Source organism: Dromiciops gliroides, chromosome 1 (assembly GCF_019393635.1).
Source record: "Dromiciops gliroides isolate mDroGli1 chromosome 1, mDroGli1.pri, whole genome shotgun sequence".
Lineage (NCBI taxonomy): Eukaryota > Metazoa > Chordata > Mammalia > Microbiotheria > Microbiotheriidae > Dromiciops > Dromiciops gliroides.
The window spans coordinates 735,612,125-735,748,553 of NC_057861.1; the positions used below are offsets into that span (position 1 = coordinate 735,612,125).

The 136,429-nt window shown below is 39.6% G+C and overlaps 1 protein-coding gene across 1 annotated transcript; it reads left to right on the forward strand.

Moving 5' to 3' along the window:
* The first annotated feature begins 1,318 nt into the window (after nt 1-1,318).
* Nucleotides 1,319-104,005, forward strand: LOC122753927 (cadherin-related family member 3-like). Its single transcript, XM_044001746.1, has 19 exons — nt 1,319-1,448; nt 14,555-14,751; nt 22,622-22,793; nt 26,998-27,086; nt 50,951-51,045; nt 57,702-57,809; nt 58,321-58,517; nt 62,225-62,402; nt 65,364-65,526; nt 69,544-69,646; nt 76,502-76,600; nt 82,333-82,565; nt 85,717-85,888; nt 87,120-87,364; nt 94,172-94,371; nt 95,735-95,754; nt 95,840-95,904; nt 97,216-97,264; nt 103,866-104,005. The coding sequence occupies exons 1-19, from the start codon at nt 1,319-1,321 to the stop codon at nt 104,003-104,005; spliced, it is 2,655 nt and encodes an 884-aa protein (XP_043857681.1).
* Nucleotides 104,006-136,429: the final 32,424 nt, after the last annotated feature.

Here is a 136,429-nt window from a genome sequence, read left to right on the forward strand (position 1 = left end):
GGAGATCATCAGAACTTCTACTCAACAAGAAGAAAAAAGAGGAAAAAAAAACAAAGGAAGATTTAGTTGACAGGAAAACTGAGAAGTAGGAGAAAACACTTTCCCCCTCCTCCTCCTCATTGTATTTATATAACATATTAAAATTCTCAAAGCACATTTCATATATTATTGTATTTGATCCACACAACAATGCAGTGAGTTAGCTATTGTCATTATCCCCATTTTATAGTTGAGAAAACTAAAATTGAGTGAGGCTAAATTACTTGTTTAGTGTTATGTAACTAGAGTGGCTGGGTCAGGATTTGGTTTTAGGTTTTCCCAGCACCAAGTCCAGCTCTCTCTGTCTCTCTCTGTCTCTGTCTCTTCTTCCCCATCCATCTGTCCTTCTGTTTGTTTGTCTCTCTCTCTTATCCTATCTCTCTATCCTATCACTCTGTCTATTTGACTGTCTGTCTATCCTGTCTATCCCATCCATTATACCACCTTGCTGCTTTGTGTGTTAGAGCTTTATATATGTGGAATTATGGTCCAGTGTGTAATGATTATTTTTTTTCTTCCTGGTTCTCCATGAGGAAAGAGAGGGCATAAGTAAATCAGAAGGAACACCATGAGTTAGTTCTAGCTAAGAATGCTAGAAAAGTCCACTAAGGTTGTCATTTGTTAGTTTTATCAGCCCAAGAAGAATGAATAACCCACTTATATTTGTTAGTACAGTCAAGAGGACATTTGAGGTTTCCAAAGGTTGTGAATTTTGTTAGGTGTGACATTAAGTTTTGGATATAAAACTTTTGCAGGTAAAAAAGAAAATTTGAGTAATTTTGTTTAATATAAATTGTACTTCAGTAGCACATGTAGTGCTATAGTATAGAACTTACCAACAAAATTTGCCTGGTTCCCATACACCTGTTAAATGCCATCAGATCTCGAATTTTCAAAGAGCTTGACAAAATGACTATTCCAGTTGAGCAGCGGATAAGGGCATGGTTGAGCCTCCCAACTCTCCTTTAGTGCTGACAACTTAACATTTTTAGTGTACTCAAGGAAAAAATAAGGTACCACTACCCCCCTCAAATTTTAACAACAACTCTTCTGCAATCACATTCAGCATGAAGAGATACACACACTATTGGAGGCATGTAGGAATTGAGGCATCCTAAGGGAAGGGCAGAGGATGAAGAGTAATTTATTTTTACTTTCTTTTTTTTTTTTGAAGTGAAGGCATTTTCAAGAAATAGTATAGCAAGAAATGCAACAAGATGATATTTCCCCTACAGGCCTGGGGTGTCCTCTTCTGTAAACACATGTACCAATGACTAGAATGGACATGTGCAGAGAATGCATGTGGCCAAGGCACACCTGTGGAGGCATGACTCAGGGCTTCAACCTTTCAGGGTCTCGGATATGTTCAAATAGTCTGGATTTTGATCCCTGCATTCCTGTGGCTCAAGGTTGGAGACTTCATTCTTTGTGCTTAGAATGAAAAAAAAAATGACCCAAAAAGACAAAGGAAACTCCATTTCTCACTGGGCCCCATGGCATAGTCTCTTTTTTTTTTTTTTTTTTGGTTTGTTTGTTTTTGTGGGGCAATGGGGGTTAAGTGACTTGCCCAAGGCCACACAGCTAGTAAGTGCCAAGTGTCTGAGGCCAGATTTGAACTCAGGTACTCCTGAATCCAGGACCAGTGCCCCATCCACTGCGCCACCTAGCTGCCCCCGGCATAGTCTCTTAGGGACACCAGAGTACAGCTGAAAACAAATGAGGCAAAGAGCAGAAGAGAGGAAATGGGCTGAAGTAGAAAGGCCTTTGTGAGCACCTCTAAAGTCAAACAGAGAGCCTCCTATTCATCCCTTGGGTACCCAACCAGAACCAGTTGTAGAAGATCTACATGGTCCAGGCTCGCTGGTGCAGTTCCACCCCTTTTCATCACAACTTTCTCAGAAGTGAATGTCCCTGACTCTACTTAAAGATGCCTTCAGACACATTATACGTGTAGGCCAGAACTTCATTTTTGTTGTTCTTAAGTCATTTTTCAGTCATCTTCAACAATTCATGATCCCATTTGAGGTTTTCTTGGCAGACACTTGAACAGTTTGCCATTTCCTTCTCCAGCTCATTTTACAGATCTGGAAACTGAGGTTAACAGGGTTAAGTCACTTGTTCAGGGTCACACAGCTGGTAAGTATCTGAGGCTGGACTTGAACTCACAAAGATGACTCTCTAGGCCAGGTGTTCTTTCTATTGCAATGCCACCTAGCCACCCCTAGACCCTCAGTCAGTGCACGTGTAATTTAAGTGTATGCACAATACAAATCCAATGTTCTGCTCTTTTGTCTCTGCTTTCTTTGTTTTGAATGACTTCACAAGTTTTCCCATGTTCCTTTGAACTTTTCATATGCACCATTCCTTAGAGTACAGTGATATCCCATTACATTCACTTACCATAGTTCATCCAACCAGTCCCCAAACTTTGGACACATATCCTATTTCCAGCTTTTTAGTATCACAAATAAAGCTTCTCTGAGTATTTTGGAACACACAGAGTTTTTTCTTTACTGTCCTACGGGAGTATTACTCTCATAGTGGGACTATGGGGCATGAAAAGGGTAGCATAATTATAGCTCTTTTCCAGCTGGACTACTTGACAGTTCTTCTACCAGTGAATTTCCCTGTTTTGGTGAGGCATTAAAATTAATTTGATCTTCTGCTCCTGTTTACCAATTATATCAATCTGTTCTTAAAGCCAAAGAATAGGTTAATATGTAAAATTAATCTAGGCATTTAGTCCATATAGTTTAATTAAAACCTTTCCCATCTATACCCTAGCCAGCATACCATATTGTCCCATTAAATAGAATTTCTGTTATTCTATACAGCAACTGGCCATCTTTCATGCCCTGACTTTGGCTTCCCCTCACCAATCTTTGTGTATGATACTGCTGGGTTTCTTGCATTCATTTTATTTGGTTTCAGGAACTTAATTAGAGAAAATGTAGAGTCTAGAACAAAGCAAACTTTATGGGATAGGCACAATAAGAACACTGAGTTTATTTCTGTATAAGCTTATGTGCTCAGGAAAAAAAATCAACTCCTTCCTTTGTAAGGATTTTATTATGTTTGAGATAATTGGGCTGTTATGTTCCTCTACTGTAACGTCAAGGTATTCCCAAGTTTCTCAGCTTATAAGAATGCATTTGAGAAGAACTAACCAGATTTCTTTTGTAAAGACTTGACAGCCAGGAGATTTTCATCAAAGATAGGAAGAATTCACTATTATTGTGGAACAACTCTAAAGGGGTGGGAGGAGGGAAGGGAAGGAAACTTTGAACTAGAGAACAGTCTGAATTATAAAATATTTTAAAAGACATTCTACGATAGAATAGAATTTTGAAGCTTAAAGAGGCACTGAGGGTCATTCATTTCCAGCCTTTCATTTTACAGGTAAGGAAACTTAGTCCCAGAGAAGTCCAGTTATGTTACTTTTGAGGACATAAAATTTACTATAGTCCAACATTGAGACTGTGACATTGCTGTCATAATCTTCCAGTTATGAATGTTTTGGATTTGGGATTCCTGGGAAGGTCTGACTGAAGGCTTCTGGGACTGCTTTGTGGAGACTTCTGGGAGAAAAATAGTGGAAAAGGAGAAGACAGGCCAATATTGGATAGTTCAGAATTTGTCCTCCATATTGGTACCCTGTAGGCTTCTCTGAGTTGAGTGCAAATCCATATACCATTATATATACTTGACATTGGGAAGTTTGCATGGCACCAGGATAGAAGGAAAACTTTAAAATCTCCAACTCTTGACCTGACATCCTTTTTTGGAGGGCTATTTCTCCAGAAATCTCTGGAAAGCAATCCCAGAAAACTTCACATAACCCTTCTCAAGAATTCTGATTCTAAAACATCTGGGGCTGGCCACGCACGGTAATATTAGATTGCATTACAAAATATTGCAAGTGGGTCCTATTGGAATTTTTTTGAAGACTAGATAAGAATCATTAATAATTGGAACTTGCATTGCCTTTCTCTATAACCACAATACTTATCACAGTGACTGGCACATAGTAGGTTCTTAATAAATGCTACATGATTGACTCATTTAGAGAACAACCAACATAAGTTGACTCCTGTGAAATTATAACAACCAAGTTTGGCCTCAAAGAAGAGATTTGAGAAGTGACTAGTCCATATTTTTTTGTATGTGTGTGTGTAGCCAACTATGGACATTATCATAATATGAGGTATCATTTATATAGTGCTTTAAGGTTTTCAAAGCATTTTATAAATAACATCTCATTTTTGCATGTCCTCAAACCGCTTTTTTTTTTTTGGACTTCAAGTAATGTATCTAGTATTAGTATTATAAATTTGGTATAGAAAGACTACATTCACCTTAGCCATATCTTCTATGATTTTATACACTTTGATTATATCTTAGAACCTTTTAACTCACCTAATTTCACAAAGCATTCCTAAGTTGAGAGGGGAGGGAGAGAGGAAACGAAAGGGAAAAGCAGTATTTTAAGGATCTACTATGTGCTAGGCATTGTTCTAAACAAATATTATCTCATTTGATTTTCACGAAAACCCTAGCAGGTAAGTACCATTATTATTCTTATTTTACAGCTGAGGAAAGTGAGGGAGGCAGAGGTTAAATGATGTGCCCAGGGTCATGCAGCTAGTAAGTGTTGTGGGATTATATTTGAACTCAGATTTTCCTCACTCTATGGATGAGTCTGTCCTGTGTGTTACCTACTTGCCTTTAGGCTATGGAACTGTGATGTTTAAAATCTATATTGTGGTCACCTTAAATTAGAAGCTTCAGCACCATTCTTTGGGCATTAAACATTTATTAAAGCATACAGATATTTACAAGGAGTTCAGAAAGTTAAGAAAAAGAAGTCCTACCTAGCCTAGAGTTCCAGCCTGGTTGGGTTCTTCCTCAAGTCCTCCTCCACCAGCCCGCTTTAATCAGGAACTCTCTAGCAAGCTGATTGTGGAAGTTTTTTATAGGTCTGGAACAGAGACAGTTCTTACACACTGCTTCAAGTTGATTGGTTGGTGTCATCCAAATGCATTGGTTTTGAAGGTGTTCTCAAGTTGAGTTCACAGTCTAGCTTCTGAGAACAATACCTTCTTAAGGGCTAGCCAGGTATGATTATAATGAGTTAACTTGAAGTAGGCTAATCAGCAGTCGATCACTCTCACTTGATTCAATCAGTCTAGATTAATCTCCAGGTGGGCTTTGACTATCTGCTAAATCCCATTATTTCATCACAGAACATTGCATATAATCTTGGGACCTGGTTGATGTGTGTATTGGCTTTGCTCCTCTCTTTATTGGTCTTTGTCATAAGAGATGGATTTCTGGAATGGGGAGGATGAAGAATTATTTTAGGAAATAAAGGTAATGCAAAACCAAAAACTTCCCCCCAAAAGTTTAAACAGGAAAGGAAAATGCAACTCCACTTTTTTTTCCAGAAGTGGGGACTCTGTATGGATTATAGCATATACACTATCTATACTATATATACACTAGTATATAGCATATACAAGCAGACTCTGTTGATGTGCTAGTTGGTTTTGCTGCACTGCTTTTTATCGTTTAAAAAATTCTAAAAAGTCTGGTTCTAAGGAGGGGAAGAAAGAAAGGATATATTGAAAAAATGAAGGTGATCTAAAACCAAAATATCTCAACAAATTAAAAAGAGAAAGAAAAGGAACTTCCTTTCTTTGCAGAGATGAAAGATGCTTTGCAGACTATTGCACATACCCGTTAGTCTCCATTGGTGTACTGGTTGACTTTACTGAACTGCTTTTCTCTCTATATTTTTTTATTCTACAAAGTATGACTTACTGGGGAAGGAGGGGAAGGATGCATTTGGAAGTGAAAAAAATGGGATGTAAGAAAAAAAATGATCAATTTTTAAAAAGCAGTGCACAATTTCTCAAAGACCACCCAGCCTCTCCCTTCCATTCAATTCTGAGCCCAGGTCATTATCCAACTGAAGTAGTTGTCCATCGTACATACACTGATGGCCTAAATCTATGGTCTGTCTGCATCAGAGTTTGGCAACAAACATTCATCTATCTATGTTTAAAAGAAGGGAGAAAAGCTTGGTGATGCCAAGGCAGCTCCTGTAATAGCATCCTTGATTGTCTCATATGTTGCAGGGGTTTAGAATACTAGGGTTCCTCTCTTCCCTCTGTAAGCCTCTTGACTTCAATAACTAGGAAGTACAACTATGGGGAAGTATTCTCTGGTTATCAGCTCTTGACTCTAATAATGATGACATTTCATCTTTTCTGGGAACTTTAAGGTTTACACAAGGCATTTTTTTTTATGTTTTGGGTCCTTCAAGAGGTATTAGATGGTTTTTAGTCAAAACTACATAGCTCCAACCTCGAGAACCTATTACAATTACAGAGTAATTCTAAATCAAGCAGGTAGTACTCGTGTTTCTAAGCTCAGCATCCCTTCCACTATAGTTAGGCTTTAAGGTCCTTGAGAATCAGGATTGTATCATTCTTTTTATCTGTATCCCTATTGCCTAGCACACAGTAGGTGGTTAATAAATACTTGTCCATTGTGAGATGATATATCACCATATATATCCCTTTATTATTATTAATGCTCCTTTTTCAAAATTTAATTTACATTTATATTGCATGCTGTGTCATTTGAAATATTAGGGACTAGCCCTTTTCTGCCTAAATTATTGGGGAACTTGGCTGGGGTTTCCAAAATAGTGTTACTTATAAATTCATGGCTATTGAATCTATTTAGGTAGTAAGCATTTACTAAATCATATTAAATGTTAGGAGAGCATTGACCACATTTAACACAAGCTGAAAAGCCTCTAGTACCATATTGTCTAAGAGAGAGCACTTGGCTCCCAGCAGAGTTCAGAAACTCTACATTACCTAGAGAGAGAGCTACCAGAGTGCATTCCTCACCAACCTTGTCACCCAGAATGGCGTTCACCTCAAGATGTCAGTCTCTTTTCCTCTTCCAATAGAGATGGCTCTTACACGAAGATCAAAGCTAATTGGCTAGAATCATTCAATTCCATTGGTTGACTTGACCTGACATTGGTGGCCTATATTAAAATGAGCTGTACCATGTGTGAAGTCACATCAGGGTCTAATACAAAGACAGACCCCCTGAGGGCAACGGCCCTTTAAGATAGGTGTGGTTTTAATCTCTATTTTACTGAGCTAGACTGACTTCCATTTCTAGTGATCCACCAATGAGTTCCTGGGCTGGTCCCAAAAGAGATTAGCTAAAGTTTCTGAGCTAAGCCTTCCTTGGGGGGGGGGGGTCCCTGTGTCCCTCAAAAGTCCATTATTAATAATGATTTTCTCACAATATTTTTGTTCTCTCCTCTCTCTCTCTCTCTCTCTCTCTCTCTCTCTCTCTCTCTTCCCCCAAGAAGATGTAAACACCTTGAGGGCAGATAGTCTTTTGTTTTTTCATCTTTGCATCCAGGACATCTTTGCATCCTAAAGTAGTGCCTGACATATAGTACACACTTGACAAATCCTCTGTTGTTAGGACACCTGAGATGGGGGGTGGGGGTGGGGGGAGGAAGGTCACTCTCAATATTCCTGTCAATTTATATACTAGGTCTGGCTTTTGCCCCCAGGCAGTTTAGAGATATAAGTGGAAGGCATTAATTTGTCAGTGACCTTCTAAGGCTAAGGAGAAGGGGAAAAAGAGAGTTTATAGCCTCAGGCATGGAATGACCGGGTAGCATGGATGATGGCTCTGGCCATTTTCCAGAGGGGTAGGATGCACTAACCTGCCACTGATTTCAAAATTATAAACAGGGAGTCATTCATACATTTTTCAGGTAATTTGTCTCCTTCAAGAATATTAGACAAAGAAAAGAGCTTGCATACACTTGCAAAACTTTAATGGGGCAAACATTTGGAGGTCATTCAACATTTAATTTCCTTCTACCTGGGATTAGAATGACATTTGAAAATTAAAAAACAAAACAAAACAAAACCAATCTTTAAGACATAACATTTTTTTTTTGGGCAGCATCAGACATTTATTTCCCTTCTGCAAAGGGAGAGTCACAGTGTGAAAAGAGTAGATCGAGTCTAAGACTACTGAATTATTTGGGCAATATATATATATTTTAGTGGGGCAGTTGGGGTTAAGTGACTTGCCCAGGGTCACACAGCTAGTAAGTGTTAAGTATCTGAGGCCGGATTTGAACTCAGGTCCTCCTGACTCCAGGGCCAGTGCTCTCTCCACTATACCATCTAGCTGCCCCTATAAAGTCTTTTCTAAGCAAAGCAAGTCTTAACCAAGCAAAGTGGTTCCTAGAAGTCTAGAAATGGCAAATGTCTTTTCTCCCACTAGTTTGTTTTTTTGTTTTTTTCAGGACAATGGGGATTAAGTGACTTGCCTGGGGTCACACAGCTAGCAAGTGTCAAGTGTCTGTTGAACTCAGGTCCTCCTGAATCCAAGGCTGGTGCTTTATCCACTGTACCACCTAGCTGTCCCCTATTTGGGCAATATTTTAAGCGAAATGGAAATATTTATTATCATTCTAGTAAGCAGTCTTGTAATGCCTTCTCTAAAGGTGGGCAATGGCCTGGAACCATATATGTAAATTACTGGGATTTGAAGTTTTTCACTAATTCCCTAAGGCAAGGGGTAGGATTTTAAAAAGAGCCCAAGGGAAAAGAAGAGAGGGAGGACATGCTGGGAAGGGAGAGGTGGCAGCACCAAACCACATGTTTGCAGTGGCATCAGGGAAGTAGTAGTGGGACCACAGAGTGGTGCAGTTTTGTGATAGAGGCTCAGCAACTTCTCCTCTCCCCTAAGCCACTCTTCTGGGGAGACTACTGAACATGAAGCAAAGTGCTCAAATCATTGGAGCACTGAGTTTATACAAGCCTGACTTCTTGTTGGGTACAAGGAGGAACTGCCAGTCCTCATCCCTTTCCTTTGCCTCATTTTACCTGGGCAACTGGCATTGACTTGCATTTAAAAAGAAATCATGTTTTTCAGAATGTTTAGTGATTCTCAAATGATTTTTCCTTGACCTATTTTGCAGGTAAATTGTTTTTCTTTATATTAGATACCTTACATTTTCTTCTAACATTTAAATTTTTTGATTTAGTTCTATTTCTTGCCGTGTTGGGGAGACATTGGTTTCTGTTTGGTCTATTCTAATTTTCAGGGAGTCTGTTCCTTGTGTAACCACTTTCTCCTCTAAGCTTCTAATTCTTTCCTCCAGAGCTTTTATTTAAATTTTTTCTTCTTGTTCCATTTCTCCTTGGGATTCTTTCAGTCCTTGTGAAAAATCCATTTTTTTTCTTTGAACTCCCTGCTTTGCAGTTGTTAGTTGTTGTTGAGTTACTCTTTACTTCTTTTCTCTTTTCTTTCCTTTTCCTTTTTTTTTTTTTGCGGGGCAATGAAGGTTAAGTGACTTGTCCAATGTCACACAGCTAATAAGTGTCAACTGATTGCTTCTTTTTGAAGATTTTATATCTACAATAACTTTTTATTGTGGTTGATGTTTTCTTTGATTTATTTATCTCTGAAGCTATAGTTTCTGAATTGGGGATTTGTGCCAGGCTACCCTTTTTGGGTATGTGATGTATAAAAAGTTCAAGAGACATAGCTTCTGAGTAGTTAATCATTTTATTAATCATGCTAGTTTCTAATTAATAAAAGGGGTCGGTGGCATTCTTAAATGCCAAAGACCTCTTATGAAACCCAATCAACACCAGTATACTCTGGGAAGAGTGGGTATTCCTGAGGTTGGGAATCAACTCTGATTGGTTAACAAGTATTGAGAGAGAATGAATATTATAATGAAAGGTGGACCTATTCTAATGAGGGGATGAGGGATATGACTTTGATTATGTCATTTACTTCCAAATCACCTCCTGCTTTAGGCAATCTAGACAAAGGATCTACGTCCTGCCCTAACCTGCCTGGAGTGGAACACAATGGGTCAGAATTTACCTTAGATTAAATTCTTTGTAAAGTTTTCTAGTTGGGTGGGGCAACAGCTCCAAGATTTCATCTCACCATCTGGCTGTACCCTTCAGACAACTAAACTTTGACCTAATCCCCAAATGAGAAAGGGAAAAAAATCCTGTCTCTCCCCAATACTTGGTTATTTAATAACCATTTCTCTCAGGTGAGGTGATTGGCTCTGCTTGTTCTTACTTTGGGTCACTTAGGTTAAGTCTCATTCCTTTAGATTTTTGAGGTTCAAAGAACTGAATTTTTTTTTTGGGGGGGAAGGGAAATAAGAATTTACAAATGTCTTATTTAATCTTTACAACAACTCTGAGAGGTAGGTGCTATTATATCCATTTTACATTTGGGGAAACTGAGGCCAAGAGAAGTTAAGTGATTTGCCCAAGATCACATCAATAGTGTCTGAATCAGAATTTGAACTTAGTTCTTCCTGACTGCAGGCCAAGCTCTCTATCACTTTTTTTTTTTTTAGTGAGGCAATTGGGGTTAAGTGACTTGCCCAGGGTCACACAGCTAGTAGGTGTCAAGTGTCTGAGGCCGGACCTGAACTCAGGTACTCCTGACTCCAGGGCTGGTGCTCCACCCACTGTGCCATCTAGCTGCCCCACTCTCTATCACTTTTGCCATCAGCTGTCTCACATAAGTTAAGTGACTTGCTCAAAGTCATAGAATTACTCAGTGTCAGACTTATGATTCCACCTCAGAACTCTTTTTTTTTTGGGGGGGGCATGGGGGTTAAGTGACTTGCCCAGGGTCACACAGTTAGTAAGTGTCAAATGTCTGAGGCCAGATTTGAATTCAGGTACTCCTGAATCCAGGGCCAGTGCTCTATCCACTGCACCACTTAGCTGCCCCCTCAGATGGTAGAATTCTAACTTGGGTTTTGCTTCTTCTAATAAGAAAAGTGAGAGGATTGCAATGGTACAGTATTGCCTTGGAATCACAGATATAATCCTGTTTTGTGTTGCAGCTAACAGGAAAGGGTGTTTATAACTGATGATGTCTTTTTACTCAACAGTCAAGAAAGGATTCTCTCTTTAAGGTACACTTGAGTGGTGGTAGCAGAGGTGGGGCTGAGGTTAGTATATGTTTGGTGTGAGTCAGGGAGCAGGGCAAGGAATCAAAACACTTTTCACTGACAATAATCAAAGTCCTTTCTCAGTTTGCTGTTGACTAGGATCATGGGACCACAGATTTAGAACCAGAAGAGAAATCACAGGTCACCCAGTACAAACAAACATTCTCATTTTACCCATGAGGAAATAGTCCCACAGTGGTTTGATGACTTGTCCAAGGTCATACAGGCAGTGAGTGGCAGAGATAGGATTTGAACCTGGGTCCTCTGACCCCAAATTCAGTTCATTTTCAAATTCTCAATATTTAGGAGGCCCTGACCATCAATCACTTTCTTTCTAAGATGCTGGCATCCTTAATTTCCTGATTCCTCTAGTGCCTTGCTAACGTCTTCTCCTCAGTTACCTAGTACTTATTTTCTATCTCTTTATAAACGGACATATTATCTCCTGTGATAGAATGTAAACTCAAGAGTAGGGACTATTTCATTTTTTGTTGTTGTTTCCCCAGTGTCTAGTACACTGTCTGCCACAGAGTAGGGACTTAATAAATACTTGTTGATTGACTAGTATAGATTTTATATTTTCTTATATGCATATATGTTTTTTTCCCCAGTAGAATATAAACTCATTGAGGGCAGGAAACGTTTCATTTTTGTCTTTTCATTCCTAGTGACTAGCACAGTATCTGGCACATTGAAGGTGCATGATGCGTACTTGTTTATTGGTTGATTAGATAGATCTTTGGCTGGCCTCACCTGGTGCTTATTGCCATATTTCAAACACAAGCAGATTCGATTATTGGATGGACATCAGTTTAATGGACAATCAGTTTACCTATTCTCGTAGTCAATGTAGGACTATTTTTCCAAATTGATTCATTATAGATCTTATTAGACATGATTCATGAAATAGAAATGAATAAGAGCTCTCCAAATGACATTGTTTCATACTACTTACATTAAATCCTTCAGGGTTAGGAAATTGCTCAGTGTTTAAAGTTAGAATGTAGTCAGAGACGAAAGTCATATGTACTGCTGAGTTGGCCCGCCATTGTCTTTCTCTGTGTTTTTCTGTCTCTGTTTCTCTGTCCTTCTTTTTTTCCTCTTCTTCCTTCTGTTCTTCCATTTTTGCTTTGCCTTGCTTTGTGACCATGTGACCTTTCTTTTATGGTGGCAATCGTATCTTTGGCATGGTTGGAAGCATGGAATGTCCCAAAGAAAAATAAAATGAAGATAGGATCATAGATCCAGAGGTAGAAAGGGTCTCAGAGTCTATCCATTATAGTTTCAGAGTCTATCCATTACAATCCCCTCCTTTTGCAAATGAAGAAACTTGTAGGATAGGGGTATCTGAAAGGATTTTGATGTTTCACAGAACTGTGGCATCTCAGGCTTGGAAGGGGCCTCTAACATCATCTATTCCATCCCATAGTCTGCCATTGCTAACAGGCAGCCATGTAGTCTCTGCTTCAATATCTCCAGGAGGGGGATTTCATTCCTTCCCAAGTCGGCCTATGATACTTTTGTAGCTGGAGCTGTTACAGAATCTTAGAGTTGGAAAAGCACTCAGTTTTCTTATCTCTAGAGTGGGGATGATACTTTTATCTACTCCATAGGGCTATGCTGAGGAAAGCACTTTGTAAACTGTAAGATCCCCTATAAATATGAGCTACTGTCATGTAGCATGTGGTCACAGGTCCATGTTTACATGTAGAATGTAGAATCACAGGTCCATGTTTACATGTAGAATGGGGGGGTTGGCCAATGAGGCCAGTCTCTATGAGTATGCACAAACTGATAGAATTTCCCTGGTAGTAGAGCTGGGAGACAGACCTGTTTCCAGGAGGGTCCTAATGTGTAATGGAAATGCCTTGGGGAGACTTTGGAGCACGGATAGACATGAATCAAGTATCCATGGATCAAGAAACTAACCACAGCTTGAATAAGAATTTCTTCATTGACTATAGCTATTGAGTTGGAACTAAGGGGCTTCAAAAGACCTCAGCCTTAGCCTCTTTCTTTTGGGTTGACTTTTCCTTGGCTCAATTCTTCTTGTTGATGGTGTTTGGTGATAGACAATGCTATAAGAGGAGAAGCTTGGGTCCCAGTGAAACTAACATGTGGCCTGTGAGTACAGATTTTGATTCTTTGCCTTGATGTTTGTTCTATTGTTTTAGGTAAAATTAATTTGTATTTACTCACATGAGTAAGCCACTTCTGGTCCTGGAGGCTGGAGATTGAGTTAATGCTGGGTTTAGTAGTCAGTCCATCTTTAATGCTCCAATTAATGAAGAACAACCTTCAGGACCCAGCCCAGTGGTAGCAGAGAGGAGAACTCATCTGGCAGGGGAATTGCATTTGGATGGGAACTTGGTGGGGCTAGGTACAAACTATTAGATCTGAGCCCATCCTCCCTAGAGACTGAGGTATACACAGAGATGTTGGGTTCTTGCTATATCTTAGAAGTCAATATCCTTTTGTAGAAGTTAATGGATATTAAGTGGTTCAATGAAAACTGGTGGCTAACATACAGTGTGGGGAACACACCCAGAATGTGGGGACTTGAGCCAATCATGTAAGAAGAGACATAACTTTCTCAGGGTACAACACCTTGACTCGGACTGTGTGTCACCCAAGGTGAAAGAACAAATCCTAGGAAAAAGATCCAATCCTAGGTCACATGTTGGCTTGCTTAGCTTTTTAGGCTACCACAACTTACTAAGCAATGCCCTCAAACTTCTAGATTTTTCTTTATCAGTTCTGCAGTTGTGAAACTGATCTTTCAAATCCAGGCTAGGATGTCTATTTGTCCCCAATACACTTCATCTTATTAGATGCCTGCTAAGATCTTTTTGGATCCTGACTCTTCATGTAAGAAGCACAACACTAAGTGTTGGGATTGCAAATAGAAAAGCAAGATGATCCGTGCTCTCAAGGAACTCATAATATAATTTGGGGAGACAACATATTTAGGAGGGTTAAGTTGTACAGAAAATGGAAAGGCTTAATGGTTGGTAGAGTATAGTGGCCAGGGAAGATGACAACAACTGGGGATCTCGAGGATAGGTAGATTGTAAAGCCCCAGTGCTACCATATTTACCAGGGAGAATGGTTGCTGACTTCTTGCTCATCAAAAAGAGTGTGATTGTCCATATCTGGCTCATTTTGGGTGGGGGGTGGGATGGGAAAAGCTGGAAAGGTTCTAGAATTAGAATGAAATAGGCTACAGAATTTTGAGAGGGAATGGAGGAAAAGCGCCCATGTAACTTAGTCTGCTCCATGCCCTCCATGGTGAGTTCTGGGCTAGGTTTGGGAATCAGGAAATATGACCAATGTAATATTATATCTGGAGGAATGCAGGCATATTTTGTTGTATTTGTGATTTGGAACTTTTAAATATTATTTCAAGGGGGGCATGGAGTTAATAAAGAGGGAAATCTAAAAAATATTTGTTCTTTTTCTTAGGATGCTTAGCATTTTTGAATTTAACTGTAGAGAGGGCCAGACCTCTTCTGGAAAATGCATCAGAGAGCACGCTGGTTACCACAATCACTGCAGCTGTTTCTCATCATGACTCTCTAGTTGGAGATCCTGTTATTATTAATTCGAACCCTGTCGTCCATCCATTTGTGGTATCTCATAAAGCTGTGGATCAGTGGGAAGTAAGTACATAGCTTGAGTGTATATTTACTTAGAACAATAAGTCTTTGTAATTAACCCCACCCTTTCCCTCCACTACCCTCTACTGTCTATTATAATGTCCAAATTCTATGGATCTCAGAGAGCATTTTAATAGCCAACCAAATTACACTTGAGCATCCCAATTCACATGTGAGTCAGGAACAATTTGGGGGACCACTTTGAGTCTAGGTAGTAATTGATATCAAAGAGTTTTAGGGCCAAAGAGAACTTGTTGGAGCTTTATTGCATAGAGATACTGGCTTTTCAGTAAAAAGGTGAAAAAAATTCTGTCTGCTCTTGTTAGGTGTATCTGCACATGGGCTTGATTCTTTTGAATGAGTCACTAATCACATCATCTCTAAGTGTAGATCTACCTGGGGTCTATGGCATAATTTCCTGTTCAATGTGCTGGGACTCTTTGGCATGTCTCATTCTTCATTTTTTTTGGCTTAGTGTCAGAACTAGAGGATGGGTGATCGCTGAAGCAGGTTGGTTAGTTTAGCCTCTTCACCCAGTGGAAGAAAAGAAACATGCTGAAAGAAAGAACTAGAGCTACTGATGAATATTGATAAGTACAGGCCATAACTCTAAGGGAAGTTTGTATGTCATTGACCTATGACTGAAGAATTCAGAAATGGCTGGGACCTGTCAATTCTATATTGGAGAATCTGTCTCCTTTTTGTCTACCTCTGTATAAAACCCCATGTCCAGTAGGTAACTGGAGATCCAGGACTGAAGCCTGAGGAACAGATTGGGGCTGGTTATATAGAACTGGCATAAAGATGATAATTGCACAAGAAAAGAAAAGAAAAAAGATAATTGAACTCATGCAAACTGATGAGGTTGCAAAAAGAAATTAGGGAAGGAGAAGACAAGAGGATACAAAATAGAACTTTGAGGGAATATCCACAGTTGGAGGGCATGATGTGGATCATGAGCCAGCAAAGGAGATTGACAAAGAATGGTGAGAGAGGTAAGAAGGAAGGGATAAATGAAACAAAAATTTATTAATAAACTACTTATGCCACACACTGTGCTAAGTGTTTTACAAAAACTATCTCATTTGGTCCTCACAAGACCTTGGGATGTAGGTACTATTATTATCCCCATTTTGTTTTTTGTCCTTCATTCTTGAAGAAGACCATGACATCAGGAGGTGATGGCATGACTTGCAGTGAATTGGATTTAAGTAAGGGAGGGCTGTGCAAAGTCATCAGTTTCAATCTTTTGTCCAGAGCCATCTGGGCACTGGACAGATCTACAGTGGCAAAATCTACATCAGGACAACTAGAGATGGCCTTGGATATTTGAGGCAATTGGAGTTAAGTGTCTTGCTCAGGGTCACACAGTTAGTAAGTGTCAAGTGTCTGAGGCCAGATTTAAACTTAGGTCCTCTTGACTCCAGGGTCAGTGTTCTTTCCACTATGCCACCTACCTTCCCCTATCCACATTTTACAGTTGAGGAAAGTGAGGCAGGTAGAGTTTGTGACTTGCCTAGGATCATATAACTATAAGTGTCTGAGACCATATATGAACTCAAGTCTTCTTGACCCTATGCCTAATTCTCTATTCACTGCACCACCTAGATAAGGAGTTGAACCATGAGTGAGTGGTGTTATAAATACCCAGAAAAGAAAGAGTGTTCAAGAGAGGTTAATCAATAGTGAAAATAACCAGTTAAGCTTCTTGTTTGGTGCTGTCGGGAAATAACTGATTGACTGAATTTTCCAATTAAAATTTTTTGAGGGGTCATTGTGAGGATATAGTGATGTTTAGGATGTGTCTACCCAAAATCCATGACTCATTACTGCATCAGTTGGATTTTTATTGTTTTAAATTAAAAAAAATGAGTTTCTTGATCAAGGCTTATTACCAGGCTCAATATTGAAATGATGCCATTCTAATTATCTAAAACAACATACCCTCTTCCAGATTCTTTTATATAATTTTTTAAAACCACATACAAAATAATGAAAAATGATTTCCAAAAAAAGAATAAACTCCCATTTTCTGGGAAATCTCATTTATCATGGAGGCCTTCAATATGTGAAGATTGCTTTAGTCTATGTTCTATGAATAACTTCCAAGAAACTCTAATTCTTTGGCATTTTTAAAGTCCTTCACAATTGTCCTCCAGCCTATCTTCTCAGGCTTATTGTGTATGTCAGTCTCCTCCTTTCTACATTCCAGCTCAATTGGCCCATTCCTTGTACATCTTAGTCTACCTCCCATCTCTGGGCTTTTGGGCTGCCTATCCCCCAGGTCTGGAATGTACCTCCTTTTCATCTCTGCTTCTAAGAACAGTAAGGTTACTTCAAGTCTCAATGGGAATGCCACCTTTTACATGAAGTCTTTCTTCATCCCCTAAGTTGTTAGTTCTCCCCTCAACACCATATTACTATGTTTATATTTTGTATTTACTTATTTATAAACACATTTCCCCTCAATAGAAGTAAACTTCTTCAGGCATGGATATTTTGTTATTGTTTTTTATATTTTCAGCACCTAGGACAATTCCCTGCACATGGTAAGTGCTTAATAAATGCTTATTGACTCAGGCTTTTCTCTTATTTATCTTACTTTTTTTGTGTTAAAGCAGCCCAAGTGGCAAATTGTGTCCATCTGTAATTGATTTTTTTTACAGTCAGCCTCTCTCTCTCTCTCTCTCTCTCTCTCTCTCTCTCTCTCCCTCCCTCCCTCCCTCTCTCTCTCTCTCTTTTTCACACACACACATACACACACACACACACACACACACACACACACACACACCTTTAGACCGTGTTGGTTAATGATCAATCATATTAGGTCAAATGGTTGTAGCAGCAGGTTATATAATAACAGCCTGTCACAGACTGTCAAACACAGCCCTGGTTTGCTTTTACCTCCCTTTATAATCTATCTAGCTACAAGTACTTCCCAGGGTTGTTGTGAGAATCAAATGAGATAATAATTGTAAAGCACTTAACACAGTGCCTGGCACATAGTAAGTGTTGTATTCAATTCAAGGTGACACAGTGGATAGAGTGCCGGGCCTGGAGTCAGGAAGACTCATCTTCCTGATTTCAAATCTGTCCTCAGACACTTACTAGCTATATGACCCTGAACAAGTCACTTAACCCTGTTTGCCTTAGTTTTCTCATCTGTAAAATGAACTGGAGAAGGAAATGGTGAGACACTCCAATATCTTTGCCAAGACAACCCCAAATGGGATCAGAAAGAGTCAGACACAACTGAAATGACTCAACAATAATGAAAACAACAAGAAGTATGCTAGCCACTGTACTGAGTACTGGGGATACAAAATGAACCAAAAGACATTCTCTGCCTTCAAGGAGCTTGCAAACTATATGCAAATGTTAGTTATTGTTGTTGTCATGATTATTCCTTTTGGTTCAATAGTAATAGCTGATTTTTAAAATCTATGAGTGAAGAAGAGATGACAGTGTGGTATAGTTTAGAGTAAGGACTAGTCATTGACCCACTTGTGTCCTACTCCTACTTCTGTCACTAAGTAGATATATACATAAATACTAACACATATACACACATATTTGCACACTTACATACACTTACACAAATACATACATACATGCATACATGCATACATACACATACACGTACACATGCACACCCCTTAGGTAGAAACAGTTGGAGTTGGGCTGGAGTGAATGAGGGTGTGCCCTAGGCTGCTAAATTCTGAGAGCAGTTAATAGCATTTTCAGCCCTTGAGCAGCTAGTAACAATAGAATTTAGCACCTAGTTAGTGACAGCATTGAAAAACAAGAAACTACTTAGATTCTACTGTGGTGGGGATGCTCTTCCCTTAGCTACCCTCTTCTCTCCTCAGCAGCTTTCTTATCCTGGCTTCACACTGACTTAGATCACCCACATAGAGCAGTGACCTGGTTCCCCTTTCCTTCTAATTCTCCTCAATTGAAGGTGCCCCTCTTATACTTTGCCCTGAGGGCTAAATTGCTAGTCATGACAGTGTTCATCAACATGCTCTCTGTTCCAGTTTTCTTATCTGTAAAATGGTGGTGTGAAGGCCTCTGTCTATTTCACAGGGTAACTTTGTTGAATATAATTAAGTTGAATATGGACCTATCACCCAGCAAAGACAATATCTCTCAAGATAAAGACAAAATACATGTGTTAGAATTCCTCTCGATGATTTTTACAAGCATTAAGAATTGCAGATACCTTTCTATTTTGGTTTCAGGTATCATTACCTATTGTTGAACTTCCTTCCTTCCACAATATTTGCTTGTTGGGCTGACAATTACTGTTCTTGCTAAGGAGAAGTGACTGGGCAAGCAGTCAAAAAAAAACAAAAAACCAACAACCCAACATCTAGCTTCATGGAGAAACAATAGTCCAGCCCTGAAATGAACTGATTATACAGATAAATCAATGTAAATGAGACAAGATGCATTCTGGTTATGTAATCTTGAAATTGCTACCTGTCGTGAAGCCGAATGGGATGTATTAACTAAGTTGTATTGAATGTACATCAGGAAAAAATGAACCAGTGTGACCTATTTTGTACATGTATATGTTTTCTTTTTCCTGGATGCCCTAATCAAATCAATTTCAAAACTATAGAGTGAAACCCAAACTCAATATCATTGGTCCCATGTTCCCAAATGAATCTTACAGCATCACACATTCTCTTCTCCTTTCATTTGGGCTTCTGTTTGTTTGTTTTGGTGGGGCAGTGAAGGTTAAGTGACTTGCCCAGGGTTACACAGTAAGTGTCTAAATTTAGGTCTTCTTGACTCCAAGCCCAACACTATCAAATGTACCACCCAGGTGCCTTTTCTACATAGGGTGTCCTGAAAGTCTTAATGCAATGTTAAACTATTTCAATTTTTAGGACCTTAGGATCAAATCAGTCCCAGGGTAGAAGTTGTAAAGCTGAATGGGTTAACTTCTGTTGAGCCTAAATTTGCCTCTTTGCTATTTTTATCTATTGTTCCTAGTTCTGCTCTCTGAAAGACAAATTTAATCATTTCCCTCGTGACAGTCCTTTAGACACTAGAAGGCAACTATCATGTTCCCTGAGCCTTCTTCAAGATTAACATGATTATCATATAGGTCTTTCTATCTACTTTATGCCCTCTTCAGAAAGTTTTTCCAACTTATCTATGTATGGACAAGCACCCAAGATAGGGCCAATGAGCACAGAGCATAGTAATTTTTCATGGTTTTTTTTTTAATTTTGGTGAAGCATTTGGGGTTAAGTGACTTGCCCAGGGTTGCACAGCTAGTAAGTATGTTAAGTGTCTGAGGCCAGATTTGAATTTAGGTCCTTCTGAATCCAGGGCTGGTGCTCTATCTACTGTGCCACCTAGCCGCCCCTGAGCAGAGTAATTTTTCCGGGATATTATACCTCTCTATACCAGACAAAGGTCCATATAGTCAAAGCTATGGTTTTTCCAGTAGCAATGTATGACTATGAGAGTTGGACTATAAGGAAAGCTGAGCACTGCAGAATTGACACTTTCCAATTGTGGTGCTGGAGACAACTTTTGAGAGTCCCTTGAATAGCAAGGAGATCAAATCAGTCAATATTTAAAGAAATTAATTCAGATTATTCACTGGACTACTGAAGTTGAAGCTTAAATACTTTGGCCACATAATGAAAAGATGGGACTCATTGGAGGAGAAAAGATTGAAGGCAAAAAGAGAAGGGGACAGCAGAAGATGAAATGGAGAGTGTATGGAAGCAATGAACATGAAATAAGACAGGCTTCAGGAGATAGTACGGGGTAGGAGGGCCTGGAATGCTATGGTCCATGTGATCATAAATGGTCAGACATGACGGAACAACTAACAATAAAAAACACTAGTCTAGGAAAGCAATATTAGCTTTTGGGGAGTGTGGGCGGTTCTTGGCTCATAGGTGTGGATCACAGAAAGAGGGCAGAAACTTCCAGGTGAACCTCGACCTTGATTGAGGCAAGGCTCAAAAGGTTAGAATTATTTCACCATCAAGATCAAATTGAAGGGGAGGGATTGGGTTTATAGAAAGATCTAAAGCACACCTATGATAAAAGTGATTTTCACTGGAGTTTTCTAATAGAAGAAAAGATGTGACATCTGGTTTTCTACCAATTGGACAGCTTTAGAAACCAGAATTTCACAATACATTCTTTTCTTTTTCTTTTCTTTTTTTTTCAGGGCATTGAAGGTTAAGTAACTTACCCAGGGTCACACAGCTAGCAAGTGTCAAATGTCTGAGGCTAGATTTGAACTCAGGTCCTCCTGAATCCAGGGCCGGTGCTTTATCCACTGTGCCACCTAGCTGCCCCTCACAATATTTTCAATTTGGCAACCAGTGAGGAGGCCAAAGTATGACTGCTGAAGCATGCAGATAACTAGGCCTAGGGTTACTAGGATGTTATTACTTATGATTCTTGGGGGAGGGAAATTTATTCTATGGTCTTAGGGCTTATGTAAAATCATTGCATTTTTATTCAACCTTATCCCACACACATTATTGAATGCCTCCTATATGCAAGTGACTGTTGAGTGCTAGGGACACAGACAGAGAGAAGAACAATCTAAACTCTCAAGAGAGGATCATGACAGGTAAATAAATAAGCTAATTTGAGGCAAGGGAGAGCATTTACAACTGGGGGAATGGGCCTTGAAGAAAACTAAAAATTCTAAGGAGGATAAGTGGGGATGCTGACTGCCCCTAGGTATCAGGTATGAAGGGTGTAGCCTTTGTGAAGGTAGGGTAAGCTCAATTTAAGAAATCACAAGTTGAAGGTGGAGCCTCTGCCAGGAAGGAGGGTGAACTGAGTCTGATTGATAGATGGTTAATGAAATAGAATTTTACTGACTTTGAATCTAAGTCATTCCATCCTGATTTTAAAAGGACTGTTTTCATTTTCTGGGAAAACAAAAAATATAACATAGCTTTTGTGGGGGGAAAAACTTCCTATCCCTGGTATCCTGTTTAAATACAATTTTCTTTTTATAGTTAATTATTGTTTCTATCATCTGTATCCTGTTTTAATTATCTATGCCGTGAAATCACCTATATCTTGTTAGAGCAGATGTTTCTGTACAATGGGTTTGTTGTCCTGTACTCCTATGTATTCTTGTAAGCATTTTCTTGGATTTTTTTTCTGTATTAAAGGAGCCCTATAGGAAAATAGGGTTGAATTGGTACTTAGAATTTTCTCTTTCTGTGAAACTTCCTCACATTACAAGTAAAGAATCTATTTATGAATGACTATATTTTGGCAGTTTTCTCTCAGAAACAAAACATTTATCGGGCAATTACTGTGTTCCATGCACTCTGTTAACAGCTCTGGCAACAAATACAAGCAATCAAGATGGTCCCTGCCTTCAAGGAACTTACATTCTAATAGAGTAAGCTATATAACATATAATATATATAACATAACATATCATTAGAAGGAGAGGGCACATAGTGAGGGGATGTCATGGAATTTGGGAGATGGACTGGAAAGATGAGATAAAAAATCACTTATAGGAGCCTAGAAACTAGTCCAGGTTTTCTATAGGAAGGAGATGAGGATGATGGCAGAAGAGCAAAGAATGAGTTGGATGAGTATGTAGGGAGGTTGACTAGTACTCAGGGCCAGGAAATCTTCTCAGTCCTCTTAATAAGGTGTTACCTGCGATAACCTGCCTCCGCCCCTATCCTTCTCACTACATTCTCTCAAGTAAGATGTAATTCTAAACAAAGGCTCACCTCCATCAAGATAATGTGATTGATGGAGATGTTTTCATCTCCTCCAGTTGTCTAGCTCTCCTGATGAGTCTTCTACATGGAATGTCTCATACCTTGATGTCTGTTTCTCTTTTGATTAGCTGATAACAGCCAAAGAACCTAAGCTGGACTTTGAAATGGTGGCTTTCTATACTCTGGTGATCTATGCCCGGGACAGTGGAGGCGACTCAGCATCTCAGACCATTTTAATCCAGATTGCAGATGTCAATGAACCACCAACTTTCATTGGATCACTCACTCAAGTGGACCAAGGTACAGAGAGTTATTTCTATTTATGCATAAGCATATACACCCATATCAAATATTAATCCCTGACCAAACACTGGGATTGTCTCATTTTTTGATATTGCCTATACTTCTGCTCTCCTTATTTATAGAATTAATTTGGATGCAACATTCTCTGCACACACGACTCTTTGGCAATCTGTTGAGGATGTAGTTTGTAGACATTAGCTAGTTTTGCTTTTCTTCTTTGTGACCAAATAGATGTCTAACCAGTCAGCCAGCCACTAATATTGATTGCCTGCTGAGACACTTACTAGCCACAACTTCAAAGGGATGGTAGGTAGACTTTTCCCTGAGAGACAGAATCTCAGAGTTGAAAGGGATTCCACTGGTCATCTAGTCCAACTCACACTTGAAACCCCACTACAATGTATTCAATAAGTGATCATTTATCCTGGGCTAGCTCTTCTTTTTAAGTTTTCCTTGTAGAAACCTTACACTTTCCCTTTGTAGTTTCATTTATTGCTTCTCATTCTGCCCTGCAGAGCCAAGTAGAACAAAGTCAATCCATTTTATGCATGACAGGCCTTCAATTCCCTGAAGATAGATCTCAGATTCTCCTTATGACTTCTTTTCTCCATGTTAACCATCCTCAGTTCCTACAGATGATTTGTGTATGGCCAGATCTCAAGGGCCCATCCTCATTGTCTTCTCCCTGGATGCTTGCTAGCTTATCAATGTCCTGCCTAAATAGTGATGCCCAGACTAATAGCTAGCATTTACATAGTGCTTTAGGGTCTCCAGAGCCCTTTACAAATATAGTATTGTTTCATCTTCATAGCATCCCTGGGAGGAAGATGCTATTATTTTCCCTGTTTTTACAGGGGAGGAAACTGAGGCAGTCAGATGTTACACGACTTGCCCAGGGTCAAAGCTAGCAAGTGCCCAAGGCTGGATGATTTGAACTCATCTTCCTGACTGACTCCCAGTCAAACCCTCTATTCTTTCTGCCAGAATTAAACACTATACTCTGGGCATGGTCTTAGCAAGGCAGGGGGTAGAAAGACCACATTTCTCTATTCTTGGATGTTCTACCTCCAAATGCCACCTAAGGTTATCTAGTTTTCTTGGTTGTTAGATAATACTTCCCAATTGCTAAAGAAATCATCTTGGGAGCCAACTCTTACCAGTCTTCCGCTTTTAGGCTTTTAATGTGGATCAATAGAGAATCATTTGAGAGTCAGATTGTAAATGGGCTTAATGATGATGTGGGACTTTCTCAATATTTTAAAGTCATGGCATTCACTCTCTTCCACCTGAAAATGAATATGAGCTCCCATTTATATTGAACTCCTTTGCAGAATACTTTCCTCAGACTGTTCCAACATTTTGACATAGAGGGTCAAAGCATTATTATCTTCATTTTTTATTTGGGAAAGGCCTGGAGAGGTTAAGGAACTTGCCCAGGGTCACACAGCCAAGGCAAAATTGAAACTGAGGTCCCCTAATTCCAACTCTAGCCTTCTTTCTTCTATGCTAGCTAGGAAGCTAGGTGGATAGGGTGGGAGACCTGGAGTCAGAAAGAGTTCAAATTTGGCCTCAGACACTTACTAGCTATAACCTGCCTGCCTCAGTTTCCCCATATGTAAAATGGTGCTAATAATAACACCTGCCTTTCAGGGTTGTTGTAGGGATTAAATAAGATAATATTTGTAAAGTGTTTTGCCAATCTTAAAGCACTATAAACTTCTTGTTCTTGCTCTTGCTCTTGTTCTTGTTCTTGTTCTTGTTCTTGCTCTTGTTCTTGTTCTTGCTCTTGTTCTTGTTCTTGTTCTTGCTCTTGTTCTTGTTCTTGTTCTTGTTCTTGTTCTTGTTCTTGTTCTTGTTCTTGTTCTTGTTCTTGTTCTTGTTCTTGTTCTTGTTCTTGTTCTTGTTCTTGTTCTTGTTCTTGTTCTTGTTCTTCCATAACTCACTTTAAAAGAAAGAACAGAGGAATGAGGGGCAATGATATAAACTAACTTTGATTTCAGATTTACTGAATGATTTATAAAGTCCTTCCTTCCTAACACAAGGTAATACAAGTATTATTATTCCTATTTTGCAGAGGTCACTTTTTGTGTGTGAGGAAATTGGGGTTAAGTGACTTGCCCAGGGTCACACAGCTAGTAAGTGTCAAGTGTCTGAGGCCAGACTTGAACTCAGGTCCTCCTGACTAAAGGGCTGGTGCTCTATCCACTGTGCCACCTAGCTGCCCCTGCAGGGGTCATTTTTACTTGCCCAGGTGCTACTAGATCTTGTAGTTAGTGGACCTGAGTTTAAATCCTGTCTCTGCCACTTATGGCCTATGTGACCTTGGACAAATCATTTCCTTTCTCTTGTTCTCAGTTTCCTCAACTGTAAAAGGAAGAAGTTGGGCCAGATGACTTCTTATCATTGGTAACTTTGAATGAGCAGTTTTAACTGAAGGATATGGTTGGAAAGCAGATTGTGAAGGATTTAGAAGAGAAAGAGAAAGTATAGGTGCCCAGGGTAGAATGCATTATCAATTTTGTATGCGTCTTCAAAGAGTTCATTCTTTTTTTGGGGGGGGGGGGACGGTGAGGCAATTGGAGTTAAGTGACTCGCCCAGGGTCACACAGCTAGTAAGTATTAAGTGTTTGAGGCTGGATTTGAACTCAGGTCCTCCTGACTCCAGGGCCAGTACTCTATCCACTGCACCACCTAGCTGCCCCTAAAGAGTTCATTCTTTTTTTTTTTTTTTGGTGAGGCAATTGGGGTTAAGTGACTTGCCCAGGGTCACACAGCTAGTAAGTGTTAAGTGTCTGAGGCCGGATTTGAACTCAGGTACTCCTGACTCCAGGGCCCGTGCTCTATCCACTGTGCCACCTAGCTGCCCCAAGAGTTCATTCTTAAAGGGGAGATATAGGTCCATAGCTAGTGGAGATGGTAGGATCAATCAAGGTTTTTTTTTTCAGCCACAGGGCCTTTATTCACTGGGGGGGGGGGCAGGATAAAGACAACCAATAAAAATGGTTCCTTTAGCAGCCAGGCTCAGGTGCATTGAGGGGTTTTTAAGGATGAGAAAGGGGCAACTTTACATAATTAATTGAGCAGACATTTATTGAGCACTTTTACCTACTGTGTAAAGTTCACTAAGTACAGAAGAAAATACAAAGGTGTATGAAATGAGTCCCTGTCCTCCAAGTCCTTGCATCTCTTAGGAGAGATAAGGCAAGGACCCAAATACATTGTGTAAAATAACAATAATAACTGATACTCACATAAGTGCTTTAAGGTTGGCAAAGTACTGAGTGCACATGATCTCATTTGAGCTTTATAAGAAACTTACAAGTCAGGTAATACTACTGGTATTATTGCCTCCATTCTACAGATGAGAGAACTGAGGATTAAAGAGATGAAGTGATTTGCCCATGGTCTCACAGATTGGGGATTCAATCTCTATGTCCAAGCACTCACCAGTGCTGTTTTTCTAAGGATAGAGAAAGCATTCATTATGCCCTTGCTATGTGGCAGGCTAAATGCTGGCAATCAAGACCCTAACTAGCCTCAAGAGACTTAGGTTCTAGTGGAGAAGACAGCACATAAAGAGGTGCTGGCTATTTGAGGCTGAGGGTCAAAGGGGAAGCAGGAAAATATTATAAGTACATGAGAAATAGCTAGCTAACAAACAGAGCTCCCAGTATGCCTTGTTCCCTTTCTAAAGCAAGAAAATGTGTTAAGTGCATTAGAGAGAGAGAGGGAGAGAGAGAGAGAGAGAGAGAGAGAGAGAGAGAGAGAGAGAGAGAGAGAGAGAGAGAGAGAGAGAGAGAGAGAGAGAAAGTTAGGGGAATTCAAGGAAAGGATTCTCTGGTTAGAGAATAATGCCTGACAGTTTCACAGTGCTTTGCAGTTAATGAAGCAATTTTGCATGCATTATCTTATTTTATTTGTACACAAAGCAGCAAGGAAAGCAAGGTATGCATCATTATCTATTTTTTATAGATGAGGGAATAGGCAGAGAGAAGTGTCTGTGTCATAGTTAGCCCCAGCATCCTGGTCTTCTGTTTCTTAATCCAATGGTCTTTCCATGAGATACCTCACTAACTTCCTACTGATTATCAACAAGGCCTTTAATGTTACCTAAAACATACTTGGATGTCATTCTACTTTTTAAACTTCAAGTAGCTTGTGACACTGGACTCATGCTTGAATATTTTACCTCTCCTGGCAGTGACAGAGATTTATATTCCAGAGGACACTCCTGTGGGCACCATCCTTTACAGAGTGAGAGCCAAGGACCCAGAGAATGCTGCCTTAAAGGTAATTTATGTTGTTTGGATTAAGAGCCATGAGTCCTGGTTGTTCCCATCTGAGACTATATCCACACACAAAGCAAAGGTAATCATTCTGGCCCATTTAATTATAGGGCATGGTTGAGCCCTGAGCTCTCTAAGAGATTGCCTGAGCTCTGCTACATTTCATTCTCTGTATAATGGACAGCTCCAAGTGATAGCGGTGCCTCTTTTTGTAACAAGATCTTAGCCCTTTTAATTTTGTTTACTTGTCATCTTGGCTGCACACAAGCCCTTTTGTTTTCTGACAGAACTAATTATTCCTGTAATACATGGGGATCTTAACTCTAGCTTTTGTAATGGACCAGATATCTACATGTTCTCCTCCATCACCTCAGCACCTGCCATACAACAGCAGTCTAGCTAGACACTGAATTGTGGAAAGGTGTAGTCATAGAATGGATGATATTATATCAATATGATATGTTACTTGGATTTGGAATCTCTGAATCATTTTGTGACTGTTCTTTCTTCATCTTCCATATCCAAGTTCTGTTGATTCTTTTTCTATAGTATGTGTCTCCTAGGTTTCTTCTTTTCATGCCTGCTGCTAAAAACGTGGTCCTCAATGAACCTCATAGCTTCCTAACTTATTTCCATACCTCTTGTGTCTCCCCCTTCTAATTCAACTTTCATACCACTGCTGTATTACTTTACCTCATGCACAGGTCTTTTTTTTTTTTTAAATGGGGCAATGAGTGTTAAGTGACTTGCCCAGAGCCACACAGCTAGTAAGTGTCAAACATGCACAGGCCTTAATGTATCACTCTACTCCTTAAAAACCTTCAGTGGCTCCCCATTTCCTGCTGAATAATTCCCATTTCTTTGCTAGCATTCAAAGTCCTCTGCCCTTCAGGGTCAACCAGCCTTTTAACCTTATTTCTCACTACTTCTCTTTGCATACTCTATACCAGAGGTGTCAAACAAACAGTGCTGCCCTATCCAGATTAAAATATGTTTGGGAAAAATTTAACAAAAGAGATAAAAATACAATAAGACATAATATGTGGATTTCTAAGTCAATCTGTAGCAGGTAAGGATCCTTATGTATAGTTTAGTTGCTCCCATTTCTAGTTGATTTGGATGTCACTTCTCTGTATTCCAGAAAAAACTGGAGTATTTACTGTTTCACGACCACATCCCACCCTTTCCTTCCTCTCTACAGTCCCTTATGATCTTCCCAGTGCCTGGAAAGTGCCATTGTTCCCTTACTCTCAATTTCTCTCTTTTTAATATTACTCATTCTTTAAAACTGAAATCAAAAGTTACTTCCTTCCTGAACTTACCCTGATCCTGCCAGCTGGATGAAGGAAGACATCTTTCCTTCCTCATAATTTAAAAAAAAAAATTTTTGCAGGGCAATGAGGGTTAAGTGACTTGCCTGGGGTCACACAGCTAGTAAGCGTCAAGTGTCTGAGGCTGGATTTGAACTCAGGTCCTCCTGAATCCAGGGCCGGTGCTTTATCCACTGCGCCACCTAGCTGTTCTCCCTCAGAATTTTCATGTAGCATAAATGCATCATGTATTAATATATACATGTTTACATATATATAAATATATACATATATGGTATATACATTTATAGTGATCTGTTTTACATTTTAATTACTTGTCTCATAACCTCTATGAGATTATAAGCTCCTAGTGGGTAGAGACAATGTCTTCTTCACCTTTGAATCATTCATGGTCTCCAGTTCATTAAAATAAGGATTGGATCTTGATGTGATTTCACTGGCAAAGAGAACCCCAGTTAGTCAATGAACATTTATTAAATGCCTACTTTGTGCTAGGGACTGTACTAAGTACTAGGGATTCAAAAAGAGGCAAAAGGTAGTCCCTGCCCTCAAGGAGCTTACAATCTAATGGAAGAGACAATAAAGCAAATGAATAAATATAAAGAGGCTGAACAGATGAAGGAATTTCCTCTACCAATGAAAGTCACCACTTTATCTGTGACTTCTAGTCTTAGCTACACAGAGAAGTTAAGTGACTTGCCTAGGGTCACTCAGCCAGTAAACTAGGGGTCAGAGGCAGCATCTGAGCTCAGATTGAATTCCTGATTTTGAGACCAGCTTTCTAGCCATTGCTTGTCTACCTTTTGGTAGGTAAAGATGGAATGTTTGTTGAATGGAAGAATGATATGATTTTCTTTTACCTGGTATATTGATTGACCAGGATATCATGTCAGTTTATTAACATTTACTTTTGCTCTTCATCAATACTAACAACAAGAAGAAAAACTATTTACCAAGCTTGGTATTTATTTATCAAAGTACTGTGGTAGTCTGAGGTAGGTCAGCAATATGGAGATGATTTCTGTCCTCTTGTTGTTAGTCATTTTTCAGTTATGTCTGATTCTTTGTGACCCCATTTGAAGTTTTCTTGGCAAAGATACTGGAGTGGTTTGCTATTTCATTCTCCAGCTCATTCGACAGATGAGGAAACTGAGGCAAACAGGGTGAAGTGACTTGCCCAGGGTCACACAGCTTGTAAGTATCGGAGGCCAGATTTGAAATCATGAAAATGAGTCTTTCTGACTCCAGGCTCTACATTCTCTCCATCTAACTGCCCCCTCATTAGCACTTAGCAAGTGCTGTTTTCCCTAAACTGAGGAATAAATACAGAAATTGTCCATGCACTCATATTATTACCAAAGCTAGTATTAGACTACTGGAATTCATTATTTCCTAGTAGTTGTACTGAAGATACATGTCCATATATTGAGGATCCATGTTTTTCACCAGAGACAGCCATTGACTTTAGAAGCCTCATCAATGCTGTTTTTTTTTTATAAGAGCATTGAATAAACTCTATAATTACATAAAGAAACAGCAGCATTTTGTCAGGCTCCCACACACAGTCTTCTAGCCCTCCTCCCAATAACTCAACACCCTATCTAAGGGAGGATTGGAAAGGTCACAGCTTCCTCTACAACATATAATTAAGTCGCCTAATCATGCATATTGCCCCAAATCAACACTTACAAGATAACAGTTTTGAACTCACCACCAGGCAGATCTACGTGCATGTGAATCAGATGTCACATTTCAACTGCTCTCCTGGTGTTCTGGCTTGAGAATTATCTACTTTAGGGGAAACCAAATCATAGCCAAATAGGTAAACTTGTAATACAACTTGCAATCACAATGGTTTGCCAGCTAGTTAATGGCCCCAACTCATTCTAGAAGGAGGCCACCCTGTGTTTTTTCATATTGACTCAGTGCCACTGGTCCAAGCCCCTGTATTTTACACAAAAGTGGGTTGGCTTATGGACCCATAGATAGGAAAACTCACCCATCAAAATGTGCCTTAAAATTTTCACTAAATGAGGAATGACTTCAATGGTGACTAGAGCAATATGGAAGCCTGTATTTAATCAGCCCTCAATACAGCTAACCTAATTTTGTGAGTCAGAAACTTAGTATGGTTCCTTATGGTTCTCTTCTCTTTAGTCTTTCATTTAGTTTCTCTAATTAGGTGGTTCTAGTTTCAACCATTAGCTTAGTCATGAGGGGCAATGGGGTATATGCTTTTAAAAGCCCTTGGAATCAGGAGCAGAGTTGAACTAGTTATAACTAGTGGAAAATCTAATAGTTTGGGTATGTAGGGCTATCAGCCTTCATATCAATTTTTCTAGATAGATCCCAGTATATGTGGGACTCCAGGACAAAAGGAGGTTGGGGAGAGACAGCGTACTGTAAAGGGCAAGAGAGAGACCCTAAGACACTGACCTATATCAGAGAACCCCAGAATACAGCGAGGCTGCAGCTGGGAGGTAGGGGTTGGTAGCAGAGTAAGATGGCCTGGAAGTGAAACTCTTCTGGGGTCTAAGCCACCAATGGACTGAAGTGAGGGCATGAGTAGGTAGAATCATCTGGTACATTCATATTTAGCCATCTCATGTTAATCTGAAAAACTGCAAGTGTTGTCAGCCCTCTAGAGTTTAGTTCCTTGGGACAAAGCTTTGACTTCCAGACCTTAGTTATGACTCTGGCCAGGAGATCTGGGTTTGATTCCAGGGTCTGGTGCTCATTAGTAATGGGTTTATGTAATTCATCTCACTTCCTTTTATGAAACTCAAACTTTTTACCTTAGGGTTGTTTAGATCATGAGACCTCATTTATTGGTTTTCAAAATTGTGCTGTTTTCCTTTAAAATGGTAATATACATCTCTCTCTCTCTCTCTCGCTCTCTCTCTCTCTCTCTCTCTCTCACCCTATCTACTTTGTCTATGCTGTTGCAGTTACCAAAATGGTGTGAAATCATTGACCTTCAGAGTTTTCCAATAATAGTGGTGGATACTTATTCAAGACAATTAAAACACATTTGCCTTAAACAATAGAGACAACTATTGACACCTGAAAAATTGTCCACATTATTTTGTTTGTAAAATAGTGAATAAACTCCAGTAATTACATCAGTGGATAGGTACTGTGGTCCCACTCCTCAAGACAATTCAATGATCATTTGTTAAGTGACTAGTGTGTGCTAGGCATAGGTCCTGGGTATACGAAGATAACTAGGAAAGTTCTTGACCTCAAGGAGTTTACATTTTCCTGGGGTGAGGAAAGTGGAGAATAATTGCTCTTAGCATAGTCCGTGGTACATTCTAGGTGCTTAAAAATGCTAGTTGACTGACACAGATAAGTAAATATAAGATACATGCAAAATAAACTCAAATGGATTTCAAGATGGTGAGACACTAACAGCTGGGGATCAGGCAGGGGGTAGCACTGAGGATTATAGATCTACAGCTGGAAGGGACCCCAGAGGTCTTCTAGTTCAAGTATGATAGACACTTGGTCTTAACCTTGAAGGGAGCTAGAGATGCTAAGAGATCATAGGTGAAGTGATGACTCCTGTTACATAGAACCCAAGGTCTAGACCTAGAAGGGCCCCAGAAACTGGTTAATTCAACTCTCTTATTTCACTGGTGAAGAAACAGAAGCCCAGTGATTGGCCCCAGTTCACATGGAGAGTAAGCATTTGAGGTACTTCATCTGGGAGTTTGGGATGCTAAGAGATAGATGTGAGAAGAGAGAACATTTCAGGAATGGGACACAGCCTGGGCAAAGCCACAGAATTAGGAGATGTCATTTCACACATGGAAGCAGCAAATAGGCATAGAACATAGAGGTATGAGAGAGAGGGAGAGGAAACCAGTGTGGAGAAAATAATTTGGAGTCAGGATGTGAAGGTCTTTAAGTGCCAAACAGAGGAGTTTGTTATTCTTAAGTGGGAGTGACATCATCAGGTCTGAAGGGTCAAGGTCAGTTAACAAGCACTTCTTAAGTATGTACTTAAGAAGCCAAGCATTCTGCTCAGTGCTGGCCCAAACACAGGCTCTGTCTGTCCTCCAGGAGCTCACCTTTTTAAATTCTTTTACAAAGAAATGACTAATTCAAAGATAACCAGATAAAAGTACTAAAATGCCCACTCCACCTCTATACCAGGCAGGGGGCCTAATCTACCCCATACCATCTCAGTCTTGGGGGAGGGAGGATTAACTCAGTTCTTACATATCATTGGTCCCACTGAGTTCACATCCAAAGCCTAAATGGCTTCTCAGCTGGAATTGCAGATCCTTGCTCCTTAGGGTATTGCTGTTGCCATGGCTGCAGTACCCAGCCTGGATTCCTCTATCTCTGGGGGTATCATTCCCAGCCCAGCTGAGAGACTCTACACACAAAAGAAGCAAAAAGGCCAAGACTCTGGTCCATTTCTCAGAGGGTCATATGGCCTTGGGGGAGTGAAGGCCCCATGGTCCTTTGCTTTATAGAACAGTTTTCTCACAAGAAGCTATCAGTGAGCATGCTCTTCCTTCCTTCCTTCCTTCCTTCCTTCCTTCCTTCCTTCCTTCCTTTCCTCCCTCCCTCCCTCTCTTTCTTTTTATTTCTTTCTTTCTTGTCTTCTTGTACAAAATGACTAACATGGAAATGTTTTACATGATTGCATATGTATAACCTATATTGGATTGCTTACCATCTCGGGGAGGGGAGGAAGGGAAGGAGGGAGGGAGGGCTAGAATTTGGAGCTCAAAACTTTTAAAAAAAGTTTAAAAATTGTTTTTAACATGTAATTGGGGGAAACAATATTTGGTTTTTAGCATATATATGCTATTAATGAAGGAGTCACCACTCTACCTCAGACAAGAATGAAGCAAAATCTTGCATTCTAATGGGGACGATAATATTCAAACAACTAGGGAGGTTCAAGACATATATGGGGTAGATGGAAGGTGATACCAGAAGGAAGATTCTAGCAAGACCCAGTATATGCCTCCCACAGAAGGTGGATTTGAAGTGTCTTGAGCCTCACTGTGCAGGCTCGAAGTCTTCATATAAATGTCCCCTGCAACCATCCTCATAAACTACAACCATCCCCATCATTCTTGAAATGGTTGTGAGTAAAGGGTAATGGGAATTGTAAAGCACTGTGTCAATATGAACAATTATTGACATTAGGCATGGGCTAAGCCCCCAGTTTTTAGAAATTGAACAAAGGACAAAGAAGGTATTCATCAGTGTGTGCTTCATCCACTACTACATATTAGAAACCCTCTATGAATTAGAAGTGGTTCTTTCTTTCTTTCTTAATAAAATTATTTTATTTTTTTCCAGTTACATATAGAGATAGTTAGAAGTTGGTTATTTTTTTTTAAGTGAGGCAATTGGGGTTAAGTGACTTGCCCAGGGTCACACAGCTAGTAAGTGTTAAGTGTCTGAGGCCAGATTTGAACTCAGGTACTCCTGACTCCAGGGCTGGTGCTCTATCCACTGCGACACCTAGCTGCCCCTAGAAGTTGGTTCTTAATGAGATTCTATGGCCGTAATATTCATCTTTGGATGCCCAGTTTTTTGACAGGAAGTCCCTCCTCCCTTAGCTAACCTGGTCCTTGCACAAGTATCTTACTAAGATCATATCAGAAGCTTTCTCACCTTTGCAGGACCTACTGGTTAGAGCTTGCCCTACATTTGTTGTTGTTCAGTTGTATCCAACTCTTCCTGACCCCATTTGGGGTTTTCTTGGCAAAGATACTGGAGTAGTAGTATTCCATTTCCTTTTCCAGCTTATTTTGCGGCTGAGGAAATCAAGGCAAACAGGGTTAAGTGACTTGCCCAGGGTCACACAGCTAGCAAGTATCTGAGACTGGATTTAAACTCAGGAAGATAAGTCTTGATTCCCATCCCAGTGCTCTATCTACTCTACCACCTACTTGCCCACCTAGTTGCCTTTCACAGCATCCTCCAAAAGTTCTCTTCCAAAACAAGATGAAAAGAGTTATGGTAAATGAATAAAGCATTATGTGGAAAGCACTATACGAAGTGTGGAGATTCAGAAAAGTAACCCTCAAGGAATTCACATTCCTATGAAGTAAACAGCACCTGCTAAAGGATTCAGTGGCAAGTCCAGGGAAGGTACAATAGCCCTTAGGGTACAGTAGCAAAGCAGATGCTAATAGATGTTCTCCAATGTCATTTCCACTGATAAAATCGTTTTTTTGGGGGGCGGGGCAATGGGTGTTAAGTGACTTGCCCAGGGTCACACAGCTAGTAACCATCAAGTGTCTGAGGTCGGATCTGAACTCAGGTCTTCCTGAATCCAAGGCTGGTGCTTTATCCACTGCACCATCTAGCTGCCCCCACCACTGATAAAATCTCATCAGTTTCTGATGTTGAGCCCTTTGACAATGCCAAGGCCTTGAGTGGCAAGAATTTTTTGTTCATGGAACAGGCCTTGAAGATGTCTAAAAAACTTTCACTAACAAATTTCATTTTTAATAATTTTATGGCAGTCACATAGGTCTGACACTAGTTATTTTCCTCTGGTCTAGACTCCTGTGCTGTTGTTTGATTGATTAGTGTCTGGAGTGGATTGGCAGGTGTGGCAAACTCCACTAGGACATGCTTTTATAAATGGGGCTGAAGGCTATTTAAACACTGGCATGCTATGTTTAAAGAAAACTGAATGTGTTAAAAAAACAAACAAACAAATCCAAACAACCAATAAACTAATCTTGGGGGTGTTTGTGTATTTTATAATAAAGTTCTTTTGACAGAAGGATTTATTAAAAGTTTTCTTTAATTAGCCAGGCCCATTTACAACATGATTTGATGACTGAAGTTTACAATAAAAACTCATATTTAATAGCTAGCAAGCATTGAATATATAGTTTGTATTTAGGGCAGGTGGGTGGCACAGTGGAGAGAACACAGGGCCTGGAATCAAGACAACCCGAGTTCAAATCTGGCCTTGGATACTTACTAGCTGTATGACCCTAGACCACTTAATCCTATTTACCTTTGTTTTCTCATATATACAATGAGCTGGAGAAGGAAATGGCAAACCATTCCAGTATGTTTTTATTTTTTTATTTTTTTTTTTTTAGTGAGGCAATTGGGGTTAAGTGACTTGCCCAGGATCACACAGCCAGTAAGTGTTAAGTGTCCGAGGCCGGATTTGAACTCAGGTCTTCCTGACTCCAGGGCCAGTGCTCTATCCACTGTGCCATCTAGCTGCCCCCATTCCAGTATTTTTGCCCAAAAAACCCCAAATGGGTTCATGAAGAGTCAGACACAACTGAAAAATGACTAAACAACAAAAATTATATATAGTGTATCATATTATAATATAATATATAATATATTTATATATTATTATAATAAATTATTTTTATATATAATCTATGTAACTATGTATGTATGTATCTATCTAAGACTTTAAGATTTGAAAAGTTCTTTGCATATGTTTTCTCATTTGATCCTCATAAGGACTCTGGGAGGTAGGTGCTATTGTTATGCCCATTTTGCAGATGAGAAACTGAGGCCAGGAGAGATCTAGTGACTTGCCCAGTGTCACACGCTTGGTAATTGTCTGAGGCAGAATTTGAACTCAGGTCTTCTTGATTTCAAGTCAACCATGTAGCTGTCTCATTTTAGTATTTAGACAATGTTTTCCTAGAATCAGGGGGACTTGAACTTTGCTGTGACATCAGGAATGCTATCCGAGGTTGGTAGCTGTTATTGTTTTCCTTCTACATGTTTCTAGTGGCTTCTTTTTTTTCCAGTCTGGAAATATCCATTAGGTGGAAGGCAAGGGCCAGTGCCCTATATCACCCACATGTAACATATTTGGTCCAAATTTGGTTTCCAAAAATGGGAGAGGAATTTTGGGGAGTCCAGAAGGAAGAAGCAAGAGATAATTTATGGTTGCCTGAGCAAGGGCTCCTTTTAAGAAATGAGGGGGGTATGGGTGCTCACTGTACATTCTTCTCAGAAGCTTTAGGGCTAAAAATATCTGCCCCCTGAGTTAGTTCCCTATTGTGAGTCTTTGATCCTACTGAGAAGACATGGAAGAGGACTTTTGATGAGGGAGAAAGAAGAAAGTCTTACCATCTCAGTGCTTCTAAGGTTCTATTTGTTTTTTGTTTTCCCCCACTGGTTTGACCAGGTTGAAGGAAGAGCTTGGAAAACCAGCAGGGTTCAAAGTACCTTGAATATTTTGGGTGCTAATGGGGTAAAGGGGCATGTGGGGTGCATGGGAATGGGAGTATGGTTAGGCTGTACTTATTCTACTCTTAGAGGCTGGAGAGGTAGCAGGAGGGTCAACTGGAGTCTAGGGAAGTGTCCAAGGTGCTGTTGCTTGGAATTATACTTATAATTTGACACCTTGAAATTGGGAACCTCAGAATAAATCATTCTGAATTCTCTGATCTATACCTTACTCTCCCAGTCAGTGTTAGACAACATTTAAATGATGAAGCATTTCTTATGTCCAGCTTTTGTCTTACTCTGCCTCTTTCTAGGATAAAGAAGATGGGATTCAAGTTTTTAAGTTCCAGATGATTTTTTTCACAAAGATCTTTCTTATGCTACCCAGGTCTCCACACCCTATCAGGGAGAACTGTTTAGCCCCATAAAGGGAGATCCAAGGTCTGAAGCATATTGGGACTTCAAGGCTACTTGTATGACCTGATGCTAATTAATGGAAGACAGGTAGAAAAGCTGAAGAGGCAAATGAAAAAAGACCATGAATATTTATCCCCAGTCTCAAAAAGACATTAGAATATGCTGACCACATAGGAGGTACCCTGTTTGCAGCTCAAGGTAGAGAAAGGAGTGAATGACATACAAATACCCTTATGTAGCTAGGACTAAGGGCTGGGGACCTTGAGTTAAATGGAGGGGAGTTGTATAATCTGAGGAGCCCTTTTGTGCACCACTGAACCAAGGCCATGAGGTTGACTAGCAACAGAGGTAAACCTGCACTAATTAGCACTGAGGTGTGTTGATCCAGGTATGTGACTTCATTAATTTATTTCTTAAATTGCTATATTTTGCTTTTTAAAATCAGCTTCATTTTGAAATATGGCCAACCCCCACCCCTGCCCTTTGCCTTAATTCTTAGCCTCATAACAAAGGACAGAGAGAGAGAGAGACAGAGAGACAGAGAGAATTTAGTTCAGCAAAACTGTTAACTGGGGGGGGGGGCAGTTAGGTGGTGCAGTGGATAAAGCACCAGCCTTGGATTCAGGAGGATCTGAGTTCAAATCCAGCTTCAGACACTTGACACTTACTAGCTGTGTGACCCTGGCCAAGTCACTTAACCCTCATTGCCCTGCAAAACAAAACAAAACAAAACAAAACAAAACAAAACAAAAAAAAACCAGCTGTTAACTGGATCTGACAATATATGTAATGTTCTATTCTCATCATCCTCTCCTTTTGCAATGAAGGTAGGGAAGTCAGGTGACTCACATTAAAGAAAACATGAAATTTCCCAGAAGTGGCCAAGGATGTGAACTGCAGAGGCAGAGGGGAGCAACAGAGGGCAAGGTTTTGGGGGATGACAGTTGCAGAGGCAGAGGGCATCATTCTAGCTGTGAGTTTGCCAGGCTTTATTAAGATAGATGCAGGTCAAGTAGGAGCAGCAGTAAGGGAGTTTCTGGACCACACCAGCTGCTTGTAGGTTGGCTAGCCATAGAGAGCCCTAAAACATATATTCTCTCATGCTAAATTCTATATGAGGAGACCCTAAACCCTTCCCCATTGACTTGTCAATCCATGGGGGACTATTTTTCTTTGACCACGAGGGGCCAAGAATGCATTTATTCCTTGATTTTTCCCTGTCACTTTGCTAAATTTTGCAATGAGCTACTTTATTATTTGGTTTATGGTTCTCACTTGGTGTGGAAGTAGTTCAGGTTCTAGACATAGGATTAAGCTGAAGTTGCCTCCCTGGTGTAGGGGGCCAGATGCAGGAGGGAAGGAGACCTTGGTGAAGGCTAAGGTATTCTCTCCTCTCACTCCCAAAGAATTTTTTCTATAACAGCATCCTACACATTTTCCAGATCAAGAAAACCTTTTTGTTAGTGAACTCTTCCGTGGTTAAAAAATGTCACAATGAATGGTCCTAGATTTCCAGACTTCAAGTAAATCATGGAGGTGGGAGAGCTGGTATCCACTACTGCTAAAGCATAGCAGGAAGATACTGCTTCCAGTGGGAAGAGAAGCAGGATGGGACACAAGGAAGAAGGGTCAGGCATGAGTTAGGGGAAGCATGGCTGGAGTTATTCCTAAAATGGTGGACCCTGGGAGGGTGTCACCAAGCAGCTGTTTAAGAGGGCCCTCGGGGCAATTAGATAGGAAAGGAGGAGGAGGAGGAGGAGAAGGATTCCAGAGAGAAATGATTTTATTCATCCTAAGAATACTCATTGAAATGGATAGCTCTAAAAATGACTGATATGGTGCTGAATTACATAATTGCACATGTATACCCTATATCTGATTGCTTACCCTATCAGGGAACAAAGAGGAGAGGGAGGGAAGGAGGGATAAAATTTGGAACTCAAAACTTTAAATAAAAATATTTATTATTTTAAAAAAAGAAATGGATAGTTCTTGAACTCCTTTTAACTAGGGGAATCAAAGGACATCCTTAGCTAATCACCAATTCTCCTAATGTTTCTCAAACCCAAGCTATAATTACCCTCTGGTGGAAAATTCATTTGACAATGGGGAGAGTCACTTGTGGGTCCTTAGAGTAATGGGCATACTAAGGATACTGTTGTCTCAGGAGAGGGAAAAGCACGTCCCCTTTATTTCATTTTCTGATCTCTGCCATCCTTCAATTCAGTTCCTTTGCCCTTTTCCAAGGTTTGCCTTCTCTTACCCACTCTCTTACTCACTATCATGGCATAGTGGCCAGCAGAAGACTTCAAAGCATGGTTTCTAGATCTCCATGCAGAAGTTCAGCAACCATGTCAGTACCTTTGGCAAAGCTCTGGTTGTCCTATCTTAGTTACAGATCTGTCCCTGTTTTTAATCAACTGAGGTAATGGCCAAAGGATCTATCCGGTACTAATGAGAGAGAAACTTTTAGCCTTGATATGCCTTTCCTGTTTGTCTCTGGGGGAGACCTTGAATGGAGCCTCATCTCTATAACATCTCAGCAGGCAGTGGCACCCTGATTCTCACAAATGGAACTGAGGTGCTAGTTGCTGGCACCTAATAATGAAGAACACAATTGGTGGGGATTTGAGTCACTAGCAGTAGAGAAGAACCATCTCCCTAAACCTTGCTGGGTTTCCCCTAGCTGGTTTTACTGACTCTGGGATAATGGGTTAGAATATACCTGCTACACTGGCTATGTCATTTACTACTTATATGGCCTTGAGAACCTTCCTGGGCCTCAGTTTCCTCATTTGTCAAATGAGGGTGATGAACTTGATGAACTTTGAGGTCCCTTTCTAATCTAGATTGATGATTTTATGAACCTTGTGAGTTAAGTGTAACTGGTATAATTTCTGTTTTATAGAAGAAACAGAGTCTCAAGGACATTAAACAATTTGTCCACACAGCAAGTAAATATCAAAATAGGATTTTAAGTCTGACATCAAGGTTTTTGTTTTTGGCAGGGCAATAAGGATTAAGTGACTTGCCCAGGGTCACATAACTAGTTAAGTGTCAAGTGTCTGAGGCCAGATTTGAACTCAGGCCTCCTGAATCCAGGGCCAGTGCTTTATCCACTGTGTCACCTAGATGCCTGGGTGACATCTAGTTTTAAACTTAAACATCCATACTGAAAAGACAATTAAAGCAAAGGTCATATACAGTAGCACCTCAGAGATGGATATATCATTTGCCCACTGAAGATTTTTCTATAGATTTCCAACCCCCAAAGTTAATTAAAACCTGGTTAAAATAGACCCTCATTGTACAGGTTAGCAGTTCAGAGGGAGATGAGTGCCCTGGGTCAAATAATCCAACAGGCTGCCTTTGGGTCTTCATTTCAAGGTTAAATGTCTCCTCCAACGTCCCCCAAAGTCACTGGCATATCCAAGGATATCAGTTGCCATTGATTGTGTTAATGAACTTTTATTTGCTTTTTATGGGGAATGTCATAGTCTCAGGCTCCAATCAACTAAAGAACATTTTGACAATGTGCTGGACAGATTCTAAAAATAGAAATCCAGTGGAAAAGAATTCCCTAAAATTTCACGGGCACCCACAAAAGATGAAAAGATCATATATCAAAGGGAAAAAGACATCTACTCTTGGAAGTTTTAGTACCACCCTCCCCTCCAGGTGTAGTAATAAACAGGTGCTGCCCAGAGGAGATAAAGGTAATCTTCCATGGGCATAAACACCATTTTCTCTTGGGCAGGGACAGTGACTGAAGAGTGACAATGATCAGTTTGGGAGGAGAATGTGGTATTTGGAGATTCTAAGAGGAATAATTAGTCATCAAAAGCCTTCCCAATTACATGGTAGTGAATGAGATGGGATTAGCGCCAATAATTATGGGTCTGAGCATTTTAATTATATACCCTTCTCTTCAGAGGTTTATAACTCATCTGTAAAACAAACATTAAAGGGGGAAAAGATGAGTCTATTAAATGGGAAAGCAGTGCATGGAGATATGGGTTGCAGAATTGTTGTGGATCTTACTTATTTTTATTGATGGTTTTAAAGGATTTCCACCATGTAGAAGGGGCTCAGTTTATCTCTTAGATGGCACCCACATTTTCCACATTCAAAGGTTGTGGTTTCACGTGTGGTCAAAACACATCAAGTGGTTGTATATGTCTCCATGTATTAAGACTTTCTGGAACATGCCATTTCCTTTTGCCTTTTGTAGGCAAAATTGATAAGTAAAATCTTATTTTGACACTAAAATTAACTGAATAATTGCCAAACTTCCATTCTTTTTATACCATATAGACACAATCTATTTCTACTCAATAACAAACAAATTGTGTCGGCTTCAAAATAAGATGATAGATTTAGAGCCAGAGGGAGTTTAAAGATGATTTAGGGTAATCCTAGTGGTGTGACGGATTTGTCATTGGAGAGAATGGGTTTGGGTCCTGCTTCTGCCGTTTCACTTTCTATGTGACCTGAAGCAAGTCACATTATGGAGATTCCCATCTCTGGATTTATTTTCTCATCTGCAAAATGAGGGTGATTGACCAGGTTACCTCTAAACCAGAGGTTTATAGTCATGTCACATCATAGATCTGTTTGGCAGCCTGGTGAAGCTTATAAATCCCTTCTCAGAATAATGTTGGGGTTTTGGGATATATAAAATAGAAAACAAAGGTTTACAAAGGAAACCAATTATACTTAAATGTAGGTATCTATCTTTAGCTATATCTACATCATCTATCTCTCTAGAAGCTCATGGGCCCCAGGTTAAGAATTAATTAATAGTGGGAAGCTAGGTGGCACAGTGGATAAAGCACTGGCCTTGGATTCAGGAGGACTTGAGTTCAAATACAGCCTCGGGCACTTGACCCTTACTAGCTGTGTGACCCTGGGCAAGTCACTTAACCCTCATTGCCCTGCAAAAAAAGAATTAATACTCTAAGCCCTCTTCTATTTCCAAATTTCTGACCCTATGGATTCTTCCACCCATCATTTTATTCATGAGAAAACTGAGGCCTAGATAGTTGCTAAGTGATTTGTTTAAGTTCACACAGGTGATAGGTAGCCAAGCTAGGCTTCAAACCCAGGTCCTCTGGACTCTTAAAGCCTTCAAACTCTTTGTACAGTACCATGCTTTTATGTTAGTTAAACTTGAGACTCTATCTATATTGGCCTGAAAAAAAAGTTTCAGGGAAACATACTTGTTTCTTAGTAGGAGCACCTTAACTAAAGGAATCTGCCTACTCTGCCAGAGATATAGCTATGAACTCTTGCACCTGGAGCAAGTAGCACAAGAATCATCTCAGATGAGGGGAAGAGATGGGCCTCTACTCAGTGGGGGTAGACGGAGATCCTGGGATGTCGGTGTAGGGTCTATTAGGGATACCTATGGAATGGGGAACATTGTGAATTGGATTGGAGGGACTGTCATCTAATAACTTTCTTTTTAAACTAATTGTTGCTCTGTTGTTTCTATACTCTTGAATAATTGCAAGTTCTATCTACGCCATCTAAATTGAGAGCCCTGGGGCAAAGTCCCACCCTAGTTATGGCTCAGATCAATGAGCCTTTTTGGCAAAAAAGCAAACAAATAGTACAGTAACATTGAAATAATTTCAGTTTCTGATGGCATTTAAAGGCAGAAAAACTAATGACATCGAAAACTATTTCTTTGCAAAATTTGGGGGAAAGTAGTTACAACCTGTCAGTTTCAATAATGTTTTCTCTATAAAACATAATTGAAAATGACTTTAAAACTAATGTAGCTTCTGTTCTATCATGCGATCATAATAAATTCATCATTCAAGGATGAAAATGTAAGGACAACAAACAAACGGAAAAGATTAGAAAAACACTTAAACACACTTTTGAGATAGAGTGAGAGCAAAAGTTAGAAGAAGAGCTGGAGGGAAAGAAGGAGAGAAGTGAAGGGCACCATCAAGGAACTGTGAGATAGGAAAAGAGGATGGTTTGGTCTTGTGGCAAGAAAGAGGGATGACAAGTGGACAGCTGGATTCTTCCCCTGGTACTCTTATGGTGATTTACAAAAGTCTCCAGCACATTGCATCAACTGATAAATAAACATTCATTAAACACCTACTATGTGATAAACTTGGGGATTACAAAGAGGAGAAAGACAGTTCCTTCCCTCAAGGTGCTTGCAATCTAACCAAACAAATCTATACAAACCATCTTTTATATGGGATAAAGAGGAAATAATTAACAAAGGGAAGGTACTAGAAATTAGAGGGATTGGGCCCCATGTGGTGAACTTTGAGGAAGACATGGACAAGAGCCACATAGAATGGGCTAGGATGGAAAGGCTGCAATCTCTACCATGAGAGGGAATTGATAAATTGATAAGATGTCAGATCCATTTGAATGCTTTGAGTTCAGTATATACAGCCTGGTGGATAGCTGAGACTTCCCAAAGGGAATCTTTTATGCTGTTTTAGTGTTATATAGGCAGTTACATTGGATGTGTTTCAGGCTCACAGGCCAAGGCTTTTTGAGTTTGGTTCCTAATATTAATTACAATAAGGCCTTATACTAAGTATTTTCTATCATTCCACATAGGCAAATAATACCAATGGAAACAACACTCTTTGTCAAACAATACAGTATTTTGGAAGACAGTTGACTTACGTGACTGTGGCCAACATGTTATTCAATTGTTGTATAAACCAGCAAAAGGAAAGGGGGAAATCTACAAAATTCACATTAGCTTAAAAACATCCCCAGATAACTGAGGCAAAAGGGTAATTTTTTCATTAACTATCTAGGTAATGCCTTCAATTCCCTTACTTTAAGTAGAGATTTGGGGCAAAAAACATGAAACAACATGAATATCAAAACCCCCTCAAGTTTGTAGCTTATTTTCCTTATAACTATAAAACTAGCTCTATCATCCACAAGATGGCATGCAAGTTTATAACATCCATGGCACAGTGACCACGATATTGCTAAATCATCTTAAAAAATTCTACCAATATTGAAGGGTTATAAAAATGAGAATTTACAGTATAGATTTTTATATATTCCCTATTATTATGTTACTCAAGCTTTTAACTGTTGTCACATAAAATGGAAAAATTATTGTTGCTTCCTGAATAACAAAATTGCAATCTCAATTCTTTCTTAGACAATAATAACACATTCATTTAGTGCTTTATGGTTATGAAGATGATTTATGTAAATTGTCTCATTTTTATAATCATTTATTAAGCATCTATTATATGCAAGACTCTGTGCTAAATGCTTTACAAATATTATCTCATTTGATGCTCATGGCAATCTAGGGATATAGGGGCTATTATTATCCCCATTTTATTGATGAGAAAACTGAGGCAGGTAAGTGATTAAATGACTATCCCAGGGTCATGTAGCTAATAAATGTCTGAGGCTAGATTTGAACTCAGGTCTTCCTGACTTGAGTCCAGGGCTTTATCTACTCTGCTACCTAACTGCCTCTCAACAAGTTTGTGAGGCAGACACTATAAGTATTTCTAACTCCATGTTAAGATGAGGAAACAGGAATGCAGAGGCCTTAAATTACTTGCCCCAAATCACTCAGATTGTAAATATAAAGAGAGAAATGCAAATTCAGGTTTTCTGGACTCCAAGCCATATAACATATATATATATATATATATATAAAATATATATCAAACCTGTCCCACACATAAATGTTTAAATTAAGTATAGACTTTTAAAGAATAATGCTATAGGAAGATTATCATAGCAGTCAATCAATACACATTTGTTAAGTGACTATTATGTTCCAGGCTCTGTGCTAATCTCTGGGGATACAAAAAAAGAAAAAAGCAAAAGATAGTACCTGCCCTCAAGGAGTTGACAATCTAATAGTTAGAAAGACTCTGCAGTTTCCTGTGGTAGGGAGAGTAGTATGTTTTCTTGACTATTTATAGGCTTGGGTACAAATAATTTCTGAATATCTAGTGTGTGTGTGTGTGTGTGTGTGTGTGTGTGTGTGTGTGTGTTTTTAATGTTCCTTTTAGCTTGATTATTTGCAAGAGAGTTGATGGCTTTTGGGGGATACAGCAAAACAGCCAGATAAGTTCTCTGAGTTTATGTGGATAAGGGAATGAGCTAGTGATTTTGTGAGAGACAACTTCCCCCCCCCCCCAAACTGTAACTGATTTCTGACAGTAGAGTTACAGAGACGTTATGGAAAGCTATGAAATTGTTAATATAAGGGAGATGATGACTGGTTTCTAAATGTGATAAATGGTTCTGTCCCCTACAATGTTTCACTAAAATATTTGTTTCAGACTGGTAAGTTGTGCAAGAAAGACACTATGTTAGGCATTGGGTGTGAAAAGTTCCCTCCCAGGGAACTGTTCTCCTTCTACCACCTTGTCTTGAGCATAAAAGAATCCTGAAGTTGGACCTCTACACTTGCTCTCTGGAGAACAACAAACTAGTGTGATATTGCAAGGTGGTCTTAACTTTTATCACTTGTGTTTAGCCTAGATTTTAGCACTTTTAAATCTTCCAAGTTCCTAGATAGTATAACAATGGGAGTGAAGCCACCTGCTGGAGAGTTACTGTAGGAAAGCTCCACCATGAGGAGAAGGCATCTGAGGGCAAGCCATGTGGTTTGGAAGGTCAGTTTCTTGGAGTCAGGAAGTGACATTTGCTCGTGGGTACTGTCTATCAAAGCTACCAGCCAATTAGCTTGGAGCTGTGTGTGTGCGCGCGCATGCGTGCACGTGCATGTGCATGCTTGTGATTGTGGATGGGATGTTCCCAGTTTCACAGGAGGCTTGTGCAATGAAGAAGGGGTAAGGCTTGCTTTCTCGGTCTCTTTCATGAGGACCTCAGGGGGGGAGAAGAGCTGGGGATGCTGGCTCCCTGAGATAGATAGCTGAATCTAGGCCTCTTTCTCTCTCTCTTCACCAAATTCTTATGCTCCTTAATAAATGCTTAAAAAGTCTAAACTCTTGCTAAAGCTTCTAATTAATTGGTGACCACTCATTAGATATTTTAGACAGTATAGCTAGATAGCAACTTTACAATAGCAAATGATCATTGATGAATAGCTTAAATAAGGGACTGCAATGGAACCTAATTTTGATCCTACACAAAATGGTGGAAAGGATTTCACTAGAGGATATACTCACCAATAACTTTTTCTTATTGCATATACGCTAAGGACAGCATCCTACTGGACCCCCAGTGTTATCTCATCAGTCCTTAGAGTTCTGATAAAAGGCTAATATTAACTATGTGTTGGGATCATTATTAGCTTTTGTGGAGATTTCAGCCTGAAGAATGAATGCAAGTCAACTGGCCCAGGCATGAGTTCACTTCTATCTACTTATGTGGCCCTCTTACCCCATCAATAATTCATCTAGGTAGCTTTTTATTGCTTTCCCAGCTACTTTCTGGTTGCTTAGCAACAAGACTCTCTGCACCATAGATGTATAATCTCATTGTCGTTGAGTAGTACTACCATCAATGGGAGGGGGATAAAAAAAAGAGGAAGATTTTATTTTATAAACTGCTAAACTTCCTTAGTATTTAGCTGATAAAATAACAACTTACATTTCTGTAGCCCTTTACAGTTTCCAGAGTGCTTTTTCCACAAGAACTCTGTGAAGTAGGTAGTTCAGGTAATTTTATCTCCTATTCTCCTTGCCCCCTTTTCCAGGTGAGAAAATGAAGCTCAGAGGTGACATGACATTTACTGTCACACAGATAGAAAGTGAGATTTCAGCCAAGGGCTTTTGACACTGTGTTGTTTTCTAGACACCATGCTGCCTTCCACATTGTCCCAAACATTGAGAAACATCTAATTTGTTGTCACAATTCCTTTAGTAGCTATAAACATATATAAGTATGTCTGTGTCTAGAACTTTATAAAAAGTTCTCTCTCTCTCCCTCTCTCTCTCTCTCTCCCTCCCTCCCTCCCCCTTTCTTTCTCTGTTTCTGTCACTGTCTGTTTCTGTCTGTCTGTCTATCTCTCTCAGAGCTGCAATTATGAATACCAAAAACTATGCATGGGACAAGCATCACTAGGAAGTTAGGATATCACTTATGTTCTTAAAATGACAGAGACCCCAAGGAAACATGGAAATCCATTAGTGGGGAAAATAAAGGGCAATGAGTGGAATCTTAACAATGTTTGGGTATCTAGTCACTATCATATTTTAACAAATTATTCTCATTAAGTGCTGAGCTCTATTGTATCTATATGCTACAGAGAAGCATTTATGATCAAAACTCTCTAAATTTAGAGCCCTGGGACAAAGCCCAGGTCCCACCCTTGTCATAGCTTTGTTTGTAACAGAGTTTCATGTTGTTATTGTTTATCAAGGTCATAGTCTCACACTGCAGAATAGGTGGACATCAATCTTTTCCCTCCTAATTCTTTATTTTCCCCCAGTAGAAATGACCTACCTCTAAAATGTACCTTTTAAGACAATCTATTTTTCCAGTATCAAAGGGAAAAAGGAAAATATTCAATTATTTATTATTATTAGGAAATTCTTTCTAGAAATAAAGCATTCTAAGTTATATGAAATAAATTGATTTCAGTGTACCAAACCGGAACTCCATTTTCTTCTCAGAACGAACTTGAGATTAGCACTGTATGAAAGTGGACACAGTGAATAGGTTTGAAGGGCTTTTGGAAAACCTGACTGAGATAGCTCCTTGAGAAATTATTGGCAAAAAGAATAATTATAACGTTAAACAACCTAAAAATCAGGACAGATTACACCTGAATTTAGGCACAATGCTGAAAAAAAAACCCCTAATATATTAGACAATAGGATATGAGAGGTCAAATTTTAAACAGTAACTGTGCACAATCCTTCGGAAAATTCATTAAATTCTACTTCTCTTCCTGTAGGAAAAACTTAAACTTGACAGTAAAGCTGACAGTGTTCTCTTAAGATTGTTTGATCAAGATGACCTGGAAAAGAACCATAAAAATAAGCCGATGAAATTTTACAAGTTACTGTAAATCAGTATGTCCAATTGAAATACAAGAGATTAATGTTATCATGTTATGCTTAAAGTCTTTCACATAATTATTGGTACAGTTTGCAACTTTACTCTGACCCAGAGAAATTTTTGCAATCCTGAATCGAGCATATGGAATCTCAATAACTCCAGATATATAACATAAAAAGACTATGTCCATGGTGCAGACAGATTTCCATTATGTAATGTACACATTATATTTCAGTGATCTTTACCCCTGGAAAGTGAGCTGGGCATGTAGAAATTAAGTGGTGCCTGTAATAAATGAATCCACTATGCCACAGACCTTTGAGAGTGATGTGATGATGATCAACCCAAGACCTTTCACATGGCAAATAAGAGACTATTCTACATGTACACTTCCCTCTAAATCTACATATAGACTTACATGTAAGTCTATACCTACTACCTGTGTGACCTTGGGAAATTTAGGCTTAGTTCCCGTATGTATAAAACGATAACGTTGGGCCATTTTATAAAATGATAGGTTAGATAACCTAAATATATAATTCTATAATTCACAATTTGCACGTAGATCTGGCCTTTGCCTGGGTACTAAGAATTTAGCATTCATCTTGCTATGTTTAACTCCATTTTTACTTTAATCAGACTATTATTAATTTACCGCTACTTTTAGTAGCAGCAAATTATTATTTACTACTACAATTATTACTTTACTACTATTACTATTTATTATTCAGACTATTTTTACTTTGCCAGTTAGGAGCTGATGTCTATATATAATACTTTGAAGTTTGTGAAGAACTTGGTCTTCCCAATAATCTTGACGTGGTGTTTTGTTAGCTGTATACCTTTCCTGGGGGACTAGACTTATGAATTCATTGGTACGGGGAGTTGTCTATGAAGGTCTCCCTTCAACAAAGAAGCACCTGCTTTGCAGCATAGAGGCCTAGAGAATTGCTTGGGGGTCTTAAGAGATTACATTTTCTTGGGTCAAAATCCAGTATGTGTCACTTGACCTGGGTCTTTGTGACTTCAAGGCCAACTCTCTACTCTGTCATTGTTTCCATCTAATCATCATCATAGTGGATAAACAAACATTTTTTTTTGAATGTGTATTTTGTTTAGCTCTGTGTTAGATTTTGAGGAAAAGGACTCACATAGTCTTAGAGTTGGAAAACACATCAGATGCCATCTTGTCCAGCCCTTATACTTAAACAAAAATTTTGTCTACAATAGATATAATAAGTGGCCACCAAGTCACCATCAGGAGACCTCTAGGGAAGGGAAGAGGTAAAAAAATGTGGTATATGGTTTGGGGATTTTCTCATCCTTGAGGGACTATAATCTACATTGGAAGACGTTTGCTGATATCTGTGATGCTTGATTTCCTCTTTATTTAGCTTGTTGGACACATTGAACTGAAAGTGCCTTAGACATGTTGAACTCAACATGTCCATAAGTGAATTCACAAACCCTCCCTTCTTTCCAACTTCCTCCTGGTCACTCAAGCTTGTAAGCTAAGTGTCATCCTTGACTCCTCCCTCTCTCTCACCCTCCCCTCATATCCAATTTGTTGCAAGCCCTGTTGATTTTTCCTTGATAACACCCCTTGTTTATGCATTCCCTCCTTTAAGTAAACAAGAAATATTATGCATATGAAGTCATGAAAAATGTATTTCCACATCAGCCATGTTTCAAAAGAAAAAAAACAAGAACAATAAAGTGAAAGAAAATATGCTTTAATCTCCCCTCAGAGTCTCTCTCTCTGGAGGTAGACAATATTTCATCATGAGTTCTTTGGAATTGTCATTAATCATTGTATTGATCAGAGTAGCTAAGTCTTTCACAGTTGATCACTGTTACAATATTGCTGTTACTACATATACGATGGACTTCTATTTCTGTGTCAGTTTCTATACATCTTCCCAGGTTTTTTTGTTTTTGTTTTTGTTTTTGGTGATGCAATTGGGGTTAAGTGATTGCCCAGGATCACACAGCTAGTAAGTGTCAAGTGTCTGAGGCCAGATTTGAACTCAGGTCCTCCTGACTTCAGGGCCAGTGCTCTATTCACTGCGCCACCTAGCTGCCCCCCAGATTTTTTCTGAAAGCATCCTGCTCATTATTTCTTCTAGCACAGTAGAATTCCATCACCACTATATACACCATAATTTGATCAGCCATTCCCCAACTGGTGGACTAGCACCTCAACATCCAGCTCTTTGTTACCACAAAAAGAACTAATACAAATATATTTGTCCACATAGATCTTTTTCATTTTCCTTTGATCTCTTTGGGATACAGACCTAGTAGTGGTATTACTGGGTCAAATGGTCCTGTACAGTTTTGTAGCCCAACTTGTTCTCCAAAATGACTGGACCAATTCACTACTCCATCAGCAGAATGTTAGTGTCCCTATTTTTCCACTTTCCCTCCAGCATTTGTCATTCTCTTCTTCTTGCAGGTTAGCCAACTTTGTTTGGCTTTTAATAACATTTCATAACTTCCCAGACTTCTCACACTTTTCTCCTGTCAACTTACTCTATAGTCCAGTGACACTGACCTCCTGACTGTTCCTCACATAAGACACGTCACCTCCTAACTCCAGGTATTTCCCCTAGCTGTACCTCATGCCTCAAATGCTCTCCCTTTTCACCTCTGCCTCCTGCTTTCCTTCAAGTCTCAGCTGAAATTCTTTTATAGGAAGCCTTCCCTGGATCCTCTTAATGTTAATTGCCTTCTTTCCAAGATCTGCCTGTTTATATCTTTCTAGTGGTTTGTGTGTGTTGTCTCCCCCATTGGACTACAACCTCTTTGAGGGTGGGGACTTTTTTCTCCCTTTCGTTGTATCTGCAGCACTTTTCACAGTGCATGGCATGTAGTAGTTGCTTGATAAATGCCAGTTGACTTGACTTGACTATTTATCACCCAATAGTATTTCATTTCCCCGGTGGAAGCAGGATTCACCATTGATGGTATTGGAACAATATCTACAACAATGGCTTTTGATTTCAACAGAGGACCTAAAAGGTAAATAATGTAGGTAGATTTTGTCCAGTCTAAATGTTGCTCTTTTTTTTTTTTTGGAAATTTCCCTTTTATGTACTTTCCTAATCATCCCTTTCTATAGATGCTTTTAATATTAAAAGAGTGTATTGAAAATTAAGTCATTATTTGACTCTGTCTATATTCTTGCTACTGCTGCCTTTCATGGAAAGGAAAAAATGTGGTGCAGGAAAAAGCATGTTGGAGTTGGAATCCAAGACTTGGATTCAAATCCTGACCATTCATTTCAATAAGCTTTTATTAAGCACTTACTTTGTGCAAAGGGCTATGCTTGGGTTCTATAGATCCCAAGACAAAACCAAAATTGTCCCTGTCCTCTAAGAGTTTACATTCTCTATAGTTAATTTGTGTGTTGGGTGGGCAGGAGGGAGATACAACATATAAGTGACCTTTGTAACTCATTTACTTTGTGATATTGGGCAACTTATTAAAAATCTCTAGGCCTCAGTTTCCTCATTTGTAACTTGGGGGAGGACATAATCTCTGAGGTTCCTCCCAGCTCTAAATATATGATTAAACTTCTTCTACCACTTCAGGTTCATCCATCCCACTTAGAAGCCAGTCCCCAGAACTGAGGACTGGATGGAGGGAAACTGGATGTCCCAGGCTCTATGGATGTCTGTGGGACAGGGAGAGTTTAAGTATTTCTTTTTCCATCCCTCAATGGATAGAGAATGGACTCTTGTTCTGTATAAATGGCTTTGGACAGAAACGTTTCTATTATAGTTCAGTGAAACTTAAAATTTACTAGGCCAGTATCTTTGAGTTTCCTCTGTAGGATCGCAAATGCCAAATGGGGAGGCATCGCCTACTGGTATTATTTTTTATTAAATGTTGATTTTTAGGAGCTTCCTAGGTATCAGGGTACTTTACAGAAAAGGGTAATGTGGCAATAAACCACTCAAACCCACTCCCCTCAGGAGCCTGAGCTGAGATTCTACTACCTCTGCCAGTTGACGACCACATTCTTTGCTTGCCTTGCCTGTATGTTAACAGCCTTAGCAGCCAGGCAGGACACAGCAGAAACTTTTGTGCAAACAGGAGGAATGAGGTCAGGCCTCAATGCACTAAACAGGCCTATCTTTTTTTTTTTTTTTGCTATAAAATTCCTTTATTTATAGTGGTGTTTGCTTCTTGCTTTTGTTTATTTGTTTGTTTGTTTTGTTTTTGCAGGGCAATGAGGGTTAAGTGACTTGCCCAGGGTCACACAGCTAGTAAGGGTCAAGTGTCTGAGGCCAGATTTGAACTCAGGTCCTCCTAAATTCAGGGCCAGAGCTTTATCCACTGCGCCACCTAACTGCACCCCCCCACCCCAGTGTTTGCTTCTTTAAGGGAAAACTGACTAAAAATTGTAACCGGTGTTCTCAGTTCTGAAGAAAACCCAGAGAAAAATGAAGATGGATGATATCTAAAAAAAATTATTTTCCTTTTGTGCTTACTGCTATAGTTCAATAAATCCTCAATCTCATCAGTAAGTATATTCCTTCCAAGAATGCAGATTCCAACTCATCCATGTTTGCCCATCCTGTGCCACTCTTATAGAATCATAGGTTTAGAACTACAAAATTTCTTGGAGGTAATCTTAGGGCAACCCCTTCATTTTGCAAACTCAGGGCTATGCAGCTACTAAATTACTGAAGCAGGAGTTGAACTCAGGTCTTTCTGGCTTCCATATTCGGTGCTTTTGTCCAAGTCTCCTGAGAATCTACCTCATTTCTATTATTCTTGTATATAACTTATTGAATTATGGACAGTATTCATATAAAGAGGCAGTTAGATGGCCCAGTAGAGTGCTAGGCCTGTTGACTGGAAGACCTGAGTTCAAATTCCACCTCAAAACATTTACTAACTGTGTGACCTTGGGCAAGTCACTTAAACTCAGTTAGCCTCAGTTACCTCAACTATAAAATGGAGAAAATAATAGCACCTACTTCCCAGGGTTGTGAGGATAAAATGATATAATGTTTGTGAAGTGATTAGTACAGTTCCTGGAACAGTCTTTCTTTCTTTCTTTCTTTCCTTCTTTCTTTCTTTCTTTCTTTCTTTCTTTCTTTCTTTCTTTCTTTCTTTCTTTCTTTCTTTCTTTCTTTCTTTCTTTCTTCCTTCCTTCCTTCCTTCCTTCCTTCCTTCCTTCCTTCCTTCCTTCCTTCCTCCCTTCCTTGACTTTTTTGAAGGATACAGCTCATGTGTCTACTTCAGAATTATAAATATTTCAATTCTCTAAGACTACAAGTTGAAGTAAAATTGACAGTCTGCATAAGTAGAAGGAATTTCTCCACTTGGCTCTACCTTCACCAATGAAATCACAAGTTCAGGTCGAAATAAAGCATTATAATTTAAAAATGCATTAACAAGTAGGAAAAAAGGTCACCAATAACAAATTACTTTTTAAAACTGACCCTTTCTTACACAAATTAACATGAAACCCTTTCCCTTCTTTAGGTTCTGAGAAATTGGAGCTTATTGCACTGAACAATTAAATTACCCATTTGTAAAATTTGAATCCACAATTCTTTTGCTAATGGTTCATACAGAATTCCCAATAAAGATCAACAGAGTGCTCATTATTCTTTCCTTCTTTCTTTGACTTTGGGGGTTTAATAGGTTCTAGGATCACTGGACCTTTAAGTAGGGATAGAGAAATTCCGGTGTGCCTCATTTACTCTTGTTAATTCATCCCTTCCAGGGAGATAGCAGCAGCAATGGAATTCCCATTGTTTAGCTTCTGATGAAAATATTGGAATGGCTCATTAGGACCTTCAATAAAAACACCCAGTATTCATTGAGCTAGATGAAGTGTAGTTGGAGGATTATAACTGGCTCATTACATTTTTCTAATTAATAATTCTTAGTCTTATTAGATAAAAATAATTTTTGCTGTGAATTTAACTTCATAAGAATCTGACCTGGGTTAGAAACAGCATGGCGCTAAGGGAAGGAAGCTGGACTTGAGAGTTAGGAAGAACTGAGTAAAAATTCCATCTGTGATACTACTAGTTGTGTGACCATAGGCAAGTCATTTGATCTATCTGAGGCTCAGTTAGAAGATGAACATCATAGATTTAGAGCTTGAAGGAATCTCAGAAGTCATTTAATAAAATCCTCCCATTTAACATGAAGATCAGAAAGGTTAATTGACTTTCCTAAGGTAGCAAAGCCACCTTAGAGATTTGAACTACTGATAATTAACCAATCAACAAGCATCTATTTTGTGCTTTATTATGTGCCAGGAACTGTGCTTAGTGGTAGAAATAATAGAAATGTAAAAAAAGCCCTTGCCTTCAAGAAGCTTACACTGTATCATTTACCTCATGGGCTTGGTTTGAGCCTCAAACAAGATAATATTATATATATATATATATATATATATATATATATATATATATAGATAGATAGATAGATAGATAGATAGAGAGAGAGAGAGAGAGAGAGAGAGAGAGAGAGAGAGATAGCTTTGAGAACTTTAAAGGCTAGACAAATGTCATTTCTTGGTAATCATTTTATTTTGGGAAAACCTTTGAAATCCTGCAGAATGAGATCTTTTTCTAGATAATCTTGAGAAAAAACATGATTCTGGGCTGAAATATCAGAGTACTTTGGGTTTAACTTAGAGTGTAATTAGCTAGATACTAGGCAACTAGGTGCTCAGTGGATGGAGTCCTGGGTCTGAAGTCAAGAGGACCTGAGTTCAAATAGAGTCTAGATACTTTCTAGGTGTGTAACCCTGGGCAAATCATTTAACCTCTTGTCTTAATCCACTGGAGAAAGAAATGACAAACCACTCTGTACTTCTGTCTTTTTTTTTTTTGTGGGGCAATGAGGGTTAAGTGATTTGCCCAGGGTCACACAGCTAGTAAGTGTCAAGTTTCTGAGGCCGGATTTGAACTTAGGTCCTCCTGAATCCAGGGCTGGTGCTCTATCCACTGCGCCATCTAGCTGCCCCCTCCCCCACTCTGTGCTTCTGCCAAGAAAAACCCTATAGATGGTTTAGTCTACTTGGTCATAAAGAGTCATATACTTCTGAACAATAACAATATCTCAATACTCTATATAAAATTATTTATTTCTTCTTTATTTAATTAAAAAATTCTGTTTAATGAAACCCTTCCCCCAAAATAGAAAAAAGGAATACTTCCATATACAAAGTAGAACAGAAAAAGATTAAATTTGAAAACACAAATCTCACATATATATATATATATATACTATATATTGCTTAAAAAGTATAGAACTGCTCATTGATTTGAATTCAACATATAACTTTCAAAGTTGTTCTGCTTATCTGTTTCCTTTTATACTTTCTTTAGTTCTTGTTTGCTTGTGTGTGTGTGTGTGTGTGTGTATGTGTGTGTGTATGTGTGCGTGTATGTGTGCGTGTATGTGTGTGTATGTGTGTGTGTATGTGTGTGTATGTGTGTGTATGTGTGTGTGTATGTGTGTGTGTATGTGTGTGTGTGTGTGTGTGTGTGTGTGTGTGTGTGTGTGTGTGTGTGTGTGTGAAATGCATCAGTGACTCTCCCTCTTTTTTCCCCTTGGGTGATCCTCTCGACATACCCCTCCCCAACCAAACACTGAAAAAACCCACAATCATTGTCACAAATTGGCATAGCTGAGCAAATCCAAACATTCATCATGTCCAAAAAGCATGTCTCATTCTGCACCTTGTGTCCATCATTCTTCTAGAAGGGGGTGGGATGGGTGAGAGCGTTTTGTGCCTATCAAATTAGACTGAGAAATAAGCAAGGTTTGGCGTTTTGCTGTTTTGTTTCTTTTTTAAATTTGCTCTGAATTATCCAGATTTGCTGTCTAAATCAATACAATTATCCAGATAATTGCTGAGCTTGTCCCTTTCCTTGGCTCTTGCAGATAGAATCATGTTTCCTGGGAAACAGCCTAGCCACCAAACCTTGCACCTGGGAGCTGAGGGGAGAGGCCAATACAATCAGCAGTATCAGCTATGCATAGTTCCTCATGTTAATGAGCCAAACAGTAATCTTCTTATTAGGAAACATCCAGCTTCCTCATAGCCTGCAACGCTCATCCTCCAAATCCATAGCCGTCTCTGCTGAAATAGAATCCCATTAATCATCCCTCCCTTTGGCTCTCTCTCCCTAATCGTTACACTATTTAGAGGAGTTACCGAAACCAAATCCTTTGCTCTTGTCAATCAGTTTTCAATATTGAAAAGTCTGGGCTTGGAGGACTAATGGCTGGAGGATTGATTCTTTAAAAAAATACCTAGCTTAGTGCCACAGTAGGGAATGGTGTGGGCCAGTGGCAAGAGAGCTGGATTTGACTTCTGATGACTCAGGTTCAAATCTTGACTTTGTGGCTTACACCTCTCTGACCTTATTTTACCTCCCTGGGCTTCAGTTTCCTTAGAGGTAATATGAGGGCATTGGACAAAAGAGTTGGATTTGGACTCAAAGGACCCAAGTTATAATTATGGCTCTGCCATTTATTCTCTGTGAGATATTGGTCAAGTCACCTTATTTCTGGTCCTTGATTTCCTCAGCTGCAAGATAAGAATTGGGTTAGATGATCGCCAAGCTCCTTTCTTGATCTTAGCCTATGAATCTGGGAAAAGTTCTGATTGAGAAGGAAGGAAAGGAGCATTTAAAGCATGCCTATTCTGTGCCAGGTGCTGTGCTGAGCACTTTGCATTTGGTATTTCATTTGATTCTCTCAACAATCCTGAGAGGAAGCTACTATTATCATTCCCATTTTATAGATGAGGAACCTGAGGCAAAAAGAGGATGTGACTTGTCTAGGTTAAGAGGGTTAGTGACTTGCACAGCTAGTAAGCATCTGAGGGCATGTTTGAATTCAGGTCTTCCTGACTCCAGACCCAGTACTCTACTCACAGGACCACCCAGCTGGCCTCTGCCTCTTAGGATTTTGAGTGGAAAGGCAACTAAAATAGTATTCTGTTAACCTTCCCCATGGTACAGGTCAAAGGACTGTAGATTTCAGTTTGAAAGAGACCTTGGAGGGGGGCGGCTAGGTGGTGCAGTGGATAAAGCACTGGCCCTGGATTGAGGAATACCTGAGTTCAAATCCGGCCTCAGACACTTGACACTTACTAGCTGTGTGACCCTGGGCAAGTCACTTAACCCCCATTGCCCCGCAAAAAAAAAAAAAAAAAAAAAAAAAAAAGAAAGAGACCTTGGAGGTCATAGAGATGCATCTGTGCCAGAAAAGGGGTTGACAATCCCCCATGACTTCTGCCCTGGCACTCTGGGACTTGGGAAAAGTATACTACTGAGATAGGAGTGTGGGCATCCAAGCCCCTGGGGATAGATATTCCCCAGACTCATCGAGGCAGACTAGTATGAAGGCTGTTAGATGTTGGCATCCTGAGCCATGCTTCATTTATTCCTTGCTAGTGAACACCCTGGTGTGCCTTTATGCTCAATTGATTTGACTACACAGAGCAATGCTCAATTCAAACATGCAGTATCAGCAATGTGTTTGGATGAGTTTTTGATGGATTTGACCAATTCTGTCTGACTGGTGAATTTGGTCGGAACAGCTGGACCAATTTTGTGTGCAGGCCCAGCTTAGAGCATTTCTGCATCCCCAAGTGCTCTCTCCCATTGCTTTCATTTGTTTGTTTTTAGCTATTCACTGATTATTAAAGTGGCTGACCCTGGAGGACTTTTTGTCATGGGAAACATCAACATCTTTCTAATCAATGTAAACAATAAGGCCCCTATTCTCACCTGCAGGTAAGGAAATGAAATATGTCATTTTACTTCAGCCATGACAATGAAATATGCAACTCAGATAAAGTTCATTATTAAACTTTTTGCATTCTTAAAGCTTTGGTGGTGGGCGTGGGGAGGAAATAAACATAAAATTCCAATCCCCTCCTAAAAAACCCCTAATTGTTAAAACTTTTTTCCCAGAGGTAGGAAAAACACCTAGGATATAAGATCCCCATATGGAAATGATTTTATTGAAAGTAAAAGATTTAAAGAGAGAAGTGCTTTTGATATTGTACTGGAAGGGTGTCATATATACTGAATGCATTGCCAATGCAATACATCCTTCAATTCATTGGCCAGAGTTGCCCTCTCTGCCCCAAAGGAGGAAACCCACATTCACTGTCATTACCAAAGAGCTTATAAAACCATCCTGAAGGTCAAGAATTTGAAGTGCCAGACCTTTACTTTAGAGGAAAGAGAAAAGAAATGCACTTTGTCCAATGCCGCTCTTATATTCTTTTCTTTAAATAAGTTTATTTAACATCAAAGAAGCAGTCCTGACTCCTATCCTGTTGAACTCAACCACGGCTACAGAAGTCAGTATCACACTTGATGAAGAAATTCCACTGGGGAAAACTGTGGGTGTGTGCCGAGCTACTGATGAAGACCAGATGGGACGTCTTACCTTTGCATTGGACCCAGGGAATAGATACTTTGCTATTGACAAAGGTGGGGCAGCCACTGGTCTTGGGTCTTGGAAGCAGTGGGGTCCAGGGAATTGGATGTACAGTCTGAAGACCTGTTTTCGAATGCTGGTTTTTCTACTCCCTATCTGTGTGACCTTGAGCAAGTCAGTTAATTTCTCATGACCTCATTTCCTTATATGTCAAATCAGATGGTCGGACTAGGTGGTCTCTAAGGACCCTTCTGGTTCTAAAATTTAAGTATTGATTCCTGATAGTTGGTGCTTGGTAAACTCTGCAGCTGCTACCAAAATCAAGAAACAAACATTTATTTATTTATTTATTTGCTTGCTTATCTATCTATCTATCTATCTATCTATCTATCTATCTATCTATCTATCTACCTATTTATGGGCAGGGCAAGGAGGGTTAAGTGACTTGCCCAGGGTCACACAGCTAGTAAGTGTCAAGTGTCTGAGGCCGGATTTGAACTCAGGTCCTCCTGAATCCAAGGCTGGTGCTTTATCCACTGCGCCACCTAGCTGCCCTTCAACAAACATTTATTAAGTGTTTGCCATATGCCAGACACTGTTCTAATGGGTGGACAAAGAAGAAGCAAAACTAGTCCCTGTCCTCAGGGAGCTTACAATCGAATGATTCCAGTTCAGGATGAAGAGAACTCTAAGAAATTTTGGTTTCAATGAAATTCAACATAGTTTCCCGCAAGCTTGTTGCATTCCTGGAAACTCTCAACTGGTGTTCCCAGACCCATGCTACCAATGTAACTGTGTTGACAGCCTACAGTGAGTCAAAGTGACCAAATCATTCCATTTCATGGTACTGTCATAGTGGGTCAGCATCAGAAATGGGTATGATTTTATCAGTGGAAATGCTGTTAAAAATGATGCATTACCATCTCCTTTGCTCCTGCATCCTGAGGTCCATGGTGTCTTCTCCTCTACCTTGGAGCTGGAACCTTTTTTGTGTGTTGTCTTCCCCATCAGAATACGAGTTCCTGGAGAAAAGGGATTATTTTAGTTTTCTGTTTGAATCTCTAGCACTTAACACAGGACTTTGCACATAAGAAGCAGTTAATAAATGCTTTTTTCCTTCATTCACTTGGCATCTTCCTTCTGTCTCTCTTCTCTTTGTTTCTCCCCTCCATGTCTTCCCTTCTCCTTCTCCCCTTCTCTCTTCTTCTTCTTCTTTTTTTTCATTGTTTCTGTCTTTTTTTTTTTTTTTTTTTTGGTGAGGCAATTAGGGTTAAGTGAGTTGCCCAGGGTCACACAGCTAGTAAATGTCAAGTGTCTGAGGTCGGATTTGAACTCTGGTCCTCCTGAATACAGGGCCGGTGCTTTATCCACTGTGCCACCTAGCTGCTCCTGCCCCCTCTCTCTTCTAATCCCACTTCCCACTTCTTTTGCTTTCTCTATGTAGGGAAAAAATCTTGAAGACTTTGAAATTTCTTTCCGATGCCTCACAATAAAGACCTAGAATTAGGACAGCCTTTTCAATAACTTTGAATGTACAAGGAAGGTGAAATCAAAATGTGAAACACTGAGTCAGATGATTTACCTTAAGAAATGGTTATGGGGGGTTGGGTGGAGCTGGGGGCCTGAATGATTCACCCACAGTTCATTTAATGTTTGAATTCACTAGGTAAATGCTTAGCTTTCTATTAAAGTTTATCCATAGATGAAACCAAATAATTCTATGGAATTATTTCTAGTAGGATATGAAAACATTGAAATAGTACCTACAGCTCTTTACCAAAAAATGTTTTATGTTTCACATTTTGACAGCAACATGGCTCAGTGGAAAGGGTGCTGGACCTGGAGACAGGAAGACTCATCTTGCTGAGTTCAAATCTGGCATCAGATATTTACTAGCTGTTTGACCCTGGGCAAGTCACTTAACCCTGTTTGCCTCAGTTTCTTCATCTGTCAAATGAGCTGGTGAAAGAAATGGCAAACCACTCCAATGTTTCTGCCAAGGAAATCTCAAATGATATCACTAAGAATGGGACATGACTAAACAACAACTTTCCATTTACTACTTCTGTCACAAAAGCTAGTAGGATCATCCAGTGCCTTTTTGGAGTCAATAGTTGTTCATCAATCTTATAAAATATATTGTAGGCTTCAATCAATCAATTAACAGAAATTCTCTGGTCTCCACTGTCTGAGGGCCAAGTCTATTACATACCATCTCTCCCCCAAGGTTCTCTAGTACAGTTAAGGAAGTTGGGAGGTATCTAGTTTCTGCCATTGGATCAAATGAACACCAGAGCATTCCTCCAACTTAGGGTCCTGTGCCCTAGTTCCATTTAACCACTTAACAGTTAGATTAGTCTTTAATGGGAATATTTATTGCAAAAGTATAACACATTTACATAATTGCACATGTAGAATCCATCTCTGATTGCTTACTGCCTCAGAGAGGGAAGAGGGGAGGGAGGGAAGGAGGTATAAAATTTGGAACTCAAAACTATAAATAAAAATGTTTATTATTTTTAAAAATAGCATAATACAAATATATAAGCACCCCACTCCCACACACATCTGGGGCATAACCCCCATCTCTAAACCCTCCTCCAGTTTCTGCAGATGAGAAGTAGATTGAGTTAGCAGCTTAAACATGTATCTACCTAGAATTAGCCCCACCAGTTCCAAGTCTAAAGTCATGCTGGGTTTGTGTCCTGGACCCTGATTTCTAAAGGGTTTCCTGCTGGTCGAGTAGCAACGTCTAGTCTGAAATTCTGGTTTCAAGGTCTTTATGGTTCCAGCTATAGGGCACAGGACTCCATCCCCTCCACCTAGAACTGAAAAAGACAAATGGAACAATATCAAAACCCCAAGTCTGTTATTACTTGGGGTCACAGTTCTTAACGGGCAGTAAAACTTCCTTCAGCTCTTCCATAGTTATTAAATTAAGTGAATGAGATGTTTATTCCTGGATGCTACTGAGGGGGAGAGAGTGAGCAAGGAAAGGAGAGAGAGAGAGACAGAGAGAGAGACAGAGACACACACACAGAGATAGAGAGACAGACAGAAATAGAGAGAAAGACAGACAGATAGAGACAGAGAGACAGAGAGACAGGGAGACAGAGACACACAGAGACAGAGGCAGAGAGACAGAGACAAACAGAGAGAGGCACACAGAGAGATACAGAGAGAGACAGAGAAGACAGAGAGACAGGGACAGAGACAGACAGAGACACAGAGACACACAGAGACAGAGAGACAGCAACAGAGACAACAAGACAGAGACAGGCAGAGACAGAGACAGAGACTCAGTCTGGTAGTTTCGATGATTCAGTCAACCAATGGAAAAAGGCTTCTCCCATCTGGTGAGAAGGCATTCTCTTTTTTTTTTTTTTTTTTTTTTTTTTTTAGTGAGGCAATGGGGGTTAAGTGACTTGCCCAGGGTCATACAGCTAGTAAGTGTTAAGTGTCTGAGGCCGGATATGAACTCAGGTCCTCCTGACTCCAGGGCCGGTGCTCTATCCACTGCGCCACCTAGCTGCCCCATGAGAAGGCATTCTCACCATCCCACATGGTAGGTGAATGCAGAATGAAGCAGGTTCTTGGCTTTTCCTATTTGGATGCCTCTATCTTAGGTGACCTTGGCATGCACCAAAGTCCTATTATATTCCTTTATACTAGATTTTTCTTGAAAGATTATCCAGGACTTTTGTGATGATATTTTGAGACCCATCATTGTTGTTTGTAATGAAATGTCTTGATATTCCAGAGGTAGGAACTGTGATGATGGCTAACCGTCTGGATCTGGAGGAGGCTGACTTTGTGAGTGTTCAGTCCTTTACCATTAAGGCATGTGATGAAGACCAGCAGTGTGCAGCTATTCCTGTGAGAGCAGACATTCATGGGATCAATGATAACCCACCATTCTGTGATAAGTATTTGTACAGGTGAGTTTAGGGCCAGTGGGGGAGAGGGAGCAGAGGGGGAAAAAAAGACTCAGAAGTCAATCAGGTACCTACTGGGTGTGTCAAGTTTCTTGACTATTGCCTGTAAATTCTCTAATTCTCCAGTTAGTGCCATTCCAGCACACCCAGAATTTAAAAGAGGGTCCCCTAGACCAGCTTCCCTCATTCTGGCCTCCCCCGGCTCCCTACCCTGCCTCTAAGGTAGATACATATTCTCCCTCATTTCTTAATGAGTTCAGTGCATGATTTACCGTCTTTCTCTCCATTCTAACTCTTCTCATTCTAGGGAGGCTTCACCATACTTACTGGTATTCCTTCAAAAGCCCTAAGTTTCTATTTCCTCACTCTTAGCAGTTCTCATGGTTCAGTCTTCCATTTCACTTCAGCTACACAGAGACTGTCATACCCTTGATCTGGGCAACACCCATCAGTGTTCCATTTCCATCTACCAGAATTCTGAATTTCCTTTATTTTATCATTACATTTTATCCTGTCATTTTTCCCTCTGCCTCACTTTTCCAAGCCTCCATGACAACTAATCCCTCCTTCTTCTTTTTTTTTTTTATTAGTGAGGCAATTGGGGTTAAGTGACGTGTCCAGGGTCACACAGCTAGTAAGTGTTAAGCGTCTGAGGCCAGATTTGAACTCAGGAACTCCTGACTCCAGGGCCGGTGCTCTATCCACTGTGCCACCTAGCTGCCCCCCTCCTTCTTTACTATTTTCTCAGGCCATCACCATGGCTCTGGTTATACTCTGCTCTCTTCCCTATCTTGATCCTTTTTTTCAACATTATACTACGCTCTACATGTTTTTTTTTTTGTTGTTGTTGTTTTTGTTTTATTGCAGGGGCAATGGGGATTAAATGACTTGCCCAGGGTCGCACATCTAGTAAGTGTTAAGTGTCTGAGGCCAGATTTGAACTCAGGTCCTCCTGAATCCTGGTGCTTTATCCACTGCACCACCTAGCTTCCCCCTATGCTATACTCTTTTTTTTGGTTGTTGTTTTGTTTTTTTGGTGAGGCAATTGGGGTTAAGTGACTTGCCCAGGGTCACACAGCTAGTAAGTGTTAAGTGTCTGAGGCCGGATTTGAACTCAGGTCCTCCTGAGTCCAGGGCCGGTGCTCTATCCACTGCACCACCTAGCTGCCCCTCATAGTATTCTATGTGCAAGGGACAATGAGAATTTAAATGACTTGCCCATGGTCATGGCAGCTCTATTGTGTCAGCGGCAAGACCCAAACCCATGTCTTACTGACTTTTCTTTATTCAATGTATTACATGGATATTTTAAGTTAGGAGTACTCATTGCTTTGTATATCTCATACTTTGTTTCCTATTGCAAAGACTTGTTAATCCAATTATTTATCAGATGAACAAGGAGGATGTGGAGGCTTAATGCAGATCTGAGGTCTACAAGTCATCTGAGGTAGATGAGCAGAGACTTTCTACTACCTTGAACAATTCTTCACATCTTAAGCAAGTTCTTCTAAAGGGAAATCTTGAAACCTAATACCCCAATTAAGCATTTCTCGGAAGGATTTAGGGTGTCTAAGGAATGTAAAGCTTATTGGATCAGGTGTTGGAGGAGCTGGACTTGAAATACAGTGTTGTGTGACCTTGGGCAAGTCTTTTCTCTTTGTCAGGTCTGATCCATAAATGAAGGGGTTGTTTTAGATGACCTTTGAGGGCCCATCTATCTCTAAATCTGTGATCTTGCTATAGTTTCATTTTCTTTTTTCTTTTCTTTTTGTGAGTAAATTGGGGTTAAGTGACTTGCCCAGGGTCACACAGCTAGTAAGTGTCTAGTGAAGTGTCTGAAGCCAGATTTTTACTCAGGTCCTCCTGAATCCAGGGCTGGTGTTCTATCCATTGCGCCACCTAACTGTTCCTTCATTTTCTTTTAGGAAACATTTTCCTAGGAGCTTTTTGATTACACACCAGCAGAACAGAGGCTTCTTGAAAGCAGGAGTTGTTTCATTCTTACTTTCATACCCTAAGCATTTAGCACACATTACCTTGTATATAGTTGACTCTTAATAAAAGTGTGCTGAATTGTTAAATTGAATTTTTGGTCTCTATGAACTATTACAAGGGAAGAGACTGACTATAGAAGGCTATATTATACCATTATGATAATTTATATATACTAAAATACTTAAATGGATCTGTGATTTCATTGATGCGAATGCCTCCCAATGATTTAAATGAAGTCACCAATTTAATAAATTGTTTATTAAATTATTGATTTAAATGAAATACTAAAAATCTTAGTAAATCATTGCTTATCCATGTCTGCCCATTCTGTGGGACTCATTCATGCTCTACATAATTTTACTATACTGGTCTACCCAACATACTAGACATTTTCTCCTCTCTCTCTCTCTCTCTCTCTCTCTCTCTCTCTCTCTCTCTCTCTCATTACAGGGTTACTAGTAGAGTACTTGGGATTTCTACCTTTCATCCTCTGCTCTCATCATGATACCAGCCCATCTTTTTAGTCATATATTTCCTTCATAACATATTAGAGTCCTGTTTTTTGAAGTTCTTTATTGGATACATATTTTAATCATTACCTGGGACTCCCAGTGTTTATTATTAAGCATTGGATATACAAAGAAGAAAAAAGTTGCATACTCCTTTCCCTCAAGTACTTTATAGTCCAAATAAGGGGCAATGTCGTTTTTAATTGTATGATTATGGCCATAAGCTTATTTCTTCTGAAATGATCTCTTTTGGGTTTATTGATTTATTTTAAATCAGTAGAATATAAACACCTGGAGGGCAGGGACTGTTTCATTCACTGTCATACAACATGCTTTTTCATTGTCCTATGGGAAATAGGAATTTTTACTTCTGAGTATGGTGTTGGATTGATGGAGACTTATGAAAATTTCTGTAGTTTTAACGAATGTTAATTTTGAAGGTGTGTCTCTATTTTTGAAGGTATAGAGGCATTGAGGTGATTGCAAATAAAACAGTTGTTGCTAAACTGGTGTGTCATGATCTTGACAAGTCTCCTGATGTGCTTCAGTACACTCCTAATAGTGGACCACTTGGTGAGGGAGAGTTATTCGAACAAGTACCAGACTTTGACAATGTCATATGGGTGAGTATCACTTACCAGAGAGGCCAGTGTGGCATAGGGAGAAGAAAGCCTAATTGGGCCTCAGAGAACTTGCATTCCAATCTTGACTTGACCTTTTATAAACTATGATTTTGGGATGTGTGGGGTGATAAGAGAGGACTAGCACCTCTGGTGAAGAGGTGGGGATGCTCACCCACCTTTGCTGTCTACCTGTCACCCAACTCTCACTTGTGGCTCTGAGAAGCTGTAGTATGTGTAGCAGCTGCATGCCAGTGAAACTGTTTTGGTAGATGGGCTGAACCAGGTTGAAAATAGCTGACAGGGGCAGCTAGGTGGCGCAGTGGATAGAGCACCGGCCCCGGATTCAGGAGTACCTGAGTTCAAATCCAGCCTCAGACATTTGACACTTACTAGCTGTATGACCCTGGGCAAGTCACTTAACCCCCATTGCCCCTCAAAAAAACCCCACCAAAACAAACAAACAAACAAAAAGAAAATAGCTGACAGATCTCAGACCCGTTGGTGAGTTAGGGGGATGCCTACTCCAAGCATGTGAAGACTTCTCTTGGCTGACTGGGTGGATAAGAACAATTTTCTGCATGGCATGAAGGCAGCTGAAGCAGGTACTGTGGAGTACTTAGAGCTTAGGAGGACATCAAAGATGCCAAGGTCATCCACTGCATCGCAGGCCATTGCCAGTCATCTTGACTTGGGTCTTGCCACTAGGTTTTGATGACTCTGGAAAGAGAGCGTGAGGATGATGACTTCCAGCAACTTTGACTCATTTTAATCCAACTCAGGGGTGAGTAAAAACTTCGCTCCTAGTGATGTCATTGGGCTGCTTTGAAATTGTTCTTTTGTTGTTGTTTGTCCTTAATTCCCGAAGAGGGCCATGATCTCGGGCTGAGATCATGACTTGTAGTGAGTTGGATCTAAGTGATGGAGGGCTACACAAGGTCACCAAACTCACAGTCTCCTCCAGAACCACCTGGCTCCAGTGGTGAGATATATATCAGGATGACTGGAGATGGCCCCGCACGTATAAGGCAATTGGGGTTAAATGACTTGCCCAGGGTCACACAAATAGTCAGTGTCTGAGGTAAGATTTGAACTTAGATCCTCCCAACTTCAGGGCCAGTGCTCCATCCACTGCGTCATCTAGTTGCCCCCTTCTTTGAAACGAAGGACAAACAGCAACTTTAGATAATTCACCTAACTTTTCTGGGCCTTGTAACATGAGGGGAGTGCACAATTTACCCCAAGGTCATCCAGGTCTAAATCTATGATCCTATGAATATATCATCTGCATTAAATCTAAGTCCTGCCCTTTGCCAGTAGGCATTTGGAAGACAAAACTCCTAGCTCCTTAAATGACTGTAAAGTTAATTACTCAGTCAATGTCTCTATGTCTACCTTAATTTTCTTCTTTATAAAATGAGAATAATAGATTCTACCCCCTAATTAATTCAGGAAAAGGAACTGGAGACCATGAAATAGCTTGATTTCCTGAGGGATAAGCTCTGCATTACAGCCAGGACAATGGAGGCTAGTTTTCCTAGTACTGGGAACTACCAACTTGTCAATCTCTTCCCAAGCCCTAAACCTACATCTTCTGGCCTTTCTATTGATAGAGGATCCATGCTGAGGGTAATGAAAGTGCTTAATTGTTCTTTAACTAGCTGGGGATCTTCCTCTGAAGATATGCCATCCTTCTGCCACCCAGTCACTGATTGTTTTTCCTTTTTGTTGAAAGTCCTAATTCCTGATTGCTTGGAGTAACTTTTCCTTACCCCCAAACACTGGGGAGCTAGCCTCATTTGTTATTAATTAGGGCTGAGGAGAGTCATTGATTAACTTTCTCACACTAGGCCAAACCCCTAAGTACCTTAATAGATTTAGAATGCCAAGAGTTGAGCTTTCACCAACTTCTTGCATTTTAGAAACATATACCCCACAATGAGGGAAGTAGAAAGAGGATTGGATCATAGGATTATAGAGTTGAATTAGAAGGGATCTCAGAAACCTTTGGTCCAACCCTCTTGCTTTAAAGTCCAAGAAACTGAGGCCCATGGAAGTTAAATGACTTGCCCAAGGTCACACAGATATAAACACCAAAGGTGGGATTTAAATCCAGGTTTTCTGACACTGATTTGTTCATCACAAATGCACAAGTCTAGAGATCTGGGTTCTCTAGAGCTCTGGGTCTGGTTGTGTCACCTCAGGCAAGGTGCTTCCTATCTTTGGGCTACATTTTCACATCTGAAAAGTGGTGTGGATTGACTAATGGATTTTAAGGTCCCTCCTTCAGCTCCTACTTTCTATGATTCTGATATCTTACTTATCTTATTTGAAAAAAGCCATACAAAATTGTGTCATTTCTTGAATATTACAGTTCTCTTCCTTTTTCTCTTTCTTTCTTTCTTTCTTTTTTGGGAGGCAATTGGGGTTAAGTGACTTGCCCAGTGTCACACAGCTAGTAAGTGTAAAGTGTTTGAGGCCAGATTTGAACTCAGGTCCTCCTGAGTCTAGGGCCGGTGCTCTATCCACTGCATCACCTAGCTGCCCCTCCAGTTCTCTTCCAAACCAAATTTAGGCAAGTTCAGTTATAACACCGATGTTGAGTCCTTATGCATGTGATGTAAAATATTTAGCAAATCATTCAATAATATCCAAACATCCAGATGTTTGTTGACATATAAACATAGCCTGGTTTACTTCTACTAGAACAGGTGCTAATATTCCTGGAATGAATACAACAACATTGGGTTGTATTTGGAGTGTGTGGCACAGCAGTGCACACAGGTGAAATGGAGTTATATCAAGAAATAATTTGCTGCTTCCATTGAATGTGGATTCAAGATGGTACCATCTTACACAAAATGCTTTACATTAGTGGACCTTTTTATAGTAAGTGTCCAGTATATTCATGAGCTTTTTTTTAGGAGGTAGTGGCTTCTGTCCCATTGGATGCCTTCAAATAAAGGATGTATGATCATTTGTCAGGTATATTGTAGCAGAATTCTGTTTTATTGTTTTCATTTCCTGCATAGATGGGCAACTAGATGGATCCTGACGTCCTTTATAACTCTGAAATTTCTGTGATTCATAGGGTCACATTCTGTGATTTTTAATATTCAATTCAATATAATCCAATCTGATTTTTATTTTTTTAAATTGTTTTTTGTTTGTTTTGTGGGGCAATGAGGGTTAAGTGACTTGTCCAGGGTCACACAAATAGTGTCAAGTGTCTGAGGCCAGATTTGAACCCATATCCTCCTGAATCCAGGGCCAGTGATTTATCCACTACACCACCTAGCTACCCCCAATCCAATCTAATTCTAATCAATTTAATTCAATTAAACAGTATCCATTACCTCTAGTGTGTACAAATCACTGTGTAAGGAGAGGCAGCTTGGCGTAGAGACAAAATATCTAACCCTCATTTAGTGCTTTAAGGTTTGCAAAGTGCTTTGCCAAATATCATCTCCTTTGGTCTTTACCCTAATATTGGATGGTGGTTCTTGTTATTATCCCCATCTTATAGAACACTGGTCCTGGAACATGAAGGCATATTAGAGTTCCATCTCTGTCACATATTAGTAGTTGTTTAACCTTTCTTAGTCTCCTTTTCCTCATAAAAAGAATCAATAATGTTTGCATCATTTTTCATCAACTACTTCCCTGGATTGTCTCCTGGGTGGAGTGTTTTTTAAACTTTAAGTAACTATATGGGTGTCTGTTAGTAAACACTGGGCATACAACGATGAAAATTGATATACCTCCTGCCCTGAAGGAATATGCAGTTCAAATAAGGGGGCTGGTAAGACCTTATTAGGTAATTGTGCTAATAAGCTTATTTCTTCTGAAATTATTTTCCTATTGACTTATTAATTTATTTTATTCCAGTAGAGTATAAATGCTTGGAAGGCCAAGGCTATTTTTTTTCATTTGTATCTCTAGGGCCTAGCTAACAGAGTGTCTTGTATATGAATGCTTGTTGAACTGTTGTATTCCTATTATTATGATATCTTCTCCAAGGTGACCAAAGACTTGGATTATGAAAAGCCAGAGACATTTGCAGTGGGTCATACCTATGAGATGATGGTATCTGTCTTTGATGACACCAGGCCCTCCCATACAGGTAAGCTCATCCAAAAGTTATCAAGGGATTTCTAGGTGTCCTCTTGATCAAATGATGTTTAAAGCCTCGGGAACACGACAACTTTTCTCACTATTATCCTGGAATGTCAAAGGTTCATTTAAGTAGAAACAGCATAGGTAGAGGAAATAAGGAGAAAAGGAGCAGTAGAAAAACTCCTTTGGGGGTGGGTCTTCATTACATTAGGGAAACAGTTATGATCATCTCCTTGGACCTCTTAAACTCCCAGAAGAGTTTGGAGGGTTGGAGCAATGCTCTGTATTGGTTGTAGGTTCTCTTGAACTAGGAGTGTCTGAAGAATGGAGGTTCTATGGTTTTGTTGTTGTGTTTTTGTTGTTTTTTGCTATCATACCTGGCTGAATTTCTTCCCATTGTTGACAAAGATTTATTATGTGAAAACATTCATATGATCTGAAAACATCCACATAGACCTAGCTTCTGTTTGCTTGAGCTATTTAAAAAAAATATTATTATTTCAATGTTTTGGCATCAGGAAATTCAGTTATAGTTTGAGGAAAGCATAGCACACCCACCACCAAAGACCAGTACATGAATCTACAGTATGCCACACCCTGGAACATGAGAGTGAATTGCATAAGATGGAATTTAATAGGGAAAAAAAGCAAAATCTCACCTTTGAGTTAAAATAGATTCCGAGAGTACAAAATGGGGGAGGAATGGGTAAACATCATTCATTGGCAAAAAGATCTTCAGGTATTAGAGGATTACAAAGTCAGCATCAGTCAGCAGTGTAATATGGCAGCCTCAAAAAAGTTACCATAAGTTTTGATTGCATCAAGGGTGGGATGGTGTTCAGTACTGGGGAGGTGATAGTCCCACTGCATCCTGCCCTGGTCAGGACACTCTGGAGTATTGTGTTCAGTTCTGGGAGTCACATTTGATGGAGGACATTGAGAAGCTCCAGTGCATTCACAGAGAATGTTCAGAGGAAGGCAATCAAGGTAGTCAAAGGTCTTGTCTTCATGATTTAAAAATATCAGTTGAAGGAATTAGGAATATTTGGCCTGGAGAAGAGAAGCTTGAGGTAGGACATAATGGATGTCTTCAAGCATTTGAAGAGAGTCAGGTACAGGAGAGATCAACTTTGATCAACACAGCCCTAGAGGGTAGAACTACGAGCATTGGGTAGAAGTGGTACAGAGATGGATTTAGGTTTGATGTCAGGAATCACTCTCTAACAACTAAGAATTTTCTACAGTGACATGAGCTGCTACGAGAGGCAGTGGGTTACCCCTCAGTGGAAGTCTTTAAGCAAAGGCTGGTTTGACCACTTGAGAGGCATCATGGTGTAGTGGATAGAGTGGAATCATAAAGACTTGGATTTGAAACCTGCCTTAGACACATTAACTAGATGACCCTGGGCAAAGAAATCACTTCACCTCTCTCAGTTTTCTCAACTTTAAATTGAGGAGTGCGACTCAGTGATCTTAAAGATCCCTTCCAGCTCTAAATGTGCTCTCCTCAATATGGTGGACGGCATCCTTGTCTACAAAGAAGTAGGACTAGATGACCTTTGAGATCCATTCCAACTTGGAGATTTTGTAATTCTCTGATTCTCCCACACCCCTACACATGAAGATTCAGGATCCCTGCCATCTCTCCATGTACCCAGTACCTTTGGCTTCCTCAATTTTGGACTCATGTCTGGCTCATAGAATGCATTTGAGTTTGGCTCTGAATATTCCAATTGTTGGAGCTTGTACCATTTCATTTAAAACACCCATTTCCTACTCTGGCTTTTCAGGAAGGAACTTTTGATCTGGGGCTTCTCATCCTGATGTCATTATCCACGTTCCCTATCTAGCCAACTAGATGATGCCCCTTCAACTCACCTCTCCCACCTCTATCCTCACAAAAACCTTACTTGTTGTACTCAACCCACATCCTCTGTGGCCTCTACAAGCTAACACATTCCCAGCAGCTGCTTATGATGGATGCTTGTAACACAGCACATGTGGTTTATTCTATTTTTATAGGGACGCTAATTAGTTTGGGCTTGCTCTTTATGGATAACATAAAACCCATGCTAAGGCATAATCATTAACAACACCTGCTCTTGGATCACATGAATGGAGTCACTAAAGGAAATATCAAGGTTCTAACATAAATCATTTTTCTCAGTGGATGGATGTGGAATGTCATCATAGTTGTGGTTGATGGGCCTTGGGATGCACTAACCCTAACTGAAATTTATATAGTTCTTTGATGCTTGTAAAGTGCCTTCACCGCATTCGTTCATTGGAGCCTTGTTGGTGACAGTGTGACTATGTGATTGTGGTATAAATCAAAGGTGGGGGGGGGCAGCTAGGTGGCACCATGGATAAAGCACTGGCCCTGGATTCAGGAGGTCCTGAGTTCAAATCCGACCTCAGACACTTGACACTTACTGGCTGTGTGACCTTGGGCAAGTCACTTAACCCTCATTGCCCCACAAAAAAAAAATCAGAGGCAGGATTCTTTACCTTTGTCTCCTGGATCCTTTCTGGATAGTAAGTCTGGACAAGCATATGGATCCCTTCTTGGAATCACATTTTTAAATGCACAAAATAAAATATGGTGAAATGTTATTATTAAAATATTAAAAACAAGCAAGTTGTGTAACCCAATTGAAGAACTTTTTAAAATTGTATTTTTATTTTTATTATTTTTTAAATTAACATTTTAATTTAAAGTTTTCCTTCCCTCTTTTCCTTCCTTTCCTCCCCACTCCCTGAGCTGGTAAATAATCATATATAGGTTATACATGTACAATTATGTAAAACATCACTGTATTTGTCATTTTGTATAAGAAAACTCAAATAAAAGAAAAGAAATTAAAGAAAGTGAAAAACAGCCTGCTTCAGTCTGTGTTCAATCAATATCACTTTTCCCTGGAGGCAGATAGTATACTTCATCATTTGTCTTTTGGAATTGTCTTGGATCATTGGATTGCTGAGAATAGCTAAATCTCTCGCAGATCTTCATTGAATAGTATTGCTGTTACTATGTACAATGTTCTCCTGGTTCTGTTCCCAAGTGAAGAACTCCTGGTATAAGGTGAATGTTGATGGGCATCAATGGAGAATCAGAGAGAAGTTAGGTGACTTGCTCATGGTCGCACTACTAGTGAGTGACAGAGTCAGAATTTGAACCTATAACTTCAAGTTTATTCTAACCAAACATTCCATCCCCTACACCATGCTACTGATCAATTGGTACCTATCTACCTCATCTGCTAATCATTGCTTTTGATTCCATGAACTTTTAGCAGCTTTCTGTTTTTGCTTACCATCAACAAGCATTTATTAAGTACCTACTGTGTGCTAGGCACCCTGGCAGGTGTTGAGGATACAGAGGAAGGCAAAAACACACCCCCTGCTCTCAAGGAGCTCACATTCTAATGGGAAAGAGAACATGCAAACATCTATCTACACATACAAGAGACTTAAAGGGTAAATGGCATATAATCACAGAGTAAATAGAGTACTTCTCTAATTGGAGTGCTTTTCCCACTAGTAGGATCATTTGAATTTGCAGGTTTGGAAATATGAATGTCTCATTTGACTCCTGGGTAATTGGTCTCTGTCAGAGATGAATATTAATTTCTGTGCATGGGAAGCATTTGAAATGAGCTGGGAATCAGTTAGGTCACTGGAGAGAAGAAAACTTGGACTCCTTTCCAGTCTGCTAGAAGGGGCATAGAGGCAAATCCCTCCTCTGTCAAGTAGGGCCACAGAGGGACCTTGGATAAATCACTAAATTTCACTGGGTCTCAGTATTCTCACCTCCAAAATGGGTGTATTGGACTCAATGGTCTCTAAAGCGCTTTCGAGTTTTGTATCTCTGGTCTTAGGATGGAAGTCATGGGTCAGAGGTGGGTGAGCACTTAAGCTAGTTCCTGCCCTAGATGAAACTGACATTGGGTAGGTTTGCCTCCATTCCTCTTTTTCCAGATGATAATCCCTCTTTCTATCTACTGTAGGTACTCAGAACCCTCTTGGGCTCTTCCTATTCCTCCTTTCTCCCCAACAATATCTCCTCTGATAGAACACCAGGCCTGGAAGTCAAGAAGACCTGAATTAAAATATGGCATCAGACTCTTACTAGCTGTGTGACCCTGTACAAGTCACTTATCCCTGTTTGCCTCAGTTTCCTCATCTGTAAAACGAGCTGGAGAAAGAAATGGCAAACCACTCCAGTATCTTTGCCAAGAAAACCCCAAATGGGGTCACAAAGAATTGGATGTGACTGAAACAACTGAACAATAAGAAATTTCTGCTGTCAGTAAAGGACCTGAAACTCATTCTCAGTAAAGTATAATTGACTAATAACGTCTCTTGGGGGTCTTTGCATTTTAAAAGGCATCAAAATATAAAGGCATAGCACCATGTTCATCTACTAGCATGAGGAGGGAAGCAGACACATGCCTCTTGGTTTTCACCATGTAGGCAATAACCTATGCCATAGCTTCATTTCAGTTGAGCAAGAGAGTCAACTGAGGCATGGGAATGAAGTCAGAAAGACTTGAGGTAAAATTCTCTCTCTGACATATTGTAACCGAGAGACTTTGAGCAAATCATTTAACTTCTTAGTGCCTCCAGATTGTTCTCTAAGGCTATAAGGTACAGAGAAGTTGTTGATCTGCATTGAGAAAGTGAGTTTCCATGCTGGGAGTTTGAACCATCATTGGTTCAAACCATATGTACAAAAGCAGTATTTGTTGTGGATAAGAATGACCCTGCTTTCATGCTGCCCAGTATGGGGGCCAGGCTTCCCAATGGAGTGTCCTGGATGAGTCTGCTCTCTCTAGAGAATAATTTCATTTTTGTCTTTGTACCTCTTACACCTAGCACAGTTCTTGTCACATGGTTTGTGCTTAGTATATACTTGATTGATTTAGAAGCACTCAATTCCCTTGATCTTCTTATTTTCCATGGTTAAAAACCTATATGTCTTTTTCCTAGGGTTGTCTTTGGAGACATTTCTTCATTTGGAGATACCCAAGCCCTTACTGGAAGTTCTCTCCACCCCTACCAAGTTACTTACCCATAAGGTCCTCATTTTTGCTCTTGGATTCATTTCCCAAAGGTCTCATCCAGAAAAAAGAACCATGGAATCTGGATGCAGATTGTACCATACTGTTTTTACTTTTTTTGTTTTTTGAGGTTTTCCCCTTTTGTTCTGGTTCTTCTTTCACAACGTGACTAATGCTGAAATATGTTTAATGTGATTTTACATATATAACCTATATCACATTGCTTTCTGTCTTGGGGAGGGGAGAGGGAGAAAAATTTGGAACTAGGAATCTTATAAAAATAAATGTTGAAAACTATCTGTACATGTAACCAAAAACAATAAAATAATTTTATGACAAAAATAAAATGAAATTTTGATTTTTAAGGGATGAGTTGAGTAGTTGGAATTTCAGGTATGATGGAAGGGTGATAATTGGAGGCAGAGAGATCAGTGGTACCCCTTAAAGAATTCACAGGTCTAGTTAAAAAATGGCTCTGGGGGGCGGCTAGGTGGTGCAGTGGTTAAAGCACCGGCCCTGGATTCAGGAGTACCTGAGTTCAAATCCGGCCTCAGACACTTGACACTTACTAGCTGTGTGACCCTGGGCAAGTCACTTAACCCCCATTGCCCTGAAAAAAAAAAGAAAAAAATGGCTCTGGACCAATTTAGTAGGAAGCATAGTAACACTGGAGGATGCTGGATCCTTCTCTTTCCTCCCCCACCCCCCTCTCAGAAGAAGATGGTCCCAGATAGCAGCCTAAGGGTACAAAGTATGTTTCCATCTTGAAAATGTGAGTGCAGATCCTATGTGTGTTATGGAGGATGGGGACCTTCTAGGGAGAACCAAGGCAGCCCCAGATGAGATATTGCCTTGGGGTGGTTAGGGTCAACAAGACATACATGTACATGTTGTCAGTAGGCTGAGAATGCATAAAATTGGATGGGAAAACAAGATCTGTCCTTTAAGTTACATAAGGGTTTAGGGATCAGACCTGTCTTTTCATTGTTACAGAGAGCTTCAGGGTGAGGGGACTCCATCTAACAACACAGGTTATCCCAACTCTACAATTTATGAGTTTTTTTTTTAAATGGGGCAATGAGGGTTAAGTAACTTGCCCAGGGCACAAGTCTTAGGAAGCTGCCTAGAGCAGAGATGTCCAACAGGTGGACTGCAGGGTCAACATTCCCTGGACCCCAACCACATTAAAGTATAATTGGGAAATATTTAACAAAATGAAAAGACAATAGAAGGTAGATAATATTAGATCTTTTTGTTTTGTGAAGCAATTGGGGTTAAGTGACTTGCCCAGGGTCACACAGCTAGTAAGTATCAAGTGTCTGAGGCTGGATTTGAACTCAGGTACTCCTGAATCCAGGGCCAGTGCTCTATCCACTGTGCCACCTAGCTGCCTGGTAGATAATATTAGTATGTGGTTTTCTAAGTCAATAGGCACCCCACAAGAATTATATAGGGCTTAGTGGCTCCTGTTTCTTTTTGAGCTTGCCACCCTTGGCCTTGAGCACTAAGATGTTTAAGTGACTTACACTGGGTCTCTTAGCCAGCCAGAGAGAAGACTTGAACCCAGAGGTGCCTGGTTTAGAGGCCAGCTCCATAATTCTGTCCAAGTTACAGAGGAGAGCCAAAGTGTAAAACTTCATGATTTCCCAGGGTGATGGATAGGATTTTTGTGTCAAAGATGGTTAATTAAGGCCAAAAGAGTTATGGCCTTTTCTTTTCCAATTCAATTATATCTAGGCCTTGTGACTTATTCCTTTAATCCATAGACTAAGCCCATTGATTGTTTGTTGTTTTTTTCACAGTTACTGTTACAATCATTGTGGAGGTTGTTCCAGCCAATGAATTTAGCCCAGTTTTTAGACCTGCAAGTTACTCATTCTCTGTTCCAGAAACATCAGGAGGTAAGATAGGGAGTAATAAAATCTCCTATTAACCTTCCTTGATCCTTTTGGCTCTTAGTACTGTCTCCTTTCAATTTCTCTGGAGCTCTTTACATGACTTCCTTCTTTGTTCCTTTGTCCTGTATTAGACTTACCTGTGTTCATGTTTTATCTGGTAAATAGAATGTAAACTCTTTAAGGATAGAGACATTACTGTTTTTTTCTCTTTGTATGTTGCTTAGCAAAGTGTCTGGTAAACAGTAGGTGCTTAATATTTGTATTTGAATAGAATTCCATTTAAAGAGTGTTTTACATTATACAAAATACTTTCATATTCATTCTCATTAGATTCAGGTCATTAAGCACCTACTATGTGTAAGGCACTGTGCTAATATTTGTGGGTTACAGAAAGAGTTAAAACACAGTCTCTGCTCTCAACGGAGCTTATAATCACTGGATGCTTACAGCACAATGCTTGTTCACCTGAATTTTCTTGAAGAAAATGAGTGAGTTCTAAATTCAGAATCTAAATTTAGAATCCCTATGCAGATTTTGACAACTTTCTTAAATCTTTCTGTCCCATGTCTACCTCTGTAGAATAGGAAAAAATCCATTTGTATTCTACTTAATTATTGAGCAATAACTTGGTTATTTATTATTAAGCTATTAGTGTAGTCGATGGAGAACCAGTTTCAGCATCAGTAAGATGAGTTCAGTTCTTACCTACATCACATCCTTGCTGTGTTACCCTTCACAAGTCACTTATCTTGCAGCCTAGGTTACTCTCTAAGTGGTTGAATGGTGTCAGTATGAATTGATAGTTTCCTCACTAGGGAGGTCCCACACCACTGAAATTATAACCCTTGTCTAAAAATAATTTGGTGGTAGTTGTTTCACTTTTTAGTCATGTCCAAGTCTTCATGATCCCATTTGGAGTGTTCTTGGCAAAGATACTGGAATAGTCTGCTATTTCCTTGGCCACATCATTTTATAGATGAGGAAACTGAAGCAAACAAGATTAAGTGACTTGCCCAAGGTCACACAGCTAGTAAGTATCTGAGGCTGAGTTTGAACTCAGGAAGATGAGTCTTCTCCTGACTCTAGGTCCAGCACTCTATCTACTATATTACCTAGCTTCTAGCACCTTCCCCCTGCAAATGAAATACCTACTAGTGAAGCATACCCAATCAAGCAAGGACTAGATCAGCATGGTACAGTACAAAGAGTCTTAGATTTAGAGTCAGAAGATGAGACACCAAATCATGTCTCTGTTGCTCACTACTTCTGCAACTTTGATCAAGTCAAATATCAAACTACACAATCCCAGATTGTTGTGTTTTTAATAGCTATTAGATACACTTTAAAAGAATAACTTTCTTCTTCTGTTGGGTTATCCTTCTTTCCTTCCTTCCTTCCTTCCTTCCTTCCTTCCTTCCTTCCTTCCTTCCTTCCTTCCTTCCTTCCTTCCTTCTCTCTTTTCCTTCCTCTTTTCCTTTCTCCCTTCCTCCTTCCCTTCTCTTTCTTTCTTTATCTTCCTTCCTTTCTCTCTTTTCCTTCCTCCCTCCCTCCTTCCCCTTCCTCCCTTCCTCTCCCTCTTCCTCCCTCCTCTTCTTCCTCTCTTCCTCCCTCCCTCCCTTCCTTCCTTCTTTTCTTTCTTTCTTTCTTCCTTCCTTCCTTCCTTCCTTCCTTCCTTCCTTCCTTCCTTCCTTCCTTCCTTCCTTCCTTCCTTCCTTCCTTCCTTCCTTCCTTCCTTCCTTCCTTCCTTCCTTTTTTCTTTAACATGAGTGAGGCCGTCTCTGCCAGACTTCTAATTTAAGGCTTCTAGTCTGTAGTATAACCAAGAACCAGATAGCCAAGATGATTAGAATTGTTTCCAAAGAGGCTCTGAGACAAATTCATGGATGTGCATTTATGATGCCTTATTATTTCACATCCATTTGATCCTTACAACATCCTTACAATAAAGTGAGTTAGGTCTGGTGAACCAAGAGTCAGATGATTCAGATGCTAGCCCTTCCTCCCTCTACATAAGTGTTTTTTAACTTTTTTGGGCCATAGATAACCCTTTGGCAGTCTAGTGAAATCTATGGGCCCCTTTGCAGAATGATATTTTAAATAATTAAAAAATTAAAAAATAAAATACATAATATAACAAAAGAAACCAATTATATTGAAATATAGTTAGCAATATTTTTAAAAAATGAACTAAGACTCCTGGTCGTATCCCTTTATCCCTTCCTTACCATGTGGCTTTGAACAAGTGACAACTTTTACTCCACCTCCCTTTCTTCTTTCTTTGTTTATTTAATTTTTGACTATGTTTCATGTAAGTCCATTAGGCATATGACATTTAGAAAAGTGTGACATTGCTATATATAGTTTTCTTAAAATGTGGGCCCATCTGGATCAGTGAGGTGATGTTTCAGAGAGCTGATACTATAGTAACCTATAGTGCTATGACTCAATTCTAGTTTCCTATAAAGATAGAAATGATTGGAAAATAGAGATAATTTGCTCACAAGTGGAGGAGGGCGGGATAAAAATGATCTTGAAGAAAACTGCACCCAGGCTTGTAATATTTGACTTACAGACTTTGAAGGTGGTACATAAATGCTTTAACATGGAAAATATTCTCCTTTCATATGACTCTGATTGGAAGCTTGAGTGGTAGGCTGATGACTACAAGAGGCTTTTTGGAGGGATGAAATTATGAGAATCTAAAATATTTAAAGTAATTTTCTCTGATGATATATGACACCCACCTGTATCTCTCATTGATGGAAAGCTTCTGGGAAGAAAAAAATAGAGGGAAAAATTTCCTTCATCAGAAATTATTTAAAAGGAAGTAAATGAGAATCATATCATGCTGGGCTATAAGTCTTATGGGAAAACAGGTTTCATTTACAATAGTTTTTTGATGAAGAAGCTTGGCAGCCTTACAGAGGGTTTCATAATCACTCTATTTTAAACTTTAGCTGGGGATGCTCAAGATAGCTTTTAGTTTTTATTGAAAGGTTAATTTAACACCTACAGAAGAATATAAGCTTTCCAGTATATTTAACCAAGTGCTGAATGTGAAAAAGACACAATCTCTGCCCAGGACTGGATGAGGCAGATTGGAATTTTTAACCTTTACTCCTTTGGATATTTTTATATAAGGCATGCCATGTTGAAGACACTTTAAAAAAAAACATCCTTTAGCCAACCAAGAGGTTGGAATTTTGGTGTTTGTGGTTTATAGCTTTGGGCCATTTATTCATTGTTCATGAGTAGGGTCTGACAATTTTTGAGGTACTTGTTTTGTTTACTGAACTCCTGAGGCTTCTCCTCCAAGGCTGCCTTCCATTGACTCTGAATGTAAATTATATGTATATATATATGTATATATATGTATATGTATATATACACATACATAGACGTATATATGTATATATGTACATACACATACATATGTATGTAATTTATGTACATTCAGTTAGTCAACAAACATTTATTAAGCACTTACTATGTTTAAGACTAAACTAAATGCTTGATACAAAAAATGGTAAAAATAGTCCCTAACCATTTTAATGGAGGAGATAGCATATTTATAAATAGGTACAAATATGATGAGCAGCTAGGTGGCTCAATGGATAGAGTATAAGGCCTGGAGTCAGAAAGAGTTGAGTTCAGATATGGTCTCAGTTACTAGATGTGTGACCCTGAAGTTACTTAACCTCCGTTTGCCTTACGGTACTGGAGAAGGAAACAGCAAACCACTCTAACATCTTTGCCAAGAAAACCCCATGGACAATATTGGTATACTATGGTCCATGGGGTCACAAAGAATGAGACACAGTCAAATGACTGAACAATAGCAACAACGTAGGTGATACGTTAAAATAGATGAACATTATTCACAGGAAAGGTTGTAGCAGACAGGGGACTGGAAAAGGCCTCGTTCCAAAGGAGGCATTTGAGCTGAATTTTGAAGGAAGTTGGGAATTCTAAGAGGTGAAGGTGAGGGTGCAGAGTATTCCATGCATGGGGGATTGTTAGTGTTAAGGCACAGAGATAGGAGAGAATTACATTGAGTGTAGGAAATAGCTGGTTAGATTATTGCAGGATTGTAGAGTGTGTAGATAGGTGTAATATATGTAAAAATACTAGAAAGACAGGAAGGGACAAGACTGTGAAAAGCTTGAAGTGCTCCTTTCCTGCCCTAAGAACTTCCTATTTGATCTTCGAAGTCATAGGGGCCATTGGAGTTCACTTTGTGCTTTAGAAAAATCATTTTGGCAGATGAATGTAGGGTATACTGGCACGGTGAGAGAGCTGAAGCATGGAGCTCATTTAGGAGGATTTTTCAATAGATTAGGCAAGAGGTCACAAGTTCCTGAATTTGGGTGGTCACTCTGTGAGTGGAGAAAAAGAGCAGTTGTGAAGGCAGAAATGAGATTTGGCAATGGATTGGATACGTGGTATGAGTGAGACTATGAAGTGGAGAATGTTACTGGGGCTCTGAACTTTGACAGCTGAGGGGATAGTGGTGCCCTCAATGGTGAGAGGAATGTTTGGAAGAGGGGTGGATTTTGGGGGAAAATAATGAAGTCTGTTTTGGACATGGTGAGTTTGGGATGTCTAAAGGATATCCAGTTCTCTGCTCCCAGAGTACAGGGGTTGTTTTTGCTTTTTCTCTGAATGCCTCAGATTTAGCATAGTGCCTGGCAGGTAGTGAATACTTAAAAGGTTGTTGATGATCAATTGATGACAGTCTATTGGAAACTATGGAGCAGGTAACAGATCTCTCATGAAGATGGTGGCTTCTTTGTGAGCAGGAGGGCATGGGGATGGCACATCAAATGAGTCAAACCATTGAATAGCAGGCCACTGATGTTGAAAGTTACTGACTTTTACTCCAAACAAATAATGTTGAATGTCTCTTAAATGCTGGTACTGAACAGTAATTTATTCATCTTGGGGCAAAAGCAGTTGAGTTGGGGGTGTTTCGAGTGGAAAATGGAGAAAGTGGTTATGTGGAAGATTGCCCAGACTGAGGCACAGTTCTGCTGGTAGAGGGTGAAGCCTACATAGCTGTTAGGAGAAGTCAGGCCCTAGTGAAGAGATACCAAAATGATGGGACTTTGTGACTGACAGCCTAGGTCTAAGGGAGAAAGCAAGGCCATCATTAGTGACACAGTCTGACAGAGGATTATGAGATGAGGAGATGGTGGTTATTGTTCCACCATAAGGAATCTTGTTTCTATAGAATGGAAATATGCCCTTATGGCTGTTGGCACTCCAGAGAAAAATCTTAGTCATGGCTATGGCTGGAATGAGGTGACATTTCATAGCACATAGACGATAAAGTTCATCTCCTAGAGTTAATCATTCATAGATAAATGAGATGGAATTTTAAAAAATTATAATCACAATAGCATCAACTTACTTTTATACAGCATTTTCAAGTTTATCAAAGGTCTTTCTTGAGGAAATCTTGAGAATCTACATTCTAATTGTTGACTCATGTCATTATAGCTATGTTGTGGTAAAGAGCTGCAAACTTTTCTTATTTCATTTTTTAGTTATGTCAAATTAGTTCTTCCAAAGACATCTCATTGTTTAAAATTGACTTTTGATTCAAGATTTGGGTCCATATATTGGAGAATTTTTCTGTTTGTTATTAAAGAGTTAGCTTCTAGATCAATGACACATTTGGTGAGAATAAGTGACTTTTTAATTAAAATGACTTGTCATGAAGTGTTAACTTATAGCCTTCTATGAAATTGGAAGAGTGACTGCTTTTGATGGAGACAATCCACTGAACTGTGTGAAGTACAAAATAATCAGAGGAGACACTCAGAATATTCGAAGATTCTGGATTCATCCACTAACTGGAATGATAGAACTGATCACTCAGCCAGACTATGAATCTGTGAAGCAGTATAATCTCACCATAGAAGCTGTGGATTGTGACCAAGCTCAACCACGAACAGCTGTTACCACAGTAAGTAAAGGAGAAATATAAACTTCCTTAAGTGTTATGGAAACCAGTTAAAAAATTAAAAGTAATTCTTGCCCTTAAAGAGCTTAATTTTTAATGAGGAATAAAATATTCAATTGGAGTAGAATGTAAACCCATTCAGAGCAATGACTGTCTCCTTTTTTCTAAATCTTGCAATCCTTAGTTTAGTGTTTTTGGGGGGTGAGGCAATTGGGGTTAAGTGACTATCCCAGGGTCACACAGCTAGTAAGTGTTAAGTGTCTGAGGCTGGATTTGAACTCAGGTACTCCTGAGTCCAGGGCCGGTGCTCTATCCACTGTGCCACCTAGCTGCCCCTAAACACAGTATTTTGAAGAGAGTGGGAGACTTTAATATTTGTTGAATTCAATGAAATAAACAAAAATAAGTTGATTTGAGGAAGAAGAGAGCACCAAGAACTTGGGGAGCAGAAGAATGCTTTATTAAGAAGGTGGCACCTTCACACAGCCTAATGTGTTGGTGAGAGCACTGGATTTGGAGCCAGAGAATTTGGGTTACAGTCTGGTCCTATTTAATAACAATGCAACATGGGAAAGCCACTTTCCTTCCATGAATCTTAGTTTCTACATCTGCAAAATAGAGATAACACCTGAAATAGAGTTGCAGTGCGAGAAAATATTTCTTAAACCTTAAAGTATCAAAGAAATGTGATTTATTAGCATAGTTATGATAAGTTGATAACTCACTAGAGAGATGGAATCTAACCTCAGACACTAGTTGTGTGACACTGGGCAAGTAACTTAACCCTATTTGCCTCAGTTTCCTCATTTGTAAAATGAACTGGAGAAGGAAATGGCAAACCATTCCAGTATCTCTGCCAGGAAAATCTCCCCCAAAAGGTCAAAAAGTGTCAGACATGACTGAAAAACAACTGAACAACAACAGATATCTTAGGAAAGTAATATTCCACATGCTCAAAACAGAATTCATCATTGTTTTCCCCCAAACCCATCTTGTGTTCCAACTCCCCCATTTCTGGTTTTTCTACTCACCTAGGTTCACAACACAAGAGACACACTCAATGTTTCACTCAGTTATTTGCCAGGTCTTATACTTAGCATTTCTTGCATTTATACCCTTCTCTCTCCTCTCATCATAACTACTTTAGTTCACTTCCTCATTATTTCTCATATTTGCCTTTCCACATTAGAATGTAAGCTCCTCAAGGGCAGGGTCTATCTCTCTTCTTGCTTGTATTTGTATCCCTGGTTCTTAGCACAGTGCCTGGAATAGAGTAACTGCTTAATAAATCCTACCTTCCTACTTTCTCTCCTTCCCTCTCTTCCTTTCTTCCTTCTTTTTTCCTGTCTTCGTTCTTTCTTCCCTCCCTCCCTCTCTTTCCCTCCTTCCTTCCTTCTGTCCTTCCTCCCATATCTTTACAATCCATGCTCCACACAGTAGCCAAATAGGTATTATTAGTCAAGAATATCAGGAAGTTTGACCACATTCTTCCTCTGTTTGGAAAATATCTAGATCTTCCCTTTTCCTTTAACAAAAAAATTTCTGTTTGCCATTTGAAGTCCTTCCTAACTTGGCTCCATGTGAACTAGATTCTTCTTTCTGTTCTTGTTCTTGTTTCTCTCTCTCTCTCTCTCTCTCTCTCTCTCTCTCTCTCTCTCTCTCTCTCTCTCTCTCTCTCTCTCTCTCTCTCTCTCTCTCTCTCTCTCCCTCCCCTATCTATCCATGCCAGTGATCCATTGCTCTCCTTCACACACTCTATGTTCTAACCAAATTGGTTCATTTTATGTTCCCTGCATGTGACATTACTTCTCCTGCCTCTGTGTTTTTTGCAGACATTGTCCCTCATGCCTATAATACTATGACTCCTACTTCACTTCACAGCTCACTTTAAATGATGTCTCCCTCAAGAAGCTTTTCCTAGTTATCACCTTTGTTAATCCTTCCTCTCCTAATACCTGTGTATTAGCTTGCATATATTCCATATTAACTTGCCTGTAAACATGTGCCCTTGGTGGAAAGTAAGCTCCTTGAGGACAGTCATCACCTCTCTTTGTATTTGTATCTCCAGCACTAAGCACAGTGCCTGGCTTGTAGTAGGAGCTTAAAATATGCTTGTTGAATTGAACTGAAAACATTAAGCAAGAAACTAAGGTACTTGGACTTTACAAATAATCCCCCATAAATTTGTCTAAGTTATTAAAATTACAGCAAATAAACATACCCATAGAGTATATTTGCTGATAGAATCAAAACAACCTTTTCCTTTGTGAATCTGGTAGAGAAAATCATTATTTATCTAGGAGGTAGGCAGATAACCTTTCTAGGCTGCCTGGTGTTTGATCACTGACATTTTTGACTCCTTGGTATTTTGATCTTTTCCATGTAAATTATTACTGTTTCATGATATTTTAATTAAGAAAGTATGAGAGCAGCTTCTAATTATGGCCATAACCCATTCTGAGGTGATAACTGTTACCATCAGCATATATATTATATATTTGAGACTCTGCCTTGGAGGTAATCAGCCAAGTCCAATGAGGGGAAGCAAACAAAGATTTGCTTGTTATTAGGCACAAATATTTAGAGAGGTCATGAACCTTAAGCCCCATGAGGTAGGTGCCCAGCTAGATGACTAGGTGTCACAAAATTCAGCATGCTCAACTTCAAGTCAGGAAGACCTGAATTTTTATCCTGCCTCAAATACCTACAAGTTGTGTGATGCTGCGAACATTCTTGAATGTCTCTCAGCCTCAGTTCCTCATCAGTAAAATGAGGATAATAAAAATACCTACCTCATAGTGTTGTAAGGCTCAAATGAGATGGTAATATGTAAAAATTCTTCATAAACCTTTAAGTACTATTTAACATCAGTTAATATTACTAATATAGATTGTTGGAACCTCTATAGGATGTTTTAATGAGTTCCCTGTCCATTTGCCTTGGTGCCCAGGGCAAGGTAGATCAGTGAGTCATAAAGAAGCTGATAGACATAAACCAAATCTCATGGTGTATATCTTACATCAAAATCCTGAAGTTTTCTTTTTAAAATAAGAATCCCAGACAATCACCATCTACCCACATATTTATTTCTGGTTTGTGCATAAATAACCATATGATATGGACATGAGATTTCTTTCTTTTGGATTGCTGACAGGTTACAATTGACATAAAGGATGAAAATGACGAAGCGCCTGTCTGCAAACCATCTAAATATAAGGCAGTCATTTTTGACAGTGTTGCTGCTGGAACAAACGTCAACGGCTTCAAGCTAAGCTGCCATGACAGAGACTCACGGGATACTGAAATGCGCTTTGAGATAGTTTCTGGTAGGGGATGTTAGCATGAATTTTTAAAATGAAGGTGAACCAAGCTGGTTACAAATGTAAATACATTCTTATAAACAACCCTATCACTTTAGTTAGCTAAATGTCTAATTTGGTAAATACAATATTATTTAAATTTCTCAATGTACTTTAGCACCTTTCAAATATATGTGTCCAGCAAAATTCCGTGTACCATGGAGTGATATTTTATGATTGCTTTGTCTATTTAGAAACTAAACTTCTGTAGAAAAACTAGGGAGTTATATTTCAAGGTTCTGTGCTGTCCATGGTGCTAACTTTTAAATGCCATCGAGTTCTTCACATATAAAGTGATACTCTGTTCTCAGGATCAGTATGACATGCCTTGATCTATTTTTCTGCAGAGAGATTTGCAAAGAACCATCCCTTTCCCATAGTGATATAGTGTACACATTTGTAAGATGACTCACAAGAATTAAGGGGTACAGACTCTTATTACAGAACACAATGAAACTAACTGACCACATACAGAGGAAATCCAGGTCCCTGGATTTAACCAACCGGACCAACCACCATCTAGATCCCAAATCAAGTTCTTGTAAGGCTGAAATGAGAGAACTTTATGTCAAGGAGTAAAAAAGGTTATGGTACTCACAGCCTACTACATAATGCAGATTCCCAGTACTGTGCTCAGCTATATGGGCCACATTTTAAGGAAGAACTTTGACAAGATGGAGAGCATCTTGTTGAAGGCAACCAAGATAGATTGAATTCATTTTATATGAGCATTACTCAAAAGATCTGAGTATTTTTAAGTGGGGAAGGGGGCATGATGGCTATCTTTAGGTATTTAGAGGACTGCCACATGGAGAGTCAATGGGCATTTAACTTGGTTCCAGAAGGCAGACCTAAAAGCAGCAGTTGGAAATGTTGGCTTAATATAAAGAAAAACTTCCTAATAATTATGCCTGCCCCAAAATGCCATGGACTGGTTCAGGAGGTAGTGGGTTCTCCCTCACTGGAGGTCTTCAAACCAAGCTTGGATGACCACTTATTGGTTCTGTTATCAGAGGGCACCCTTATTCAGTTATAGATTGGACCAGATGGTCTCTGAGATCCTTCCATCTCTGAAATTCTGTGATTCTATGAAATCACATGCATTTCTAGGAAATCTGAGAGGGCCAAAGTGCCTGGTAAGAGAGTCATTTTGTATGTTACTTGGACAATCCTTATTTCATTTTTTTTTCTTTTGAAGGGAATGAGAATCAACACTTTGGATTTGATCCTACCAGGGGCTCCAATACCCCAAAGCTAATTGTGAAAAATCCTTTTAACTTCAAGTCTGGAGCAGATTTCCATCAGCATTATCATCTTGTGGTACACATTATTGATGACAACTTGCAGCATGGCCAAATTGTGTATCCCCGAACAGGGACTGTCATGATTGATATTTCTGTGATGCAGCAAAAGACACCAGCTCCTCCAGTCACCAATTCTGAAGTAAAGCATTATAGACTTTAATTTTGTGGGACTGAAAGGGTCTGTTGCAGAGGGATTCACACTCATTTACCAAATGTTTTTTAAATGGCTGCTACATGCACTATGCATGTAGCCCTCTGGGGGACATAGGGATGAATAAGATAGAGTGCATGCCCTTAGGAAGCTTATGGCCAGGTAGGGGAGAAGATGGTGGGGGCAAAAGGGACTATTAGAATGTGATAAGTTTGTAGAAGAGCTACAAACAAAGCAACATGAGAGGTAAAACAATTTATTTGCTGTTCAGTTGCTTGTCAATCATGTCTGACTTTTTGTGACCCAATTTGGGGTTTTCCTGGCAAAGACATGGGAATGGTTTGCCATTTCCTTCTCCAGATCATTTTATAGATGAAGAAACTAAGTCAAAAAAGGTTAAGTGACTTGCCCAGGATCACAGCTAGTATGTGTCTGAGGCCAGATTGGAACTCAGGAAGATGAATCTTCCTGACTCCAGGTCCAGTGCTCTCTCTGCTGTATTACCTAGCTGCCCAGAATAATTTAATGAAGTTACTTTCATTTTAATGAAAATAATGAAGCATCAGAACCCCCAGGTTGCTGTTAGAAATGGATAGGTTATACGGAGGTGGATTCCCCCTCCCTTTCTCTAAGTTAGTAGGTATATATAAAAAATCTCTTTGTCCTTATATATCTGTAAATGTGGTTTATAGCAACACTTCATTTACATAATGACTTAAAGTTGGTTTCACCACAAGTATTTATTATGTCCCGGGTACTGTGCTAAATGGTGGAACTACAAAGAGGCAAAGGAAACAATTCCTGACTTCAAAGAGCTAATAGTCTACTGAGGAATATCATGTGCATAGAGAATTAAACATAAAGAGCACTGAATTTGGAATCAGATGACCCGAGTTTAAATCGCATCTTTGTCTCTTACTGGCTACATGACCTCGGGCAAATCACCTAACCTCTCTGAGCCTCGGTTTCCTCATCTGTAAAATGAAGGGGTTGGACAAGATTTGATGTCATTTATAGCTCTAAATTTGCAATCCCATCATTTTAAGAAAGGAGACTTAAAAATTGGGGAAACTACAAAAGGCATGGTTTAAAAGGTAGCACCTGAACTGGATTTTAAGGAAATGAGGGTAGAGGCAGAAGCAGGTAGATGGCTCAGTTGATAGAGCCCTATGCCTAGAATCAGGAAGACTGTTAGACGCTCACCAGCTGTGTGACCCTGGGCAAGTCACTTAACTCTGTTTGCCTCAGTTTCCTCATCTGTAAAATGAGCAAGACAAGCAAGCCACTCCAGTATCTTTGCCAAGAAGCCCCATATGGGATCATGAAGAGTCAGACATGCCTGAATGATAATGGCAAGGGTAGAGGTAAGGAGAAGGTATATTCCAGGAATGGGGGAGAGCTAATGCAAAGGCACAGGTATGGGAGAGACAATGTTGTTTAAAGAGAACAACAGTGAATAGCTTAATATGACTGTAATGGAGAGGTTGTAAAGGGAAATAACATGAAAAATGACCAGGGTTAGGTAGGAGTCAGGTTGTAGAGGCTTTGAATGAAAGCCAGAGGAAAGTACTTTGGATACTTTATCTTGTGTAATATTTACTGTAAGCCCACGAAGTAGATACCTAAAGTACTAAGACCCTCAATTTACAGACGAGGAAACTGAGTTTTAGGAGCTTTAAGGGACTTTTTCATGGTCTCGCAATAAGTCTTGGTTAGAGTGGGGTGTTGACCCCAAGTCCAGTATTACACAAGGCTTCTGCTCCCATTTGTCACTTCATTCCAATGACATCTAAAGAGAAATGTTGGAGAAGCACTGGCATCCTCATAGGAAACACTTTACAAAGTAAAATTCCTCCCCCAAATTGGCCCTGGATTCCACCTTTGCACTCTCATCTATTTACTTTCCACCGATTACCATTCGTACCCCAAATCTGCTTTCAATCAATCATGCACTCTTGCATCCACTCATTGGACTTCTTTTGAGTATTGTGTCTCTATGTCGCTGATAGAATGAGAGAATATGACAATTTGTGATCAGAGAATATAGTATCTGGGTGGGAGTGGGGCCTCTGAAGACAAGTGTAATCAACTTTGTGTAGTCAATGGTAATTTGTTTTTATCACATGTGGATATAAATAAGTTAGTTGTCAGATGATATTCAGCAAACTTTGCTGGAACAGCAAAAACTGGCATTCCTGATGATTATCCTGAGGCACAGCAAGAACTTGAATTGCCTTCTTAATCATTCAAGATTGAGATTGACTGTGTTCTATATAGTTTTGCCATATTTTATTTTTGTAGTTTTGGCAATGCTTATTTGAAACACAGATATTTGTAATCCTTGCCTTCTCAGAATCTTGCCTTGTATTTCACTGAAAAAAATTGAGGCTAAACACTGAAAGGTCTCTCTTCTTCCCTCCTCCTCATGTCACATTGCTCAAAGACCTCACACCACTATCTTCTTCATTTTTGTATTATATAAAGAGGTGGCCCTTCCCCTTGCCTAGACAACTCCCTCTATATGCACAAGTAATCCCATTCTATGCCATCTTCTCAAGCATATTGCCCCCTCCATCATCTCTTCTTTCTCAGTATCTTTAATCACTGTCTACTGCCTGCTTCCCTATTGCTTGGAAATGTGTTCCCCTCATCCTCAAAACCCCTCATTTGATCTGTCCATCCTTACTAGCTATCATTCCATACTTTTCCTAATTTTTCTGGCTAAACTTTGACTCTTTGAGAAGACTGTCTTTAATCAATGCTTCCACTTCCCTTCCTCTCTCCTCTCGACCATGGACAAGCATGTTTCCCTCAGTTCCTCATCTGTAAAAATGAGCTGGAGAAGGAAATGGTTAATCACTCCAGGATCTTTGCCAAGAAAACTCCAAATGGGGTCATGAAGAGTCAGACATGACTGAACAATGTCTTCTGACTACATCATTCAACAGAAACTTTCCAGAGTTATCAGTTATCTCTTACTTGTGAAATTTAATCCTCATCCTTTTTTTTTTTTTTGTGAGGCAATTGGGGTTAAGTGACTTGCCCAGGGCCACACAGCTAGTAAGTGTTAAGTGTCTGAGGCCGGATTTGAACTCAGGTACTCCTGACTCCAGGGCCAGTGCTCTATCCACTGTGCCATCTAGCTGCCCCTAATCCTCATCCTTCTTGATCTCTCTGCAGTGTCTTACACTGTCAGTCACCCTCTTTTGGATACTAATTTATCTCTATGTTATTGTGATCTTTCCCTCTCCTGGTTATCTTTCAACCCATCTGTCCATTCCTCCTCATTTCATCTAGGTCATTTGGTGATCTCATCTGCTCCCATGGGTTCAGTGAAAGCATATATGATGATGATTCTCAGACTTGTTTCACCATCCCTAACCTCTTCCCTAATCTCTGATCTCCCTTCTCTAACTGCCTAATGGAGATGTCAAATTGGATACCCTGTAGACAGAGTGATTTTAGCATGTCTCACACTGTATTAATCTTTCTCTTGAAACTCTGACCTCTTCTTAGCTCTGTTATTACTACTGAGATCACCATAATCCTCCCAGTCACCTAGCTACTACCTTTAACTTCTGTCTCTCACCCCTCCTATATCCAATCTCTTGGCAAGGCCTGGTCTTCTCCTACATTTCCAGTCTTCTTATATCTTACACACCCTTGCATACTCAGAGATTCGATCACATTTGCTGTTCCTTCAATAAGATACCTCATCTCTAACTTTATTCATTTTCACTGGCTGTCTTCCATGCCTGGAACTCTCTCCTTATCTCCATCTTTTGGTCTCCTAGGCTTCCTTCAATTCTCAAACAAAATTATGCCTTCTTCAAAAAGCCTTTCCCAGTGCCCCTTGATGTTAAAACTTTCCTCTGTTCATTATCTCTAATGTGTACTGTATAAAACTTGTTTGTACATAGTCATTTGTAACTTGTCTCTTTCATAACACAGAGAACAAGGACTGTTTTTTGCTTTTCTTTGTATTCCTTTGTTTAACAGTGCCTAGTACAGTACATAGTAGGTGCTTAATAAATGCTTGTTGACTGATTAAAATAACCAGATTATTTGGTTGAACATACTCTATTCCCCAACTATGCTAGGTTTTCATTATCACATGTATATATCAATGTCTTTATATGTCATTTGCTGTGTTAATCCTTATACATGATCTAAATACTCTGATCCTTAGTGCCCTTTGAGCTCATTCCATCACTCTGCCAATGTCAACACAAAAGCAGAAGAGGAATGCACAGGACTGAAAACCTAAATGTATTTTCCTTTGCTTCATGGGTTGCCATGATCAAATCATTCATTACTGAATGGTCAGCCTCCTACTGATGGGATTCTTTTACTTAGGTAGGGCTGGTCAATGGAAAACAGATGTAATCTATTACTAATACTTGAAGCCTTTCTGCCATGGTAGAGTATAGAACCTACCAGAATTGTGTTTTGCTAACATAGCCATTGAAGGCTATCTCCCCATCAAAATGAGGCTCTGGAATACACACACACACACACACACACACACACACACACACACACACACACAGATACATATATATTTAATAGGTTTTTTTCTTTCTTTTTTTCTTTCTTTCTTCCTTTTTCTTTTCTTTTTTTTTCAGCAACAAACATTTATTTTATTTTCCAGTTACATGTAAGGGTACTTTTCAACATTCATTTTCATAAGATTTAGAGTTCCAAATTTTTCTCCCTCCCTTTCCTCCCCCCTCCACAAGATTGCAACCAGGTTATATATGTACAATCCACAAGTGTTCTTTTTATCAATTCTTTCTATAGGGGTGCAAAGTAAGCTTCCTCATTAGTTCCTTGGGATTATCTTGGATCATTGCATTGCTGAGAGTAGTTAAGTCATTCACAACTGCTCATTGAACAATACTGCTGTCACTATGTACAATGTCCTCCCAAGCTCTGCTCCCTTCACTATACATCAATGTTCATAAGTCTTTCCAGGTTTTTCGGGGATCATCCTGTTTGTCATTTACTATAGCACAAGACCATTCCACTACAATCATATAGCACAGCTTTTTCCATCATTCCTCAATTGATGGGCATTCCCTTGATTCTCAATTCTTAGCCTCCACCAAGAGTTGCTATAAATATTTTTTGAACATTTCTCCCCCTTTTCTCTTTTTCATGCTTACTATTGTTAACTGTTTCCCTTCCATCCTATTCCCTTCCCCATGATATTTATTATATTATCCATCTTCTTTCATCCTATCACTCTTTAAAAGGGATTTATTTCTGTCTGTCCCCTCCCCCACTCTGCCCTTCCTTCTTTGCCCCTCTCTCTTTATCCCCTCCCCCTCCTATTTTCCTGCTGAGTTATAGAGATTACTCCACCACCAAATTGAGTGTATACATTATTCCCTCCTTGAGCCAATTCTAATGAGATTGAGGTCTTTGAGCCAATTCTGATGAGTGTTAGGCTCATTTACTGCCCAGATTAAATAGATTACTCCACCCAGTTGGGTGTGTCTGTTAGTCCCTCCTTGAGGCAGCTCTGATGAGTTTAAGGTCTTTGAGCCTTTTCTGATGAATGTAAAATTCATTTACTGCCCTGATCTTCTCCCATTCTATAAGACTTTTCCTATTTCTTTCATGTAGGATTTCACCTCTGTACTTCCCCCTCCCCCAGTGAGTTCCCTTCACCCCTCAATTTAACCCTAAAGATGTCATCACCTAGCTAAGTGACACAGTGGACAAAGCATCACCCCTGGACCCAGGGGGATCCCAGCCAAAACCCAGTCTCAGACACAAGACAGTCACCCACTGTATGACCCCAGGTATGTCCCCCGGCCCCAATTTTTAATGGTTCTCTAGGGTCTTGTATTTGAAAGTCAAATTTGCCATTCAGTTCAGGTTTTTTCATCACAAATACACAGATACATATATAAATACACATATAATGGGGATAAATGACATCTCACATTTGGATTAAAAAAAAATTTCAAAACAACAAGATGGGGAAGCATGGTTTGTTTGAGAAAGATCTAAAGGGTTTAGTGAATTGCTAAGTCCATGTTAATCAATAGTGTTACATAGCAATAATAGCAAAAAAGCCAATAATATCTTAGGGTACATGAAAAGAGGCATAGCTTCTAGGAACAAGGAGATGATAGTTCCATTGTATCCTGCTCTGTTCAGCTCACATCTAGAGTATTGATTCAGTTCTGAGCATGACAGTTTGGAAAGGGAATTGATAAAAGCTGTAGAGCATCCAGAGGAGGATAACCAGGATGGGGAAGGGCTTTGAGTCTATGCCATATGAGGCTGGGTTGAAAGACCCAAGGATGTTTAGCTTATATAAGAAGAGATTCAATGGGGATATAATTGTTACCTTCAAGTGTTTGGAGGAATGTGATATGGAAGGTGGGGTTAGATGTATTCTGTTTGGCCCAAGAAAGTAGAACCAGGAGCAATGAGTGGAAACCACAAGGAGGGAAATTTAGTCTTGATGTGAAAAAGCTTCCCAATTTTGCCCTGAGAATTATCCATAACTAGAGTGGGCTGACTGTGGATTTCCCCATGGCTCCTCCACTTTGGAAGTGTACAGGCAGAGGCTGGGTGACCACATGTCAGGTTTGTGGCAGTGAGGATTCCTTTGTATGTGTGGGCTTGATAGGATGACTGCTAAGTTTCCTTTCCACTTTGAAATTCTGTTATTCCATTATACAGATGTACATACATTGCACAGATTGTTATAGATTAATCCTATTATAGGTAAGAAAACATTGCCTAATGCTTTGTGTTCTTTGCTATATCATTTATCAGCAAAGGAAAGGTGTGACTGTTGTAAACACATCTATAAACACATACAATCCCAACCACTGGTACGTCCCTTTCATCTTTACATTGATGGCAGTTTTCCTGGCTGGGTTGCTTGCCTGGACATGCTACCTGCTTGTGAAATACACCAGCATTACAACCAGGTGCCAAAAACTGACCAAGGAACTCTCTAAGCCAAAAAGCAAGTATGTGAATTTTCATTTAACTTCTGAATGGATCATTGCCTTTAAAAGGGGGCACTTGTATATTGCTTTATAGGTTTCTGACAAAGGGAGTATTTGAGGGTATAGAGGGCTTGGGCTTCCCTTTGAGAACAGTAAGTTTATTAATACAATAAGCTATACCCATACTTCATCCAGTTCTCAGTTTACACATGAGTCTTTGAGTTTAGATTTATAAGAATAAGTGGGGCTGGGCAGAGGAGTCTGAGAAGTTCTAGTAGGTGAAAAAGGTATAGCTGCCTACATTGCTCCTTATTTGATAGGCAGGAAAGCCTGATGGGAAGGTCACTGAACTTGGGGGATACTGGCTTTTAGACTCTGGCTCTCTAAATTAATGCCTATGTGGCCATGGGCAAATCATTTTACCTTTCTAAGCCTCATGTTCCTCATGTACAATGGGTATAATAATCATGCCACTTACTTGAAAACAACAGATGTCAAATTAAAGGAGAATTTTTCTTGATCCTCACTGTAAGAATGTGAGGCATCATGTGTAAAAGAATCTACTTCACCTACTAAATCATGACAAAAGACACAAAAAATTAAAACTCTTCAGACATAATAAAAAAAAAACCCACAACCTCTTCATTGTAAGAATCACATGAGAATTGATAGATGGGAAGATTCTCTGTAAAGCACTTTACAAATACGGAGAATTATCCTTATCAATTTTATTGAAAATAGCTCCCCCTGCACACTCTGTCCCTTAGTGGTGGAGGCTGATGGTCCATAAATCTAGAGCTGGAAAAAACCTGAGACTATCTAGCCCAAACCTCTCATTTTACAGAGGAGGAAACCAAGACCAAGGAAGATGAAGTGAGTTGCCCAAAGTCATACAAATAGTAAGCATCAGAGGGGAAGCTTTAATGCTCATCTTCTGACTCTTTCCAATCCTCCCTGAATGATAATAATGATAATGACAGTAGTGATGATGATAATTTTATAGCACCAACTATGTACCAGGCACAAATATTGTCTCATTATTTCATAATGTCTTATAAGATTCCAAAGGCTTCCAAAAAAATTAAGAACACTTTTCATCAAACATATACAAATATATATCGGAGGATATAGGCTACTATCTGCTCTGGCTGACTAATGCTCATCTGCCTAGACCAATAAGAAAATGTATATTTTGTGGGGTTCCCCTTTTCGAATAGACAGAATTGACATTCAGACAGTGATTCTTCCACAAAATCTACTTTTCCCCCTGGAGGGGAACCATGCTCGCTATTCATTGCTTGCTATATGAAAATGAACTTTGAATTTTGCTCTGCAATGGAATCATGAACCTGATATTTTTTTTTCTAATTTTCTTTCATTGTAGAGGAAAGAAGTACATAGCTGGTAAGTTGCTAATTACTGATTGTTCTCTAGCTGTCTTGAAGTCACTCATCGGGTGCCTACCTGACTGGTTTTCCTTTCCCAACAGGAAACAAAAATACCAGTGATGACATGTTAACAGGAAACAGACATAAAAAAGTTGAGGTGGTAACTGTGAGTACAATTCTGGAAACCATATCCCACCGCCGAAGTAATGGCATTTCATTGCCCCAGCCTTTTTCCATAATAATGAACCCTGCCATAGGAATTATTCATGTAATGTAAATAGAATCAGTTAATTTCAATTATATTTGTGAAAACCACAGAGCTAAACCCAGGACCAGGTGCTATCACAGAGAGCTGATCCTTATAGAAGAGAGGATTCTGTAATTTGGGGTCTCATAGGGGTGGGTGAAATTCTCATGGCACCTTGTAATAGATTAAATAATTTATCAAATTATTCACAAAAAATCTCAGGCAGGCAAGTAGACTGTGTCAGTAAGATGGGGAAGAGGTTTATACCTGGGGTGTCTTTCCTCTCCTCTTGTTGTCTCCCCCTTTACTCTCTTCTTTTTTTTTGTGGGGCAATGAGGGCTAAGTGACTTGCCAAAGTCACACAGCTAGTAAGCGCCAAGTGTCTGAGGGTGGGTTTGAACTCAGGTCCTCCTGAATCCAGGGCCAGTGCTTTATCCACTGTGCCACCTAGCTGCCCCTTCCCCCTTTACTCTCATGCTGCACAAGTCCCTCCAACTTTCCAAACCACTTGAACCTGCTTTGCCTTCACACCTTTTAGAGCAATGTTCTGTATTCTAGAACCCTTTCACTCTTTCTCCTCATTAGAGATCACATATCCCACCTCTTCTCCTAGGGTCCTAGTATTAGACTTGAAGTAATTGGATAAATAACCCATATGAAAGATGAAATAGGTTAACCCCGCAATGGTGGTAGACTTGATTGGATTAAAATCAAGAAACATTTATTGGATGCCTGTGATATGTCAGGCAGAATGGGGGATAGAGAACTGGCCTTGAAACCAAGAAGACCTGGGTTCAAGTGGTACCATTAAAATATACTGGCTGTATGACTCTGAGCAAGGCAATTGATTTCTCAGTTTTCTAGACCACTCTCTAATACCAAAAATTGCAGAGGAAGATGCCAGTCTGCATCAGTAGAGGAATTTACCTCACTTGGGAGTTCCCTGTAACTATTAAGTCACAGGACCCTATTACTGGATACTGGGGATATAAAGTGAGTCAGTCCTACCCACAAGGAGTTTATATCTTGCTGAAACTTTGGGTGACCTTAATTGCATATCCTGAAGGCTGTAGCCTTAGGCTGCCCAGGAGAATAAGAAAAGATATGTGATGAGGGACTCATCTTCTAGAAGTATGGAACTTGGAACACTGCCCTTCCCCCCAAACCCCAAACTCACCTCATAGCAAAATGATAATTTATTTTATTTGTAATACTTTGTCTTTTTCTAAGGAAACAACTGTGTATGAGACAGTGTTTGATGGAGAAGCAATTGATCCAGGTACAGTGCATCAGATATCTTTGGGGGCCAGACCCTCTTTACATAAATGTATTCTATTAATAAGATGCTTGTCATACTGTGCTATTCTGTACTCAGCTCTGCATTGTCATTAGCATCACTTGAGCAGCTTTTAATGGAGAGGTTTCTCTAATAGGAATTGAAGCTAGGTGGTGGTGGTATTCTATCTTAAGAGCCTAGGGGAGCCCCTGGGAGCAAGTAAGTTACTCCAAGAGTAACTGGGCTGCCTTTCTAACCTGTGGAGGTAGCAGTAAGCCAGGGTATCCAAGCAACGATGGCAACAAGTTGCAAGTGGATGTAAGACTGGCCCAAACCCCATTACCTTTGGAATGATTTGGCTTACTAGTCATTCAAGGAACCAATCCAGATAAACCCCTGTGATATGGGGAAGAGCCCAGCTGCGCTGCGGATACCCAGCAAGTCTTCTCTTATGTGAGTGTTCTTGTGTATTCTAGTCTAGTCTACTGTGGCCATGCTTGTTTTCTCCAAGCAGGGATTCTCTACTCACCAGAAAGGTGAATCTGTGATAGAATAATTCAGATAGAGACCCAGCTTCATGATAAATCATTCAATTGATCAAAATCTATTAAGTTCTTAATATTTGTCAGGCCCTTGGGGATTGGAAGAAGAAACAAAAACTGGTCCTGAGCTCAAAAGGCTTATATTCTAATGTGGATATCCCATGTATATAAACAAGAATATATAAGATATAAAGAGTAAATACAAAGTAATCATCCCTTTAAAGGTATGTTCGAGAGCCTCAGAAATTAGACCAAGCAAATTTTGCCTCCATGGTACCAAATATTTCACGTTTTTTCTTCAAAAAAAAGTAAACTATATTTTTTTATATTTCTCTATATAGACACAATATACATATACATAATACATATATGAATATATGTATGTGTGTCTATATATGCCTATGTGCATATGTATAATGCATATAGTATATAATGTGTGTGTATATAGCTATATCTATATCCTCAGTCCCCAAATGAGCAAGCCATCCCTTTAAATATTATAATCAATCAATCAATTAGTCTATCTATCCATTAATTGATTAATTAATATTAATTCACTTATTTATTTATTGTGGGGCAATGAGGGTTAAGTGACTTGCCCAGGGTCACAGAGCTAGTGTCAAGTGTCTTATGCTAGATTTGAACTCAGGTCCTCCTGAATCCAGGGCTGGTGCTTTATCCACTGTGCCACCTAGCTGCCCCCATCTCTTTAAATAAAGAATGAAAAAGATATGAGAAAAAAATCAGTTTAGCAAAACTAACCAATATACAACCCAACTCTAACCCTAACCTTAATTCCTTTAGAAAAAAGATTATTGTAACTAGCCAAACTGACAACTTATCAGAAATATTTTACTATTCAAAGATGGTGAAATAGACCCCAGATCAATAGACTTTAACAAAGTGAAAGAACAGATGAGCATTCCTCTGTCATACAACTAATTCTAGTGCTAGGTAGAAGCTTTTCTTAGTACCTTCTTTTCTTCAGTGGATGGATAGCTTTGAGCCACACAGAGATAAGGCGGCTTGGGTTGCCCAAGATCCTACAGCAAATCCAAGTTTCCTGACCCCTTCTCCAGTGGTCTTTCCAATATACCACATTTTTTTTTGATAATATAATAAATTGTTTGGGACCAAATTGACATTTGGGTATTGGAGATATATTGGTCCACCAAATGAGATAGCATATATAATAATTCCCACATTCTCATTTAAAAAAATCAAGATTTGCTAGATACTAGTGTGCCATGTTTTATAGATGTGAAAACCAAGGCCCAGAGGGGTTGCATCATCTCATAAGAGTATAGCTCAAGAGCTGGAAGGAATCTCAGGAGCCATCTAACCCAATCCCCTAATTTTATAGATGTAAACCTGAGGCCCAGGGAAGTAAGATGACTTATCCAAGATCACACTAGTAATAAGTAATGAACCCAGTGCTTCTGTCTTCAAATGCAGTATGCTTTCCACTGTACCAGAAAACCACCCACATTTGCTTGACTTAGTTTCCTCAGTTGTTCACTAGGGAGTTTGGACTAGAATCTGTGATTCTTGACCTATTGTCTACGATCTCATCCTTTTTTTTTTTCTATACATGTTTTGGTAACTGTATTTCACTATAATGGATTTCCTTTGTAATCCTATGTACTTTATTTGTGAATTTAAAAACATTACACCGAGAAAGGGCTTCATAGGCTTCCCCCTTCTGCCAGAGGGAGGTCCATGACCTAAAAAAGGCTAAGAATTCCTGGATTAGAAGATCTCTCAAGTTCTCTAATATTTGGTGAATCTTTAAATCTATGAATAGGAAGAGAAGCTACTGTGTCACTGGAAATTCATGTAATAACATTCACCAAATCCCGATGTTGACCCCATAAAGAAACATTAGCTGCTTCTACCAGGTCTGAGGGTTTAGATGAATTAGTAAACTGAAACCAATATTAAATAATTGAATAGGAATAAAGAAACCCCAAATCTGAATTTCCAGTAGCTTGTGGCTTCTAGGCATTGCTTCATGTTTTTATAACTAAGAGAGGAAGATGGGGGGAAATGGGAAAGATTTAGAAAGAGGGATAGAGTCCTATCAGGGCTAGATCAGAAAGGCTGGTGATATTGGAAGCAGAGGATACCAGATTAAAATCACACTATGATGCAAACTTGCTTTGAATCCCTTATTTCTTACCCAAATCCATCCCCATCTTAGTGCTCAATTAAGAGCTGTCTATAACTCTCCTTCTGGGTCTTTTCCATTATTCTACCTTTCCTCCTTCATATTCACCATGCCTAAAATAAAATCCAATATCTCTCCCTCCCCAACAAAAATCCACCCTTATTCTGAACTTTCCTGTAATTGTTGAGGCATCTATCATTTTTCCAATCTCCCAGGTTTACAACATTGGTGTCATCTTCAACTCCTCACACTGCTACATTCCATATATCCAATCAGTTATCCAATCTTGTTTCTCTTCTCCCTGCTTCTCTTTCCTTCTCTCTTCTCACACTAGCCCTGTCCTATTCAGGACCTTATCACATGGATTATTGCAATAGTCTCTTATTTGTTCTTCCTGCTTCAACTCTTTCCCCTTGCTAATCCATTCCCTGTACACCTACTAGAGTTATTTCCTCCCCCTTTCCCCAAAATATAAATTTGACCATATTAACCTCTTCTCAATGTGCCTTGGGAAGCTCTCTATTGCTTCTAAGATCAAATGTGAGCTCCTTTGTTTGACATTTGAAACTACCTAACTTGGCCCCTTCCTACATCTCCAGTCTTCCAGTCTTACATATTGCTCCTTTCCATACACTACATGGTTCAGCATTGCTGGACTACTCAATATTCTTCATATATAATGCTCTGTCTCCCAACTCTGTGTCTTTACATTGTCTGTCCCCCATGCTGAAAGTACTCCCTTCACCTCTACTCTTGGAATCCCTGATTTACTTCAAGATTCAGCTCAAGACCTACTTTTTTATGAGGTTTTTCCTGGTACCCCACAGTGGCATAAGCCCCTTTACAGCAAACTTCCTTGTATTTATTTGGCATATATTTTGTATGTCATTTTATATGTTCAAGTTGTCTTACCTATTAGAATGTAAGCTTCTTGAGGACAGGGACTGTGTCAAGTTTTGTTTCTGTAACCCTAGTGATCAGCACAATGCCTGGTAGTTAGTGGTGATTAATAAATGTTGATTGGTTGATTTCTGTTTGTTCTTAACTAAGATCAGGTTTTATCAGAATGTAATAATAATAATAATTTATATAAAGCCTTAAGTTTTACAAAAATGTTTGTGTTTATGCATGTATATACTATATATGTATACATGTATATACACACACATGCACACACACACACATATATATATATATATATAAAACATGTAAAAATGTACATAAAATTTGATCCTCACAATACCCTTGAGAGGGAGGTACTCTTCTTATTTCTATTTTACAGGTGAAGAAACTGAGGCTGAGTGTTTCAGTGACTTGCCTATGGTCACAAAACTAATTAGTATCTCTGGCAGCATTTGAACTCAGGCCTTCATGAGTCTAAGTCCAGTGTTCTATCCATTACACCACATAACTTCTTAGGACATCCACATAAATGGCATAATAAAGCAACTATATCCACATTCACTAGATTTTAGATTTAGAGCTATGAGAGACCTTAGAGATTGCCTAGACCACAGCTTCTTCTTTTGTTTTTGTTTTTGTTTTTTGCAGGGCAATGAGGGTTAAGTGACTTGCCCAGGGTCACACAGCTAGTAAGTGTCAAGTGTCTGAGGCCGGATTTGAACTCAGGTACTCCTGAATCCAGGGCCAGTACTTTACCACTGCACCATCTAGCTGCCCCCTAGACCAAAGCTTCTTACATTGTGGGTTGCAATCCCACATGGAGTCACATAATTGAATATGGGGATCATGAAAAATTTGGCAACAGTAAAAGGTTAGGTATACCTACTTCATATACCTATATATCTGGGGTCATGTAAACATTTCTTGGTAGAAAAGGGGTCATGAATGGAAAAAGTTTAAGAAGTCCAACTCCCTTATCTTATAAATGAAGAAGTGGAGGATTAGAGTTATTAAGAGACTTACTCAAGACCACCCAGACAATTAGTAGTAAAACTGAGATTTGAACCTAGGTCTTCTGACTTCCTACCCAGTGTTCTTAGTAGACTGCCACATGAGTATTGGGTTCTTTCCTGAACAAGTAGTTTCCAACTGATCTAATGAACACATTGCAGAGAAAATGGTACTGTGCCATTGGAAACATTCATTCTACATAAATATCAACTCTGACACAGCCATAATTTGAGGATGATGAGGAGGCTATAAAGTATCTTGGTCAAGTCCATGCTCAAAGAATGTCACGATCTAAATTTGTGGAATGAGGATGGGGTATGCTTGGCTTATTTTGAAACTGAGTCTAAAATTTGAAATCGAATAGCCCAAGGTAATATTGACTGAGTGGGTAGATTAATGTGTTGGTAAGGAGGTATGGTTTTTGTAACCACAGCTACCACTCTTAGAAGCTCCACAATTGCTGGGTGGGTAGATTAAGCTATTTAAGATCCTTTTCAGCTCAGACAGACAGAGGTAAGATCAAAGCTGTATTACTCTTGGATCACAGGCTCATACATTTAGAGATCATGGCAGGGGGTGGGGTGGGGTTCTGTGTTGAGATCTCTAGTCTAGGCCTTCAATGTTGCAGATAAATTGATCAACAAACATTTATTAAGCCATGTGACAGGTGCCAAGAATAAAAAGACAGCAATTCACTAGCACTTGCCTTTCCCTCAAGGATTTTGCTCAAGGTCAGCAAGTGGCGGGTTTGAACCCAGGCCCTCTGATGCCAAGTCCAGTGCTCTTTCTAGAACAATATGCCATTGTTACAACTCTACAAAGTACATCCTTAAATTCTTCATCTGTAAAATGAGGATTGTACCTTAGTAGAGGTCCTAGACCTTCAGGAGTGTGGTATAATGGGAAAAACAAAACAAAAACCAGTGACCCTGGAGTTTTTAGACCTGTATTCCAGTTGCCCCTCTGACATTTGTGAGCTTGGGCAACTCACTTTGCTACTCTCTCTGTTTTCTCATATGAAAATGTGGGTAACATAATCTGCCTTATGTACCACATATGGTTGTTGTGAAGCTGGCTCTGCAATCAGAAGTTGTGTGTTCAAATCTTGCCTCAGATGCTTGTTATCTGTATGTTCTTGAGCAAGTGACTTTACTTTCTTGGGCCTCAGTTTCCTCATCTGGAAAATGAAAGAGTTGGAGAAAATGGCTTCTAATGGCTCTCCCAGTTCTTATACTTACTTTAATGCTCTATCAATAAAGGCTGACTCAGCGAGCTAAAGTTTCACACTGAAACACACAAAAGGAAACCCCTTCCCACCCTAGAAGTAAAGAATGTGAATTTTTTTTTTTTTTAGTGAGGCAATTGGGGTTAAGTGACTTGCTCAGGGTCACACAGCTAGTAAGTATTAAGTGTCCGAGGCCGGATTTGAACTCAGGTACTCCTGACTCCAGGGCCAGTGCTCTATCCACTGCGCCATCTAGCTGCCCAAGAATGTGATTTTACGGAAAGCCTTCTAACAATTAGTGTTGTCCTAAAGTGAGATGGACCACCTCAAAATGTGGGAAGTCCTCCCTCCTAGAAGTTCTCAGAGTAAAGGCTGGATGATCACTTGTTGGCCATGTTCTAATGGGACAAGTGACTACTACGATCCATTATTCCTCAAAAATAGATGAGTTGTTTTTTGGGACAGAATTGGGAGGTATGGCCATTTTTAGGACTAGGGGCTATGCCTATTTAGCTGTATGTTTCATAGATATCCCTGACCCTCATTGTTTTGAATCTGTCTTTGGTTTCCCGGAGGGGTGGGATGTTCAAACCTCCTCCTAGGAGGCTTCTTACCTTAGAGGCCATCTCGAACACTTCTGGGAAGTCTTTTAATGTCTATTTTCAATGTTTGCCATTTTTTATACAGAGCCCAGTCTCAGAAATATGAACAACTCACTACCTGATCATTCTTTGTTGTATGCTTTTTCTCCAACAGTAACAGGGAATGTATATGAATATAACAGCAAGTCAGGAGCTAGGAAATGGAAGAAGATGCCCAGACCACCAAAGGATCTGGTGGCCAACATACAAACTATCTCAGAGAAACTCCCTATTGATGAGCTTACTCAAGGATGACATTGCTTATTTTGGCATCCCATTTTCTACATTACAAAGAACCTACAGAACCTCTCTCAATATCTCTAACTGCTGTTTTTGCTTAGTTGAAATACCTATATTTTAAACTCTGTTCTCTAAAATAAAAATGTAAATTTCAGACAATTCCATTGTGGGTCCCTAATGCCTTCCAGCATGTGAATAGTCAAAATGAAAGCTGTTGGGGATAGGTCTGAAGGACTGAATTTTAATCCACAAGAGTTTTACTGATGGCAGCAAAATTTTCTTCCCATTTAATCAGCTCTTTTACTGTTTGCAGGACTTACCAGGCATAGAAGGGGGAATGTAATCAGAATGATTTCTTCTGGTTACTGGTGATCATTCAAAATGAATGATTTTTTTTAAAGCTCGATTGATCTGGCCTTTTAATTTTCTTTTTATAGTTCTCTATGCAAAATGGCCCTGCCAACTCTTTACTTATTAATGGCTTGTAAACGCGATGTTGGTTGAATCAAGGCTGTCATTGGCATCTGTGAAGTCTGTGACATCTTGTTTTAGTAAATGAAGCTTTAAAATCCACCCTGGCTATTGTGTTTCCTAATTCACATTTAGAGAGCTCTTAAAAGAGGGTGATGCCCACTCCTCATAACAGCACTATGTGGTAACTAATGCAGGCATTCTTCTCCCTATTTGCCAGATGGGGAAACTGATTTTCAGGGAAATTTAGTCATTTTCTTCTTCAAGGTCACAAGGAGCAAGTGTCAGAACCAGTATCCTAACCCAAGGTCAATAATCTTCTGGTAGAAGCTACAAACCTAGACCGACCTGTTAAATCAGATAATGCTTTCCTTTCATCCTCTTGAGCTTAGAGGAGAGGGTGCCCATCAAAATCAACCTCAAAGTCTGTGTCTACATGTTCAAAATAACATCTTGCACTGTGCCAATAATCTAATAATAACTGGCATTTATGTAGACTTTCAGGTTTGCAAAGCATTTTATATCCATTATCATGTTTAATTTCTGAACCAATTTTAGGGGCTACATTTTGATGTTTAATTGATTTTCAGTTGTGTCTGACTCTTTGTGACCACTTATGGGGTTTTTTTTTGGCAAAGATACTGCACTGGTTTGCCATTTGCTCCTCCACCTTATTTTTATAGATGAAGAAACTGAGGCAAACAGGGTTAAGTGACTTGACCAGAGTCACATAGCTATTAGGTGTTTGAAGCCAAATTTGGGGTCAGGTCTTCCTGACTCCAGACACAGCACTCCATCCAATGCATCACCTAGCTGCCCAGGAGAGAAATACTACAGTCATTATTAGCTTCATTTTTCAGATGATAAAACTGAGACTCAAATGCCTAGGCAAGGGTTGCTCAACTAATAAGTATTAAGAGTTCTCCCTAACTCCAAGCTTAGTATTCTTTCCATTGTGTAATACTGCCTCTAGATAAGTCAGATCCCCAAATGCACATTTTACGCAACCAAATGACTGAGGAAAAGCTGCTTTTAGGGGGAAGTGGGTGAGAGGGCAAAGATGTATTATGAAGATAGGTGCCTCAATATTTAATTCTTCCCTCTTTTTCATAGATACATCCTTAAGGTCTCTTTGCAATCCAGTACCACATATGTTCTTAGAATGGAAATAGTACCAAAATTAATGGGTAATATGGAAGGCTGAAACCTCTATTTCCAGTTCTGAAGAGGTCAAGTTGCTTATAGCAATAAAGATGAAGACTTTTAAGATGAAATTGGTCCGAGGGGTATACGGTGTCTTGGGGAACTCTATTTGAATGTGGAAAATTCTGAGTTCAATTCACCATTCTAAGAATTCAATTTGAGAATGACCAACTGCTGCCTCATTCTAGATGGGCATGATAATTCAAAGATTCCCTGGGTGACTGGTTTATCTTTCTAATGGTTAGGCTCACACTGGAATAATCTGATGATCTGTCACTAGTTTAGACTTAAAAAAGTTTCCACAGATTCATTCTTCAAATTATTTTGTGTAGATTTATAATGGAATGAAAAGTGATGTTTAAAAATAATCTTGACAGGCTATAACATACAATGAAATTCAATAGGGACAAATGCAAAGTTTCACAGTTGGGTTTAAAACAAAATGAACCTTATATCTACAAGGATGGTGAAGGTGTGGTAAAGTTTTGATGAAATAAAGATCTGGGTTTTTGTTTTTTTGTTTTTGGTGGGGCAATGAGGGCTAAGTGACTCACCCAGGGTCACACAGCTAGTAAATGTCAAGTGTCTGAGCCTGGATTTGGACTCAGGTCCTCTTGAATCCAGGGCTGGTGCTTTATCCATTGCGCCACCCAGCTGCCCCTGAGATCTGGGGTTTTTGAAGAAACTCAGGCTTACCATGATTCAACAAGGTGATGTGGTAGGTAAAAATCTTAATACAATCTTAGGCTGTGTTAAGAGAATCATAATATATCTTGTTAGGGAGTCCTAGTATACTCTGTCGTATTCAGAAAACTGCTGGATTGCTGTATTCAGGAATGGGTGCCAGACGGTGAAAAGTTGGTGAGTGGTCAGATGAGGTTGTTCATGCTGGTGAAAGATCTCAAAATCATGACAGATAAAGAAGACATGCAAGGGTAGTGCACTGGTTGCGTCTGATAGCTGCCCTTGAGCATGTGCCAGACTTCCCTAGAAGAATGATCAGCCTCATTTTGCTCAGGCCTGGAGGCTAGAAGAAGGAGCAAAAGATGGGTATTACACAGAGAAAGATTTAGACTGTGTAAGAAATTTTTTTCCCTAACAATCATGACTATTCAAAAGTAGAATGGGCTGCCTTGGGAAGGACAGAAACAAGCATTGATTAAGCACAGTGTCAGCTAATGTGCTAAGTACTTTATAAATATGATCTCATTTGATTTTCACAACAACCTTGGAAGTTGGTGCTATTGTTATCACCCCCATTTTACAGGTGAGGAAACTGAGGCAGGTGAACTCTAAGTGTCTTACCCAGGGCCTAACAGCTAGTATCTTTTTGAATTCAGTTCTTCCTGACTCTAGGCCTAACACCCTATCAATTGAGTTATCATCAAGTTTCCGCTAGATAGTGAGTTCCCTCCTTACAAATTGTCTTCAGTCTCAGGCTATATGACCAGTTAGGTATGTGGCAGAGGGCATGCCTTTTCACGGCCAGGCTGGACTAGATGGTTCCTGACTAGGCTTTCCCAGTGGTGTGATGATCTCTAATTCTGAAAATGAAGAAATTAGCATGTTTTATGCCTCTTGTTCAGATACAACTTTCTAGACCAGGGAATGAAATTTCACATTAAATACACATTCTCCTGCCCTTCGGCTATTCTCCTCCCTAGACCAACAGGTGCATTTTGGTTTTTCTGGCAAAGAATCCAGTTATTTGCCCATCATCTGCACATTAGCTTCCATTTGCTAGGCATGTTTGGTTTTGCATTCAACTCAAAGGTCATGGCCGTTTGCCCATAATAAAAGATTTACTTACAGGAAGAAAAAAGTACCAGCCCTTTGGGATCAAACTGTGTAATTATTCCCAGAACACAGAAGTTAAACTCTATGGACAAGCTTTAAATAGAAAAAATGGCATTTTTATTTTGTCCTTGATATATTGCAAACATTATTGCTAATCAGCATGGCTGCTGAGACATTCCCAAAGTCTATTTAGGCTAAAACAAATTCCATTTGTGTTTATGTAGTGAGGAGAAGTGCCTGGGCAGCAAGTCCAAAAGGCTTCTGGTGAACCTTTGAGGGCCATTGTAAACAGGCATCACAACACTGTTTGACGATTCTTACTGGTCAGACTGATGTTATGGGCCGTCTTCTAACCCTAAGGCAGATAGCTGGATCAAATAGGGTACTGGACCTGGAGTCAGGAAGACCTGAGTTCAAATCTGAACTCTCTTAAATATTTAATTGTGTGACTGCACACCGAACCTCTCTGCCTCAGTTTTCTCATCTGTAAAGTGGGAAAAATAATAGCACTTCCTCTGTAGGGGGTATAAAATCAATTAACATATGTAATGCACTTTGCAAACCTTAAAGCTCTATATAAATACTAGCTATGATAAATCTTAATTCAGAAAGGAAGTCTCCAAGATCTCTTCACAAATCAAGCAAAAGGAGAAGTCACATCTCCCTCCCTTCCTACACATGTGGAATATTGTATATACTGCCAGATGTGGCTGATGTGTTGGTTGGTTTTACTGAATTAAAAAAAAAATCTTTGTTATAAGGGAAGGCTTACTGTGTAGAGGGAGGAGGGATATGTTTGGAAATGAGTGTGATATAAAAACAAATGACATCAATAAAAAGAAAACAAATAAGACAGGGAAACCCCTAGCAGGGTGGACAGATCTTTTATGGTAGATTTATGAGAAGATGTGGACAAGAGTTGCACATAATGGGCAGTAATGAATAGATGAGATTTTCATTTGTTGATAGGAATATCCATATCCAGGAAATAACTGAGCAGTCATTTAGTCAAGAAGCAAGTAACATTTATTAAGTGCTTACTGCATACCAGGCTTGGTGCTAAGGGCTCTGGATAAAAAAAAAAGGCAAAAGTAGTCCCTGTCCTTAAATATCTCACATTCTATTGAGGGAGAAACATGAAAATATCTAGTTATACATGAGATACATAGAATAGATTCATTGAAATATTGAAATTAATCTATGCCTCCTTTTATTGAAATGAAAATAGTATTAATTATATCTTAGAGGTTAATTAAATTATCTAAATAGTAACCATAATGATAATTTAATGAAACCATGATTAACATGACTGTTCCAGAATTTTTTTCAATCACTATATGTCAATTGATTGATTCAGGAAAAAAAAAATCAATCAACATATCAACCAAATGAGCTGAATTGAGCAAGACGCTGCTGTGGCTAAGTCACTTGTGTGTATCAATTTAAGGTTTCTAAAATATGCCCAGACATTCCCTTATTGCCAAAGTTTCTACAACCATTAAGGTCTGCAAAGAACTTTATAAATTTTCATCGCACTTGTTACCCACATTATCCTCACAACCCTTGAGGTGAGTACAAGTTATATTATTGTTCCCAGTTTACAGAGGAAGTTATTATTATCCCCATTTTCCCGAGGCTAAGAGAGGGTAAGTGATTTGCTTGCGAAAGTCAGAGGTGGGTCAAACCCAGGTCCTTATGACCTTGAGTCTAAAACTATCTTAAGGCTACCATACTGCCTCTTAAATGATGTGAGAAGTCTTTGTCCTGACATTGAACAATGCTGTGGGAGTTTGTGTGATGAGAGATAGTATAGGAGATCTACCTCTATGAAGGTTTTCAGGGTCCTCTTAAGGCAAGGTTCCACACCTGAGGCATTTCTGCTTATCTTGACATACCCAGACCAATGTGACTGAACTCATTCGACCAAACAAGAAATGCACATATTGAATTCAGATCAGCACTTTTAGGATATTCTAGGTAATGCTGAAAAACTGATTTAGTGGGGCAGCTAGGTGGCACAATGGATAGAGCACTGGTCCTGGAGTCAGGATGACCTGAGTTCAAATCCGGCCTCAGACACTTGACACTTACTAGTTGTGTGACCCTGGGCAAGTCACAATCTCAATTGACTCACAAAAAATTCCAAAAAACAAAGAAAAACTGATTTAGCTGAAGCCTTTAGTTGTCAGTCAGATAATTCTATTACAATAGAAATAACATGGTGTAATGAGTAATCAAGAAGATCCACCATCCAGCTCTTTTTATTATCCACGTGATCCTGGGCAAGTCACTTAATTATTTGGATCCTCAGGTAATTGGGCTTATCAACTAAGTCATGGCAGGTGAGGAATATGTCTTGGAAGAGGGAGTACATACATTTGGAGTTCCTTGCAATCACAGATCCATGCCGTGGTCTGGCATTTCCAGCATCATGGAGATACCACACACAAGAAATACTTGTTTTATTCCATAAATTTAAAAAGCCCCACAAGTTTAACAAAACAGGTAAATAACCATGAAAACACCCATAAGTAGTAACATGGGTTTTAGGTTTTGTTAGACAACCCCCCCCACCTCCCCACTTTTGCTTTGGGTGACTGGGGTTTTACCACAGGGTGGACAATTTAAGATTCTCTGACAACATTATTCCAGAAGTCCAGTGGTCCTGGTTCAGCCCCATCTCTATTAGCACTTTTTTTTTTTAACAGCATAGAAACACTCAAGTAGCTTAGTGTTTACTTCCTCCCCTCTGGTGGTCACACTCTAGGTGAGTCTTCTTCTACTTTCCCCAGACACAATGACATGGAGCTGGAGAGGTCAGTGCTAATTTAGAGGTATATCCAAGACAGACTGAGGCTACTTGCAATTTTGTTTCTTTAAATGATCCAAGGTGATTCCAATATGCACGACAGCCATCTGCACATTCACTTCACTCTCAGGATGAATTCGCTTTTGTCTACAGCAGTGTTATTGAAACTGTAAGCTCTCCTCTATGGTTCTTCTCTCTAAGGTGTGATGTTAGAGCTGCTGTTTAACTGCTCAGAACATTCAAGGAGCTACTAAAGAGCCCTTAAGTCCCAAATGAAGTGAAGAATCTTTGTCCCAATATTGAACAGAGCTGTGGGAGTTTGCGTGGTGAGAGATGGTATAGAAGGCCTGCCTCTATGAAGGTTTTCAGGGTCCTCTAAGGCAAGGTTCTACTGGGCAGGTATCTGCTGAGACTGAAGGAGGGAAGTGATTACCTAATTCCAAAAAAACCAAGCCTGCCTTTATTCCAAATATAGCTGCTGAATAATTGCCTTGATTCTCCACTGCTGATGAGTCCTGGCCAAATAGGAAGCTGATGGGGCAAGACACACTGAACAGAGAAAGTTAAAGTTGGTCTCAGCCAAGTTTTCAACTGCTTTTCTTGGTACTGTACCAGTAACCCTTCTCTGCCTCAGTCTGGTTCAGGCATCTGGACTCATATATTAGGAATGGGCATTAGGGCCAGAAACGGATGAAACAATGATACCATTTCTGCCTTCAATTAAACAAAAGTTGTGCTGTTGTAATGAGCACTGCCCCTGGTTCCAGCTGACCACGTGGAAGCTTTAGTGTCTAGGGTCCTGTTGATTCAACCTTGAAGGACTTAACTTTGAGAGGACAAACAGACCCCTATAAGTTGGTGAGCAGGGAAAGTTGATGATGGTGGATATTTGAAAGGGAGTTTCTTGGCCCCCCAGAGCTCTCTTCTTTTCTGGCTTGAGATCTTTTCAGGACTCCTTCTAATCGCTTCCAAAAAAAATGAGCGAGGGGGTAGTTTGTCCTATAGAACACTGATGCCACTGTGCATCCGGGTATATGTGGCATCTAAAGTACAGGCCTTTTAGCCTGGGGTATATATGGCCACAAGCTGGCCCCAAAGCTCCCACAGGGTTGACAAGGAAAAGATAAATATAGGTATGATCCCTGGTATGGTCCTCCTCATACTTTTGGTATGTTTTGGTAGCTAAGGATTTAAGATTTTCGGGAAAATAACCTGGCTGACCTTGATTTTAACTACAGGAAAACATAGACTCATTATTTTAATACACATTTTATGTCAAGGAATTCATGGGGAGAAAGGAAAACTAACAGATTATAGAAAGATAGATGAAAGAATAACATCTTGTAGAGGGGCATAGCAATATTCACCAGATAGTAACAGGAACAAGACCAACTACCAGGACAATCAGGAGAATGTTAAACTAGTAGAGATAAAGTTGAGGTAACTAGAAAAAAAGGTTAAACGATTGCTTTGCAAGCCTGGGAGGACTGCCACCAGAATGACATTTGAGTCTTCCCCACACTGGTGTTTGGATTGGGAATATGTAAGGATTATGCCAATGTATTCCAATGATATAGGGTGATCTAGGATGAATGTTTGAGCTATTTTTTTTTGCAGGGCAATAAGGGTTAAATGACTTGCTCAGGGTCACACAGCTAGTAAGTGTCAAGTGTCTGATGTCGGATTTGAACTCAGGTCCTCCTGAATTCAGGGCCGGTGCTTTATCCACTGCACCACCTAGCTGCTCCTGAGCTAAATTTTGAGAGGTGATTCTTTTAAACATCGTGGGGATAGGAGGAAGAAGAGAGGGATGTATATGACTGAAAATGTTGTCCTCTATTTCTAAGGAAAGTTGGAATTCAGACTATGTTTGTACAGAAAACTTATTCTCTATACCTGCTAGCCCAAGCTATATAAGATCAGTCAAGTACTTAAATTAATCCAGGTTTGAAATTCCTTGCTGCTGAGTGCAGAAAGTCAAAATAGAGAGAGAATTAGGGTACAACAATGCTATTCTCTTAACAACTACTTATTTAGAAACCACAGCAAGTATACTCTCTTGAAGACAAAGAATAGAAATTTACAAGAGTTCTGTCAACTATGGTTGATATAGTTAATTCCAAACTCCATGCCCACTCCCACTGACACCTCTATTTGCCAGATGGAGTTAATATTTTGTGGAAATGATGATGGGATTATTCTTTTCTCATAGGGAAGTATTTCCTTTTAATACTATCTATGCATTAGCCATTGAGAGTGTTGACAAGGCCTCCACTAATTTAATGTCTTACATGCTGAAATTAACTTGTGGTGATAACATATATGTCTCTTATTATAGGCATGGCTTGGGGGTTGGGAGATGCCATTATTAAAGCTTCCCACAGCAAAGCAATGTCATAAAGAACCAAGCAGCAGATGGTTAGAATTAGTCTAGGAGAAGTAGGATTTGAACCTATATATTTTCACTCCAGCATCACTACAATTTTCATCATACCATACTGCCTCTTTCAACCCCTGTCCTTGAACCCACATATGTCACTCCTCCAGTGATAGTAGTAAAAAGTTACTGGGGTGGGGGCAGCTAGATGGCACAGTGGACAGAGCACCAGTCCTGGAGTCAGGAGTACCTGAGTTCAAATCCGGCCTCAGACACTTAACACTTACTAGCTGTGTGAACCTGGGCACTTAACCCCAATTGCCTCACTAGGAAAAAAAAAAGTTATTGGGGGAGGGAGGTGTCTCATACAACCCAACTACTGAATGGGCAGATCCAGGAATCACTTACACAACTGAACAAGAGTTCCTACTAGCATTTATTTTTTGCTCTGGTTATGAGTAAATGATTATATATAGTTATATAATGCTTGTGTAGTACCCCTTCTGTGTTACCTACCCAACTTGTCCTTTTCTGGTTTGGACCTCAGGGGGGCTAACTAGCTAGCTTCAAGTTCAAGATACTCTGTAGCCTGAATTCATAATATACAAATCCCCATTCGTGCTCAGCTGCTGGGAAGAATATGCTCAAGCAAAAGCATCATAGGAATGATAGTAACAGACCTTTCCCCCCATTAACCTCAGGAGATCCTCTCCCACAATTGTATATAGCCTCATTGAGAAGAGTAGGCACACATGAGATACACTGGCAGAAAGCAACATACACAGAGGACAAACATGAGCCAGATCACTCAGATTTCTAGCACTGCCGGACCCCTTACATGGTATCCTCATGGATCTTTTCCTGGGCACATTCAGGATTGTGCAGGGTAACTCACAAAACACCTCTGGTCCTACTCCTTGACTGAATAGGCCTCTTCTCTGATGAGAACAGTAGCTTCTATTGGGTGAACATCTCTTCTGCCAGATGACCTGGATGAAGGGGGTGGGGAGGGGAGAGAAATTCCCTCCACTTCTCCAATAGACAAGTAATAATGCCCATTCAAGAGCTGAGTTCTTTCATAGTTGGGTCTCTTCTTAACTAATGGAGCTCATAGTCCTTGGAACTATCTGCCCTTTCTACTCAGTGGCTAGAGAGTATGTCTTGCTTTTTAAAGAGCCAATGTCTATTTGATCCTTCAAACCTCACTGAAGAACCTTTTCACATTTTATTGTTTTTTTGTTTTGTGTGTGTGTGTGTGTGGGGGGGGGCAATAAGGGTTAAGTAACTTGCCCAGGATCACACAGCTTGTAAGTGTCAAGTGTCTGAGGCTGGATTTGAACTCAGGTCCTCCTGAATCCAGGGCCAGTGCTTTATCCACTGTGCCACCTAGCTGCCCCCATTTTTTTTCACATTTTATAAAGGGATAACAGAATGTTACTTCTTTGTATTAAGATCTTAACACCTCATTGTTTGTTACTTGTTTTTTATCTTTGTCTCCCCATTTCAAGGAAAATCAATGGATTGGTCTTAGCTTGTTTGATTCCCCCACTAAACTTGGTAATTGACTCTATTATGTCATGCATATGTCCTGATTCTGTTGAGACATAAAAGTGAAGGGAAACATTTTCCCAGTGGGTTGAGACACCAGAAGCCATAAGAATCTGGATAAATCTACATACACCCCAGCCTTAGAATAATGAGATGACTGAAATAAGTGTTGCCATTCACGAAAGAAGCAGGGCTAAGAGATAGGGGGTAGCTAGCTTTCTAAGAACCATAGAGAGCTTGTTGGGACTTTAGAACGCCCTCTAGTGCTGTGTGGAATGCATAGTCACTGAGTTGAACATGAGCCTTACAGTGCTTGGTCCTCATTATGGAATAGGATCATATAAATGGCCTGTAATAATTTCAAAATATTATGTGATTGGATAGGAATTTCAAAAAATGCAGAATTATTTTTTGAATTGTCAGCATATTTTTGAATGGTATTTAATTTCCTATCAATTTTCTTTTTCTTTAGTGATTATCATGTAGATGGAGACAGTGTGGCATAAGAGACTGTCAGCCTTAGAGTTAGGAACACTCTGAATTCAAGCCCTACTTCTAACCCTCCCTTCCCACTTAGTCATGTAGAAATCACTCATTTTTTCAGTGCCCCTCTAAGATGAAAAATACCAGGTGACTTGATGATCTGCATGAGTGAAGGGAATATCCACACTGGCAGTTCCTGGTACTGATGAAATGATGGGGTGGGACCACTCCCCGCACTCTCCATCCCTCTTTTCATACCATCAGAGGCTTAGAGCTGGATGGTGCTTCAGAGGCAACCTTATACAAACTCTGACTTCACAGAAGAGAAAATTAGAGCCCAGAGGACAGAAATGTTTTCCCCAAGGTCACTCAGGTAACAAGTAGGAGAATTAGGATTTAAACCCCTGCCCACTGACCCCATCACTCTTCCCAGTGTACCACACTGCTTCTAGTGTGGAGATGCCAGAGATCCATCTCAGGGCTTCAGATGTGAGAAGCAGGTGTTCTAACTAGCATTCAAACAATCAATAAGCATTATTACACACCTGCTATTGGGCTAGCTCCTAAGTTAGGTGTTAGCATTTATTATAACAAAGACATTTTTGTTATTGATGGCATTTTCAGGAGGGATGGAGAAGTATCTTTCCTTTAACTAGCCTTATTTATACTTTCTCAGACAGTAAATAAGAGATTCTAGTGTAGGTTTAAGAAGCAATATGGGGTAGGGGGCAGCTAGGTGGCACAGTGGATAAAGCACTGGCCCTGGATTCAGGAGGACCTGAGTTCAAATCCAGCCTCAGACACTTGACATTTACTAGCTGTGTGACCCTGGGCAAGTCACTTAACCCCCATTGCCCCACAAAAAAAAGAAGCAATATGGGAAAATGGACAGGGATTCAGCCTTGGAGGCAGGAAGACCTGGGTTCTAGTACCACCTCTGACATATTCTGATTGTACCTCCCTGGATAAGTCACAACACTTCTCAATGCCTCAACTTTTCAATGTATCTAAGGCTATGAGCAAAAGATAGAGCAATGGTGGATGGACTTGCCTTGATGAAAGTAATTCCTGATGCCAATGAAATCAAATGTCCAGACCCTACTGAACCAGTCTCCCCCTCCACACGCATGTACAATGTGGGGCTGGTCAATTTTCTTAGATGGGGATTCCCAGATTGGGTAGAGGTCCATCAAGTGGTCAATGTTGGAATGATATCTCTGACAATATTTCTCCCTCAGAAAAACAGGGAGGTAGGATCTTCTCAAATTCCACTGCTATAGCTACAAAGAGGGATTAACCATAATACCTACATCAGTCAGTGAATAGTGTGGGAATATTGGCTCCACTATACCCATCAATTTTTAGGAATGAAAGGTCAATCTAAAATTGACTTTCTCTACAAAGCCCAAGCCTTCAGTTTCTCTAAAGCAAAACAACTACAAAAGACTCTTCAGGGCTACAATTTTAGATTCAGCTTTACATCTAGTGATGAGAAAGTCTCTACCTGAGGTATTTGAAAAGAATTTTTAGAATCATTGCTAAAAAACATCCTTCCAGCAACTTGATTTTTTGGTCATAGAATCTCAAGGCTGTGAGGGCCATCTAGTCCAACTCATGGCTGAGTTAGAACTTCCTGGACAACCTCCCTGACAAAGGGCTGTGAAGGTTCTTCCTGAAGACTACCAGTGATAGCAGCATGGTATTTACTGAGTCAACCTATTCTACATTTCAGAAAAGAATAATTGTTAGAAGTTTCCTGTAGCCCAACATTTCTACTTCACAATTTAAGATCCCAGATCTAGAGATGGAAGTGCTCTTTGAGTTCATTTAATCCAAGCCCCTCATTTTACAAATGAGGAAATTGAATTTTAGAGAAGTTAAATGATGTGCTCGCATAGTAAGCAGCAGGAGGTCTGATTTGAATTAAGACCCTCTGTCTCCAAATACAGCCCATTTCTTGCTATACCCCACTTTCCATTGCTCCAAGTTTTGTATTATGGGGTCAAGTAGATCAGGTTTATTCCTTCTTCCCCACAGCTCTTCTAATATTTGAAGAGAAAAAACAGCTTCCATTAAGTCTTCTTTTTTCTGGATGAAATATCATCATTTCCTTCAATGGATCCTCACATGGCATGATTTCAAAGTCCTTCGCTATTCTGGTGACCCCTCTCTGGATGCTGTCTTATCTTTCCCAAAACATGGCACCCAGAATTGGACACAATGTTGTCTGATTAGGGCAGAGTCCAACAGAACAAGAGGTGTGCTGGAGCAGTTGGCAAATACTAAAATCAGGACTTGATTTTTTTGTCTTATTGATTGTCTAGACTTAAGAAAGTGATGGGAAAATGTTAATGGTTCAGATTAAACTTAAAAGTGAATTGTGGTTATATTTTTCCCCCTTGGAGAACCAGTGAAACATTTACCAACATACCTCTAGTAGGACTATTGACTTCTTGTTCTGGAAGATTGCCTCTTTTAGGGAAGCCTGCAGTCACATTTACTTTCTGGGTTGCTATATCACACTATTTGGCAGGCATAACATATGCTGATGGAAAATATTATAGTATAACTAATCTGGCTTATGGTTTATACCAGTAATCTTTAGCAGGTCTAAGAAGAATAGCATGAACTCTCTGAGTCTTTTTAGACCACTAGAGGCTATGAAGCAGCATATGTAAGGGTTATATACTTGTAGGGTATAAAGAGGTTGGAAACTCCTTCAGTATTACAGAAAAAACAACAATAACAACAACAACAATAATAATGATAGATGCTCATATAGCACTTTAAAGTTACAAAGCATTCAGTGTACATAATGTCACTTGTTTCTCACAACATGACAGTGAGGTAGGTACAGGAGGCATTATTATCTCCATTTTACAGATGAAGTAGTAACTTGCCCAAGATCACAGAGCTATTAAATTGTAGAACTAGACCTCAGTCCCAAGTCTTCTGACCCCAGATCCAGAGCCCTTTCCACTACATAGCAGCTGGTAGCCAATGGTACCCCCTGCTGGGTCACTACCCCTTCTCCTCTTACTTAGCAGGTAGCATTCAAGACTAAGAAGATGAAGTCAGTACTTATTTGCTTCAGAGCTGCAGTGGAATGAGAACATTAATATGCTTCCCCGAGGGCTGGACTAGTTTCATGGAGTAAGGCAGGAATAATAGGGTTTAATGTCCCAAGCAGTACAAGGTCAAAATCTCTCTCATATTACCTAGCACTGGCCCTACATCTCTTTGTCTAAACTTGGCCAATCACTTGACTCATACCTAGACACCAAGGGATTTTTCAATGACCATATTCACTGTCTAGTAAGAAGGGAGAAATGAGAATATAAAAGAAAGAGGAGAGAAATAAATGAGTACTTTATTATTCAATAAAGAACATTGTGTTACTTCTCATTTGGTTGTGTAAACCCCAGATTTAATTGCTCTGTTGAGTCAGAAGCTCTATGTTCCAAGTATCACCTTATCCCCATTGTCCTTCTTCCTCAGCCTGCTGTTGGATTTATTTTTATTTTCATTCTTCTTGGTTGTGTAATTGCTGTCTTAATAATTAAACTTCAAAGTCAATCTGACCTGGAAGTCTACTGGACTAGGGCATAGAATACTAATAGTAGACTCCAGAGCCTCAGAAAGTACCCAGTCCTTTAACTCACATACTTGGTTTAAAATCTGGCAGGGAGATCAGAATAAAGGAGGATTCAATTCAATTCAGTTCAAGTCAGCAAGCTTTTAAAAATATCTACTAAGTGTAATGCACCTGGCTAGCTGGAGATACAAAGATAAAAAATGAAAAAAATCCCTGCCCTCAATGAGCTTACAATCTACTGGATTTCTTTCCTGAAGAATCACAAAACATATTTTCAGATAGATTCAAATCTGTTTTCTGTGGAAGCTTTTCCTATTCATAGGGTTGATTGAGCCAACAAATTAATTTCCCCATCCACTTAGAGTAACTAACCTAACAAGATGCTAGGTCAGAGCACCTCTATTAAATCAATCAATGGCACTAGACTGGATGCAAAACAGTCCTTGATCATTTTAGAAGTCCTTGAAAGCCACGGGTATAAAATGGAATGATGTTGGACAGGAAGTGTATCATGCTCTACAGGGCTTGGATAAAACCAGCAAGCTAGTTTAAAATCAGATATCCAAGTGATGGCAGTAGAGAGAAGAGAACCAATTCAACAAAGCTCCTGATAAGAAGTTATTTTGAGTGGGTAGGGGATAATTGAGTCTTGGTCAGAGAAGGTAGAAAATGGATAGAGTGGTTGGCCTGGAGTCAGAAAGATCTGAATTCAAATCCAGTCTCAGAAACTTATTAGATGGATGGGTTCTGAGCAAGTCCCTTAACTTTTATCTGCCTCAGCTTCCTCAACTGTAAAATGGGGTTAATGGTAGCATCTACCTCACAAAGTTGTTGTGAAGATAAAATGAGACAATACTTGATAATCACTTAGCATAGAGCCTGGTACTTAATAAATGCTTTCCATCTCTCTCCTTTTACAGAATTTATAACACTAGAAAAGAACTCTTCAGTGCCTCAGGGTCCCCTTGAATACTTCAACAGAGTCATAGATTTAGAAGTGGAAGGGACCTTAGAGACATTTGTACCCAACTCCTTTATTTTACAGATGGGAAAGTTGAGGTCCAGGGAGATTGACTTGTCCAAAGTCACAGAGGTGGCAAGCAGCATTGTTAGAATTTAAATCTGGCAGTGCTCTATCCTCATCATCTCACATTACTAAGATGCCTTCAGTAACTATCTCCTCCTTCACCCCTGTCTCCTATGAAGAGGTGGTCTTCCTTGTCAGGGAAAACTCTTCTACGTGCACAAGTGATCCATTTCATCCTCTTCTCCCCAGGAGGTTGTCCCCTCTATCATTGTCATTCTCTTACTTCTTTTCTTTTCTTTTCAAAGGTTTTATTCATTTTGAACTTCAGTGCAAAAAGGAAAAAAGAGAAGAGTTCCATGTACACAGCACAACATTAAAAGGGGATTCAATATAAAACCATGAATTTCCATTTTACACTGTTTACTTTTTTTGAAAAAAAACAACACATGTAATAAATACTGCATTGTTTCCAAAGCTACCCTACCTTTCTGTGCTTCCTTATGTTTCCTTTTGTTCTCTGCTGTGCATGTTTTATTTTTTCTTCCTCTCTCCCCACCCTATCCTAGAGAAGGCTACCATTAGACACAAATATGCTTATAGGTGTAAAACCATCTCACTTATTTTCAATATTTATTTCTTGGCTGCTCTCCTACTTCCTATAAACATTCTCGTGTCTCCCCCATCCTCAAAGAATCCCAATTTGATCCATCCATCTGGGCTAGCTAACATCTACCTAAGTTGAGAAGGCCCCCTACAATTGATACCTCTACTTTCTTTCCTTTTATTTTTTCTTAAATCTCCATAGTATGACTTTTTACCCCATCATTCACCTGAAACTACTCTCTCCAAAGTTTATTGGACAAAGGCTTATTGGACATCTTGAACTGGGTGTCCCATAGTTACCAGTGACTTCTTAATTGCCAAATCCAATGGCCTTTTCTCAGTCCTGATACTTTTTGATCTCTCTGTAGACTTTGATGCTGTCAGTCATCCTTTACTCCTTGATACACTCATCTCTTTCAGTTTTTGTGACTCTATTCTATCCTACTTTCCCTCCTTTCTGGATCTTTTTGCACATCATACATACTAATAATGGCAGGTATCCCCCAGAGCTCTGGCCTGGACCCTCTTCTCATGCCATACTATCCCACTTGGTGACCTCAGCACCTCCCTAAGTTTCAATTATCTTCTCCATATAGATGATTCTCAATCTACTAATCTAGCCCTAACTTCTCTCTTGACCTCTAGTCTCACATTTCCAATAGCTTATTGGACATCTTAAACTGGGTGTCCCTTAGACATCTTAAACTCCAACTGTCTAAAATGGAACTCATTAGCTTTTCCTTCAAACCCTCTTTTCCCCTACTTTCCCTATTACCATCAAGGGTACTCCCTCCTACTCAGGCTTGCAACATAAGCATCAACCTCAACTTATCTTTCACTCCCCATATCCAATCTGTTGTCAAGGCCTATTGATTTTACCTTTAGAATATCTCGCATGTATGCCTCACTTCTTTCCTTTGAAAGACCTCATTACCTCACACCTAGACCACTGAAATAACCTGCTAGTTGGTCTCTTTGCTACAAGCCTCTCCCCACTCAGCTGTCCTAAACTCAGCTATCAAATTGATCTTCCCAAAGTTCAAGTCTGATCAAATCATCTCTCCTATTCCCTAGCCCCCACACAATCAACTCCAGTGGTTTCTGTTTGCCTCCAACATCAAATGCAACATCCTATGCCTGGTATTCAAAGCCCTTTATAATTCAGTGCCTCTTACATTTTATTCCTTGACACATACTTTTTGTTTGTTTGTTTGTTTTTGTGGGGCAATGAGGGTTAAGTGATTTGTCCAGGGTCACACAGCTAGTGGGTGTCAAGTGTCTGAGTCCAGATTTGAACCCAGGTCTTCCTGAATCCAGGGCCAGTGCTTTATCTACTGTGTCACCTAATTGCCCCTGACACATACTTTTTTTTTTTTGGTGAGGCAATTGGGGTTAAGTGATTTGCCCAGGGTCACACAGCTAGTAAGTGTTAAGTGTCTGAGGCTGGATTTGAACTCAGGTCCTCCTGAATCCAAGGCTGGTGTTCTATCCACTGTGCCATCTAGCTGCCCCCAACACATACTTTTTAATTCAGTGACACTGGTCTTCTTGTTGTTCCTTCAAAAAGACATCCCATCTCTTCCCTTCAGGCAGTTTTACTGGATTTCCCTCATGCCTGGAATGCTTTCCCTCCTTATCTCTCTCTCTCTCTTGGCTTTGCTTTTTGTCTTTGTCATCCCAGAATCCAACACAGTGATGGGCTCATAGTGAGTCCTTACTAAGTGCTTGTTGAATTGAACTGAATGCACACACATGTTTGGAGTGTCCTGAAAGCCTGAGGACTAGAAAGTTACTGAAATGTCTTTTTATGAGTGGTTCTGTTTAAAAGTCACTGGAAAGTTCCCCTTAATTCTCCATTTGTCCTTTTCAGGGACCCCGAAGGCTTTTTCAGTCCTTAACACCATCAGTCATAGTCTGCAGGACAATTTATGGGTCTGTCAGTCTCAAATGATGTCCTTGAACCAATGATATGAGATTTAAAAAAAAAATTGGGGGGGGGGAGGTAGTTTTCTGTTTCTTGTTCTATAAGCTGCTCATTCTCCCTGAAATGTATGAATGAGAACCTGCATAAAGTATGGAATGTGTCCATTTCAATGGGACACACAAGGTTCTAAAATAAAAGAGGAGAAATAATATGCCACTCTTTTAATGTTGAGCATAGTCTTCTAGTCCTAGTTCCTTCCTGAGAAGCAGCATGGGAAAAAAAATCCATGTATTTGGAATCAGAGGACCTGAGTTCAAATCTTATCACTGCTACTTATTTCCTGAATGTCCTTGGACAAGTCACTTAACCTATCTAGGCCTCAGTTTCCTTATCTGTAAAAGGAGGGGTTTGGACTTAACTGACCTCTGAGATCTATTCCAATTCTGAATTTCTGATCCTTTTGGCCTTCTCTCTTTCTATAGTTCAGAGAAGGACCCAAGTCTTTTTCTTTGGCCAAGTTTTCTTGGCCTTAGGGATGATGGGGCAGGAATACTGACTGAGGACAATGCTTGCTGGCATTAGAATCTAGTTTTAGGTGTTTTTTTATATTGTTCTCAGTAGACAGACACTAAAGCTTTGTCTAACGAGGGCTCCTGTAACAGTGGTTTGGATTGAATTGACTGGTTAAAAAATGGTTGAGATTCTTTTTCCCCACTGACTTAACTAACACAGACTGTCAGACAGATGAGAGTCTGACAGGTGACAGACAGCTGTCTCTCAATCCCTTCCTCCTTCAAGAACATTGGGTACTGCTGCCCATTCTGTACCTTGGGACCTCATTTCCTTTGTGTCTGTATCTTATTATCAAGCCCCTACTACATCCCATATCGGATGTGGGCTTCTGGAACCTCTGACTTCATTTGTTGAAATAAATAAAATTTTTGTAGATTCCCTACAAAGGAAGAGATCTAGGTAGATCATCTCTTCCAATTCCTCCCTCTCTTTTGGACTGGCTCTTTGATTTTACTGTTATAAAGAGCTCCCCAGTGAGAAAACTTCTCCCACCAAGGCTAATATCCAACTTACAGTTGGATCCAACTTACAGTTAACTCAACTTACGGTCTTACACAACTGTTTGGGACACTGGGAAGGTTTGTGACTTGGCCCGGATCACACAGCCAATATGTCAGAGGCAGGAACCAAGTCTTCCTGACACAGAAGTCAGTTCTCTAACCACTACTCTCTTCTGCCGTTCTCTAGCCTATCACTGAAGTTGAGATCTGAAATGATGGGTGTGGATTCCATTTTGGAATCTTTTTTTTTCCAGGAAAGCACATCACACAGTCTTCCCGAACAACTCAGCATGTTGTTCACAAGGCCCCCCTATGTCATAATGATGCACTTCCTGAAAGATGAGAGAGATTCCTTGTTCTGGAGTGGGAGCTTCTCTGCTGTTGCTCTGCCTCATTTGAGCCAGAGCAGAGTCCTCACAAATTCAAGGCCACTGGTCCAATCCCCATGCAAGAATCAGTCAACCAGCAGTACCTACCATATGTCAGGCACAGTATGAAGAGAGCCCTGAAAGGCAAAAGAAGCTCTGCCCTCAAGGAGCTTACATTCTATCATGAGAAAAGAATTCATATGCATAGCTTGATGAGGTGCAAAGAGGACAGGATTTAGAGTGAGAAAGAGCTTGGGTTCAAATCCTCCCAGTACTCACTAGCTACCGTAAGCCAAGTCAACAAGCAAATATCAAGCACCTGTTATATGCTGGCACTGTACTAAGCACTTGGGAACAGGGATACAAAGAAAAGTTCCTGCTTTCAGGGAGCTTACTGCCACTGTCAAGGCATCAAACAAGTTGTACACTCACGCTTATGCAAGCACACACACAGAGCATCATATTTTATCATGACATGGCTAGAGTCCCAGACAATATCAGGAAAAGCTTGTCTTAAATCCTTCTCTGGTAATTACGAACTATAGTGAATCAAGTCTAGTTAATAAGCATTTATTGAGGCCAGGTGCTAAGTGCTAAGGATACAAAGAGGCAAAAACAATCCATTCCCTTAAAGAAGTTCTTGGACAATTCATTCAATCTTTCTGAGCTTCAGTTTTCTCATTTGCAAAATGGAAATAATTATGGTTTTCTACATCCCAGGGCTGCTGCAAGAATCAAATGAGATAATGAGCACTTTGCAAACCCGAAAGTGTAATATAAATGTTAGTTAGTGTTTTTTATTATTATAATGAATGGCAAATACATGTTCATCAAATAAAGACCATAGATGATTTCATTCTTCATTTGCCCTGAGTGTCCCCCAGCTCTGCCCACCTTTCATCGAAGCATCACCCATCACCATCCCTGAAACAATGCATAGCTTTTATGACATTTCCAAACTATGATAAGTCTCTCTGCAAATGGGGGAACAAATCCAGGCTCGCTATTATAAGTCTATGTACACAGCTTATTAAGCACATGCCAAAAGCTTCAGCTGCTTCTGCAGAAGAGAGGGCATCTTGGATCTGGGAGAGGGGCAAGGAAGAGGGAGGGGATTTTACTCCCAGCCTAGTAGAGTGCTGTCATTAGAATCTAGTTTTAGGAGTTTTTATATTGTTCCCAGTAGACAGACACCAAAGTTTTGTCTAACGAGGGCTCCTGTAACAGTGGTTTGGATTGAATTGACTGGTTAAAGAATGGTTGAGATTCTTTCCTCGCCCCTCCACACACATATATGTATACATCAACACATGTATATACACATAAATACACATATACATGTGTGCATACATATTTACAAAATATACATACATACACACATATACATACTTACCAGATTTCTCTTCTCCAAGATGAAAAATACCTTGCACTGTTTTCCACCTCTCCTCTAAGGGTCTCATTCTCTAACCCTTTAATGAACTGGGGATTCTGCTCTAAATCCAGTGAAAAGTTCTGCATCTCTCTTAGGTAAGACAGTTTGATCCTGCAACCCTAACAAAACCCTAACAAAGACCTACACAATTTGTCTTCTAGAAACATTGCTTCAGTGGACTTCAATAAAAGCTTACATTTTCTATTGGAATTGTATTAAGAAATGGACACGGGGGCAGCTAGGTGGCGCAGTGGATAAAGCACCGGTCCTGAATTCAGGAGGTCCTGAGTTCAAAACCGGCCTCAGACACTTGACACTTACTAGCTGTGTGACCCTGGGCAAGTCACTTAACCCTCATTGCCCGCCCCCCCCCAAATGGACACACCAAGTAATTGCTTGGAATTTTCTCCCACTTTCATCTTGATACCACACATTCTGAAATCTCCAACATGAGCCTGCTCACTGTGACTGCCTCAAACTTAAATTCTCCCCAGGCTCCTCCAAATCATGAATTGTTTTTAAAGTGAACTTAACCCTTTGAGGATCTCCACTTTGAGTTATCCACAAACTTCTGAGTATCTGGTGCTGGGCATCTGAGCCTGGATAACCCACAGCTCAATAACCAGGCATGCCCCAAAACACATGTAATGACTCCCTGCCCCAGTTTCTATGCAGTCATGTCACTGTCTAGTCTCATGAGCCTCCTTTTATTCTCCCATCTAATAATATGGATAGCCAGTCCCCCCTTTCCCCTTAATATGCTGTTTGGTCTTGCTCCCCTTTGGTAGTCTTTGTTATAAGGGATGGCATATGGGGGATTGCCCTCTCCCCCTGCCCTGAGTAGGGAAGGGAGAGCAATGCATCGAGAAGTGCAGGTGAAGTAAAATCAAAGATGTCAATAAAAGATATTTAAAATAATAAAAACAAAGGGCTGCTATGGGATCTCTGCCTTAGCTCCCTTCTCAAACTTTCTCCACTCTAAGTTTTCCAAGGTCTATTACTGTGTCTTAACTAAACTTTGTCCCTATATTGGTATGAATCACAGCAGTCTACACATGATGGTGGCTTAATAATCAATCACCTGTAACATTAAATTGAAGAGAGTGGAAAATATTATTTCTGTTGATATGTCTTTAGATTCAAACCTACCAATATCTAATTTATGAATGAGGTTTCTCAGAATACCTGTAGATGTCTCAAGTTTTGGGGTAGAGCACATAAGAGGCAGAGGGTTGGTTTAATTGGCATCTTGGTGTCAGTTAGTTTTACAAGAAACTAGGAGATTTCAAGTTGTTTGCTGACAAATTGTGACAAGGATCCTTGCCTAGGTTTCAGGAATGTGGATTATGTTACTTACTGTATGACCTGACTCAACCTCTCAGTGTCTTCATCTGCAAAATGAAGGAGTTGATGGATTTTAAGCTACCTTGTAACTATTAAAAAAAAAGTTAAAAATCGATAAGTTGAAGACAAGTGCTTACAAATAGCATCAGGGAGAAACTTGTTGAAAGCAGCAGGATCAGAAATTCACAAAGAAAATCCTTGGATGGAGCCCTGAGTATGACAGCTTCAGCAGGGAGCAAGGACAGCCAGGGAGTGATGAAACTGTCAGAACCTGGAAAGAAGCATAGAGGAGGACCGACCCCCCTCCCCCTCCCCCAAACTAGAGTTAGTAGAGTCTACTTTAACAAGGACCAAGGAGACAAATGAGAATGAGGGGCTGAATTGGGGAGAGGTAGAAGGGACATGATGGAAAGAAGGAAGGAGGGAGGGGAGAAGGATTCTGTCTGTTTTAGGTCTCTCACATAATGGTCCCAGACATTGGATAGCACTAATTCGTGCTAAAGTATTAGTGACTCATGATGGCTTACTGCTGACAAGCATTTTATCATGTGTCCTCTGGAATAGACAATTGCAGATGATGATGGTAAGCATTTATCTGCCACTTTAAGGTTTGTGGTAGGTGCTGTTATGATCCTCATTTTTCAGATGGCAAAACTGAGAAAAAGAGAGGCTAAGTGGCTTGGCCAGGGTCACACGGCTTGTAAGTGTCTGGAGGGGGACTTGAACTCAGGTTTTCCCAATTCTAGGTCCGGCATTCTATCCACTGTTCCACCTAGCTGCCTGGAGAGGCAGACTATAGCATCTGTAGCAGATTGAAAACAGGTGTGGTATTATTAGGAAGCCCACAAATTACACTTGGAAAGGGAATGCTGCATGACCTTGGGTAAGTCACTGACAAGGGATTTCATAGAAGAAATGGAAAAGTCCAGAGGATGGGGTACTCATAGGTGAAACAGTTCTGAGGAGGTTTCTTGGTAGTGTGAGGAAATTGGGTAGGAAATGGGAAAAGACTCAGTTTCACAGTAAGTAGAAGGGAGCAAAGTATAAATGGCCTCAAGTGTTTCTGAAAGCACCATGACATAGTACTTAGAGATCTGGAGTCAGAGTCAAGAAGACCTGGGTTTAAATCCAACCTCAGACATTTTTTAACTTTGTGACCTTGGACAAGTCAATTGACATCTCTCAGCCTCATTTTGCCCATCTGGAAAATGAGTATAATAATAGTACTGCCTCACAGGGTAGTTGTGAAAAATCAAATCAAATGAGATGATATACATACAAATCCCATCTATCAATCAGACATGATTTCATCAGTATGAGAAACTCATTTGTTGAAAAATGAAGCAATTGACCTCTCCTTTTTGTTCTAGCTCTAAATCTATTTTCCTATTTCTTGGATCTAGAACGTCCTGACTCTGGTGTCAATTTTTTTCAAATCAATCATCAATCACAATATTTATTAAGCTCCTCTCCACTAGCCCACTCTGTCTCTCCAGACTTAAAGCTCTATATAGTTGTTGGAGCTGGTGTTGAGGCCAGCTTTGGAAGGCAAGATGAGAACTCTAACCAAGGGAGCAAAGCATCTTGGATTTTGATTCTGACTCAGCTGCGTCAGCTTGGGCAATTCAAACAACCTTTGTGGTCCTTAGTCTCCTTCTTTATTCTCCTAGCTCTGCTTCTGATTCTCTGGACTTTACCACCATGATGCAGGTGGTTTCTTGCCCTGGAACATTCCCCTTGTCCCTGAAGCCCTCTTTCCCCCTGGTGAGTTTCTCCTAGAGCAAGGTATCTTAAACTTTTCCCACTAGTGCCCGCTTTTTGCCTGAGAAAATTTCACATGACCCCCAGGTATACAGGTATATAAAACAGGTATGGATAACCTTTTACTGTTGCCAAATCTTTCATGACTCCCACGTCACATGACCCCATATGGGAAGCTTTGTCCTAGAGCCTCCATTTTGGGTAGAGGCCCAAGCCAGCCATTCTTTATTCTCCTCCCAGTCCTCCTTTCACTTTCTTGACTTTACCTCCATGTCCCTTTGTGGGTACCTTCTCCTACCACCCCAGTTTTCAGCTACCTTTTGTGTATTATTTCCCTTCATTTGAATGCAGGGACTCTAGTTCTGCGTGTATTTCAATCATCAGCACTTAGCACAGTGCCCTGCCTCCCTCAGAGAGGCTTAGCCTAGCTGATTGGGGAGGCTTCCTCAGGTTCTAATATTCTATGAGCTGATAAGGATTACCATCTTCTGCTCTCCAGACAGATACTCTAAAAGTGATTTTCTTCCTTTCTGATACTCTCATCACTAGCTCTAAACTTCAGACCTCTGCTTGAAAGCATTACCTACAAACCTTGATCTTCCAGTTCCCTCCCCACACCATACCTCTCTGTCTACAGTGGAGGGAGGCCTGGAGTGTTAAGTTGGACCATGGGCCTCATAAAAATACAAATTGAGGATGGAATTTTTTTTGAACCCTTCAAGTCTGTGTCAGCCTTTCCTTGAGTTAGATATCACTTTCAACTTATGAAAAATTCATGGCATTTCTTTATTGAATGCTACTTGTAATTGCCTGGATCTCTTCCTGTATCCTTCTTGGAGATATCAATCTTATACAATTACAAAGATCAATATCTCTGAAAGCTTGGGGACTTAAAATAAAATGTCAGTCTATAGCTCACAATTAAACATACACCCACACAAACAGAACACCACCATCAAATAAGATAGATTAAATTTTCTCTTTGGGGTATATTGGAAATGTTTCAGAGATGAGTTATTGTTGATTTCCTCAGGAAGGAACATATATTCTCAAAGGTAAAGTCCCCATTAGGAAGGGATGTTCTTTGTAATAATGACAAACAATACAAGCCTCCCTGAGCCAGTCACAAATGATCACTGGGCACTGATCTTTCCATTTGATTTGTTACACGCTTGGTTGAATGGAAGCAGGATTTGTCAGCCAGTTAGTTTCCAGATCACTGCTGGGCTGGCTTGCCATAGAACTGAAAGGGAAGTGGCTGGACCTAGGGAGTGGAGAGAACATGAAAAGGCAGTCTGGAGAAACCCAGAACAGCAATGGTCAAATGCATACCCTGAACTCTAGATTAATTTATCTTTAAAAAAACCACTTAATTTAGTGCTTTGGGAAGTTCAGTCTGATTCAACAAACTTTTTTTTTTTTTTTTTAGTGAGGCAATTGGGGTTAAGTGACTTGCCCAGGGTCACACAGCTAGTAAGTGTTAAGTATTTGAACTCAGGTTCTCCTGACTCCAGGGCCGGTGCTCTATCCACTGCACCACCTAGCTGCCCCTCAACAAACTTTTAAGTATGTACTGTGTTCAAGGCATCATATTAAGTGCTAGAGTTACATAGACCAACAAGAAATCACTTTCATCCTCATACAGCTTTCACTCTACTGTGGGGATATGGCATATACACAAATAACTTTATACAAGGTAAGTTGAAGAAGGAGAGAACTTGATCTGCTGATCAAGGAAAGCTTCATAGAGGAGGTCCCTGATCTGAAGGAAGATGAGGATTCTGAGAAATGGACATTTAAGGCATGGATGGAAGCTTGTACAAAAGGTAGGAAGACGTAGTAATATAACGCTAGGCATGTGGCTGGTTGTTGGACCACACTCACCATAAAAAGTAGATGTGGAATGTCTGGGATGACCCTTTATGTGGAACCCATAATGTTCTTCAGACATGGTATGTGGACATTCACTCTTTGCATTGGGGCTCACTCACTCCAACCTGCTCTCATATACTGGAACTGGGAGAGATGAAGCAAGTCTGGGATGCAGATTTCAAAGAATTGCACTCATAGGAAAAAAGCTGGCAAGGCAAGTCTAAACAATAGCTTATGTTAAAAGATCTGGGGATTTTAGTGGCCAATAAGTCACTAAAGATGGGTCATCCATATTGGTCATCATATGAGTCATCAGTTCAGTAAGAGTCATTAGTAAGTATAATATGGTAGCAAAAAAAAAGGCAACCTGATGTGATTTATGATACATCTGGAGAAGTATGGTGTACATCAAAAATGTTAATCTCAAATAGAAATTATCCCTGTGGGCAGAATATTGACTTAGAAAACCACAAATTAATATTATCTATGTTATATTTTAATTTATTTTGTTATAGGCTTATGAATTATATTTTATCAGTTTGGGCCACATTGTGAAGTTGTGCATGTAACTGGCCCCAAATTTAACATTTGTGGCATATAGGAGTAGGAAAGTTATAACTTTTCTGTACTCTGATTGGGTCAGACCAAGTCAATGGCACTGTGTTTAGTTGTAGCTGAACAATATATCTAGTAGTCCCAGATCTAAACTTAGAACTGGCAATTTGCTTCCACCGACATTTGCCTATATTTACAATATTCTCAGTATACAAAAATCTAACTTTCATACCCAGAAGGATCAAGGTCACATAATTGGTTTTCAGCCATAGACTTAGGCTAGCTATAATTTACCTAAACCCTTCATATGGGAACAGGTAATTGAGAATCCTTAAAGAATGCATGATGGGAGAAGAAGAGCAGCACTTTCTTCTATTAAATCACAGCAAAAATGAATGTGAACATTAATTTTAGTAGAGCCAATGCTTTAAAACTTCCACCAAGGCCCTTCTTTGATGCCTCATCATAACACAGAGGTGATAGAATGCCTTCCTCTTTTATTTTCATCTACAAATGTTCAGTAGTTTAGATAATGTTACTTTCATGCCAAGCTTTCTTCAGACTCATTTTTCTCATTCATTACTTTATACCATTTTATGAGGCAATAGTAGATATAATTTTTCTCTTCTGTAAAGTTTTCTAAATAAATTCATACTCTGGACTAATGTTGCACTTGGTGACTATGTTTTTCCACTTAGAAAAAAGTTAAGTATTTGGTGAGATATGTGCTTGCTTTGATAACCTTATTGTGGAGTTACTTTATCTAGGTTAAATTTCTGTAAGAAATAGTAATAATCAGATTTAATGTCTTTACTTATATCCATTTCCCATTTTTCATCATTAGTTTGTTTAAAAAGGTCAGACTGGTGCTATTATAAGTACACATTGTTTTTTAATATGCTTCCAATTTGATTCTAACCCATGATACAGCTAGTTGATATTCCTATCACACAGGTAAGCTGGGTCAGAAATGACTCCCACATCAATAATCATTTTTTGTTAATTAATACTGAGTCAATTTCATTTTTCATGTGGTGTTTGAGGTTGCCATATATAGTATCCTCTTACTTTCTTCTTGAAAAAGCATTCATATTATGTAGCTACATTTTCTGTCATAATCTTGTTTATGTATTTGTGTTGGTCACCAAGTATTGAGATATATGTTGAATTCTTCTTCCCTCTCACTTTTCTCAATCACAGAATCTTAGCTTTAGAAATGGAAAGAATTTCAGAAAGTCACAAAGTTCAATTACCTTATTTGACAAATAATGAAAATGAGTCTCAGAGAGGTTAAGTGAATTTCCCAAGGCAACACTGTTGGCAAATATTGAGATTTTAATCTAGGTCCTTTGTCTCCAGAACCATCATTCTTTCAATTGTACCATGCTGGCTCCAATGGCTCCAATGATTTAAGATACATGCATTTGATGCTGCTTTTATTTACCATTTTGTGTAGCTCATCCAATACATGCCCCCATCCCAGGTGCATTTCATTGATACTTATGAGGAGTTATATACTGTTAAATGCCATCTACAGGAATTCAAAGATACCACATTTCATCCTTTCCTCTGCCTATGAGCTACTCTTCTTCAGGCAGAAAAAAAATTTTTTTTCCTTTGTGTCTGTCATTGTCTTTTAGCATGCTCTGAAGTGTAGAAAATCTCTGTTCTTGGATTCATTTCTCCCTCCTATTTTCATAATTCTCTTGCAGTCAGGTCCTTACCCTATCTTCCTTTTTGCCTTGTCCTCTCTGATCCAGGTGAAGCATCTTCAGCTTAACTCCTCCCTGTATATGCCTGATTTCAAGCTTCCCTGTGAGCATGCAGTGTTCAGCCAGTTTGGTATATATGATTGATTATTACATTGTATAATTTGTTTTAGAACCTTTCCTCTAACATAGTTCCAATCTGGTATCAAACACACCTCAAAGTCATCTCACTGAAGGGCAGGCAGAAAATTCAGTGGTTTGGGAGAGGGAACAGAAGATGGACAGCAACATGCCAGGCATTTCATATGCTAACTCCCAAGAGTTATTTAATAAACAGGTTTTATAGAAGATTTTGCTGATCATGATTTCTCTTGTCTTTTTTTCAAACTGTTTCCCCCCACCCCCGGAAATTGTTATTCTTATTTTATGAATCCTTTAAGTTGGAAGGGACCATCGTTCAAATAACCTAACTCCTATTCAAATCATGAATCATATTCAAAATTTCAACACATGGTTAGCCAGTCTCTGATGGAAGATCTTCCATGATAGGAAAATCACTACCTCAAAAGGCAGTTCAGTCAAATTCTGGACATCTTCAAGTGTAAGGAAACATTTTATTGAATTGAACCAAAATCTGCCTCTATGACTTTTCATCTTCTATCTTCATTTTGCTTTCTGGGGTCAAGTAGAAGAAATTTAAACCCTCATGACCTCCAAGTCGATCTCAGTCAGCTCTTTATCCTCTAGCACTCTTCAAATAAAGATAAAAATGATAATAAGTAGCCTTTATGAAGTGCTTTAGTGTCATCTCATTTGATTCTCACTACAATTCTGTTAAGTACATGCTATTGTTAATCTCTGTTTTACAGATGAAGAAACACAGGCTGAGAGTTAGCTGTTAGTTAGATACTTAGCTGTGTGACTCCAGGCTGGGAGGGATCTGAACTCATCTTCCTGACTCTAAGTCAAACACTATCCTCAAAGCCATCTAGATACCTACCATTTAATTAATTGCCAATTTTTGTTGATTCCACCTTGATATCTTTCCTATCAGTCCCCTTCTCTCCAATTATAGAGCCATTTTGCTCTTGTTCAGGCCCTCATCACCACTTGCCTGAAGTATTGTAAAAGTCTCCTAATTTGTTTCTCTGATTCAAGCCTCTACCTTCTAATCTGGCTTCCACACAACTGCCAAAGTGATATTCCTTAAAGCACGTCTAACGAAGTACTTCCCCTGCTCAAGAAGCTTTAATAGCCCCCTATTCCTTTCCTGATCATATGCAAATTCCTCTACTTGGCTTTTAAAATTATTTACTACCTGGCTCCATTTTCCCTTACCAGGCTTATTAGTCAGTCACTTAGTCAACAAACATTTATTAAGTGTTTTCTTTGTGCCATACAATGTGCTAAGTGCTAGGATATAAAGAAATACAAAGACATGATCCCTGCCCCAAATGAATTAACATTCTAATGGGGAAGGCAATAAATAGCTATGTACATTTTTGTACATCATTCCCCTCCACATGCTCTGTGATTCAACCAAAGTGGCTGACTTACTGTTCTCTTGTTCATTGTTCATCTTTTGTCTTTGTGTTTTCACACAGGCTGTCTCCAGTGAGTGGGATGGACACCTCTATGCCCTAGCATCCCTATCCTCCTTTTAAGCTCAACTCAAGGACCATTACCTTGAAGAGAACTTTTCTGATTCCCTTCTCCCACCTTTTGATATTTCCCCTCCCCCCAAATACTTTCTAATTATTTTTCACATTCATATCTATATATCTGTTTGTTTTCCCAATATTTCTTTCCAGTAGGATGTATGCTTCTTGGAGGCAGGACTTGTTTCACTTTTGTTATTGTATCCCAAGTACCTAAGGGCAGTACTTGGCATAGAGTAGGTGCTTAATAAATACTTGTTAATTTACTGCTTGATAGATACCAAACTTTTAAGTACTTGAAGAGAGTGACCTAGTTTTCTTTAAGGGTCCTTTTCTTAAAGCTAAGTAACCCCATTTCCTTTGATTGATCCTTATCTAGTCTGGTTTTGATTACCTTAATCATTCTGGTCTCTCACCCGGAAACTCTTCAGTTTGTCAATTTCCCTTGTAAAATGTGGCACTCAGATTTTATTTTATTTTGAAAATTAAATTAATTTTTGTTGCATTTTAAGTTCCAAACTGTTTCTCTTCCTTCCTCCCCACCGTTCAGTAAAGAAGGCCACCATTTGAAACAGATTTATAAATATATGTAAAATCATACTATACGTATCTTTTTTTATCAGTTCTTTTTTCTGGAAGTGGATAGCATCTTCCATCATAAGGTCCTTAATGGTTGATTTGAGTATTTATAGTTGTCAGAATAACTTGATCACAATTATTCTCCGAGTGACATTGCTTTTACCATATACAACATTCTCTTGGTTCTGCCCATTTCACATTTCATTATTTCATGCAAGACTTTCCATGCTTTTTCCAAAATCAACCCGATCATTATTTCTTACAGCACAGCAGTATTCCATCACAATCATAGACAACAACTTGTTCAGCCATTCCCCAATTATCAGGTATCCCTGCAATTTCCAGTTCTTTGCCACCACAAAGGGAGGTATCATAAATATTTGAGAACATATAGGTTCATTTCCTTTTTCAGAACATGACATAATGAGCCAGATTTCACCTGGTCAAGGCAGAGGGAAGTGAGACTACCATTCCCCTTATTCAGGGTTAAGTCCCTTGTCCAGGGTCACACAGCTAGTAAGTATCTCAGGAACTCAGGAAGATGAGTCTTTTGGATGCCAAGCCCAGTGCTGTAGCTACTGCAGCACCACCTAGCTGCCCAATTAATAGTATTTATGCATTGTCACATTTTTATTTGTTTTGTTAAATATTTTCCAGTTAGATTTTAATCTATTGTGGTCCGTGCTTGGGGATGTTGTGGGCAGCAGGTCCCATGTTTGACACCTCTAAGACTATAAATTACATAGATAAGTACTGAATTATATAATTTGAATTATACAAATTTTATAATTTGGATTATACAATTTTAAAGAGAAGTGCTACTGTTGCTTTTTAGTATTAGACTTCGATATTGTTTTCAACTAGGGAAAGAGAAAAGAGAGGTTTCTTTAAAGGATTTTACTGTACTAATTTTAGCTTCCTCTCCATTGCCTTTTGCAGTTTCCCCATGAAGATCCTAGCAATTTAAGTAAGTGATTCTTAACAAGTGGGCTCTGCTTTTAAACATTAAAAAAACAACAACAGTGTTTTCCCCAGGCTTTAGAGGAAAGGCAAAATGTAGAACTTTTTGTCTAATGTTTGGCCCCAGAAATAGTTGTGGGTACACAAAAATTTATGTAACGGGGAAAGGGGAGAGGAGAAAAACTTTCAGCTGAAGTTTTTCTATCTCTAGGTGTTATCTCCTTCAGTATTATTATTTCCAGCATAAAATATCAATTCCTCTTTTCTGACAAAGTTCTCCACAACTCAGTCCCTTCTTATCTATCCAGTTTACTTTAGGCTTTCTTCTCTTCTCTCACTCTGTGGTCCAGTCATATTGGCCAACTTTCTGTTCCTCACAGATGATGCTCTATCTCCCACCTCCTTGCCTTTGCACTGTTTGCCCCCCAGGCCTGCAATGTTCTCTGTCCTCACCACTACTTTTTAATTTCCCTGGTTTTCTTTTAAAACTGAACTTAACTGCTACCTTCTGCAAAGAGATTCCTTACCTGACTCCCCTAGTTGTTAAGGCTTTCCCCTCTACAGTTACCTCCAGAGGTATTCTGATAAGTGTTTAACAACCAGATCTCCACAAAAAGTATTTAAGTTTCATCTGAATCATTAATGTTTTCTCCATCACTTTTCAAAGTCTTTTTTTGTGTGTGTTTATTAGTTATGTCTAATTCTTTGTGACCCCATTTGGGGTTTGCTCGGCAAAGATACTGGAGTGGCCTGCCATTGCCTATTCTAGGTCATTTTACAGATGAGAAAACTGAGGCAAACAGAGTTAAGTGACTTGCCCAGGGTCATACAATGACTAAGTGTCTGAATCTAGAAATCAATAAAATAATAAATTAAGTTCTGATTTGTAGTTTGCTGATTTCTTGGATATAAATGCCCACACTGAAAATTTAATAATTAGCTCTCTCAAAGATTCAGCTAACTCCTGAATACCCCTGGACTTTGCATCTACTTGGTAAATATAAGCAGAGGAAATCTTCATTAGATTGTAAGATTCTTAAGGACAGGGGCTGTTTTTAATTTGTCTTAGTGCACCTAGTAGGTATTTAATAAATGCTTATTACTTTTTTTTAACCTAAATGGAATGATGACGCTCAAATGCCCAGGGTGATTATAGCCTTGGAAGAGTTGATTTGTCTTGGTGGCTTGTTTTCATTTAAAGTTCAGCTAAAATACTTCCCTCAATTCTTAATCTATCCAGTAGAATTAAGTTTGGCTGAACATCAATTAAACAATCAAGAAAAATGACTCT

Coding starts and splice junctions, on each gene's coding strand:
- LOC122753927 (XM_044001746.1), top strand. CDS start 1,319: ATGGACATGTGCAGAGAATGCATGTGGCCAAGGCACACCTGTGGAGGC. Junction 62,403..65,363: donor TGTGATAAGTATTTGTACAG/GTGAGTTTAGGG, acceptor CTATTTTTGAAG/GTATAGAGGCATTGAGGTGA. Junction 87,365..94,171: donor CTCCAGTCACCAATTCTGAA/GTAAAGCATTAT, acceptor ATCATTTATCAG/CAAAGGAAAGGTGTGACTGT.